At 46.7% G+C, this 125,784-nt stretch overlaps 1 protein-coding gene across 1 annotated transcript; it reads right to left on the reverse strand.

The window, feature by feature from the left end:
• Nucleotides 1–61,027: 61,027 nt before the first annotated feature.
• On the reverse strand, nt 61,028–120,605 carry SFRP1 (secreted frizzled related protein 1). The gene is made up of 3 exons (XM_060787515.2): nt 119,984–120,605; nt 101,939–102,016; nt 61,028–62,375 (listed from the first exon to the last, which is right to left on the reverse strand). Exons 1-3 carry the CDS (start codon nt 120,543–120,545, stop codon nt 62,053–62,055), a joined length of 963 nt encoding a protein of 320 aa, XP_060643498.2. The 5' UTR covers nt 120,546–120,605; the 3' UTR covers nt 61,028–62,052.
• Nucleotides 120,606–125,784: the final 5,179 nt, after the last annotated feature.

Below are 125,784 nucleotides of genomic sequence, written 5' to 3' on the forward strand. Positions count from 1 at the left end.
AACTGAGTGATTATATGTCCTTGTTTGTTTCCTCTCTGCTGTTTTGCTGTTGTAATTTTAGAGTTTTTTTTAATACTGGTAGCCAGATTTTGTTCATTTTCATGGTTTTCTCCTTTCTGTTGAAATTGTCCACATGCTTGTGGATTTCAATGGCTTCTCTGTGTAGTTTGACATGGTGGTTGTGAGAGTGGTCCAGCATTTCTGTGTTCTCAAGCATCTAATCACCTCTAAATAAAAGATTGCTCCAGGCACTGCCAGGCCATCAAATGCTAATCAAGGAGGTCAGTTGAAACATTCACACCTAGCTCCAGCAGACAAGAGTCCTTTGTCCCACCCTGGTCATTCATTCCACAGATATATAAACCCCTTTTTCCTAGTTCCAACAGACCTCACTACCTCTGAGGATGCTTGCCATAGATGCAGGCAAAACGTCAGGAGAGAATGCCTCTAGAACATGGCCATATAGCCCCAAAAAACCTACAACAACCCATTATTTTCATTGCTACTTCACAACTGTGATTTTACTACTGTTATGAATCATAATGTAAATATCTGATGTATTTTCATTCACTGGACCAAATTTGGCACAAATACCCAATACGCCCACATTTGAATGCTGGTGGGGTTTATGGGGAGGGATTGATTTTGTCATTTGGGAGTTGTAGTTTGTTGGGATTTATAGTTCACCTACAATCAAAGAGCATTCTGAACTCCACCAATGATGCAATTGAACCAACTTGGCACACAGAACTCCCAATACATTCAAATTTGAATGCTGGTGGGGTTGGGGGGCAGATTGATTTTGTCATTTGGGAGTTGTTGTTTGTTGAGATTTATAGTTCACCTACAATCAAAGAGCATTCTGAACTCCACCAATGATGGAATTGAAACCAAACTTGGCATACAGAACTCCCATCACCAAGAGAAAACACTGGAAGGGTCTGGTAGGCATTGACCTTGAGTTTTGGAGCTGTAGTTCACCTTCATCCAGAGAGCACTGTGGACTCAAACAATGACTGATCTGAACCAAACTTGGCACAGATACTCAATGTGCCCAAATGTGAACACTGGTGGCATTTGGGGGAAAATAGACCTTGACATTTGGGAGTTGTAGTTGCTGGGATTTATAGTTCACCTACAATCAAAGAGCATTCTGAACTCCTCAAGGATGGAATTGAACCAAATTTGGCACACAGAACTCCAACGACCAACAGAAAATACTGGAAGGGACTGCTGGCCAATGGTCTTGAGTTTGGAGTTGTAGTTCACCTTCATCCAGAGAGCCCTGTGGACTCAAACAATGACTGATCTGGACCAAACTTGGCACGGATACTCAATGTGCCCAAATGTGAACACTGGTGGCATTTGGGGGAAAATAGACCTTGACATTTGGGAGTTGTAGTTGCTGGGATTTATAGTTCACCTACAATCAAAGAGCATACTGAACCACACCAATGGTGGCATTGGGCCAAACTTCCCACACATAACCTCCATGCCTTGAATACACTCACTTAGGGTTTCCTAAGACCATCAGAAATATATATGTCCTGACCCCCAGGTTGGGAAATGCTGTCCTAAAGAATATATTTTGGTATGCATGCAACCCCAAGTCAGTGATGTCCATACGCTTGGTAGAACTTTATGTATTCCTTGCAGATATACACATCTTATTCAGTTCTTGTTTACGTTCTATTTATCACAAACTGGTCCAACACGAACAACTCGGCTCAGTACCTTGGATCATTTCTTTACAGTTCAGACTGGGAAATGTAAATCTTTGACTATTTTGTCCTCCGCTGTGAGGATGAATAATTAAAGTCGTTTTCTCCGCACCGTAGGAGAAAACTAATATTCCTCTGCAGAATTCTCCCTGTTCTCAAATGCCCTAATGTGTTGTTGCTGCGGAGGAAAACTGCATTTTCTTGTGCAAAGAAAAGTGTGCTCGGTGCAGAAAAATGAGAGTCTCGCCTTTTCTCCAGCTTCCAAGCCAGCAAGGTTTTGCAGCCAGCTATATTTCAGGAAATCAAGCTCAAGCAGATACTTCCTTGGCTTCAGTTGGCGTTCACACCAAAAGAAGGACCTGTTTCATACACATATGTTCATGTTTGAAGCCACTTCCAAGAGTTTGTTTGGATTTTTTTTATGTTTGCTTGCTTGCTTGTTTTGCCATTGTGGCACCTCTGCTAAAGTTCTGGACAACCTTGGAGGGGAGCATTGAGGTTGCCTGATCTCCAGGCCCCCAAGACTTGTAGTCTTACAAGGTATTTAGCCTTCTCTTGGTGCTTCTTCAAACTACAAATCCTGGGACTCCGTAGTATGGAGCTTGGGTGTGCTGTCGCACGCTGGGCCTGTGCATATGACTGTAGATAGGACATAAATTCTGTGTGCCCAAGGGGACGCCGGGGCTGCCTCAGATTAAAGGCCCTTGGACCTCCCCAAAACAAAGTTCTGTAGAGGCTTAAAGTAAGTCCAACAATGTTATTTATTGATGAAAACAAACAGGTACTTTAAAGCTTTCTTAACAGTCTATTGGCTCTTGCAATCTTGTTCACTAGGAACAGGTGTAATCGAGGTTGATTTTGAGAAGGTCTCCCCAGTAAGAGAGACCCCGAGGACCGCACCAAAGAGGGTCCCTGAACCTTGGTGAGAACAGGGAAGTCGAATTCCAGTGGTAAAAATATTAAAAATAACATAAATCCCATCAAAGCGGAAGAAGATGGCGACCGAGGCACTTTCTTAGCGATTCAGCTGAGATCGGATGCAATTGTGGGAATATTTCCACCACAAGCATGCCAACACAGAGTTTACAGGCATTTTTATAGGCAAAGTACAGAAAAACATTTCAAATTCCCCACCCGTCCTTCCCTGCCCTGCTTCTTGCTGATTGGTTGACAGTTCGAACAGCTGGGAGGAGGCTTGGCAGCCCGCCTCGCTCTGGGTCAATCAGCAGGCTTCCCCGCCTCTGGGGAGCCAATCAGCGCGTTCCTCTCGCTTCCAAGGATGGATGAATCAGGAGAGAGGAGGCGGGACAAGCGCGGACAATGGGAAGGAGATGGGACTATACCTTTGCCAGCCAGCTGGAACTTTGAGGCATTGTTTTGGCCGGCAAAGCTTGATTTCATTAAGAAAGGTTTTTCCTGTCCTGGATCTGATAAGGTGTATCTTTTGATGGGTCTTGTGAAAGAAATAAACAGAGACGGGGCGAGGAGACCCCTGGGGCTGTCCTCGTCCCTTTGTAATTTAATCAAAATGTCCAAAGAAACTTCCTTGTCTGTCAGATGAACTCAGAAAACCAACAAAGGATTTTTCAACTTGTTATTGTCCATGCGAAATGTTGGATGATCAGGTTGGTTTCGAGGGGGGCTATGGCCCTCCCTCAGGCGCTAAGCAGTCCCTGGTCGCATATTTTCTGGGGCAAAGAGCAAGGGGAAAGGCAGAAGGGCAAATGATATTTCATACATATACAATCAATACATAAACCTTACAAAAAGATCCCATCCCCATCCCACATCCCAAATATATTTAATAAAAGAATTGATATTTTTTATTATTTGAAGACTCTGAGTTCGAGGCATCTTGAGAAAATCCATGAGAAATAGAGCTGTCCTGGAGCCCAGGACAGACAATAGAAAGTTCGTTGGTCCTGTGAAAGTCAACAGATGGTCAACTGCTACAAATCCACAGTTTGGTCCTTGGGGAACTATAACTCCTTCCCCAGGGCTGGGCTTCCTGCTCTGGCTTCTCCCCAAGGCCCCATGGGGGGGGGGGACCTCGATGTCACAGGCACTATCTTCCTAACTGTATACTAACTAATGGGGAAATCCTTAACTTCTAATCTGGGCAGTCTGTCTTTGCCCCTGATGGCGTGGAGCCCCTACACCCGGTACCAACTGCTTCTGGCTTCCACGAGCGACCCTTACCAAGCAGAGCTTTGTAGACTTCCAGGGAAAAAGGAGTTCAGGTTTCGGTGATGGTTGGCTAAAGTCCCTCAGCAAAGGAGCTGTAAGGCTGTATAATCCTCAGCCAAACTGTAGGCTGTATAATCCCGGCCAAGCTGTAGAAGACGAAGCTTTCTACAGGAGCTCTTGGTTGTATGTCCTGTGCGAAAGGCTTCTCTCTGAGAACTGAACTCAAAAAGGCTCCTATTCCCTCCAAAAACCCAAAAGGGGGTGGGACCAGGGAACCTAACTATAATTGACAGGTGGCTTGCCCTATGATTGCAGCCAAAAGAAGCCACCTATCTGCAGAGTCCCTGAAACTTAGGACTGCAACAAACATTAAATGCAAAGCAAACAAAATTGGAGCTTCTGGTACAGCTGTACCAGCACACAGAACTCCCACGACAAACAGAATGTATATATATCAGTGATTGGTTGGGGGGGGGGGGGGAGGCACCAAAATACTGTTTGCTTATTGTTGAAAATTACCTATAGCCACCTCTGCATCAGATTGTCCAGTTCAGGTATCTCTTACTCCTGTTCTTGTTAGGAGGAGGAAACAGGAGTACGAGTACGAGTACGAGAACTGGACAAAAACAGGAGCTTTTTTGCTGAGTTCCAGGGCCAGACAAGTAAATAACAAAAACAGAAGAACGCCCTGCCTCACGGAGTGTGCTTGCTCCATCCATGTTTAACATTTACACAAATGACCGACCACTGCCAGAAGGGACAGAGAGTTTCATATATGTTGACATCATGCCATCACCGCCCAAGCAGGGAGCTTTGAAATGGTTGAACGGAAGCTCTTCAAAGCTTTAGGTGCTTTTTTGCCTATTACAGAGAAAACCAGCTTGCTCCATCCATGTTTAACATTTACACAAATGACCAGCCACTGCCAGAAGGGACAGAGTGTTTCATATATGCTGACGATCGTGCCATCACCACTCAAGCAGGGAGCTTTGAAATTGTTAAACAGAAGCTCTCCAAAACTTTAGGTGCTTTTACTTCCTATTACAGGGAAAGCCAGCTTACTCCATCCATGTTTAACATTTACACAAATGACCAGCCACTGCCAGAAGGGACAGAGTGTTTCATATATGCTGACGATTGTGCCATCACCGCTCAAGCAGGGAGATTTGAAATGGTTGAACAGAAGCTCTTCAAAGCTTTAGGTGCTTTTACTTCCTATTACAGGGAAAACCAGCTTGCTCCATCCATGTTTAACATTTACACAAATGACCAGCCACTGCCAGAAGGGACAGAGTGTTTCATATATGCTGACGACTGTGTCATAACCGCTCAAGAAGGGAGTTTTGAAATGGTTGAACGGAAGCTCTTCAAAACTTTAGGTGCTTTTTTGCCTATTACAGAGAAAACCAGCTTGCTCCATCCATGTTTAACATTTACACAAATGACCAGCCACTGCCAGAAGGGACAGAGTGTTTCATATATGTTGATGATCATGCCATCACCGCCCAAGCAGGGAGCTTTGAATCTCTCCAAAGCTCTAGGTGCTCTTACTGCCTATTACAGGGGAAACCAGTTGACTCCTCATCCATCTAAAACACAGACATATGATTTTCATCTTAAGAACAGTCAAGCATCTCGAGCTCTGGCGATGATCTAGGAAGGAATCCCACTGGAACATTGCAGCACACCCAAATATGTGGGAGTTACCCTGGACCGTTCTCTGACTTACAAGAAGCACTGCCTGAATATCAAGCAAAAAGTGGGTGCTAGAAATAATATCCTGCGAAAGTTGACTGGCACAACCTGGGGATCACAACCAGACACAATGAAGGCATCTGCCCTTGCGCTTTGCTTCTCTGCTGCTGAATATGCATACCCAGTGTGGAATATATTGCACCACATTAAAACAGTGGATGTGGCTCTTAATGAGACATGTTGCATTATCACAGGATGTCTACACCCCACACAACTGGAGAAATTACACTGTTTAGCCAGTATTGCACCACGTGACATCCATTGGGAAGTAGCAGACAGCAATGAAAGGACAAAGGCAGGGACATCTTCAGTCCATCCTCTGTTTGGATATCAGCCAGCATGCCAACGTCTTAAATAGAAAGAACCGTTTGATATACTACAACTCCCATCATCTTAGATACACAGCCTGGGGGTGATAGGTGCTGGTAGAGGCAAAGGAGGCTCAAGAAGGAAACTACACACAAAAGGAAACAGTAGTTGCGACAGGAGCGAAATCCCAGCTGTTTTTCCAGAGAAAGGAGAACGACTCACATTCTGGGCTGTGTTTTTGAATTGTAACAGAACTGTAATCGCTAATGATTTATGACTTTGGAGGACGGGGATTTCCAAACGATCGCGGATTTTGCTTACGCCAAGCAAATGGATGTTTCCCTCTTCGTATTTATAATTCTTTAAAATTCCCCATCTCGGTTCCCCGTTGAGTAACTAAAGAGCATCAGTGCGCAATGCTGATGGAGAATCGATTAAAACTACCTAGCCAGAGGCTTGGGGTTCACATGCCATCAATCACGTTAACTTTTTTTCCTGGTATTTTTTTTCCTCCTCTTCTCTTTCTTTCTTTCTTTCTTTCTTTCTTTCTTTCTTTCTTTCTGGTTTGTAGAATTTAGGGAAAGAAGGTACCAGAACTCTTCCTTTTCCAGAAGTTTCCCACTTCCATATCCAAAGCTGAATAATATCGCAACTTTGCAAATATAATCATAACAATGTATTGTCGAAGGCTTTCATGGCTGGAATCACTCAGTTCTTGTGGGTTTTTTCGGGCTATATGGCCATGGCCTAGAGGCATTTCTCCTGACGTTTCGCCTGCATCTATGGCAAGCATCCTCAGAGGTAGTGAGGTCTATTGGAACTAGGAAAAGGGGTTTATATATCTGTGGAATGACCAGGGTGAGACAAAGGGCTTTTGTAAGTTGGGCTAGGTGTGAATCCTTCAACTGACCACCTTGATTAGCATACAATGGGCTGACTGTGCCTGGATTAAAAAATTCTGTACCAGTATTAAAAAATTCTAAAATTGCAACAGCAAAACAGCAGAGAGAAAAACAGGCAGGGACATCTAATCACCTTTCAAGAAGAGTTTGCTCCAGGCACAGTCAGCCCATTGTATGCTAATCAAGGAGGTCAGTTGAAAGATCCACACCTAGCCCAACTTACAAAAGCCCTTTGTCTCACCCTGGTCATTCCACAGATATATAAACCCCTTTTTCCCCAGCTCCAGCAGACCTCACCTCTGAGGATGCTTGCCATAGATGCAGGCGAAACGTCAGGAGAAATGCCTCTAGAACATGGCCATATAGCCCGAAAAAACCCACAAGAACTGAACTATTCTCGTGCTCAGCGTTCCGTCTTTCAGAGTTCCATAGTTCTAATCCATTAATCATTTCCTGGCTGCCAATCCGCTACCGGGCACAATTCAAGGTGCTGGCTTTAGCCTATAAAGCCCTAAACGGTTCTGGCCCCGCTTACCTCTCCAAACGCATCTCCACCTATGAACCGACTAGAACACTAAGATCGTCTGGGGAGGCCCTGCTCTCGATCCCGCCTGCGTCACAGGCGCGCCTGGCGGGGACGAGAGACAGGGCCTTCTCAGTGGTGGCCCCTCGGCTATGGAATGCCTTGTCGGCAGACATCAGACAGGCACCTTCGTTGCTGACGTTTCGGAGAATGGTCAAGACCTGGCTTTACGAACAAGCGTTTGGCTAAGCAATGCAACTAATTAAGGAAGACGGTAATTGGAACATAGGAACGGCACAACGACTATGAGAACGGATCTGATTTCAACTGAGGCATTATATATGTGGTCTGTTGATTTGTCCTGTCTGATTGTTAATTGTTGTGGATCGACGTCCTCGATCCTGTTGTTGTATTGCTGTGTTTTAATTGCACTGTAGAATCATAGAATCATAGAATCAAAGAGTTGGAAGAGACCTCATGGGCCATCCAGTCCAACCCCCTGCCAAGAAGCAGGAATATTGCATTCAAATCACCCCTGACAGATGGCCATCCAGCCTCTGCTTAAAAGCTTCCAAAGAAGGAGCCTCCACCACACTCCCTCCGGGGCAGAGAGTTCCACTGCTGAACGGCTCTCACAGTCAGGAAGTTCTTCCTAATGTTCCGATGGAATCGGGCCATATAGCCCGAAAAAACCCACAAGAACTGAATAATCATAACAATCATGATGATTGGGTTATTGTAGGGTTTTTTTCGGGCTATATGGCCATGGTCTAGAGCAGGGGTCCTCTAACTTTTTAAACCGGGGGCCAGTTCACTGTCCCTCAGACCGTTGGAGGGCCGGACTATAGTTTTTGTAAAAAAAAATCAATAAAAAAATTCCTATGCACATTGCGCATATCTTATTTTGGTGTCTGGAAGGGCCCTGAGAGGGAGGGGGTTCTTTCTCGCCCTCTTTAGGCAGTAATTCCAGGAGCAGAGAATGGGAAATCTTCCTCTTTCTAGTCTGAACAAAATCTGGTTACCAATATTAAAAAAAACTCTAAAATTATATCTGTAAATAAAGAACAACACTCAAACACAGGGGAACTCCAGACAAGAAACAATCAGGGCCAGCTAATCACCTCTCCACAAAGGATTCTCCCTAAAAACTGTCAGGCTATGAAATGGTCATCAAGGTGGCCAATTGAAACATTCATACCTACCTCCAAAAGACAAGAGTTCTTTCTCCCACCCTGGATCTTCCACAATTTTCCTAGTTAAAGGTTTTCCTCTGACATGAAGTCCAGTCGTGTCGGACTCTGGGGTGTGGTGCTCATCTGCATTTCTAAGTCAAAGAGCCGGCGTTGTCTGTAGACACCTCCAAGGTCATGTGGCCAGCATGACTGCATGGAGCACCGGGGCAGCCTCCCTTGGCTGGCTCACACTGCCCATCGGGCCCGATGGGCAGCGTGAGCCTGCCAAGGGAGGAGCAGCCCCGTGCAGCCTACTCACGTGTAAAGCACCGGGTGAGGTGCTTTACACGCAAGTAGGCCACGCAGAGCAGCTGCCCTTGGCTGGTTCACACTGCCCATCGGACCTGACAGATAGCGTGAGCCTGCCAAGGGAGGAGCAGCCCCACGCAGCCTACTAGTGCGTAAAGTACCTTGCGAGGTGCTTTACATGCAAGTAGGCCACACGGAACAACTGCCCTTGGCTGGCTCACGCTGCCCATCGAGCCTGATGGATAGCATGAGCCAGCCAAGGGAGGGGCACTGTGTGGGGGGGGGGGCGCTCCTCCTCCGTGGGCCGGATAAGTGGCCTTGGCAGGCCAGAAGTGGCCTGCGGGCTGTAGTTTGGGGACCCCTGGTCTAGAGGCATTTTCTCCTGACGTTTCGCCTGCATCTATGGCAAGCATCCTCAGAGGAAGTGAGGTCTGTTGGAACTAGGAAAATGGATTTATATATCTGTGGAACAGGCCCGTAGCCAGGATTTCGATTCGGGAGGGGGGGGGGCTGAGGTTTTTTTTCAGGGGGGGGGTTCGGGGGGGCTGAGTTTCGGGGGGGGTGAGTCTGAGTGAAAGAGGGTCTGCTCTAGCAAACCTTTTGTATCATTACCCCAATACCCCCATGCATATGGGATATATTGAGTATGGCGATCAGGTCATGATATGAATAAACGTAACAGTTTAAATATTTCACCAGGAAGGCCTTTTCGCGAACCACCATGAGAATTTCGGGGGAGGGCTGAAGCCCCTCAAGCCCCCCCCCCCGGACATGCCTGTTGTGGAATGACCAGGGTGGGAGAAAGGACTCTTGTCTGCTGGAGCGAGGTGTGAATGTTTCAACTGACCACCTTGATTAGCATTTGATAGCCTGACAGTGCCTGGAGCAATCTTCTGTTGAGGGGTGATTAGAGGGATGATTAAACAAGGACATCTAATCACCCCTCAACAAAAGATTACTCCAGGCACTGCCAGGCCATCAAATGCTACAATGAGGTCATGAAGAGTTGGGAACGAATGAACAACAACAAGGAGGGACATCCTGCAGCACATTTTGCTCTAGCTTTTCAATGAATGTCTGATAGAGTCTCAAGCACTTCAACACAGTTTGTGGCTGCCACAAAACCAAAGTTTCTGGATTGTAGCAACTACTTTCAAAGTAAGTACCGCACAATTAAACAGGAAACAACACTTTGAAACAAAACAAAAAAAGATATTTTTTTCATATTTTGTTACATCTCTCTTAGGCGATCCCTCGTTGGACGAGTAAGATGGTCTTCCATTATGCATTTCCTTGTGGGTTCGTAGGTGGCTGTGGAGCCCTATTCTTGACCCGCATCTTCTCCCACAGTGAAGGCATTGGTTTTCAGGTGGAAGGCGGTCCCAGTCGGGGTTGGCTTGATGCACCTTCCTCCTGGCATGTTTCTCTCTTTCACCCTCCACTCGTGCCTCCTCGAATTCTGCAGCACTGCCGGTCACAGCTGACCTCCAGCTGGAGCGGTCAAGAGCCAGGGCTTCCCAGTTCTCAGTGCCTATGTCAGAGATTTTAAGGTTGGCTTTGAGCCCATCTTTCAATCTCTTTTCCTGTCCACCAACATTCCGTTTTCTGTTCTTAAGTTCAGAGTAGAGCAATTGCTTTGGGAGATGGTGGTCAGGCATCTGGACAACGTGGCCAGTCCAGCGGAGTTGATGGCGGAGGACCATTGCTTCAATGCTGGTGGTCTTTGCTTCTTCCAGCATGCTGACATTTGTCCGCTTGTCTTCCCAAGAGATTTGCAGGATTTTCCGGAGGCAGCGCTGATGGAATCGTTCCATGAGTTGCATGTAACGTCTGTAGACAGTCCACGTTTCGAAGACATAGAGCAGGGTTGGGAGGACAATAGCTTTATAGACAAGCACCTTGGTATCCCTATGGATGTCTCGGTCCTCAAACACTCTCTGCTTCATTCGGGAAAATGCTGCACTTGCAGAGCTCAGGCGGTGTTGTATTTCAGTGTCAAAGTTGACATCTGTAGATAATCCATGTTTTGCAGGTGTAGAACTGGGTTGGGAGTGCAATAGCTTTATAAACAAACACCTAGGTCTCCTTACGGATGTCCCGGTCCTCAAACACTCTCTGCTTCATTCAGGAAAATGCTGCACTCGCAGAGCTCAGGCGGTGTTGTATTTCAGTGTCAAAGTTGACATCTGTAGATAGTCCATGTTTTGCAGGTGTAGAGCTGGGTTGGGAGTGCAATAGCTTTATAAACATACACCTAGGTCTCCTTACGGATGTCCCGGTCCTCAAACACTCTCTGCTTCATTCGGGAAAATGCTGCACTCGCAGAGCTCAGGCAGTGTTGTATTTCAGTGTCAAAGTTGACATCTGTAGATAGTCCATGTTTTGCAGGTGTAGAGCTGGGTTGGGAGTGCAATAGCTTTATAAACATACACCTAGGTCTCCTTACGGATGTCCCGGTCCTCAAACACTCTCTGCTTCATTCGGGAAAATGCTGCACTCGCAGAGCTCAGGCAGTGTTGTATTTCAGTGTCAAAGTTGACATCTGTAGATAGTCCATGTTTTGCAGGTGTAGAACTGGGTTGGGAGTGCAATAGCTTTATAAACAAACACCTAGGTCTCCTTACGGATGTCCCGGTCCTCAAACACTCTCTGCTTCATTCGGGAAAATGCTGCACTCGCAGAGCTCAGGCGGTGTTGTATCTCGGTGTCGAAGTTGACTTTGGTGGAGAGGTGGCTGCCAAGGTATTGTTACATAGTACAATACAGTTAAACTGCATTATATGCATATAGATGGGACCTAACAAAAAAACCCTCCAGGACTTTGGAAGATGGAGCTCCTTTCAGCCACCATTAGCCAGAGTCTTGGAGAAGACTGTTCCCTCTTTGTAATATTTGTTTTAACCTGTCAGCGAGAGGGATTTCCCTCCACTCTCTCTCCTTTTCCCCCTGACAAGTGGGTCTGGATTTAATCAACACCGGGCCAAGCGTGTTTGGTTTGCGGAAGGTTATTTTGATGGGGGCCGGGACCGTGGAAAGACTTGCACCGAAGGCAGGGGCTGGAGCCTCCATTCGCTCCTCACAGCTGGTTTTGTTCCATGCCAGGGCTCTTGCTCACCGGCACCTTAGTATAAATATACATGATTTTTGTAAAAAGGGCTCATACAGAGCAGCAGTTCTATGCTCTTAGGGGAAAAAATCCCTCCTTCTCGACAAGAGGGCGATGAAAGATGAAGATGGATTGCAAGCATTTGGATTGTGCAAAAAAAATAAAGTTTCCACACCCGGAAAGGCGCAATTTCCTCTTGGTGCCAACTGGATGGCTACAAAAGACTTGCCTCTCCATCCCATCCAAAACTTTGGGAAAAGTGGTTCAATGATTCTTGGATTAGTGGCCCAAAATATAATATAACTAGCTGTCCCCAGCCACGCGTTGTCCCCCAGCCCTGTCGGCCGTCACCACCCCCAGCTCCTTCAAGGTCAGTCCAGTCACTTCAAGGATGCCGTCCATCCATCTTGCCCTTGGTCGGCCCCTCTTCCTTTTCCCTTCCACTTTCCCCAGCATCATTGTCTTCTCCAGGCTTTGCTGTCTCCTCATGATGTGGCCAAAGGACTTCAACTTTGTCTTTGGTTGGTTTCTAATATATGTAATTTCTTTATGTTTGGGGGTAAACAGTATTTGTTGCTGTTTCTTTGTCAGTGTTGGTGTGGAGAGTGTCTGGTTTTCCCACCCTGGAAAATAGACCTTGACATATGGGAGTTGTAGTTACTGGGATGTATAGTTCACCTACAATCAAAGAGCATTCTGAACTCCACCAATGATGGAATTGAACCAAATATGGCACACAGAACTCCCACGACAAATAGAAAATATATATCAGTGATTGGTTGGGGGGGGGTGGGGGGCACCAAAATACTGTTTGCTTACCGTTGAAAATTACCTAGGGCCACCTCTGCATCAGATTGTCCAGTTCGGGTATCTCTTACTCCTGTTCTTGTTAGGAAGAGGAAACAGGAGTACGAGGTATGCAAGGTATCATTGTCCTTCTTGCAGATATTTCAAATCTATGATACTATATCTCTCTGTGTGTGTGAATCATATCTATCTATCTATCTATCTATCTATCTATCTATCTATATCTATCTATCTATCTATCTATCTCTATGGCTAGATGTCTCTTTGTCAGAAGGGCTTTGATTACGTTTTCTTGCCCTGGTGAAGGGAGTTGGACTGGATGGCCTTGAGTATTTTCTGTTGGTCATGGGGGTTCTGGGTGGGAAGTTTGCCCTGATTCTGTCATTCATAGGGTTCAGAATGCCCTTTGATTGTAGGTGAACTGTGAATCCCAGTGACTACAACTCCCAAATGTCAAGGTCTATTTCCCACAAACTCCATCTGTGTTCATATTTGGGCATATTGAGTGCTTGTGCCAAATTTGGTCCAGATCCACCTCTGGATGTAGGTGAACTACAACTCCCAAACTCAAGGTCAATGCCCACCAAAACCCTTCCAGTATTTTCTGTTGGTCATGGCAGTTCTGTGTACCAAGTTTGGTTCAATTCCATCATTGATGGAGTTCAGAATGGTTTTTGATTGTAGGTGAACTATAAATCCCAGCAACTACAACTCCCAAATGACAAAATCATATTTTTTTGAGTGATGGTCACTCCTTGTGTTGTGAGGTGTTTTGTTGCCAAATTTGGTGTGATTTCGTTCATTGGTTCTTTTGTTTTTAAGGTACTCATTATGCACAGAGCATTTATATATAGATAGATAATAATATAATATAATATAATATAATATAATATAATATCTATCTATCTATCTATATAAATGCTCTGTTCGTTTTGAGTGACATCATAATTCAAAAACCACTGGCCTAATTGCCACCAAATTTGGCCACAAGACACCTAGCAGTTCAAAAACATGCAAATATGTGTAGGTCAATAGGTACCACTTTGGTGGGAAAGTAACAACACTCCATGCAGCCATGCCAGTGGCCACATGACTTTGGAGGTGTCTATGGATGACGCTGGCTCTTCGGCGTAGAAATGGAGATGAGCGCCAACTCATCGGACACAACTGGACTTCATTTCAGGGGAAAACCTTTACCTGACCTATTATTATTATTTGAAACACAACAAGATCAGTACACAGCAAACAAGATCACTATCCTGGCTGTTGTATTGGATCACACGTCGGACATTGTTGTTGTTGTTGTTGTTGTTGTTGTTGTTGTTGTGTCCATGGATTCTGTATCCATGGATCGGACCATCTACAACTCTTAGGATTCCAATGTATTGTCGAAGGCTTTCATGGCCGGAATCACTGGGTTGTTGTAGGTTTTTTTAGGGCTATATGGCCATGTTCTAGAGGCATTCTCTCCTGACATTTCGCCTGCATCTATGGCAAGCATCCTCAGAGGTTGTGAGGTCTGTTGGAACTTAGGATTCCATAGCAACGAGTCAAGGTGGTCAAAGTGGTATCAAAATGTATTAATTCTCCAGTGTAGATGCCCCCATGGATCCAAGGGGCCAAGGCTACCACTAAAATTCATTGCCTTGGTCAGACCACACCTGGAATACTATGTTCAGTTTTGGACACCACAGTTGAAGGGAGATGTTGACTTTAAGCTAGAATGTGTCCAGAGGAGGGCGAGTAAAATAATCAAGGGTCTGATAAACAACCCTTATGAGGAGCGGCTTAAAAAGCAGTGCATGTTCAGCCTTCAGAAGAGAAGACTGAGAGGAGACATGATGAGGGCTACGGATAAAGATGTGAGGGGAAGTCCTAGGGAGGAGGAAGTAAGCTTGTTTTCTGCTGCTCTGGAGACTAGGACGTGGAACAATGGCTTTGAACTACAAGAAAGGAGATTCCACCGAACATGAGGAAGAACTTCCTGACTGTGAGAGCTGTTCAGCAGTGGAACTCTCTGCCCCAAAGTGTGGTGGAGGCTCCTTCTTTGGAAGTTTTTAAACAGAGGCTGGATGGCCATCTGTCGGGGGTGCTTTGAATGCATTTTTCCTGCTTCTTGGCAGAATGGGGTTGGACTGGATGGCCCAGGAGGTCTCTTCCAACTCTTTGATTCTATGATTGTAAGTGGCCAAGGCCACCACTAGAATTAATTGCCTTGGTTAGACCACACCTGGAATCACACTGTGTCCATTTCAGGGCACCACAATTGAAGAAAGATATTGACAAGGTGGAACGTGTCCAGAGGAGGGCGAGTAAAAGGATCAAGGGTCTGTAGAACAACCCTTATGAGGAGCAGCTTAAAGAGCAGGGCATGTTTAGCCTTCAGAAGAAAAGACTGAGAGGAGACATGATGAGGGCTACAGATAAAGATGTGAGGGGAAGTCCTAGGGAGGAGGAAGTAAGCTTGTTTTCTCCTGCTCTGGAGACTAGGACGTGGAACAATGGCTTTGAACTACAAGAAAGGAGATTCCACCGAACATTAGGAAGAACTTCCTGACTGTGAGAGCTGTTCAGAAGTGGAACTCTCTGCCCCAAAGTGTGGTGGAGGCTCCTTCTTTGGAAGCTTTTAAACAGAGAATGGATAGCCATCTGTCGGGGGTGCTTTGAATGCATTTTTCCTGCTTCTTGGCAGAATGGGGTTGGACTGGATGGCCCAGGAGGACTCTTCCAACTCTAGGATTCTCTGAAAGGTTCCTCTGGGCCAAGCTCACTCCTCCTCAACAAAAGTGGCGAAGCAGAAGAGACCACACATGTTCTAGTGGTGGTTGCCCTCCTCCCGCTTTCGCATGCAGACCTCATCATCCATCTTCCTTTGAAAGACCTCCTCATCTTCATAAATAGAGACGACTTCTGGGCTGCTGGAGTTTTCTCTTTGTCAGCGGAGTTTACATTCTGTGCTCCCGGGGTCTCTAGAAATGTTCCGAGGAGGGAGTGAAGCGCTTCCTCCATCTGTTGCGATGATGTTTTCCTTCCCCTTTCCCTCTCTCCCTCCTTTTCCTTTCCATCATTCTGGAAATTGTTATTTTCACACAATGTCGAGTTTAGTCCCAAGAGGCCTGATTAAGTCAACCCCCAAGAAAGGCCCATTCCATCCGTGGGATTTACCCAAGCCTTGGGGACTGTTGATTGAATCCACTCGAGGTGGAACTAACCAAAAGGACTCCTGCCACCAAGGGTGTATCTACACAGTAGAATTAATGCAGTTTGACACCACCTGAACTGCCATGGCTCAATGATATGGAATCATTGGAGCTGTACATTTAGCATGCTGGGGCTCCACCAAGCTACAAACCCTGGGATCATACTTGATTGAGCCATGGCAGTTCAAGTGGTGTCAAACCGTGTTAATTCCATACTGTAAAACACTGTTTCTTATCCTTCCTAATGCTGCGAGCCCTGAATACAGTTCCTCATGTTGTGATGACCCCCCATCATAACATTTTCGTTGCGACTTCACAACTGTCGCTGTGCTTCTGTTATGAATCGCCATGTAAATACCTGATATGCAGCCTGTATTTTCATTCACTTGACCCAATTTGGCCCAACACGCCCAAATTTGAATACTGGTGGGGTTGGAGAGGGAATTGATTTTGTCATTTCGAAGTTGTGGTTGCTGGGATTTATAGTTCACCTACAATCAAAGAGCATGCTGAACTCCACCAATAATGGAATTGAACCAAACGTGGCACACAGGACTCCCATGATCAACAGAAAACACTAGAAGGGTTTGGATCTGGACCTAACTTGGCACGAATGCTCAATATTCCCAAATGTGAACACTTATGGAGTTTGGGGAAAATAGACCTTGACATTTGGGAGTTGTTGTTGCTGAGATTTATAATTTACCTACAATTAAAGAGCATTCTGGAAGACGGAATGGAACCAAACTTGACACACAAAGCTCCCATAACCAACAGAAAATAGTGGAAGGATTTGGTGGGCATTGACATTGAGTTTGGGAGTTGTAGTTCACCTCCATCCAGAGAGCACTGTGGACTCAAGCAATGATGGATCTGGACCTAACTTGGCACGAATGCTCAATATTCCCAAATGTGAACACTTATGGAGTTTGGGGAAAATAGACCTTGACATTTGGGAGTTGTTGTTGCTGGGATTTATAATTTACCTACAATCAGAGCATTCTGGAAGATGGAATGGAACCAAACTTGACACACAAAGCTCCCATGACCAACTGAAAATACTGGAAGGGTTTGGTGGGCATTGGCCTTGAGTTTTGGAGTTGGAGTTCACCTACATCGAAAGAGCACTGTGGACTCAAAAATGATGGATATGGCCCACACCTGGCATGGATACTCAATATCAATATGCCCAAATGTGAACACTGGTGGAGTTTGGGGAAAATAGACTTTGACATTTGGGAGCTGTAGTTGCTGGGATTTATAGTTCACCTACAATCAAAGAACATTCTGAGCTCCACCAATGATGGAATTGAACCAAACTTGGCACACAGAATCCCCATGTCTTGAAGGGATTTGCTGGTGTGAGCCTCCCTCCAGCCTCACCCGCTCTCCCTCACATGCACATGCACACCACAAGCATACCTGCTCTCCCTTCCCCGCTTGGGGTCTCAGAAACAGCCCCTCTCTTGGATGAGAGACCAGCCAAGAGCAGAGGAGGGCTTTTGGTAAGAGGATTCACCATCTGTTTCCAAAATGAAGAGAAGAACAGGTGGAGAGATCTTCAGCCTTCTCTACTAAAGGGGTTCCAAAGACCATCAAAAATATGGGTTTCTGATGGTCTTTGCTAACCCCTTTGAAACCCCCTCGTGACACCCCCCTGCCAAGGGATCCTGAACCGCAGGTTAAGAAACACTGCTTTAAGGCCACAAGCGGGTGAAGGGGGTGATTTTAAGTTAGCAAAAGGCAAGTGCACCAGCTGAGGATCATGCAATCATAGAATCATAGAATCAAAGAGTTGGAAGAGACCTCATGGGCCCTCCAGTCCAACCCCATTCTGCCAAGAAGCAGGAATATTGCATTCAAATCACCCCTGACAGATGGCCATCCAGCCCCTGTTCAAAAGCTTCCAAAGAAGGAGCCTCCACCACACTTCGGGGCAGAGAGTTCCACTGCTGAACGGCCCTCACAGTCAGGAAGTTCTTCCTCGTGTTCAGATGGAATCTCCTCTCTTGTAGTTTGAAGCTATTGTTCCATTGCGTCCTAGTCTCCAGGGAAACAGAAAACAAGCTTGCTCCCTCCTCCCTGTGGCTTCCTCTCACGATACATGGCTATTAGGGCTAGGCGGTTTTGTTTCGTTAATTCGTAATTCGTTAAAAATTCGTTATTTTTTTTTTATAATTAAGCGATAATGAACCATTCTGGAGCAACTTAAAAACGAAACGAATTTTTAAATTCGTTTCGTAAATGCTTCGGATTCGTTATTGTATTAGTTTCGTTATCGGTTTGAGGTTGTTTCGTTATTATTTCCGCATGTCTGGGGCAAGTTTTATAGCTGTTTTTTGCTTAATTAGTGAAAAAAGAATTATAATATCACACCAACAGTCAACAACAGAGGGAGAGGGAAACTTCAGAAGTTCCCCCTGTCCCATTTGGAGGGGTTTTTTTAGCGTATTGCGCGGTCAGGTCCGCCATTAACGAATCGATTCGTTATCGTTTCGTATTTGTTTCGTTAATGTTTCATAATTTTTTTAACATTTACGAAATTTCGTAAATATCGAACTTTTTAAAAGAAAAATTTCGGAATTCTTTTAAATATCGAAACGCAAAAAACCCCAAAAAACGAGTCGATTTTAGAAACAAATTTTTCCATTGTTACCCAGGCCTAATGGCTATCATATCTCCTCTCCAATATCTCCAACAGTGAAAGGACCAAGGCAGAGACATCTCCAGCTCATCCCCTGTTTGGGTATCAGCCAGCACGTCAATGACTTAAATCTAGAAATAGTTTTCTAAGATCTACAGAGACACTCTCTGGAACACCTCAGCAAGCGAGAGTCCAAAAGTGGCAGGCTCAAACCCAGAACCTCAACCAATGGCTTTTACCAAATGAGAGACTCCCCCCTGGGCACACAGAGGACTGGGCGATTTGGAAGGCGCTGAACAGACTGCGTTCTGGCACCACGAGATGCAGAGCCAACCTTCAGAAATGGGGCCACACAGTGGAGTCCACGACATGCGAGTGTGGAGAAGAGCAAACCACTGACCACCTGCTGCAATGCAACCTGAGCCCTGCCACATGCACAAGGGAGGACCCCCTTGCAGCAACACCAGAGGCACTCCAAGGGGCCAGATCCTGGTCAAAGGACATCTAATCAACTACCAAACTTCACAAATTTTGTATTTTCTCTGTTTGTTTGCTTTGTTCTGTTAGAAATGTAATATATTTGACTGGTTGCCCTGACACAACAAATAATAAATAAATAAATAAATATCTCCTCTCAGCCTTCTCTTCTTCAGGCTAAACATGCCCATCTTTCCCAATGCCCCTGAATTTCAGGGTGGCCCCATGGAAAAGGAAACTTTGGGTAATAGAGGCCCTGAGATCTCCCAAATCCGCCTGACCTCGCCAACCTTTCCGATCCGGGTCCGGCTTTCCGATTGCAAAGCTCAGAGCTGTGAGTGATTGTGTTAAAAGGCTGCCAGACAGTAATGGGAATCCAGGGCTTGGCTGGCGCTCAAGAGCATAAAAGCAACATTAATCCCAGAAAATAAATTTTGCCTGGAGCTGAGACACAATGAAGGCTGGTTTTGTGGGTCCCGCCAGAGTTTTTGCAACCAGCACCGTCTCACCCTGTGTGGCAGTCTGCCTTTGGACTTCTCACATGGGATAAAAAACAGAATTGCTCTGCCTAGAATAATCCTGGATTGCTTATATTATCCTAGCTTAGATACCCGGCGATACCTGGGTAAGGTCATTTGTAACATTGTTTATTAGAAAAACCCTATTTTTTTAGCCGTTGCTTTTCTTTTTAATGAATGCTCTCATTAGAAAATGCATAAGGATGGGGGTGAACTATAACTCCCAAAATCCAGGATCAATCACCCCCAAATCCCGTCTGTAGTCAAAGTTGGCCATGTTGGGTCTGTGTGCCAAGTTTGCTCCAGATCTGTCATCGGCTGGGTTCAGTGATCTTTGGATGCAAGTGAACTATAACTCACAGAATCCAGGGTCAATCACCCCCAAATCCCATCTGTAGTCAAAGTTGGCCATGTTGGGTCTGTGTGCCAAGTTTGCTCCAGATCTGTCATCGGCTGGGTACAGTGATCTCTGGATGCATGTGAACTATAACTCCTAGAATCCAGGGTCAATCACCCCCAAATCCCGTCTGTAGCCAAAGTTGGCCATGTTGAGTCTGTGTGCCAAGTTTGCTCCAGATCTGTCGACAGCTGGGTTCAGGGATCTCTGGATACAAGTGAACTATAACTCCCAGAATTCAGGGTCAATCACCCCCAAATCCCGTCTGTAGTCAAAGTTGGCCATGTTGAGTCTGTGTGCCAAGTTTGCTCCAGATCTGTCATCGGCTGGGTTCAGTGATCTCTGGATGCAAGTGAACTATAACTCCCAGAATCCAGGGTGAATCACCCCCAAATCCTGTCTGTAGTCAAATTTGGCCATGTTGAATCTGTGTGCCAAGTTTGCTCCAGATCTGTTATTGGCTGGGTTCTGTGATCTCTGGATGCATGTGAACTATAACTCCTAGAATCCAGGGTCAATCACCCCCAAATCCCGTCTGTAGCCAAAGTTGGCCATGTTGGGTCTGTGTGCCAAGTTTGCTCCAGATCTGTCGACAGCTGGGTTCAGGGATCTCTGGATACAAGTGAACTATAACTCCCAGAATTCAGGGTCAATCACCCCCAAATCCCGTCTGTAGTCAAAGTTGGCCATGTTGAGTCTGTGTGCCAAGTTTGCTCCAGATCTGTCATCGGCTGGGTTCAGTGATCTCTGGATGCAAGTGAACTATAACTCCCAGAATCCAGGGTGAATCACCCCCAAATCCTGTCTGTAGTCAAATTTGGCCATGTTGAATCTGTGTGCCAAGTTTGCTCCAGATCTGTTATTGGCTGGGTTCAGGGATCTCTGGATGCAAGTGAACTATAACTCACCGAATCCAGGGTCAATCACCCCCAAATCCTGTCTGTAGCCAAAGTTAGCCATGTTGAGTCTGTGTGCCAAGTTTGCTCCAGATCTGTCATCGGCTGGGTTCAGTGATCTCTGGATGCAAGTGAACTATAACTCCCAAAATCCAGGGTCAAACACCCCCAAATCCCATCTGTAGCCAAAGTTGGCCATGTTGAGTCTGTGTGCCAAATTTTGCTCCAGATCTGTCGACAGCTGGGTTCAGGGATCTCTGGATACAAGTGAACTATAACTCCCAGAATTCAGGGTCAATCACCCCCAAATCCCGTCTGTAGCCAAAGTTGGCCATGTTGAGTCTGTGTGCCAAGTTTGCTCCAGATCTGTCATCGGCTGGGTTCTGTGATCTCTGGATGCAAGTGAACTATAACTCCCAGAATCCAGGGTCAATCACCCCCAAATCCCGTCTGTAGCCAAAGTTAGCCATGTTGAGTCTGTGTGCCAAGTTTGCTGCAGATCTGTCATCGGCTGGGTTCTGTGATCTCTGGATGCAAGTGAACTATAACTCCCAGAATCCAGGGTCAATCACCCCCAAATCCCGTATGCAGTCAAAGTTGGCCATGTTGAGTCTGTGTGCCAAGTTTGCTCCAGATCTGTCGACAGCTGGGTTCAGGGATCTCTGGATACAAGTGAACTATAACTCCCAGAATTCAGGGTCAATCACCCCCAAATCCCGTCTGTAGCCAAAGTTGGCCATGTTGAGTCTGTGTGCCAAGTTTGCTGCAGATCTGTCATCGGCTGGGTTCTGTGATCTCTGGATACAAGTGAACTATAACTCCCAGAATCCAGGGTCAATCACCCCCAAATCCTGACTGTAGTCAAAGTTGGCCATGTTGAGTCTGTGTGCCAAGTTTGCTCCAGATCTGTCATCGGCTGGGTACAGTGATCTCTGGATGCATGTGAACTATAACTCCTAGAATCCAGGGTCAATCACCCCCAAATCCCGTCTGTAGTCAAAGTTGGCCATGTTGGGTCTGTGTGCCAAGTTTGCTCCAGATCTGTCATCGGCTGGGTACAGTGATCTCTGGATGCATGTGAACTATAACTCCTAGAATCCAGGGTCAATCACCCCCAAATCCCGTCTGTAGCCAAAGTTGGCCATGTTGGGTCTGTGTGCCAAGTTTGCTCCAGATCTGTCGTCGGCTGGGTTCAGTGATCTCTGGATGCAAGTGAACTATAACTCACAGAATCCAGGGTCAATCACCCCCAAATCCCGTCTGTAGCCAAAGTTGGCCATGTTGAGTCTGTGTGCCAAGTTTGCTCCAGATCTGTCGACAGCTGGGTTCAGGGATCTCTGGATACAAGTGAACTATAACTCCCAGAATTCAGGGTCAATCACCCCCAAATCCCGTCTGTAGTCAAAGTTGGCCATGTTGAGTCTGTGTGCCAAGTTTGCTCCAGATCTGTCATCGGCTGGGTTCAGTGATCTCTGGATGCAAGTGAACTATAACTCCCAGAATCCAGGGTGAATCACCCCCAAATCCTGTCTGTAGTCAAATTTGGCCATGTTGAATCTGTGTGCCAAGTTTGCTCCAGATCTGTCATTGGCTGGGTTCAGGGATCTCTGGATGCAAGTGAACTATAACTCACCGAATCCAGGGTCAATCACCCCCAAATCCTGTCTGTAGCCAAAGTTAGCCATGTTGAGTCTGTGTGCCAAGTTTGCTGCAGATGTCATCGGCTGGGTTCTGTGATCTCTGGATGCAAGTGAACTATAACTCCCAGAATCCAGGGTCAATCACCCCCAAATCCCGTCTGTAGTCAAAGTTGGCCATGTTGAGTCTGTGTGCCAAGTTTGCTCCAGATCTGTCATCGGCTGGGTTCAGTGATCTCTGGATGCAAGTGAACTATAACTCCCAAAATCCAGGGTCAAACACCCCCAAATCCCATCTGTAGCCAAAGTTGGCCATGTTGAGTCTGTGTGCCAAGTTTGCTCCAGATCTGTCGACAGCTGGGTTCAGGGATCTCTGGATACAAGTGAACTATAACTCCCAGAATTCAGGGTCAATCACCCCCAAATCCCGTCTGTAGCCAAAGTTGGCCATGTTGAGTCTGTGTGCCAAGTTTGCTGCAGATCTGTCATCGGCTGGGTTCTGTGATCTCTGGATGCAAGTGAACTATAACTCACCGAATCCAGGGTCAATCACCCCCAAATCCTGTCTGTAGTCAAAGTTGGCCATGTTGGGTCTGTGTGCCAAGTTTGCTGCAGATCTGTCATCGGCTGGGTTCTGTGATCTCTGGATGCAAGTGAACTATAACTCCCAGAATCCAGGGTCAATCACCCCCAAATCCCATCTGCAGACAACGTTGGCCATGTTGAATCTGTGTGCCAAGTTTGCTCCAGATCTGTCATCGGCTGGGTTCAGTGATCTCTGGATGCAAGTGAACTATAACTCCCAAAATCCAGGGTCAAACACCCCCAAATCCCATCTGTAGCCAAAGTTGGCCATGTTGAGTCTGTGTGCCAAGTTTGCTCCAGATCTGTCGACAGCTGGGTTCAGGGATCTCTGGATACAAGTGAACTATAACTCCCAGAATTCAGGGTCAATCACCCCCAAATCCCGTCTGTAGCCAAAGTTGGCCATGTTGAGTCTGTGTGCCAAGTTTGCTGCAGATCTGTCATCGGCTGGGTTCTGTGATCTCTGGATGCAAGTGAACTATAACTCCCAGAATCCAGGGTCAATCATCCCCAAATCCCGTCTGTAGCCAAAGTTAGCCATGTTGAGTCTGTGTGCCAAGTTTGCTGCAGATCTGTCATCGGCTGGGTTCTGTGATCTCTGGATGCAAGTGAACTATAACTCCCAGAATCCAGGGTCAATCACCCCCAAATCCCGTATGCAGTCAAAGTTGGCCATGTTGAGTCTGTGTGCCAAGTTTGCTCCAGATCTGTCGACAGCTGGGTTCAGGGATCTCTGGATACAAGTGAACTATAACTCCCAGAATTCAGGGTCAATCACCCCCAAATCCCGTCTGTAGCCAAAGTTGGCCATGTTGAGTCTGTGTGCCAAGTTTGCTGCAGATCTGTCATCGGCTGGGTTCTGTGATCTCTGGATACAAGTGAACTATAACTCCCAGAATCCAGGGTCAATCACCCCCAAATCCCGTCTGTAGCCAAAGTTAGCCATGTTGAGTCTGTGTGCCAAGTTTGCTGCAGATCTGTCATCGGCTGGGTTCTGTGATCTCTGGATGCAAGTGAACTATAACTCCCAGAATCCAGGGTCAATCACCCCCAAATCCCGTATGCAGTCAAAGTTGGCCATGTTGAGTCTGTGTGCCAAGTTTGCTCCAGATCTGTCGACAGCTGGGTTCTGTGATCTCTGGATGCATGTGAACTATAACTCCTAGAATCCAGGGTCAATCACCCCCAAATCCTGTCTGTAGTCAAAGTTGGCCATGTTGGGTCTGTGTGCCAAGTTTGCTCCAGATCTGTCGTCGGCTGGGTTCAGTGATCTCTGGATGCATGTGAACTATAACTCACAGAATCCAGGGTCAATCACCCCCAAATCCCGTCTGTAGCCAAAGTTGGCCATGTTGAGTCTGTGTGCCAAGTTTGCTCCAGATCTGTCGACAGCTGGGTTCAGGGATCTCTGGATACAAGTGAACTATAACTCCCAGAATTCAGGGTCAATCACCCCCAAATCCCGTCTGTAGTCAAAGTTGGCCATGTTGAGTCTGTGTGCCAAGTTTGCTCCAGATCTGTCATCGGCTGGGTTCAGTGATCTCTGGATGCAAGTGAACCATAACTCCCAGAATCCAGGGTGAATCACCCCCAAATCCTGTCTGTAGTCAAATTTGGCCATGTTGAATCTGTGTGCCAAGTTTGCTCCAGATCTGTCATTGGCTGGGTTCAGGGATCTCTGGATGCAAGTGAACTATAACTCACCGAATCCAGGGTCAATCACCCCCAAATCCTGTCTGTAGCCAAAGTTAGCCATGTTGAGTCTGTGTGCCAAGTTTGCTGCAGATGTCATCGGCTGGGTTCTGTGATCTCTGGATGCAAGTGAACTATAACTCCCAGAATCCAGGGTCAATCACCCCCAAATCCCGTCTGTAGTCAAAGTTGGCCATGTTGAGTCTGTGTGCCAAGTTTGCTCCAGATCTGTCATCGGCTGGGTTCAGTGATCTCTGGATGCAAGTGAACTATAACTCCCAAAATCCAGGGTCAAACACCCCCAAATCCCATCTGTAGCCAAAGTTGGCCATGTTGAGTCTGTGTGCCAAGTTTGCTCCAGATCTGTCGACAGCTGGGTTCAGGGATCTCTGGATACAAGTGAACTATAACTCCCAGAATCCAGGGTCAATCACCCCCAAATCCCATCTGCAGACAAAGTTGGCCATGTTGAATCTGTGTGCCAAGTTTGCTCCAGATCTGTCGACAGCTGGGTTCAGGGATCTCTGGATACAAGTGAACTATAACTCCCAGAATTCAGGGTCAATCACCCCCAAATCCCGTCTGTAGCCAAAGTTGGCCATGTTGAGTCTGTGTGCCAAGTTTGCTGCAGATCTGTCATCGGCTGGGTTCTGTGATCTCTGGATGCAAGTGAACTATAACTCACCGAATCCAGGGTCAATCACCCCCAAATCCTGTCTGTAGTCAAAGTTGGCCATGTTGGGTCTGTGTGCCAAGTTTGCTCCAGATCTGTCGTCGGCTGGGTTCAGTGATCTCTGGATGCAAGTGAACTATAACTCCCAAAATCCAGGGTCAATCACCCCCAAATCCCGCCTCTAGTCAAAATTGGCCATGTTGGGTCTGTGTGCCAAGTTTGCTCCAGATCTGTCACTGGCTGGGTTCAGGGATCTCTGGATGCAAGTGAACTATAACTCACCGAATCCAGGGTCAATCACCCCCAAATCCTGTCTGTAGCCAAAGTTAGCCATGTTGAGTCTGTGTGCCAAGTTTGCTGCAGATCTGTCATCGGCTGGGTTCTGTGATCTCTGGATGCAAGTGAACTATAACTCCCAGAATCCAGGGTCAATCACCCCCAAATCCCATCTGCAGACAAAGTTGGCCATGTTGAGTCTGTGTGCCAAGTTTGCTCCAGATCAGTCGTTGGCTGGGTACAATGATCTCTAGATGCATGTGAACTATAACTCCTAGAATCCAGGGTCAATCACCCCTCGGCTGGATTGCGGCCTTGCCGGAAGACGGGACCGCAGTCCAGCTGAGGAAGTCTTCTCATGAGGAGAGCCCTCGGCTGGGCGTGGCATTGGGGGCGGGGCCAAAGGAGGCGGCCTCATGACCCCTCCGAAATGTCCAAACGACCCCCCTGGGGGTTGCGACCCCCAGGTTGAGAACCGCTGCTCTAAAGGAAGAGATAACATTGTTCTGGGTGTTTTGGTTCTTTTTATCACTTTGGCTACCGGTGCTGGGTCACGCTGCTACTAATAAGTTACTCTGTTGTACATTTATGGGGAGGGTCTTTCGTTAATTAGCTCACTCGCCCAACTATAGTTTCCTCCAACTCCTCCAATTCCTCCAAGACGGGTACTTTGTCTTAAAGCAAAACTAAATAGTGTCCAGAACATGGTGGAAAATGTTCTCTTGCTGTTCTGAATTAAACCATATGTATCTGTTGTTGTTTCCTTTAAAAAAAATGGGAAAGGAGCCACTTTCTCGAACATGCTGAAAAGAAAGCAAAGCTCCATTGCCGGGGCTTCCATGCGCGGTGTTGCAATGGTACCCTTTAGAAGAAGGCATTTGGAAGTCATTAGCATCCGTGGATTTGTTCTTTTCAAAATAAGCTCTGCTGCCAGGACACAGGGCTAAAGCAGCTACTTGAACACATCCAGGAGGCATACATCCAAAACTTTGCCCCAGTAGAACAATGGGACTTTGAAAAGCATGGCCTCCGAAATTGCCACAGACTGAAGTCAGAAGCGGCCTTAGGTAATTTTCAATGGTAAGCAAACAGTAATTTGGTCCCCCCCCCCCCCCAACCAATCATTGATATTAGGCCTGGGTAACAACGGAAAAATTTGTTTCTAAAATCGATTTGTATTTGGGGTTTTTTTTTGTTTCGATATTTAAAATAATTACAAAATTTTCCTTTTAAAAAGTTCGATATTTACGAAATTTCATAAATGGTAAAAAATTAACGAATCGATTTCCGAAACAATAACAAATCGATTCGTTAATGGCGGACGCGACCGCGAAATACGCTAAAAAACCTCCAAAACCTTCTGAAGCTTCCCTCTCCCTCTGTTGTTGACCATAAAACTGGCCCAGACATGCGGAAATAATAACGAAACGACCTCAAAACAATAACGAAACGAATACAATATCGAAATACGAAGCATTTACAAAACGTTTTTGAAAATTCGTTTTTTTTAATAATTGCTCCAGAATGGTTCGTTATCGTTTTGTAATTGAAAAAATTAACGAATTATTAACGAATTACGAATTAATGAAACGAAACCGCCCAGCCTTAATTGATATATATATTCTGTTCATCGTGGGAGTTCTGTGTGCCATATTTGGTTCAATTCCATCATTGGTTGAGTTCAGAATGCTCTTTGATTGGAGGTGAACTATACATCCCAGTGACTACACTTGCTGCACTTGCTCCCTTGCCTGGCCCACTTTGGGTCCGGAGGCGTGCCTGAAGACCCCAGCGTGTGCACCAAAAGTGACCTCTTCTCCTGACTTTCTCCTCAGCCATTGGGACCAAGAGAGAGAGAGAGGGAGGTGGAGATGCCCACCTTTCCTGAAGATAGGTGCAAAAACAAAGGAGGGAGCGGAGGTGGGAGATACCTAGAGCCGGAGGGGCTCTCTCTCTCTCTCTCTCTTGGTCCCAATGGCTGAAGAGAAAGTCAGGAGAAGAGGCGACTTTTGGTGCGCACGCTGGGGTCTTCAGACATGCCTCCAGACCCGAAGCGGGCCAGGCGAGGTGGCTCCACCCCTTGGCCCACCCGCAGATTGGGGAGAGGAGAGGAGGTGGGTGGAGCGCCGGAGGATCGGGAAAGGGAGCCGGTCATGGGGAAGGGATCGAACGCGGAGAACGATTGAGCGCCGGCTCTGCTCGCGCACCCGGTGGCCGGGTGGAGCAGGAACGAGAGGGTCTAGGCGAGGCTTCCCTTTGGGAAGAGGATCGCCCAGCAGCGAGGCAAGAAAGCCGGGGCTCCCCCCGGACTGCTAGGACTGTTGTGATCTGAGGGGGTGCTCCTCAAGTGGCGGTCGAGGGGCATTTACACAGGCGCCTCTGCACCCCTGGCAAAAAAAAGTGTTCTGCGACCGCTTACTTCGCGTAATAGATGAGCCGCCCCTGACTGAAGTGGATCTGGTCCAGCTGACACCAACAATTCATTGTGGTTTATCTACTAGTCATGTGCATTCAGGGCTTACCTTCATCCATTTCGTGTCCCAGCTTTCAACGGGGGCTCCAATCCGTTTTGTCTGAGCCTCTTGAAATCGGGAGATCGGATTTTCGGTTTTTTGTTTTCAGGACGAAAAGATCCGTTTTCTTTCGGCCCATTATTGGGGAGGAGGGGACTTCACTCTTAGGCCCAAAGCGCCTACGGGTCTATGGGTGCAGGCTTTGGGTGTATGCGCTCAGGTCTGGAAGGGCGTGCAGTCAAGGGCCAAGTAAGGAGCGCACCTTACTTCGCGCTCAACTGCAAGTCCTGTGCTGCATCCCAGGTCAGGAAAAAGCCCTCTGACATTACAACACACCACACGAAGAGTGAAGAAACAAATCTTGTTTTATTGAAGCTTAGTAAATAGCCAGAAGAAATAACAACAACAACAACAACAACAATGCTTTATTTGTACCCCGCTACCATCTCTCCAAGGGACTCGATGCGGCTTACATGAGGCCGAGCCCACAATACAACAATACACGCAATAATAACAACAATACAAGCAATTAAAATTAAAAAACATGGACAATAAGATATGCAACATTAACAATAAGACAACAACACACCTGATGAACCAGCCTGGACACAGCATATTATTTGAGAACACAGAAATGCTGGACCACACAAACAACCACCATGTCAGACTACACAGAGAAGCCATTGAAATCCACAAGCACGTGGACAATGTCAACAGAAAGGAAGAGACCATGAAAATGAACAAAATCTGGCTACCAGTATTAAAAAACTCTAAAATTATAACAGCTAAACAACAGAGAGGAAGAAACCAGGCACAGATTAACACCTCCCAGCAACAGATTTTCCCAGGTTCAGGCAGGCCTTCAAATGCTAATGAAGGTGATTAGCTAAACATTCACACCTAACTGCAGCAGGGAAGAGCTCCTTGCCCCACCCCAGCCATTCCACAGATATATAAACCCATTGTCCTAATTCCAACAGACCTCTGAGGATGCTTGCCATAGATGCAGGCGAAACGTCAGGAGAAATGCCTCTAGAACATGGCCATATAGCCCGAAAAAACCCACAAGAACTGAGACAACACACAATTAAAACTGTGGGGAGGCCAAATGTAAAATTAAAATTGAAAATAATGCTGGAGCATGGGTGAAAATGTGGTAGTGGCATTTGTGGAAAACATACAAGCAGACCTAAAATGTAAAGTGCTTCGGAGGACAAAGTGCTATGGGATCATTACTCCGGGAAGGCACACTGGAAAAACCACGTCTTCAAGCTCCTCCTAAAGACTGCCAGAGTTGGGGCCTGCCTGATGTCCCTAGAGCAGTGGTTCTCAACCTTCCTAATGCCGTGACCCCTTAATACAGTCCCTCATGTTGTGGTAACCCACAACCATAACATTGTTTTTGTTGCTACTACATAACAGTCATTTTACTACTGTTATAAATCATAATGTAAATATCAGATATGCAAGATGTATTTTCATTCACTGAACCAAACTGGGCACAAATACCCAATGCACCCACATGTAAATGCTACTGGGGTTGGGGAAGGATTGATTTTGTAATTTGGGAGTTGTAGTTGCTGGGATTTATAGTTCACCTTTAATCAAAGAGCATTCTGAACTCCACCAACGATAGAATTGGCTCAAACTTCCAACATGGAATCCCCATGACCATCAGAAAATGCTGTGTTTTCTGATGGTCTTTGGCGACCCCTCTGATACGCCTTCCCGACCCCCAGGTTGAGAAACACTGCCCTAGAGAGTGAGTTCCAGAGTTGAGGGGCCACCACCGAAAAGGCCCTCCATCAGCAATGGAATTGAACCTAATTTGCCACATAGAACTCCCATGGCCAACGGAAAACACTGGAAAGGTTTGGTGGGTATTGACTTTGAGTTTGGGAGTTGTAGTTTACCTATATCCAGAGAGTACTGTGGACTCACACAATGGTGGATCTGGACCAAACTTGGCACAAATACTCAATATGCGCAAATGTGAACACTGGTGGAGCCTGGGAAAAATAGACCTTGACTTTTGGGAATTGTAGTTGCTGGGATTTATAGTTCATTACAATCAAAGAACATTCTGAACTCCACCAACGATAGAATTGGCTCAAACTTCCAACATGGAATCCCCATGACCATTTTTGATAAATAGTCGACATGGATTTATCGAAAACAAGTCATGCCAGACTCATCTGATCTCTTTCTTCGATAGAGCTACAAGCTGGGTAGATGCGGGGAATGCCGTGGATGTAGCGTGTCTGGATTTCAGTAAGGCCTTCAACAAGGTCCCCCATGACCTTCTGGCAAGGAAACTAGTCCAATGTGGGCTAGGCAAAACTACGGTGAGGTGGATCTGTAATTGGTTAAGTGGACGAACACAGAGAGTGCTCACTAATGCTTCCTCTTCATCTTGGAAAGAAGTGACGAGCGGAGTGCCACAAGCAGGGTTCCCCCCAGGCCCGGTCCTGTTCAACATCTTTATTAACGACTTAGATGAAGGGCTAGAAGGCAGGATCATCAAGTTTGCAGACGACACCAAATTGGGAGGGAGAGCCAATACTCCAGAGGACAGGAGCAGGACTCAAAGGGATCTTGACAGATTAGAGAGATGGGCCAAAACGAACAAAATGAAGTTCAACAGGGACAAATGCAAGATACTCCACTTTGGCAGAAAAAATGAAATGCAAAGATACAGAATGGGTGACGCCTGGCTCGAGAGCAGTACGTGTGAAAAAGATCTTGGAGTCCTCGTGGACAGGAAGTTAAACATGAGCCAACAATGTGATGTGGCGGCAAAAAAAGCCAATGGGATTTTGGCCTGCATCAATAGGAGCATAGTGTCTAGATCTAAGGAAGTCATGCTACCCCTCTATTCTGCTTTGGTTAGACCACATCTGGAATATTGTGTCCAATTCTGGGCACCACAATTCAAGAGAGATATTGACAAGCTGGAATGTGTCCAGAGGAGGGCGACTAAAATGATCAAGGGTCTGGAGAACAAGCCCTATGAGGAGCGGCTTAGGGAGCTGGGCATGTTTAGCCTGAAGAAGAGAAGGCTGAGAGGAGATATGATAGCCATGTATAATAAATATGTGAGAGGAAGCCACAGGGAGGAGGGAGCAAGCCTGTTTTCTGCTTCCTTGGAGACTAGGACGCAATGGAACAATGGCTTCAAACTACAAGAGAGGAGATTCCATCTGAACATGAGGAAGAACTTCCTGACTATGAGAGTTGTTCAGCAGTGGAACTCTCTGCCCCGGAGTGTGGTGGAGGCTCCTTCTTTGGAAGCTTTTAAGCAGAGGCTGGATGGCCATCTGTCAGGGGTGATTTGAATGCAATATTCCTGCTTCTTGGCAGAATGGGGTTGGACTGGATGGCCCATGAGGTCTCTTCCAACTTTTTGATTCTATTATTCTATGATCAGAAAATGCTGTGTTTTCTGATGGTCTTTGGCGACCCCTCTGACACCCCTTAGCGACCCCCTCAGGGGTCCTGACCCCCAGGTTGAGAAACACTGCCCTAGAGAGTGAGTTCCAGAGTCAAGAGGCCACCACCAAAAAGGCCCTCTCTTTCATCCCCACCAATCGCGCCTGCGAAGCTGGTGGGATCGAGAGCAGGACCTCTCCAGATGATCGAAGAGATCGTGTGGGTTCGTATACAGAGATGCGGTCACGCAGGTAAGCGGGTCCCAAACCGTTCAGGGCTTTGTAGGTAAGAACCTGCACCTTGAATTGGGACCGGTAGATGAATGGCATCTAGAAATAAATGCTTGTAAGAAAATGTGATACTATCCATAAAAGGTAGTAACACAAAGCAATGTCCACACCAGATATAAAAGCAAACCAAGGCAGCAATTATCCAGACAGGAATCAACAGGATGCAAAGACAATCCAAAAGGCTAAAAGAACCTCCACAATAATAGTAATATAATAATAAAACTTTATTTATACCCCGCTCCATCTCCCCCAGGGGGACTCAGGGCGGCTTACATGAGGCCACGCCCCAAGTAGAACCCTAGTGAAACTATAGCTTCCATAGTATTTAGCCATGGCAATTAAAGTGGTGCTAATCTGCATTAACTCCACGGTATAGATGCATCCATAGTCTCAAAGCTACTACAGAAGTGGTTCTCAACCTTCCTAATGCCGCGACCCCTTAATACACTTCCTCATGTTATGGTGACCCCCAACCATAAAATTAGTTTCGTTGCTACTTCATAACTCATTTTGCTGCTGCTATGAATAGTAACAGATTGGGGGGAGGGTATTGATTTTGTCCTGTGGGAGTTGTAGTTGCTGGGATTTATAGTTCACCTACAATCAAAGAGCATTCTGAACCCCACCAATGATGGAATTGAATCAAACTTGGCACACAGAACTCCCATGACCAACAGAAAATACTGGAAGGGTTTGGTGGGCACTGACCTTGAGTTTTGGGAGTTGTAGTTTACCTACATCAAGAGAACATTGTAGACTCAAACAATGATGGATCTGGACCAAACTTGGCACGAATTCTTAGTATGCCCAAATGTAAACACTAGTAGAGTTTGGGGGAAATAGACCTTGACATTTGGGAGTTGTAGTTGCTGGGATTTATAGTTCACCTACAATCAAAGAGCATGCTGAACTCCACCAATGATTGAATTGGGCCAAACTTCCCACACAGAACCTCCATGACGAACAGAAAATACTATGTTTTCTGATGGTCTTTGGTGACACCTCTGACACCCCCTCATGACCCCCCCCCAGGGGTCCCGACCCCCAGGTTGAGAAACACAGGTATAGATGCATCCATAGTCTCAAAGCTACTACAGGGTAGTAGGAGGGTACAGGGTACAGGAGCCCCCAGTGGTGCAGTGGGTTAAACCCCTGTGCCGGCAGGACAGAAGACTGACAGGTCGCAGGTTCAAATCCGGGGAGAGCACAGATGAGATCCCTCTGTCAGCTCCACCTCCTCATATGGGGACATTAGGAAGCCTCCCACAAGGATGGGAAAAACATCAAAATATCCGGACGTCCCTTGGGCAATGTCCTTGCAGATAGCCAATTCTCTCACACCAGAAGCAACTTGCAGTTTCTCAAGTCGCTCCTGACACAACAACAGCAAAAAAAAACTACATGGTTCCTTTGGAGAGTTTTCCTATTTTTACAGGCCTCAAGGTTTGTTTCCAGGACCCTGCATTGACACCTAAATCTGTGGACAATAGCATAGCAAAATCTGGCCCCTTAGATCAAATGCAAAATCTAGGTTTGCTTTTTTGGGGAAATATTTTCAAGCCGTGAGTAGTCAAATCAGTGGATGCAGGATCAATGGATACAGAAAGCCAAATCTAGATACATACAACAAAACTTCTGTTTGTTTCTTTCAACAAAACAAAAAAGGGAGAGTGCATGGAAAATATTACTGTAATGAGGCAAAACAAATACACCCATGCCCGGTTTTGCAAAGTTGAAAATGAGCCATAGATTTCGGAATATTTCCTTCATAATGAAGTAAAGCTTTTTTCTCCCCACGTGTAATTTCATCTTCCGACTTGCCCTTTCGCTGCTTCTGCGGCCGAATGCTATTACTGGGTCCCTTCAGCATGTGCTGACAGCATGATGTTGACTGGGGGTTGAGTAATGGAAGAGTTTCTTGCCCCGTGGAGCTCCATGTCGGCTCAGATCCTGCAGCGCATATTGTTCAGAACACATTTGGAGCACCATTTGAAGGAACAACGATGGAGAAACCCAGTCCCTTTTACCAAAAGTGGGCTTTGCCTTCGGATAGAGAAGGCCAGATTTCTATCAGAAATGCATGTGAAATTTTCCACTGGGGATTTACTCCCTCCCACCTGAAGTTTTCATTAAGTCATAGTTAAGACTAAATCCAAGGTGAACCATCAAAACAAGTTTCAACCGGTTAAAAATGGAAGTGGAGATTATTTCGTTTTACAACCAGATAGATAGTTTGCTTCCGGGGTAAACCTCGACCAGTTTTGTGTGTTGGCTTTTGGTGCACATGCTTTCTCGGCCTGCATGCCATGCGCACTTTCCAAATTGAGGAAAGTTTACTCTACAGGAGATGCTCAGTTGCAGGCAGGAGCACATGCTTTCTCGGACTCCATGCCACATTTATTTATTTATTTATTTACAGTTCTTATATTCCGCCCTTCTCACCCCGCAGGGGACTCAGGGCGGATTACAGTAAACACATATATGGCAAACATTCAATGCCAGTTTGACAAACAACATTTAACAGACAAAGGCTATTTAACTTTTTTTTTTCTGGCCGCCAGGGGAGCTGCTGCTTTTCATCGTCCATCAAAGACACCGATGAAGTTCTTCCGCATTCCACATTCCCCGGAGTCTTCTTTCTTTATGGCCTCATAAATTAGTTAAATTTAGCCTCCCACACAAGGTGGTCCCTTATTTTCCTACTTGACAGATGCAACTGTCTTTCGGGTTGCAAAGGTCGACAACGGGCTACACAATGGCTGGACACCCACTCCAGCCCGGGCTGGCTTCGAACTCATGACCTTTTGGTCAGAGTGATCTTAATGCAGCTGACACTCAGCCAGCTGCGCCACAATCCCGCCACATGCAGTTTCCAAGGCAAGGAGGCAAGTTTACTCTAGAGGATGCGCTCAGCTGCAAGCAGATGCACTCGCTTTCTTAGCCTGCATGCCACGCGCACTTTCCAAATCGAGAAAAGTTTACTCTAGAGGAGATGCTCAGTTGCAGGAAGGTGCACGTGCTTTCTTGGACTGCATGCCACATGCACTTTCCAAGGCAAGGAGGGAAGTTTACTCCAGAGGATGCGCTCAGCTGCAGCTAGATGCACATGCTTTCTCGGCCTGCATGCCACACGCACTTTCCAAAATGAGGAAAGTTTGCTCTACAGGAGATGTTCAGTTGCAGGCAGGTGCACATGCTTTCTCGGACTCCATGCCACATGCACTTTCCAAGGCAAGGAGGCAAGTTTACTCCAGAGGATGCGCTCAGCTGCAGCTAGATGCACATGCTTTCTTGGCCTGCATGCCACATGCAATTCCAAATCAAGGAGGAAATTTTACTCTACAGGAGGTGCTCAGTTGCAGGCACGTGCACATGCTTTCTTGGCCTGCATGCTACACGTACTTTCCAAATTGAGGAAAGTTTACTCTAGAGGAGGTGCTCAGTTGCAGGCAGATGCACATGCTTTCTCAGCCTGCATGCTACACGCACTTTCCAAATCAAGGAGGAAATTTTACCCAGAGGAGATGCTCAGTTGCAGGCTGGCATGCGTGCTTTCTAGACCTGCGTGCCACTCACACTTTCCAAGGCAAGGAGTCTGCGCACGAAAAGCAAGCGAGGAGGCAAGAACGGATCCTGCTTGCTTTCGTGTCGAGCTGATTTTGGTACTAGGAATGGGCTTTCCGTCATGGGCTCTCGAAGATGCCCGAGGTGCCGTAAGTACTGAAGGAAACATGATCCGCGCACAACCCTGATAGCCTTGACAGTTCTTTAGAAACTGAGATCGAGGGTGCATCTACATTGTGGAATTAGTGCAGTTTGATACCATTTGAACTGTCATTGAATCCCGGGAGTTGAAGTCTGGTGAAGCACCAGCCCTCTTTGGCCGAGAAGGCAAACACTTCTCAATTCTCAGGCTACAATTCCCATGTTCCCATAGTAGTCCAAGAGTTGTCAAACTGTGCTTTCGATCCAGAGATCTGGCAACATCAAACACGAAGGAGAATATAAGCTCAGACAAGTCATTTCTGCGTCTCTGTAAAATGCAGCTATGTCAGAGAAAATGGCGAAGCGTTAGATAACAAGCTTTCTATGATACAAGAAACTCAAACCAACAACAGGTTGCTCTTATGACATTCGGCGAAGACAGAGCTGGCACCGAAAACGAACAAGTTATCCCATCTCCTATAGATTTCACTTGTGTCTCCATCTTCCTCCGCAGCAATTATGTTTTGAAAGCCAGATTTTTTCAAAATGTTTTCTCTTTCTTTAGTTTGCCTTTCTCCTTCTTTCTTCTGTTCCTCCCCTTGTGTGTGTGTGTGTCTGTCTCTCTCAATTCCCCTGTGACTTGTGGATTTGTGAATTGATAAAGGTCTCCTATCAGTTCATAAAATCTGCCAATCCTTTCGCGAGGCCATAAAACCTCCCGTAATCGCCTGCAGACGAGGAGAGCACCCCTAAGTGCAAGCAGATGTACCTCCTTGCCGAAAGGCCAAATCAAAGCACAAAGGCCCTCACTGTTATCTCCCATCCTCAATTTCCACGAAAAGCAAAAGAGTAGACTTTTTTGCCACACAAAGAAAGGTAGGTTGGATTCCAGGATCCTCTCTAAGCACAAGGCAGCTTGGAAAAACAAAAACAAGAAACTGACTTTTTTGGATTTTCAAGTCATGTCAAACTGCATTAATTCAACAGTGTGGGTCAGGCCCTCCAAGTGTTTAGGACATATAAATAATAATAATAATAATAATAATAATAATAATAATAATAAATAGTAAATAATAGTAAATAATAGTAATAAATAATAATAATAGTAAATAATAGTAATAAATAGTAAATAATAGTAATAAATAGTAAATAATAAATTGTAAAGAGTAGAGACATCAGACTGGCAAGGAAGATCCATTGCCTAGTCCAAGCCATGGTCTTCCCTGTAGTCACCTACGGAGGTGAGAGCTGGACCTTCAGGAAGGCCGAGCGAAGGAAGAGAGATGCTTTTGAGCTGTGGTGTTGGAGGAAAGTGCTGAGAGTGCCTTGGACTGCGAGAAGATCCAACCAGTCCATCCTCCAGGACATAAAGCCCGACTGCTCATTGGAGGGAAGGAGACTAGAGACAAAGTGGAAGTCCTTTGGCCACATCATGAGGAGACAGCAAAGCCTGGAGAAGGGAATGATGCTGGGGAAAGTGGAAGGCAAAAGGAAGAGGGGCCGACCAAGGGCAAGATAGATGGATGGCATCCTTGAAGTGACTGGACTGACCTTGAAGGAGCTGGGGGTGGTGATGGCCGACAGGGAGCTCTGGCGTGGGATGGTCCATGAGGTCACGAAGAGTCGGAAACGACTGAACGAATGAACAACAACAACAACAAAAGAGAAGTATCCTTTGGACTTCAGTAGGAACAGTATGCTTAGAGACTTCATTGGACTTTCAGACTAGACAGAGACTCTATTAGGCTTCCAATGTAGAAGCAGTACAGTTTAGAAGTCAGAAACAGTGTGCTTTTATAAGATTGTAAAACTGAATGCTTCAGAGACTCCATTAGACTCTCAGACCAGAGAGAGAGGCTTTGGACTCTGGACTGTTGATGATAAGAGAGATGCCTTGTGTTACCTACACAGAAAGCAAAGCCTGGAGAAGACAATTATGCTGGGGAAAGTGGAAGGCAAAAGGAAGAGGGGCCGACCAAGGGCAAGATGGATGGACGGCATCCTTGAAGTGACTGGACTGACCTTGAAGGAGCTGGGGGTGGTGACGGCCGACAGGGAGCTCTGGCTTGGGCTGGTCCATGAGGTCACGAAGAGTCGGAGACGACTGAACGAATGAACAACAAAAAATAATAATAAACTTTATTTCTACCTCGCCACTATCTCCCCGATGGGGACTCGGAGCGGCTTACATGGGGCCAAGCCCAGACAACATAATCATAGAATCATAGAGTTGGAAGAGACCTCCTGGGCCATCCTGTCCAACCCCATTCTGCCAAGAAGGAGGAATATTGCATTCAAATCACCCCTGACAGATGGCCATCCAGCCTCTGTTTAAAAGATTCCAAAGAAGGAGCCTCCACCACTCGTCTTCTTGGCTTTTTAGTCATGGAAAGTACTCTCTTTCCAGCCCCCTCCCTTGACCTTTTGATGGAAAGTACCTTCTTGTACCTGCAGACTCTGCGCTTAACCACAACCTTTGAATTTAACCACAATTTAACTTCCAACCTCTATATGTCACATCTTGTTTCTTTAAAACATTTTCTTCCGTGTTGCTCTTTTTCTACAGAGAAAGGGTATGTTTCTCTTTTGCTGTTAATTTCATTCAAAGCCCCTTGCTTAGCATTTGCAAATTTCGCTCAAAGACCCTTTCAGAAACTGGACATAAAATCCCTGTTGCAATCCAGAGCAGGGAACGAGGCCCTAAGATAACTATCCACCACTGTGAAAAACATTCCTTTTTTATTGAAGAAAAAATGGTTACAAAATAAAGGAAAAATGCAAGTCAAAAGCCACAGCAAAATCAGCAAACATGAATTTAAATGCACAAGAACAAAACCCAAAGCCACACTGCAAAATCCTGGAACCTGTTTAGTGATTCACTAACCATACTTGATATCCTAGAAATCTTCCCAAGCTATGGCCAGGGAACCGGGAGAGCTGCCAAGGTCTTCATCAATTCTGAAACGATGCCTGAACTGAGACAATCAGCCCGGCGGAAGGCAATTAAAGCCCAAGAATTGGTTCCGTGAACCGCCCCTCTTCTTTGAAGCCAATGTTTTTAATTCTTGAATTCGGGAGGATCGACGCAAGCTGAGTGATTTATTTCTATCTTGCCAAATTTGGCCCCTTCTGTTGTCATTACAGTTAACAGGTGCAGAAGGGAGTGAAAGGTCATGGCTTCCCTCTGAAACATTCTCAGGAACACTGGTACTTTCATTTTCCAAATCTACAGAAGTTCCTTCCTCACTAATTTCAGGAACATTGGCATTTTCCAAACCTACAGCAGTTTCTTCCTGACTAATTTCAGGAGCATTGGCATCAAGAGGTACATTTTCATTAGCATCAGTAAATATATTTTCATTAGCATCAGGAGGAACAAACAGAGAATCAGGTTCAAGTTCAAACTCAGGCTGAACCCCAACAATCCCATTGGCGGGGTTAGAAGTGTTCCCTCTCGAAATCTCTAGGTCCCATAGTTGCCCATAGAGTCACACCGAATATGTCGAGAGCATTTTAAGCCAAGCCCATGAATGATCACATTGGCAATAGCTGCCGGTCCAAAGATGGACGGCACATCCCAATAATACTATGGCACAAACGTAGAGGAGGAGAGGGAGAGGAAGCCCAGGCTCGGTCTTTTAACCTGTCTATGAAGATATTCTAAGCCCTCCGGCCTGCAAATGTGGAGGGGCGGCTGCATTCGCATGTGTGGTTTTTCACAAAAGGCAACCGTGCAAAAGCTACCTCCCAATGCGCTGCGTGCAGAAGCCGAAGCCAGGTCTTGGCACAGCCCTGGGCTCTTGTCCCGTATTCGCCCGGCTCTTTACCGAGATGCTCAAAAGCCTGGGGTCTTTTTCGTGGGGACAAAGGCTCCCAGAGAGCTCTCCAGCGGGCAGGAAACAGGGGGCACCCGTCCCCATTCAGGGTCAGTCACCCAGCAAAAAGCCCGGGGCAGAATCTAATCCCCCCGCAGTTACCCAGGGAGATTAACCATTCTGTGCAGTTTATTGTGACAGAAATTGTCTGTGTTAGTGACAAGGAGAATTGAACCCAAAAGGGCTTTGGAGCCACCACGGCCTGGGGCCGTTTTCCCCTCTCCGAGAGAAAGGCAAAGCGAGAGAACAGTCTCCCCTTTTGAGTTCCCCTGAGAGAGAAAGAGAGGTCCTGCTCCTAGATTCAAGGCCTGCAGAGGAACCAAGTAGCATCGTTCTCCAAGGCCAGGAGTGTCAATTCCAACGAGGTGAGGTGGATCTGTAATTGGCTAAATGGACGAACCGAGAGGGTGATTCTCACCAAGGCTTTCTCTTCATCCTGGAAAGAAGTGACGAGTGGAGTGCCGCAGGGTTCCGTCCTGGGCCCGGTCTTGTTCAACATCTTTATTAATGACTGAGATGAAGGGTTAGAAGGCAGGATCATCAAGTTTGCGGACGACACCAAATTGGGAGGGATAGCCAATACTCCAGAGGACAGGAGCAGGATTCAAAACGATCTTGACAGATTAGAGAGATGAAGGGCCAAAACTAGCAAAATGAAGTTCAACAGGGACAAAAGCAAGATACTCCACTTTGGCAGGAAAAACGAAATGCAAAGATACAGAATGGGAGATGCCTGGCTTGAGAGCAGTACGTGTGAAAAAGATCTTGGAGTCCTCGTGGACAACAAGTTAAACATGAGCCAACAATGTGATGTGGCGGCAAAAAAAGCCAATGGGATTTTGGCCTGCATCAAGAGGAGCATAGTGTCTAGATCTAAGGAAGTCATGCTCCCCATGCTCTATTCCGCTTTGGTTGGACCACACCTGGAATATTGTGTCCAATTCTGGGCACCACAATTCAAGAGAGATATTGACAAGGTGGAATGTGTCCAGAGGAGGGCGACTCAAATGATCAAGGGTCTGGAGAACAAGCCCTATGAGGAGCGGCCCAAGGAGCTGGGCATGTTTAGCCTGAAGAAGAGAAGGCTGAGAGGAGATATGATAGCCATGTATAAATATGTGAGAGGAAGCCACAGGGAGGAGGAGGGAGCAAGCTTGTTTTCTGCTTCCTTGGAGACCACGACGCAATGGAACAATGGCTTCAAACTACAAGAGAGGAGATTCCACCTGAACAAGAGGAAGGACTTCCTGACTGTGAGAGTCGTTCAGCAGTGGAACTCTCTGTCCCGGAGTGTGGTGGAGGCTCCTTCTTTGGAAGCTTTGAAACAGAGGCTGGATGGCCATCTGTCAGGGGTGATTTGAATGCAATATTCCTGCTTCTTGGCAGAATGGGGTTGGACTGGATGATGGCCCAGGAGGTCTCTTCCAACTCTTGGATTCTAGGATTCTATGAGGGTCACATCAGCCTTCAAAGGGCCATTGGATCTGTGCATAGAGAATCCGTGGATACTTTGGCTGACTACATGTAAGTCAAGGTAAAGGTTTTCCCCTGATATTAAGTCCAGTTGTGTCCAACTCTGGGATTCTGGTGCTCATCTCCATTTCTAAGCCCAAGAGCCGGCATTGTCTGTAGACACCCCCAGGGTCGGGTGACCAGCATGACTGCATGGAGTCCTGTTACCTTCCCGCAGGACGCTACTTATTGATCAACTCATATTTGCATGTATTTGAACAGCTAGGTTGGCAGAAGCTGGGGCTAACAGCAGGAGCTCACCCTGCTCTCCGGATTTGAACCTGCAACCTTTCAGTCAGCAAGTTCAGCAACTCAGTGGTTTAACCACTGCATCAACAGAGGCTCTATATATATTTGTGTGTGTGTGTGTGTGTGTGTGTGTGTGTGTGACATCCCCTCTGACACCCCCTTGCAACACCTCCCAGAGGTCCCGACCCCCAGGTTGAGAAACACTGCTCTACACTGAGGGATAAATAATGCAGTTTGACACTCCTTGAACTGGTGTGGCTTCATGCTTCCTGCATCTGGTACTCATGGTAAAGACGTTCTGTCCAAAAACACAACCACTTTGTGAACTGAAATATGAAATACGGTGGTCCACGCTCTTGTTACATCCCAGATAGATTACTGCAACGCACTCTACGTGGGGTTGCCTTTGAAGACTGTTTGGAAACTCCAACTAGTCCAGCGGGAGGCAGCCAGACTGCTCACCGGAGCGTCATTCAGGGAGCATACCACCCCCCTGTTGTGTCAGCTCCACTGGCTGCCGATCCAGTTCAAAGCACAATTCAAAGTGCTGGTCTTGACCTACAAAACCCTTTACGGTTCCAGCCCAGTGTATCTATCCGAACGGATCTCCCTCTACGTCCCACCCCAGAGTCTAAGATCTTCCGGGGAGGCCCTGCTCTCGACCCCGCCTCTATCACAAGTGAGGTTGGCGGGGACGAGGAGCAGGGCCTTCTCGGTGGTGGCCCCTCGCCTGTGGAATTCACTCCCTGGGGAAATTAGATCTGCAACATCGCTCCTTACCTTCAGGAAAAAACTGAAAACATGGATTTGGGACCAGGCAATCGGACAATCGGGCAGATGAAGAAAGAACTTTGATGATGATTAGGAAATGATTAATGGATTAGAACTATGGAACTCTGAAAGACGGAACGCTGAGCACGAGAATAGTATTTATATGATTCTTATATGATGTGTTATGTACTAGTTGTGGATTGTTTTAATTGTGATAACTGTTTTTAACTTTGGTTTTGTACATTTTGTGTAAAGTGTATAGGCATCGAATCGTGCCTTTTTTGTAAGCCGCCCTGCGTCCTCCCTCGGGGGGTTGAAAAGGGCGGGGTAAGAGTACCTGTAATAAATAAATAAATGTGCGCCTATATGCCGTACGATGGCCCCATGGATTTCATACGGTTTTCGCCGGCAAGGAATCCTCAAGAGCTGGCTTTGCCATTTCCTCGCTCTGAAGCACGTTTGCAGTAAGGGATCAAACAATGAAGTTGTCTGGATTGTTGTAGGTTTTTTCGGGCTATATGGCCATGGTCTTGAGGTATTCTCTCCTGACATTTCGCCTCCATCTATGGAAAGCATCCTTAGTAGTAGTGAGGTCTGTTGGAAGTAGGAAAATGGGTTTATATATCTGTGGAATGACCAGGGTGGGACAAAGGACTCTTGTCTGCTGGTACTAGGTGTGACTGTTTCAACTGACCACATTGATTAGCATTTGATGGCTTGGCAGTGCCTGGGGGAATCTTTTGTTGAAAGGTGATTAGATGTCCCTGATTGTTTCCTCTCCGTTGTTTTGCTGTTGTAATTTTAGAATTTTTTAATACTGGTAGCCAGATTTTGTTCATTTTCATGGTCTCCTCCTTTCTGTTGAAATTGTCCACATGCTTGTGGATTTCAATGGCTTCTCTGTGTAGTCTGACATGGTGGTTGTTGGAGTGATCCATCCAGCATTTCTGTGTTCTCAAATAATATGCTGTGTCCAGGCTGGTTCATCAGGTGCTCTGCTATGGCTGACTTCTCTCGTTGAAGGAGTCTGCAATGCCTTTCATGTTCCTTGATGCGTGTCTGGGCAATGCGTTTGGTGGTCCCTATGTAGACTTGTCCACAGCTGCATGGTATACAATGGTAGACTCCTGCAGAGGTGAGAGGATCCCTCTTGTCCTTTGCTGAACGGAGCATTGGTTGGATTTTCTTGGTGGGTTTGTAGATAGTTTGTATGTTGTGTTTCCTCATCAGCTTCCCTATGCAGTCAGTGGTTCCCTTGATGTATGGCAAGAACACTTTCCCTCTGGGTGGATCTTCATCTTTACTCTCGTGGCTTGTTCTTGGTCTTGCAGCTCTTCTGATGCCTGAGGTGGAGTCTCCATTGGCCTGGAGAGCCCAGTTGAGGTGGTTCAGTCCATCTTGGAGGAGGTGGGCTGCGCAGATTCTTTTTGCACGGTCTGCCAAGGCTTTCATGGTGCTTCTTTTTTGACTTGGGTGATGGTTGGAGTTTTTGTGTAGATCTCTATCTGTGTGTGTGGGTTTTCTGTAGACGGTGTGACCCAATTGTTGATCTGGTTTGCGGATGACTAGGACATCTAGAAAAGGCAGTCTTCCTTCATTTTCTTTTTCCATGGTGAACTGGATGTTTGGGTGGATGCTGTTCAGATGGTCCAGGAACCTGTTGAGTTCTTCTTCTCCATGGCTCCAAATGGTGAAGGTGTCATCCACATATCTGAACCATATCGTGGGCTTTTTGGTTGCTGTCTCCAGGGCTTGTTCTTCAAAGTGTTCCATGTAGAAGTTAGCTATGACTGGGCTGAGAGGGCTCCCCATAGCTACTCCATCTTTCTGTTCGTAGAATTCATTGTCCCACTGAAAGTAACTGGTGGAGAGGCAATGGTGGAACAGAGCTGTGATGTCTTCTGGGAACCTCTGGTTGATGAGTGCCATGGTGTCTGCTACCGGGACCATGGTCAATAGAGATACCACATCGAAGCTGATCAGTTTGTCGTTGGTATTTAGCTTGAGATTGCTGATTTTTTTCTATGAAGTGGGCTGAGTCCTTGATGTAGTGTGTCGTGAGCCCAATATGGCTTTGTAACTGTGCAGCAAGAAATTTTGCTAGGATTTGTTGGATTTTCTTGCTGGGTCTGTAGATAGTTTGTATGTTGTGTTTCCTCATCAGCTTCCCTTTGCGGCCAGTGGTTCCCTTGATGTCTGGCAAGAACATTTTTCCTCTGGGTGGGTCTTGGTCTTGACTCTCGTGGCTTCTTCTCGGTCTAGCAGCCCACCTCCTCCAAGATGAACTGAACCACCTCAACTGGGCTCTACAGGCCAATGGATACTCCACTTCAGACATCAGAAGAGCTTCCTACTTCCAACAGACCCGAAAAAATCTACAACAATCCAGTGATTCCAGCCATGAAAGCCTTCGACAATACAATGAAGTTGTCCATTGGGTTTTAAGTCCGAGAAAGAGAGTGAGAGAGATGTGAAAAGCTGCCCGAAAGTCGAGCCATGGGTGGACTAATGGCAGCCATATGTGCCCCTAGCCGAAACCGCCACGGTGACCCTGCCCTCTTAATTGGGGGTCGATCTGACAGGCCTAATCCCTTCACCGTCCATTAATTCCCTTTGGGGAACTCTTGGGGGTCCCGAGCCATGGGTTGGGGTCAGAGGGGAGGCCAGCTCTCAGGAGCAGCAAGCACATTTCTCACCGTCCTCCAAAGAGCCGAAATCTTTGTCCTTTCCACCGCCCGGCCAATCTCAAACCCAAGCAGAACTGACAGGCTGTTTAGCAAACATTGAAGCCCAGGAAGCTTTAATAACTCTTGCAAAATTATTAAATAAACAGTTCCGAGCTAAGGAAACAAGAGTTGAGAAAGTAAACTTTGCAAGAAGTAGGGAAGGGTTAACCCTTCTGCCAAGCGCCCTTTCATAAGGAGAGAAATACCACCGGTCTTTCAACCCCTGAGCCCCTGCCTAGTGTTAATTTTGGACGACAGACCAACACAAATGTTTAGTCTGATATTAACATTTGGTTAAGGTCAAGGCAGCTTTCAGCGGGGACACCAAGGTACACCCCTCCCTTCCCTTCCTGCTTTCACTAAACAGACTTTATTAAATTCAGGACTGGGACAATGAACTCTGTTTTTTCTGTACTGTTTTCGTGTATGTGTGTATATCAGGAGCAAAACTGCAAGTCGTTTCTGGTGCGAGAGAATTGGCCGTCTGCAAGGATGTAGACTAATAGAATCATAGAATCCAAGAGTTGGAAGAGACCTCCTGGGCCATCCAGCCCAACCCCATCCTGCCAAGAAGCAGGAAAATTGCATTCAAAGCACCCCCGACAGATGGCCATCCAGCCTCTACTTAAAAGCCCCCAAAGAAATAGCCTCCACCACACTCCAGGGCAGAGAGTTCCACTGCTGAACAGCTCTCACATAGAATCCTACAGTTGGAAGAAACCTCATGGGCCACCCAGCCCAACCCCATTCTGCCTAGAAACAGGAAAATTGCATCCAAAGCACCCCCGACAGGTGGCCATCCAGCCTCTGCTTAAAAGCCTCCAAATAAGTAGACTCCACCACACTCCGGGGCAGAGAGTTCCACTGCTGAACATCTCCCACATAGAATCCTAGAATTGGAACAGACCTCATGAGCCACCCAGTCCAACCCCATCCTGCCAAGAAGCAGGAAAATTGCATTCAAAGCACCCCTAACAGATGGCCATCCAGCATCTGCTTAAAAGCCTCCAAATAAGGAGCCTACGCCACACTCCGCGGGAGAGAGTTCCACTGCTGAACATCTCTCACATAGAATCCTAGAGTTGGAAGAGACCTCCTGGGCCATCCAGCCCAACCCCATTCTGCCAAAAAGCAGGAAAATTGCATTCAAAGCACCCCCAACAGATGGCCATCCAGCCTCTGCTTAAAAGCCTCCAAAGAAGGAGCCTCCACCACACTCCGGGGCAGAGAGTTCCACTACTGAACATCTCTCACATAGAATCCTAGAGTTGGAAGAGACCTCATGGGCCATCCAGCCCAACCCCATCCTGCCAAGAAGCAGAGCAATCGCATTCAAAGCACCCCCGACAGATGGCCATCCAGCCTCTGCTTAAAAGCCTCCAAAGAAGGAGCCTCCACCACACTCCGGGGCAGAGAGTTTCACTGCTGAACATCTCTCACATAGAATCCTAGAGTTGGACAAGGCCTGGTGGGCCATCCAGTTCAACCCCATCCTGCCAAGAAGCAGGAAAATTGCATTCAAAGCACCCCTGACAGATGGCCATCCTTTTTTTCTTTCTTTCTGCGATCCCTTGTAGTCTGAGGATGATGGTCCTCCAAGAGTAGTATGCTGGTGGTGGTTCCGTAGGTGGCTGTGGAGCCCTATTCTTGATCTGCATCTTCTCCCGCAGTGAGGGCATTGGTTTCCAGGTGGAAGGTGGTCTCGGTCGGGATTGGCTTGACACGCCTTCCTCTTGGCATGTTTCTCCCTTTCGCCCTCCATTCGTACCTCTTCAAATTTTGCAGCACTGCTGGTCACAACTGACCTCCAGCTGGAGTGCTCAAGGGGCAGGGCCCAGTTCTCAGTATCTATGCCAGAGTTTTTAAGGTTGGCTTTGGGCCCCTCTTTCAAACTCTTTTCCTGCCCACCAACATTCCATTTTCCGTTCTTGAGTTCGGAGTAGAGCAACTGCTTTGGGAGACGGTGGTCAGGCTCCGGACAACGTGGTCGATCCAGCGGAGCTGATGGTGGAGGACCATTGCTTCGATGCTGGTGGTCTTTGCTTCTTCCAGCACGCTGACATTTGTCCGCTTGTCTTCCCAAGAGATTTTCAGGATTTTTCGTAGGCAGCACTGATGGAATCGTTCCAGGAGTTGCATGCGACGTCTGTAGACAGTCCACGTCTCGCAGGCATATAGCAGGGTTGGGAGGACAATAGCTCTATAAACAATTGCCTTGGTATCCGTACGGAAGTCTCGGTCCTCAAACGCTCTCTGCTTCATTCAGAAAAATGCTGCACTCGCAGAGCTCAGGTGGTGTTGAATTTCAAAGTCAATGTTGACTTTTGTGGAGAGGTGGCTGCCAAGGGAGTGGAAATGGTCAATATTTTCTAATGTTACACCATTAAGCTGTATTGTTTAAAAGCTTCCAAAGAAGGAGCCCCCACCACACTCTGAGGCAGAGAGTTCCACTGCTGAATGGCTCTCACAGTCAGGAAGTTCTTCCTCATGTTCAAATGGAATCTCCTTTCTTGTAGTTTGGAGCCATTGTTCCATTGCATTCTAGTCTTCAGGGCAACAGAAAACAAGCTTGCTCCCTCCTCCCTGTGGCTTCCTCTCACATATTTATACATGGCTATCATGTCTCCTCTCAGCCTTCTCTTCTAAACATGCCCAGCTCTTGAAGCCGCTCCTCATAGGGCTTGTTCTCCAGACCTTTGATAATTTTAGTCACCCAGGGTGACATTGCCTGGATGTTTTGATGTGTTTACTATCCTTTTGGGAGACTTCTCTCATGTTCCTTTTGTATGGGGAGCTGGAGCTGACAGAGGGAGCTCAACCCGCTTTCCCCAGATTCAAACCGCTGACCTGTCGGTCAGTAGTCCTGTCGGCACAAGGGTTTAAGCCATTGTGCCTCTGGGAGCTCCTTGAAAACTTGGAAATTATTACCTGTTTTCTTTTATCTTGCCTGTTTTTGTATCATTTGACAACAAAACTGTACCAGGAGCTCCAACTTTATTTTCTTATCTGTTTGCAGTCATAGGGCAGGCCACCTGTCCATCATAATTAAACTTTGGTTCCGCCCCTTGTTCAGGGCTCTGGGAGGGAAAGGAGCCATTTTTGGGGCAGTCTCACATAAGGAAGCTAAACTATAGGACGTAGACCAGCTCGTCCTGTAGAAAAGCTTCTTTTCTCAAGAACATCCGGGGAAACAGAAACAGAAATTCCAGGGGAAAGGTCCCAAGGGTCTGACTGAAAGCTCACAGCCTCTCAGCCTCACAGCAATCAGAGGGAAAACAGCCCTGAAGTTTTCAAAGAATTCTTGGAGGGAGGACAGCATTACAGATCCACGGAACTCCAGCTGAAATATCTTCAAGCCTCAGCTGTTAGGTCTACTCGATACCCAGACGCATTTGGAATCGGTAGTAGGACCCACACTGATGGGGCATAGGTAGTAAACAGCCTGGGAGAGGTTAAATAGGGTTTTTCCTATTTAACCTTAGTTAGTCAGTCAGGTACCAGTCCATTGAGGACTAGACTAAGAAAGCCTCGAAGTGTTGTTTGAACCACTGAATATTTATTTATTTGTCGTGTCAGAACAACCAGTCAAGTTATATTACATTTCTAACAGAGCAAAGCAAACAAGTAGATTACAAAATTTGTGAGTATGAGAGTTGATTAAATGTCCTTTGACCAGTATCTGGCCACTTGGAGTGCCTCTGGTGTTGCTGCAAGAAGGTCCTCCCTGGTGCATGTGGCAGGGCTCAGGGGGCATTGCAGCAGGTGGTCAGTGGTTTGCTCCTCTCCACACTCGCATGTCGAGGATTCCACTTTGTAGCCCCATTTCTGAAGGTTGGCTCTGCATCTCGTGGTGCCAGAGCGCAGTCTGTTCAATGCCTTCCAGGTCGCCCAGTCCTCTGTGTGCCCAGGGGGGAGTCTCTCATTGGGTATCAGCCATTGGTTGAGGTACTGGGTTTGGGCCTGCCACTTTTGGACACTCGCTTGCTGAGGTGTTCCAGTGAGTGTCTCTGTAGATCTTAGAAAACTATTTCTAGATTTAAGTCGTTGACGTGCTGGCTGATACCCAAACAGGGGATGGGCTGGAGATGTCACTGCCTTGGCCCTTTCACTATTGGCTGCTACTTCCTGGCGGATGTCAGGTGGTGCAATACCGGCTAGACAGTGTAATTTTTCCAGTGGTGTGGGGCGCAGGCACCCCGTGATAATGCGGCATGTCTCATTAAGAGCCACATCCACTGCTTTAGTGTGGTGAGATGTGTTCCACACTGGGCATGCATACTCAGCAGCAGAGTAGCACAGCGCAAGGGCAGATGTCTTCACTGTATCTGGTTGTGATCCCCAGGTTGTGCCAGTCAGCTTTCGTATGATATTGTTTCTAGCGCCCACTTTTTGCTTGATGTTCAGGCAGTGCTTCTTGTAGGTCAGAGCACGGTCCAGAGTGACTCCCAGATATTTGGGTGCGCTGCAATGCTCCAGTGGGATTCCTTCCCAGGTGATCTTCAGAGCTCGGGATGCTTGTCTGTTCTTGAGATGAAAGGCACATGTCTGTGTTTTAGATGGGTTGAGGATCAGTTGGTTTTCCCTGTAATAGGCAGTAAGAGCACCTAGAGCTTCAGAGAGCTTCTGTTCAACCATCTCAAAGCTCCCTCCTTGAGCAGTAATGGAAGAAGAACCATTGAAGATTTGTTGTTTATTCCATAATAAAGACTTTGTTGTATCATTAAAGACTCTAAAGACCATCACTTCAGAAAAATCCCTGAGAACCTCTCTTTGAGGCGCCCTGGCTTCCCGCTGGGCTTAAAGTATACATCCTATAGAAAAGACAGCTGTTACGGGCCCAGCGCATGACAGAACAAAGACTGCAACAAAACCAATCTCTGTTGATTTATACAGTAGATCCAGGGAACTTGGGGCACTTGTAATATTGTTGGAGGGCAGGTTTCAGGTTTCTTCTCATTGTGGCTATGACCAGTGGTAGGAATTAACTAATTAAACCCAATTAAGTGAGAAATTAGTTAGTAGGCAGGTTAGGAAAACACTGCAGAATTGTGAGCTGTTGGACATTATTGCAAAAGACTCTTGTGTGGTGCAAATGTGAATCCAGGCCAGAGTGCAACAGCTTGTGCAACAACATCCTAGATCCTAAACCAATGGATTCAAATTACACTGAAGTTTCATCGCAGAAGGAATTCATAGAATCATAGAATCAAAGAGTTGGAAGAGACCTCCTGGGCCATCCAGTCCAACCCCATTCTGCCAAGAAGCAGGAATGTTGCATTCAAATCACCCCTGACAAATGGCCATCCAGCCTCTGCTTAAAAGCTTCCAAAGAAGGAGCCTCCACCACACTCCGGGGCAGAGAGTTCCACTGCTGAACGACTCTCACAGTCAGGAAGTTCTTCCTAATGTTCAGATGGAATCTCCTCTCTTGTAGTTTGAAGCCATTGTTCCGCGTCCTTGTCTCCAAGGAAGCAGAAAACAAGCTTGCTCCCTCCTCCCTGTGGCTTCCTCTCACATATTTATACATGGCTATCATATCTCCTCTCAGCCTTCTCTTCTTCAGGCTAAACATGCCCAGTTCCCTAAGCCGCTCCTCATAGGGCTTGTTCTCCAGACCCTTGATCATTTAAGTCACCCTCCTCTGGACACATTCCAGCTTGTCAATATCTCTCTTGAATTGTGGTGCCCAGAATTGGACACAATATTCCAGGTGTGGTCTAACCAAGGCGGAATAGAGCATTACTTCCCTAGATCAGTAGACACTATGCTCCTATTGATGCAGGCCAAAATCCCATTGGCTTTTTTTGCCGCCACATCACATTGTTGGCTCATGTTTAACTTGTTGTCCACGAGGACTCCAAGATCTTTTTCACACGTACTGCTCTCGAGCCAGGCATCCCCCATTCTGTATCTTTGCATTTCATTTTTCCTGCCAAAGTGGAGTATCTTGCATTTGTCCCTGTTGAACTTCATTTTGTTAGCTTTGGCCATTCATCTCTCTAATCTGTCAAGATCGTTTTGAATTCTGCTCCTCTGGACTATTGGCTATCCCTCCCAATTTGGTGTCGTCTGCAAACTTGATGGTCCTGCCTTCTAGCCCTTCATCTAAGTCATTAATAAAGATGTTGAACAGGACCGGGCCCAGGAGGGAACCCTGCTTGTGGCACTCCACTCGTCACTTCTTTCGAAGATGAAGAGGAAGCATTAGTGAGCACTCTCTGTGTTCGTCCACTTAACCAATTCCAGATCCACCTCACTGTAGTTTTGCCTCACCCACATTGGACTAGTTTCCTTGCCAGAAGGTCATGGGGGACCTTGTCAAAGAAGGCCTTCCTGAAATCCAGGTACGCTACATCCACAGCATTCCCCGCATCTACCCAGCTTGTAGCTCTATCGAAGAAAGAGAATTGTCTCAGAAGGTGATGGATTCTCCACTTTTGATGATCTATAACAGTGTTTCTCAACCTTGCTAATGCCGTGACCCCTTAAATACAGTTTCTCGTGTTGTGGTGACCCCCAACCATAAAATTATTTTCCTTGCTACTTTATAACTGTTATGAATTGTGATGTAAATATCTGATTTGCAGGATGTTTTTTCTGCTTTGAGTCACCCGTGGGCTAAGAAAAGTGGTATATAAATATAGTAAATGAATAATTAAAATACATTTTCAGTCACTGGACCAAACTTGGCATAAATATCCGATACTCCCAAATCTGAGTACTGGTGGGGTTGGCAAATTGATTTTGTCATTTGGGAGTTGCAGTTGCTGGGATTTATAGTTCACCTACAATCAACGATCATTGCAAACTCCAAAAATGATGGAATTGAACCAAACTTGGCATTCAGAGCTCCTATGACCAATAGAAAACACTGGAAAACTTTGGTGGATATTGACCTTGAGTTTGGAAAGAAAAATTCCTAGATACAGAATGGTTCCTTGTGCGGATTTATTTCCAAATGGGTGACTCGATCCGCTCCCTCCGAAAAAGGCCGCTCGAAACAGAACAAACCAGGGTTATAAAACAACATCTCTTTATAAAACTCATAAGACAGGAGCATCACACAGGAATCGGTTAATTCAGCAAGTTTGGTTAAATGAAGGCAAATACATGGCAGAGGAAGGCACTGGAGAACAAAACAGAACGGGTTTACCAGCCTTACTAGATGTAAAACATATGCTTTCCAAGAGGCAGATTGACAGTGTCAGCCAGATGCAAATGTGGATAATTGCTTGGAAAATAAGGTATTCTGCAGAGACTGGCGCAAGGTTCAACTAGCTTCCAGAAAGCAGAGTTTAGCATTATTTTGCTGGCGGTCAACAATGGCATGGAAGTCCAACCGGTAGCACTTCCACCAAGCGTAGGCAAACTTTGGCTTCAGAGGCTGAGGGGAAAAAGGAAGGAGACTGAGGCTGTTAGGAATTGTGGGAGTTGTAGTCCAAAACACCTGGAGGGAGGGAGGGCCAAAGTTTGCCCATGCTTGAGCTACACTGTAGACCGAATGCAGTTTGACACCACTTTCACAGTGATGAAATTCTAGGAATTAGGGTGATGGGGCCTCACCAAAAAGTGGGTGCTAGAAACAACATCATACGAAAGCTGACTGGCACAACCTGGGGATCACAACCAGATACAGTGAAGACATCTGCCCTTGCGCTATGCTACTCTGCTGCTGAGTATGCATGCCCAGTGTGGAACACATCTCACCACGCTAAAACAGTAGATGTGGCTCTTAATGAGACATGCCGCATTATCACAGAGTGTCTGTGCCCTACTCCACTGGAGAAATTACACTGCTTAGTCGGTATTGCACCACCTGACATCCGCCGGGAAGTAGCAGCCAATAGTGAAAGGACCAAGGCAGAGACATCTCCAGCTCATCCCGTTTGGGTATCAGCCAGCAAGTCAACGACTTAAATCAAGAAATAATTTTCTAAGATCTACAGAGATACTTGCTGGAACACCTCAGCAAACGAGAGTCCAAAAGTGGCAGGCTCAAACCCAGCACCTCAATCCGTGAGTGATACCAGATGAGAGACTCCCCCCGGGCACACAGAAGACTGGGCAACTTGGAAGGCGCTGAACAGACTGCGCTCTGGCACCACGAGATGCAGAGCCAACCTTCAGAAATGGGGCCTCAAAGTGGAATCCACGACATGCGACTGTGGAGAAGAGCCAACCACTGACCACCTGGTGCAATGCACCCTGAGTCCTGCCACATGCACAAGGGAGGACCTTCTTGCGGCAACACCAGAAGCACTCCAAGTGGCCAGAGATTGGTCAAAGGACATTTAATCAGCTACGAAATTTGCAAAACTTGTGTGTTTTTTTAAATCTGTTTGTTTGTTTTGTTCTGTTAGAAATGTAATACAATGTTCTGGTTGCGGATGACACGATAAATAAAACCAAACTACAGATCCCATGATTCCATAACATTGAGACATATTGGGTAAAGATGGGCTCAAACTGCACCAATTCAGCAAGTAAATGCTCCCTATGTAGGAGTCTGGGTGAACTAGGAGTGGATAAAGGAATACAAAGAGAAGAGCAACCAAGTCTCCAAAAGGCATCCGATCCCTTCTGATTTTGTTGGAAATGGCAACCTTCTCAAGCCTCCACTAGTTATTTGTTGTGTATATAATTCAGATTGCTTACTGAATTGTATATGTGTGTGTTTGCTATGGAATTTTACTTAAACTCTTGTGTTGTGGGAGGGGCTGCAGACCATGCGATCAGGTCTGGGCTTGTTGACGACTCAGACTCCATTTTAGAACCATACCGTATAGAAGATTGATGACAACTGGGAAATAGCGGGAGAATATGTGGAGGCCGTGACAGACTTTGTATTTCTAGGTGCAAAGATGACTGCAGATGCAGACTGTGGCCAGGAAATCAGAAGACGCTTCCTTCTTGGGAGGAGAGCAAGGTCCAATCCCGATAAAATAGTCAAGAGCAGAGACATCAGACTGGCAACAAAGATCCATTGCCTAGTCCAAGCCATGGTCTTCCCTGTAGTCACCTACGGATGTGAGAGCTGGACCTTCGGGAAGGCTGAGCGAAGGAAGAGAGATGCTTTTGAGCTGTGGTGTTGGAGGAAAGTGCTGAGAGTGCCTTGGACCGCGAGAAGATCCAACCAGTCCATACTTCAGGAAATAAAGCCCGGCTGCTCACTGGAGGGAAGGAGACTAGAGGGAAAGCGGAAGTCCTTTGGCCACATCATGAGGAGACAGCAAAGCCTAGAGAAGGGAATGATGCTGGGGAAAGTGGAAGGCAAAAGGAAGAGGGGCCGACCAAGGGCAAGGTGGATGGATGGCATCCTTGAAGTGACTGGACTGACCTTGAAGGAGCTGGGGGTGGTGACAGCCGACAGGGAGCTCTGGCGTGGGCTGGTCCATGAGGTCATGAAGAGTCGGAGACGACTGAATGAATGAAAAACAACAAAGCAATACAAAGAGAAGAGCAACCAAGTCTCCAAAAGGCATCCGATCCCTTCTGATTTTGTTGGAAATGGTAACCTTCTCAAGTCTCCACTAGTTATTTGTTGTGTATATAATTCAGATTGCTTACTGTATTGTATATGTGTGTGTTTGGTATGCAATTTTAAACTCTATGTTGTGGGAGGGGCTGCAGACCATGCAATCAGGTCTGGGCTTGTTCACGACTCAGACTCCATTTTAGGACCGTACCATTTAGACTTCAGTAGAGATTGATTGACAACTGGGAAATAGAGCGAGAAAATGTGGAGGACATGACAGGGTTTGTATTTCTAGGTGCAAAGATGAGTGCAGATGCAGACCGCTTGGACTGCGAGAAGATCCAACCAGTACATCCTCCAGGAAATAAAGCCCAACTGCTCATTGGAGGGAAGGATATTCGAGGCCAAGATGAAGTCCTTTGGCCACATCATGAGAAGAAAGGAAAGCTTAGAAAAGACAATGATGCTGGGGAAAATGGAAGGAAAAAGGAAGAGGGGCCGACCAAGGGCAAGATGGATGGATGGCATCCTTGAAGGGATTGGATTGACCTTGAAGCAAGCTGGGGGTGGTGACGGCCGACAGGGAGCTCTGGCATGGGATGGTGCAGGAGGTCACGAAGAGTCGGAAACGACTGAACGAATGAACAACAACAACAAAAGAGAAGTATGTTTTGGACTTCAGTAGGAACAGTATGCTTAGAGACTTCATTGGACTTTCAGACTAGACAGAGACTCTATTAGACTTTCAACGTAGAAACAGTATAGTTTTGAAGTCAGTTAGAAACAGTGTCCTTTTAGAAGATTGTAAAACTGAATGCTTCAGAGACTCCATTAGACTCTCAGACCAGAGAGAGAGGCTTTGGACTCTGGACTGTTGATGATAAGAGAGATGCCTTGTGTTACCTACACAGAAAAACTACTTCAAATCTACATGTCAGTGGATTGATATGCAAAGTACCTGTATGCTGAATACATGAAGGTTGTGAGTAAACCAACTATGTTACTTCTAAAGAAGTCTGCTTATTTTTGACTCTTGGGAGCATGATTAAAAGGCAAATATGTCTTAAGGGAGAGTAGATATTTTGGGACAGCTAGAAGGAATACTTCTGAAACTCTGCTGAATATGTGTGTGTGTGTGTGTGTATGTGTATAAGGTAAAGGTAAAGGTAGTCCCCTGACATTAAGTCCAGTCATGTCTGACTCTGGGGTGTGGTGCTCACCTCCATTTCTAAGCCTGAAGAACCAGCGTTGTCCATAGACATCTCCAAGGTCATGTGGCCGGCATGACTGTATGTGTATGTGGGTGTACGTATGTATGTATATATATGTGTGTGTGTGTGTTCATTTGTGGGATTAACAGAACTCTAAAGCCACTGGACGAATTGAAACCAAATTTGGGACACAAGACACTTAACAACCCAATGTATGTCCTTCACCAAAAAAAATGATTTTGCCATTTGGGAGTTGTAGTTGCTGGGATTTATAGTTCAGCTATGATCAAAGAGCATTCTGAACCCCACCAACGATGGAATTGAACCAAACTTGGCACACAGTTCTCCCATGACCAACAGAAAATACTGGAAGGGTTTGGTGGGCATTGTCCTTTGATTTTGGAGTTGTAGTTCACCTACATCAAGAGATCACTGTGGACTCCAACAATGATGGATCTGGACCAAACTCTACACAAATACTCAATCTGCCCAAATGTGAACACTGGTGGAGTTTGGGGGAAATAGAACCTTGACATTTGGGAGTTGTAGTTGCTGGGATTTATAGTTCACCTACAATCACAGAGCATTCTGAACCCCACCAATGACAGAAATGGGGCAAACTTCCCACCCAGAACCCCCATGCCCAACAGAAAATACTCAAGGCCATCCAGTCCAACTCCCTTCACCAGGGCAAGAAAACGTAATCAAAGCCCTCCTGACAAAGAACCATCCAGCCATAGATATAGATAGATAGATAGATAGATAGATAGATAGATAGATAGATAGATAGATAGATCCATGCCTTTCCAAAGATAATTAAATCTCCCAAAGATTCCACATTTCCAAAAAGATTTTGGATGCAGAGCAGGATCAGCCTTGGTTAGTAATTGTATGAGAAACCAATGGATGCCAATTCTTGTAGCTTCCTTTCAGGATGAAGGAATTGGCAAAGGAAGAAGTTGGCCAAACTATCTCCTTTGGAAAATAAAATGTGATGCATAAGTCAACAGGTAACTTGAAGGCACCTACTCAGAACCACGAACAAAGAGAAGAGGGGATCACTATCTGTGTTGTCTACACAAAGAGAAGAACAACATCTCCCCTTTCTTGTCTGGGATGTCATTGCCTCGCAAACTGCCAGACTCATCTGATCTCTTTTTTCGATAGAGTTACAAGCTGGATAGATGTGGGGAATGCCTTGGATGGAGTGTACCTGGATTTCAGGAAGGCCTTCTTTGACAAGGTCTCCCATGATCTTCTGGCAAGGAAATGAGTCCAATGTGGGCAAGGCAAAACTACAGTGAGGTGGATCTGGAATTGGTTAAGTGGACGAACCCAGAGGGTTATTCTCCCCAAGGCTTCCTCCTCTTCATCCTGGAAAGAAGTGACAAGCGGAGTGCCATCCGCAGGGTTCCGTTCTGGGCCCGGTCCTGTTCAACATCTTCACTAATGACTTAGATGAAGGGTTAGAAGGCAGGATCATCAAGTTTGCAGACAACACCAATTTGGGAGGGAGAGTCAAGACTCCAGAGGACAGGAGCAGGATTCAAAACGATCTTGACAGATTACAGAGATGATTGGCCAAAACTAACAAAATGAAGTTCAACAGAGACAAATGCAAGATACTCCACTTTGGCAGAAAAAATGAAATGCAAAGATACAGAATGGGGGACAATGCCTGGCTTGAGAGCAGTACGTGTGAAAAAGATCTTGGAGTCCTTGTGGACAACAAGTTAAACATGAGCCAGGAATGTGATGTGGCGGCAAAAAAAGCCAATGGGATTTTGGCCTGCATCAATAGGAGCATAGTGTCTAGATCTAAGGAAGTAATGCTCCCCATGCTCAATTCCGCTTTGGTTAGACCACACCTGGAATATTGTGTCCAATTCTGGGCACCACAATTCAAGAGAGATATTGACAAGCTGGAATGTGTCCAGAGGAGGGTGACTAAAATAATCCAGGGTTAATCAAGGGAACAAGCCCTATGAGGAGTGGCTTAAGGAGCTGGGCATATTTAGCCTGAAGAAGAGAAGGCTGAGAGGAGATATGATAGCCATGTATAAATATGTGAGAGGAAGCCACAGGGAGGAGGAGGGAGCAACCTTGTTTTCTGCTTCCTTGGAGACTAGGACAAAATGGAGCAATGGCTTCAAACTACAAGAGAGGAGATTCCATCGGAACACGAGGAAGAACTTCCTGACTGTGAGAGCCGTTCAGCAGTGGAACTCTCTGCCCCGGAGTGTGGTGGAGGCTCCTTCTTTGGAAGCTTTGAAACAGAGGCTGGATGGCCATCTGTCAGGGGTGATTTGAATGCAATATTCCTGCTTCTTGGCAGAATGGGATTGGACTGGATGGCCCATGAGGTCTCTTCCAACTCTTTGATTCTATGATTCTATGGTGCAAGGTGTCACCATAGCAATATGAGTAGTGGTAATATCTTAAAACTACACCCAGCCTTTCACATCTGCAAGTCTTAGGGAAACAGGAATTGCCCACCGTCCAACTGAAAGGTCTAAGTACTGGGCATGTTTAGCCTGCAGAGGAGAAGGTTGAGAGGAGCCATGTATAGATATGGAAAAGGGTGTCATAAGGAAGAGGGAGTGGGTTTCCTTTCTGCTGTCCTGGAAACTAGGACTCAATGGAGCTACAGGTTCAAATGACAGGAAAGGAGATTCAACCTGAACATGAGGAAGAACTTCCTGACCATAAGAAGAGCTGTCCACCAATGGAACTCCTTCCTTGGAGGCTTTTAAACAGAGGCTGGATGGCCATCTGTCGGGGATGCTTCAATTTTGCTTTTCCTGCATGGCAGAAAGGGGTTGGACAACATGGCCCATGGGATCTCTTCCAACTCTATTGTTCTATGACTCTATGAAATGGGGCAGCCAAATGAGAAAGGTTGAAAATGCCTTTGGTCCCACAACATGAAGGCAAAGTAACATTCAAAGAAAGTGTTGATGAGGCCAGTTTTGGAGAAAGACAGTCAAGGCGTAGAGTGGGATCCCCAAGAGAGATGTTGCAGGACTTCCCAGAACATTCCAGCACATTTGCGTGGTGATGAGCCTGTCGACGCAACGACCTCCCCTTGCACTCCTAGAGACATGCGGCCTCCGTGTCCCAGCGCAAGGGATCTGGCTGCAGACTCCAGGTGGTTTCTCTCATCCAAAGTACAAGGCGCTTTCTCAAAAAGCTCATCCCCATCTGCAGCGTGTAGACAATGAGACATAATCTCCTATGGTAAGTCAAAAAGTACCGGGTTCTCTGAGAGAGGAAGGAAAACAAGATCGTAAGAGCTGCTCAGCAGTGGAACTTTCTTCCCCAAAATGTGGTGGAGGCTTCTTCTATGGAGGCTCTTAAGGAGAGGCTGGATGGCCATCTGTTGGGGGTGCTTTGAACGCGATTGTCCTGCTTCTGGGCAGAATGGGGTTGGATAGGATGGCCCATGAGGTCTCTTCCAACTCTAGTATTCTAAGGCAGGCAGAATAACTGGCACAGAATATCTCACTTTGCAAACAGAGGGTGCATCTATACCAGTTGTTCCCAACCAGTGGTCCGTGGACCACCAATGGTCCACAAGAACAAAAATATGGTCCGTGGCCTCACCATTACTACACTGTTGCCTCGAAACCACATAACAATGGGATTGATTGGTCTCGCGAAATCCTCGTATAGTGCCGAGGCAACGAGGATGTCAGGAAGAGGCTGACTACCCACGAAAGATTACTACGACCACATCAGCTCTAGATCTGCCTCAGGGGAGCGTGCTTGCTCCATCCATGTTCAACATCTACACAAATGACCAGCCACTGCCAGAAGGGATAGAGAGCTTCATCTATGCTGATGATCGTGCCATTACCGCTCAAGCAGGGAGCTTTGAGATGGTTGAACAGAAGCTCTCCGAAGCTCTAGGTGCTCTTACTGCCTATTACAGGGAAAACCAGCTGATCCCTAATCCATCTAAAACACAGACATGCGCCTTTCACCTTAAGAACAGACAAGCATCCCGAGCTCTGAGGATTATTACCTGGGAAGGGATCCCACTCGAGCATTGCAGGACACCCAAATACTTGGGAGTCACTCTGGACCGTGCTCTGACCTACAAGAAGCACTGCCTGAACATCAAGCAAAAAGTGGGTGCTAGAAACAACATCATACGAAAGCTGACTGGCACAACCTGGGGATCACAACCAGACACAGTGAAGACATCTGCCCTTGCGCTATGTTACTCTGCTGCTGAGTATGCCCAATGTGGAACACATCTCACCACGCTAAAACAGTGGATGTGGCTCTGAATGAGACATGCCGCATTATCACGGGGTGTCTGCGCCCCACACCACTGGAGAAATTACACTGCTTAGCCGGTCTTGCACCACCTGACATCCTCCGGGAAGTAGCAACCAATAGTGAAAGGACCAAGGCAGAGACATCTCCAGCTCATCCCTTGTTTGGGTATCAGCCAGCACGCCAACGACTTAAATCTAGACATAGTTTTCTTAGATCTACAGAGACACTCGCTGGAACATCCCAGCAAGCGAGAATCCAAAAGTGGCAGGCCCAAACCCAGCACCTCAATCCATGGGTGATACCAGATGAGAGACTCCCCCCTGGGCACACAGAAGACTGGGCGACTTGGAAGGTGCTGAACAGACTGTGCTCAGGCACCACGAGGTGCAGAGCCAATCTTAAGAAATGGGGCCACACAGTGGAGTCCATGACATGTGAATGTAGAGAAGAGCAAACCACTGTCCATCTGCTGCAATGCACCCTGAGCCCTGCCACATGCACAAGGGAGGACCTTCTTGTGGCAACACCAGAGGCACTCCAAGGGGCCAGAGACTGGTCAAAGGACATTTAACCAACTACCAAGTTTGCAAAATCTGTTTGTGTTTTTTTTCTTTTCTTTTTAATCTGTGTGTTTGTTTTGTTCTGTTAGAATTGTAATACAATGGTTGCTGATGACACGATAAATAAAATCAGCTCTAGATGATTAAATATGGTTTTTTTGTGGGCAAGCAGATGGTGACGACTGGATGTCATATGTTCTGTATCAGAAACTAGAGCTGATGTGGTTTATCCAATGCAATTTTCTTAATCAGCACCCCAAAGAAACAAACTGAATCCAAAGATGACCAAAAACCGATTCGTAGACGTTTTGGTACTAATGTTGAAGAGTGGTCCCTGGTCAAAGTAGTCCCTGGTCACAGTGGTCCCTGGTCAAGTGGTCCCTGGTAAAAAACACAAAGGTTGGGAACCACTGATCTACAATGTAAAATGAAGGCAGTTTGGCACCAGTGTTTCGGGAATAATCATTTCACAAAGTCTTAAGCCTCCTCTGCCAAAGATTTCCAAACTAGAACTCCCACAATCCCACAATGGGCCCACACTCTGTAAAACTACCACTCTCATTACTCCATAGCATCTACTGTGGCAGTTCAAGTGGTATCAAACTGCATTAACTCTACAGTGTAGCTGCAGCCTTACTCCATTATATGGCCTCAGTGGCATCATCAAATAACCAAATTTAATTGTATTGTCGAAGGCTTTCATGGCTGGAATCACTGGGTTCTTGTGGTTTTTTTCGGGCTATAGGGCCATGTTCTAGAGGCATTTCTCCTGACGTTTCGCCTGCATCTATGGCAAGCATCCTCAGAGGTGGTGAGGTCTGTTGGAAATAGGAAAATGGGTTTATATATCTGTGGAATGACTGGGGTGGGACAAAGGACTCTCTGCTGAAGCTAGGTGGGAATGTTTCAGCTGACCACCTTCATTAGCATTTGAAGGCCTGGCTGAGCCTGGGAAAATGTTCTGTTGAGAGGTGTTAAGATGTGCCTGGTTGTTTCCTCTCTGCTGTTTTGCTGTAGTAATTTTAGAGTTTTTTAATACTGGTCATTCCAGTCATTCCACAGATATATAAACCCATTTTCCTATTTCCAACAGACCTCACTACCTCTGAGGATGCTTGCCATAGATGCAGGCGAAACGTCAGGAGAACTGCCTCTAGAACATGGCCCTATAGCCCGAAAAAACCCCACAAGAACCCAAATTTAATTGGCTACATAACAAGTATGATATCATCCCATTATCCTATAATTGAACGTTGGGGAAGGACCATAAGGTAGAACTTGGCGGTGGGAAATGGTCAACGATGGACCCAAGCTCAGGAGAACCAACAAAACCTACAGTTGGGGTTTTGTTTTTTTTTTGAGGGAACATTTCCACACTACTGAAATTGTGCATTTCTAACCAAAAATCAGAGGAAAAAGCTTAATATGCTGTGCTCATAACCCCAAGTCTTCTCAACAGCAACATGTGGGATATAACCAAAGTTGTGAGAAAACTGGAAGATAGACAGAAAGAAACATTGAGGGGGGAAATCCACGGTGACAGAAAGAGACAACAGTGTTGGTGAGCCATCAAGTCCAAGTTTGTGCAAGTTCAGGACCAGCAGGAAAAAAAATACAACACGACAACAACAACAAAACAGAAGTCCCAGCGCCTGATCCCAGCGGATCATTTGAAAACGGACTGAAACGTTGGGCACTCTGGGCTCTTCATTTTCTTCATGAACTTCTTGAACTCCTTGTTCTTCTTGTCCCACTTGTGGATGGCCGTCAGCAGGTACTGGGTCTTCACCTTGCGGCCCATGATGAGGAAGTGGTTGTTGAGGTTGTCCAGCTGGTGGCAAGGGCAGTCCGCCCCGTTCTTCAAGTACAGCACCAGCTTCTTGAGGTCCTTCTTCTTGATGGTGCCCAGCTTCAAGGGCTTCTTCTTCTTGGGGATGATCTTCTTGTCTCCGTTTTCTTTTTTCACCTCTTTGATCTTCATCTTTAAAGCTGGAAGATGGAAGAGAGGACAGTCATGTTAGTCTCTCGTGAGGAAAATAGGTGACACACAGAGAACTACAGCCCAAGAACTAATGATGTTTTTGGAACTCCGTAACAGATCCAACACGGACCACTTATGATTTTTCCGAAATACTTTAGAATCAAAACGGGGGTCACGCGAATTTCGTTAAGACAAATGAAGCAGGGGTTTTTTTAGTCGTGCACACCCTTAATATGTTTTGGAAAGGCATAACCTTTGAGATCATAACCTTCTGGAAAAATGATGCCATAACCTTTTGGGAAATTGAAATCTCCATAACTGGGTTGTTGTAGGTTTTTTTTGGGCTATATGGCCATGTTCTAGAGGCATTCTCTCCTGACGTTTCGCCTGCATCTATGGCAAGCATCCTCAGAGGTAGTGAGGTCTGCTGGAACTAGGAAAATGGGTTTATATATCTGTGGAATGAACACGGTGGGACAAAGAACTCTTGTCTGTTGGAGGGAGGTGTGAATGTTTCAACTAACCACCTTGATTAGCATTTGATGGCCTGGCAGTTGTTTGGTGTGGCTTGTTGGTGCCTGGGGAAATCTTTTGTTGAGATGTGATTAGATTAGATTAGATTAGAAAAGATTGCCCCAGGCAGCAACAAGCCACACAAAACAACTGCCAGGCCATCAAATGCTAATCAAGGTGGTCAGTTGAAACATTTACACCTAGGTCCAACAGACAAGAGTTCTTTGTCCCACCCTGTGAAGCTGGCGGGGCCGAGAGCAAGGCCTCCCCAGACGATCTTAAACTACAGGGTGGAACGTAGAGGGAGATACGTTCGCACAAGTAAGCTGGGCCAGAAACATATAGGGTTTTATAGGCCAAGACCAACACTCTGAATTGTGCTTGGGTGTGCTGCTCATCTCCATTTTTAAGCCAAAGAGCATGTGTTATCCTTAGACACCTCCAAGGTCATGTGGCCGGCATGACTGTATGGAGCGCCGTTACCTCCCCGCTGGAGCCTAACTATTAAGCTACTCACATCTGCATGTTTTCGAACTGCTAGGTTGGCTGAAGCTGAGGCTAACAGCAGGAGCTCATGCCGCTCCCCGGATTCAAACCTGCAACCTTTTGGTAAGCAAGTTCAGCAGCTCAGCGGTTTAATCCACTGCTCCACATACAAATGGCATAATAACATAGTGTCCTTTTTATGAAGTGGTGAAATCAAAGTTTGGTTTTTGGAATATATATATATATATTCAAGCTGTGGATGGTTGAACTACTACCTATTGAACTTCTCACATCTGCATGTTTTCAAACTGCTAGGTTGGCAGAAGCTGAGGCTAACAGCGGGAGCTCATGCCGCTCCCCGGATTCAAACCTGCAACCTTTTGGTAAGCAAGTTCAGCAGCTCAGCAGTTTAATCCACTGCTCCACATACAAATAGCATAATAAAATAGTGTCCTTTTTATGAACTACTACCTATTGAACTTCTCACATCTGCATGTTTTCGAACTGCTAGGTTGGCAGAAGCTGGGGCTAACAGCGGGAGCTCATGCCGCTCCCCAGATTCGAACCTGCAACCTTTTGGTAAGCAAGTTCAGCAGCTCAGCAGTTTAATCCACTGCTCCACATACAAATGGCATAATAACATAGTGTCCTTTTTATGAAGTGGTGAAATCAAAGTTTGGTTTTTGGAATATATATATATATATATATATATATATATATATATATATTCATATTCAAGCTGTGGATGGTTGAACTACTACCTATTGAACTACTCACATCTGCATGTTTTTGAACTGCTAGGTTGGCAGAAGCTGGGGCTAACAGCAGGAGCTCATGCAGGATTCGAACCGCCAACCTTTTGGTAAGCAAGTTCAGCAGCTCAGCGGTTTAATCCACTGCTCTACATACAAATGTCATAATAAAATAGTGTCCTTTTTATGAAGCGGTGTAACCTATGTTTGGTTTTTGGAATTTAAATATATATATATATATATATATATATATATATATATATTCAAGCTGTGGATGGTTGAAGTGGTGAAATCTATGTTTGGTTTTTGGAATATATATATATATATATATATATATATATATATATATATATTCAAGCTACCTAATGAGCTACTCACATCTGCATGTTTTCGAATTGCTAGGTTGGCAGAAGCTGGGGCTAACAACAGGAGCTCACCCCACTCCCTAGATTTGAACCTGTGACCTTTCCGTCAGCAAGATCGGCAGCTCAACGGTTTAACCCGCTGCGCCACCATGGGCTCCCATGCAAATATATGTCTATGCAAATGTTTGGTATCCCAAAATCCAAAACACTTCGGGTCCCAAGAATTTGGGACAAGGGATACTCAACCTGTATCACTGAATGCTTGAAAAAAAATACATGCCTGATTTTTCTCCCAATGTCTATGAATGGCTCTGAAAGGAAAAGAGGGAGGGTTGATTCAATCGAGGCAGCCACGGCCCTGAGTTTGCAAGACCGTGGCAATCTCTCCTTTGCAGGGTCACCCGAAAACGAAGCCAATCCGATGACAAATCAAAAGGAACAACAAGGAAAGGGCAACTGCGCCTGCGGAGCTCCTGCGGGCCAAGAAGCCGGGAAACATCAGCCCCCGAGGGCCATCTGGGCTTGATCAACACAAGGAGCCAAGTGGCACTGAAAGGACCTTTTCCCAAAAAAATAAATAAATGTGCAACACATTGTCGTCATCTCGACCCCACAAAGTGAATTTCACCACAAACGAAGGCACAAAGCTGCAATCAATAACCCTGCGAAAGAAGACAGGGGATATTTTCCATTTCTGTCACTTCGGATTAGTTTTCCAGACCCATGAAGGACCGGCCATGGAATTGTTCCCAACACTTCTCCTTCGGGAGAGGAAGAGACCCAATGGGAGGTGCCCGACACAACTTTGCCAACATCGGCATACAAAGTGCCACAGCATGTCATCATCTGTGCGCATTCAGAAGATCTACAAGCCGACCAAGGGCAAGATGGATGGATGGCGTCCTTGAGGTGACTGGACTGACCTTGAAGGAGCTGGGGGTGGTGACGGACGACAGGGAGCTCTGGCATGGGCTGGTCCATGAGGTCACGAAGAGTCGGAGACGACTGAACGAATGAACAACAACAACAAGCCACTCTAAACACCTTCACAGAAGCATACGAGAAGCTCGGCCTGTCATTGAACATTAAGAAAACCAAAGTGTTCTACCAGCAGTCACCAACCAATCCTTCTCCAATGCCAGAGATACAGCTTCATGGTGTCACATTAGAAAATGTTGACCATTTCCGCTCCCTTGGCAGCCTCCTCTCCACAAAAGTCAACATCGACACCGAAATACAACACCTCCTGAGCTCTGCGAGTGCAGCATTTTTCCGAATGAAGCAGAGAGTGTTTGAGGACCGGGACATCCATAGGGATACCAAGGTGCTTGTTTATAAAGCTATTGTCCTCCCAATCCCACTATAAAACCCTTTACGGCTCCGGCCCAGCATACCTGTCCGAACGTATCTCCCTCTACGTCCCACCTCGGAGTTTAAGATCTTCTGGGGAGGCCCTGCTCTCGGCCCCACCTTTATCACAAGTGAGCCTGATGGGCACGAGGGACAGGGCCTTCTCGGTGGTGGCCCCTCGCCTGTGGAATGCGCTCCCGGGGAAATTAGTTCATCAACATCCCTCCTCTCCTTCAGGAGGAAGTTAAAAACCTGGATTTGGGACCAGGCCTTCGGGTAAGCTGGCAGATGGACAAAGACAAAGACGACCAGAGTAGGAAAGGACAATGACAATGCTGGATGGATTATGGATTTATGAATCGGCGAACATTGACCACAAAATGATTTTATTGCTGTTATTGTATTGATTTGATTGTTTTAACTAGTAATAACTGTTGATGTTAAATTGTAAATTGTATATTGTGAATTGTTGGGCATCGAATTGTGCCTTTTGTAAGCCGCCCTGAGTCACCCCTAGGGGGTTGAGAAGGGCGGGGTAGAAGCACTCCAAATAAATAAATAAAAAATATATGCCTGTGAGACATGGACTGTCTACAGACGTCATATGCAACTCCTGGAACGATTCCATCAGTGCTGCCTCCGGAAAATCCTGCAAATCTCTTGGGAAGACAAGCGGACAAATTTCAACGTGCTGGAAGAAGCAAAGACCACCAGCATTGAAGCGACCAGACAAAGTGAAGACATCTGCCCTTGAGCTATGCTACTCTGCTGCTGAGTATGCATGCCCAGTGTGGAACACATCTCACCATGCTAAAACAGTAGATGTGGCTCTTAATGAGACATGCCGCATTATCACAGGGTGTCTGCGCCCTACACCACTGGAGAAATTACACTGCTTAGCCGGTATTGCACCACCTGACATCCGCCGGGAAGTGGCAGCCAATAGTGAAAGGACCAAGGCAGAGACATCTCCAGCTCATCCCCTGTTTGGGTATCAGCCAGCATGTCAACGACTTAAATCAAGACATAGTTTTCTAAGATCTACAGAGACACTCACTGGAACACCCCAGCAAGCGAGAGTCCAAAAGTGGCAGGCCCAAACCCAGCACCTCAATTCATGGGTGATACCAGATGAGAGACTCCCCCCTGGGCACACAGAGGACTGGGCGACTTGGAAGGCGCTGAACAGACTGCGCTCTGGCACCACAAGATGCAGAGCCAATCTAAAGAAATGGGGCTACAGGGTGGAATCCTTGGCATGCGAGTGCGGAGAAGAGCAAACCACTGACCACCTGCTGCAATGCACCCTGAGCCCTGCCACATGCACAATGGAGGACCTTCTTGCAGCAACACCGGAAGCACTCCAAGTGGCCAGATACTGCTCAAAGGACATTTAATCAACTACCAAATTTGCAAAATCTGTGTGTTTTTTTTCCTTTTTTCCCTTTTCTTTTTAATCTCTGTTATTTGTTTTGCTCTGTTAGAATTGTAATACAATGGTTGCTGATGACACGATAAATAAATAAATACTCCGAACTCAAGAACGGAAAACGGAATGTTGGAGGACAGGAAAAGGGATTGAAAGATGGGCTCAAAACCAACCTCAGAAACTCTGGCATAGACACTGAGAACTGGGAAGCCCTGGCCCTTGAGCGCTCCAGCTGGAGGTCAGCTGTGACCAGCAGTGCTGTAGAATTTGAAGAGGCACAAATGGAGGTTGAAAGAGAGAAATGTGCCAAGAGGAAGGAGCGTCAAGCCAACCCTAACCGAGACCGCCTTCCACCTGGAAACCAATGCCCTCACTGCGGGAGAAGATGCAGGTCAAGAATAGGGCTCCACAGTCACCTATGAACCCACTGCCAGGACACTGAACTTGGAGGACCATCATCCTCAGACTATGAGGGATCGCCTAAGTAAGTAAGTAAGTACAAAGTACCACGAAGCACCTTAAAGTCGAATGCATTGTATCATTGCCTAAGCTTTCTCCGGTCCAAATCTCACAAGACGCCTGGAGAAGATCACCCACAGCTTGGTCCTTAAGGATTGCAGGAGGCTAAAATTAGGCGTACGGCAAGGCTGCATCCTCTCACCCAACCTTTTTAACTTGTATGCAGAACACATCATGTGAGGATGTGCGGGGCTGGAGGAATGCAAGGCTGGGGTGAAAATTGCTGGAAGAAACATTAATAACCTCAGATATGCAGATGACACCACTCTGATGGCCGAAAGCGAGGAGGAGCTGAGGAGCCTTCTAATCAAGGTGAAAGAAGAAAGCGCAAAAGCCGGGTTGCAGCTAAACGTCAAAAAACCCAAGATTATGGCAACAAGAATGATTGACAACTGGAAAATAGAGGGAGAAACCGTGGAGGCCGAGACAGACTTTGTATTTCTAGGTGCAAAGATGACTGCAGATGCAGACTGTAGCCAGGAAATCAGAAGACGCTTCCTTCTTGGGAGGAGAGCAATGTCCAGTCTCGATAAAATAGTGAAGAGTAGAGACATCAGACTGGCAACCAAGATCCATTGCCTAGTCCAAGCCATGGTCTTCCCTGTAGTCACCTACGGATGTGAGAGCTGGACCTTAGGGAAGGCTGAGCCAAGGAAGATCGATGCTTTTGAGCTGTGGTGTTGGAGGAAAGTGCTGAGAGTGCCTTGGACTGCGAGAAGATCCAACCAGTCCATCCTCCAGGAAAGAAAGCCCGACTGCTCATTGGAGGGAAAGATACTAGAGACAACGTTGAAGTCCTTTGGCCACATCATGAGGAGACAGCAAAGCCTAGAGAAGGGAATGATGCTGGGGAAAGTGGAAGGCAAAAGGAAGAGGGGCCGACCAAGGGCAAGATGGATGGATGGCATCCTTGAGGTGACTGGACTGATCTTGAGGGAGCTGGGGGTGGTGACGGCCGACAGGGAGCTCTGGCGTAGGCTGGTCCATGAGGTCACGAAGAGTTGGAGACGACTGAACGAATGAACAACAACAACAAAATTAGGCAGAAAGTGATGTGGTCTCATGCCTTGGCTTGGAGAGGCTGTGTGTGATGGGAGGATGGGACGTCCAGTTCTCCGTCCTTGACTTAGATGCACAATGCATTAGTGCATGCTTATTTGCCAACTCAGTGGCAATTTTTTTTTTAAAAAAAAATTCTCTTTAAAGAAATTTAATAATAATAATCTATATAAATAAAAATGTAATGTTCGCTTTTATTTATGGGATTTACAGAACTCAAAAGCCACTGGACGAATTGACACGAAATTTGGACACTACACCCTAGCAGACCAACGAGTGATCATGACTCATGAAATCCACCCCCCAAAACAGTGGAAAGGACTCCCCCCCCCCCAAAAAAAAGCTAAATGATGAAAAACTAAATGACAATACCAAAAAAGGGAAGGAAAAGGGAAGGAAGGAAGGAAGGGGAGAAAGGGAATAAGAAAAAAAGAGAAAGAGGGAGGGAAAGAAAGAAGGAAAGAGAAGGAAGGAAGGAAAGAGGTAAAGAAGAAAGGAGAAGGAAAAGAAAAAGGGGGAAGAAAGGAAAAAGGTAGAGAAGGAAGGAAGGAGAGAAGGAAAGAAAAGAAGGGAAGGAAGGAAAGAGGGAGCGAAGGAAGGAGGGAAAGAAGGAAAGAAAGAGGAGAGAAGGAAAGAAAGAAGGAAGAAAAGAGGTAGAGAAGGAAGAAAGGAGAGGAAAAAGGGAAAGAAAAAGGGAGGGGAAGGAAGGAAAGAGGTAGCGAAGGAAGGAAGGAGAGAGAAAAAGAAAAAAAGGAAGGAAGGAGAGAAAGAAAGAAGAGAAAGTGGGAGGGAACATTGGGCACAGCGCGTGGTGGGTACAACTAGTCTATATAAATAAAAATGTAATGTTCGTTTGTGGGATTAACAGAACTCGAAAACCACTGGGGAAATTGAGACCAAATTTGGACACAAGACACCTAACAACCTAATGTATCTCCTTCACTCATAAAAACACAGAAAAACATAGCAGAAGGGACTTTAAAAGCCCCAGAAAGCTAAATGACGAAAAGGTAAATGACAATATGGAAAAAGGGAAGAATTAGGGAGTGAAAGGGAGAAAAAGAAAGAAAGAAAGAAAAGAAAAGAAAGAGGGAGGGAGGGAAAGAAAGAAGGAAAGGGAGAAGGAAGCATGGAAGCAAAGAGAGGGAGAAAGAAGGAAAGAGGTAGAGAAGGAAGAAAGGAGAGAAAGAGGGAGGGAAAGAAAAAGGGTGAAGGAAGGAAAGTTAGAGAAGGAGGGAAGGAGTGAAGGAAAGAAAAAGGGAAAGAAGGAAGGAAAGAGGGATCGAAGGAAGGGGGAAGATGTAGAGAAAGGGGGATGGAAGGAAAGAAGGAAAGAGAGAAGGAAGAAAAGAGAGACAGCAGAAGAGAAAGAAAAAGAGGTGAAGGAAGGAAAGAGATATACAAGGAAGGAAAAAGAGAAGGAAAGACGGGAAGGAAGGAAGGAAGGAAGGAAGGAAGGAAGGAAGGAAGGAAGGAAAGAAAGAGGGAATGAAGGAAGGAAAGAGGGAATGAAGGAGAGAAAGAGGGAAGGTTGGCCACAGCAACGCGTGCTGGGTACAGCTAGTCTATATAAATAAAAATGTAATGTTCGTTTGTGGGATTAACAGAACTCAAAAACCACTGGAGGAATTGTCACCAAATTTGGACGCAAGACACCAAACAACCCAATGTATAACCTTCACTCATAAAAACACAAATAAATACAGCAGAAGGGACTTAAAAAGCACCCAAAAGCTAAATGACAAAAAGGTAAATGACAATATGGAAAAAGGGAAGAATTAGGGAGTGAAAGGGAGGGAAAGAAAGAAAGAAAGAAAGGAAGGAAGGAAGGAAAGAGGGGGGAGGGAGGGAGGGAGGGAGGGAGGGAAAGAAAGAAAGAAAGAAAGAAAAAGAAAGAAAGAAAGAAAGAAAGAAAGAAAGAAAGGGAGAAGGAAGCATGGAAGCAAAGAGAGAAAGAAGGAAAGAAAGAGGTAGAGAAGGAAGAAAGGAGAGAAAGAGGGGGGCAAAGAAAAAGGAGGGTGGAAGGAAAGTTAGAGAAGGAGGGAAGGAGAGAAGGAAAGAAAAAGGGAAATAAGGAAGGAAAGAGGGAGCGAAAGAAGGGGGAAGATGTAGAGAAAGAGGGAAGGAAGGAGAGAAGAAAAGAGAGAAGGAAGAAAAGAGAGACAGCAGAAGAGAAAGAAAAAGGGGGGAAGGAAGGAAAAAGAGAAGGAAAGACGGGAAGGAAGGAAGGAAGGAAGGAAGGAGTGAAGGAGGGAAAGAGGGAAAGAAGGAGAGAAAGAGGGAAGGTTGGCCACAGCAAAGCGTGCTGGGTACAGCTAGTCTAAAGGTAAATGACAATACGGAAAAAGGGAAGAATTAGGGAGTGAAAGAGAGGGGGGGGGAAAGAAAGAAAGAAGGCAAGGGAGAAGGAAGCATGGAAGCAAAGAGAGAAAGAAGGAAGGAAAGAGGTAGAGAAGGAAGAAAGGAGAGAAAGGGGGAGGGAAAGAAAAAGGGGGATGGAAGGAAGGAAAGTTAGAGAAGGAAGGAAGAAGAGAAGGAAAGAAAAAAGGGAAAGAACCAAGGAAAGAGGGAGCGAAGGAAGGGGGAAGATGTAGAGAAAGAGGGAGGGAAGGAAAGAAGGAAAAAGAGAAAGAAGAAAAGAGAAACCGATGCCCTCACTGCAGGAGAACATGCAGATCGAGAATTGGGCTTCACAGTCACCTACGGACCAACCGACAGAACACCGACCTTGGAGGACCATCATCCTCGGACTACGAGGGATCGCCTAAGTAAGTAAGTATGAGGTTTCATTGGACAGGAGGCTAGTAAAGACCCTGTGAAACTACATCTCCTGTGATTCCATAGCCCTGAGCTATGACGATCAAAGTACTGTCAAACTACGTTAATTGTATACACCCCTCGACATCATGATGAACGATTCTGCCATCAACAGAGAGACCATCAAGCAATCCATCGGAGGAGGACTCTGGTCTTGGAAATCCGTGGAAACACGCCGTCCCCTCTCAGTCCCATTTCACATAACACAAGTGATGGAGCGGTCTTTAACTCCAGCCACTTTTCAGCTCCGACGGGATCTTGGCGATCGCTCTCTTGTGGGTCGGCCAAAGCAAACATCTTCCCTTTGTTGGAACCTCAGCTTTCTCATCGGCTTGGCACGCTCTTGAGCCTCCTCTCCCAATGAGGTTCCCAAGAGCATCCATGATTAGGAAGTTTGGAACCTAACCAAATCTATTGGGATTTTGTTATCCCCTCTACTTGACCCCAACCATCATGGTCACCCCCACCATCGTTCATCATTCACCCAGAATAAAGTTCTGCACAATCCAAACAATGCACAGCAAGTCCCCGAAGGGATGTCGTCAGCATGAGAAGAAGACAAAGGGAGTATGTGGGGAAGTGAGGGGGAAGCCACAGAAAATGGAGCCATAGACCTGCTTGTGTTTTGCAGTCTTCTGACCACTAGCTTTCAAGATTTTGGAACAGTTCTTCCAATAGGTTCCTGCTATGGCTTTTGACTTTGGAAGCAAGACTTCGGCATCGCCGTGACCAACCAGACCAGAAACACACAAGGATCCAGCTCAGGAAGGTAGGAACATGTGGGATCTTCAAGGGAGAGTAGCTATGGAGACATACATCTACAATCTTGGAGATGGAAAGGGATACAGAAGCCATCTAGCTCAAGCTTCTGCCATCTAGGAAGACGTGACTAAAGCATTCCTGAAAGATGCACATCCAACCTAAAGTTAAGAGGTCGTCGCTTTCAAGACAATCTATCGCAAACAGTTCTTACAGGCAACAAGTTCTTCCCAACATTGAGGTGGGATCTCATTACTTGCCATATGCACCTTCTGGTTTGTGTTCTCTGGGGCAGCGGAAAACAAGCTTACTCCATCATCTTCTCAACCTGGGGGGTCGGGACCCCTGGGGGGGGTCACAAGGGGATGTCAGTGGGGTCACCAAAGGCCATCAGAAAACACAGTATTTTCTGTTGGTCAGGAGGCTTCTGTGTGCCAAGTTTGGTTCAGTTCCATCATTTGTGGAGGTCAGAATGCTCTTTGATTGTAGGTGAACTATAAATCCCAGCAACAACAACTCCCAAAACTCAAGGCCTATTTTCCCCTACTTTCACTAGTGTTCATATTTGGGTATATTGAGGATTCATGCCAAGTTTGGTCCAGATCCATCATTGTTTGAGTCCATGGTGCTCTCTGGATGTAGGTGGACTACAATTCCAAAACTCAAGGTCAATGCCCAACAAACCCTTCCAGTGTTTTCTGTTGGTCGTGGAAGTCCTGTGTGCCAAGTTTGGTTCAATTCCATCATTAGTGGAGTTCAGAATGCTCTTTGATTGTAGGTGAACTATAAATCCCAGCAACTCCAACTCCCAAATGACAAACTCAGAAAGTGCACGCGAATGACTACAGCCGAGTGCCTTCAAATGAAGCAGAGAGTGTTTGAGGACCGGGACATCCGCAGGGAAACCAAGGGGCTTGTTTATAGAGCTATTGACCTCCCAACCCTGCTATATGCCTGTGAGACGTGGACTGTCTACAGATGTCACATGCAACTCCTGGAACAATTCCATCAGCGCTGCCTCTGGAAAATCCTGCAAATCTCTTGGGAAGACAGGCGGACAAACGTCAGCGTGCTGGAAGAAGGAAAGACCACCAGCACTGAAGCAATGGTCCTCCGCTATCAACTTTGATGGACCGGTCACATTGTCCAGATGCCCGACCACCGTCTCCCAAAGCAGTTGCTCTACTCCGAACTCAAGAACGGAAAACGGAATGTTGGTGGGCAGGAAAAGAGATTGAAAGATGGGCTCAAAGCCAACCTTAAAAACTGTGGCATAGACACTGAGAACTGGGAAGCCCTGGCTTTTGAGCACTCCAGCTGGAGGTCAGCTGTGACCAGCAGTGCTGCAGAATTTGAAGAGGCACGAATGGAGGGCGAAAGAGAGAAACGTGCCAAGAGGAAGGCGTGTCAAGCCAACCCCGACTGGGACCGCCTTCCACCTGGAAACCAATGCCCTCACTGTGGGAGAAGATGCAGGTCAAGAAGAGGGCTCCACAGCCACGTACGGACCCACAAGAACATTGGAAGACAATCCTCGAAAAACGAGGGATCGCCTAAGTAAGTAAATAAGTAGTAAGATGTTTTGGTGCTAAATTCGTAAATACAGTCATTACTTCATAACGTTGCCATGTACTTAACTGCTTTTTCTGTTGATTTGTTGTCAAACATGATGTTTTGGTGCTTCATTTGCAAAATCATAATGTAATTAAACGTTTAATAGGCTTTTCCTTCATCCCTCCTTGTTATCCAACATTTTTGCTTATCCAAATGGGCTCTACCAGCATGTTTATGTTGGAGAAGCCAGACTCGACTATAGACTGTGGAACTGATTCCATGCAAACCAAGTGCTCTTCCTATGGAAAGGAAGCCAAGCTTGGAAAAGTTCCTTTTGGGACTAGAATTCCCACTGTTGTTGTTCACTCGTTCAGTCGTCTCCGACTCTTCGTGACCTCATGGACCAGCCCAGGCCAGAGCTCCCAATCTTGAACCAGTCTCCTGTTCCGTGGTCAGTTCTGACTGTTGCTACTTGGTCCTTGGTCAGATTCCTCAGGAGAGAGGGAAGGGGGCTTGGGATGCCCATCCCACTAAGAACTTGCCACAATTTATGATGATCCACACAGTCAAAGGCTTTAGAATAGTCAATGAAGCAGAAGTAGATGTTTTTCTGAAACTCCCTGCCTTTCTCCATTCTCCAGCTTCCGGATATTGGCAATCTGGTCTCTGGTTCCTCTGCCTTTTCTAAACCCAGCTTGAACATCTGGCCACTCTCGCTCCATGTATTGCTGGAGTCTTCCTTGCAGGATCTTGAGCATTCTCTTCCTGGCATGAGGAGAAATAAGGGCCACTGTACGGAAGTTGGAGCAGTCTTTCGCATTTCCCTTTTTTGGTATGGGGATATAAGTTGATTTTTTCCAGTCTGATGGCCATTCTTGTGTTTTCCATATTTGCTGGCAAATGGCATGCATCACCTTGACAGCATCATCTTTTAAGATTTTGAACAGTTCGGCTGGGATCCCGTCGTCTCCTGCTGCCTTGTTGTTAGCAATGCTTCTTAAGGCCCATTCCACCTCACTCCTCAGGATGTCTGGTTCTAATTCATTCACCACACCGTCAAAACTATCCTCGATATTATTATCCTTCCTATACAGATCTTCTGTATAGTCTCGCCACCTTCTCTTGATCTCTTCAGCTTCTGTTAGGTCCCTGCCATCTTTGTTTCTTATCACACCAATTTTTGCCTGAAATTTACCTCCAATGCTTCTAATTTTCTGGAAGAGGTCTCTTGTCCTTCCTATTCTGTTGTCTTCTTCCACTTCCATGCATTGCTTATTTAAAAATAGTTCCTTATCTCTTCTGGCTAACCTCTGGAATTGCGCATTTAACTGGGCATATCTCCCCTTATTATCCCTGTTTCCTTTTGCTTTCCTCCTTTCTTGGGCTACTTCCAGTGTCTCAGCAGACAACCATTTTGCCTTCTTGGTTTTCTTTTTCTTTGGGACGTACTTTGTTGCCGCCTCCTGAACAATGTCGCGGACTTCTGTCCATAGTTCTTCTGGGACTCTGTTTACTAAATCTAGTCCTTCAAATCTGTTCTTCACTTCCACTGTATATTCGCTAGGAATGTTAGTGAGATCATATCTAACTGGTCTGTGTATCTTCCCTGATCTCTTTAGTTTTATTCTAAATTGAGCAATAAGAAGTTCGTGATCTGAGCTACAGTCAGCCCCAGGTCTTGTTTTCACCGACTGGATGGATGTCCGCCACCTTTGGCTGCAAAGCATGTAGTCAATCTGATTTCGGTGCTGACCATCTGGTGAGGTCCATGTGTAAAGCCGTCTTTTAGGTTGTTGGAAGAGAATGTTCGTTATACACAGCGAGTTTTCCTGGCAAAATTCTATCAGCCTGCGTCCCGCTTCATTTTGTTCTCCCAGACCATGCTTGCCTGTGATCCCAGAACTCCCACTATCCTAAGTTAATCATTGCTAATAATAGTACTTTCGAGACTAGGCATTTTCCATCTCTACAAATACCATCAAATGGATAATGCTTATTTTGGGCGATTGGAGAATCCCTAGGCAGCAGTGTGCCGGTTCAATGTAGCCTCACTTTTCATGGTTGAGGGATTCTGGGGGAGTTAGTGGGGGGAAATAGCGTTTTTCTCCCCAAACTGTGGCAATAGGCACTCTTTTATTAAAGCCAGCTTTCCCACAAAGGACAAGAGACCCTCTGCTTGACCCATAAGGAACGGAGGAAGCCGGGGAGGGGAGGAAGAAGGGATCCTCAGTCCAACTTTGCTATTCTTTCTCCCAAAAATAAGGGGAAGGGGGGAGAAGGAAACCTGCCAGAAGGCCCATTAGATATGTAAGACTAGAAGGCTGCAGGCAATGACCTGCCAGTCAAGAGGGGCAAGAAAACAAAACCACGTATTGATTTTACTCCAGTTTCCATTGCAACGTGAGACAGAATCCCACCGCTGAATGGCAGCAGCCAAATGAAAAGGTATCTTTCTCTCTCTCTCTCCAAGGAAGGCAAAGGGCACGAGGAATTCGTTCTGCAAAGCGGAGAGAAGAGGTGAGAGAAATCAGGGGAATTCGCCTTGCAAACCATTCCCGAGAAAGAGGAGGCCACTCCAGATGGCATTGGCAACCCGTTCCTTGGGAATTCCCAGTCCTCAACCTCCAGTCTTTTCCACCTCAAACAAAGACAAGATTCTGCCGCATGAATAATCCTTCAAGGGTAAATAAATACAACAAAAAGAAAGGAGGGCAAAACACACACAAACATATAGGTACAGAGGTACACTTTCCAGAAATGTTCAAGTTGGAGGAGAGGGAGTTTGTTGGGTTTCTGATTTTCTCCACACAAAGAATCTGATGGTAAGGACAAGGCAAACTTCAGTATTCAGTAAGGTATCTTGATACTTCGGCATCTTATCCAGTTCCTTCTAAGTTGTACTTTGGAGTATGCGGATGCATCTACACCAGGCAGGGGCAAACTTCGGCCCAGGGGATGCATGCGGCCCGTTGGAATCTTTACTTAGGCCCTCCTCTCTCTCACCATCCTATCCTAGTCTTCCTTCTCTCTTTCCTTCCTCCTTCCCTACCTCTTTCTCCTTCCCTTCCACCCTTTCATCCGCCCTTCCTTCCTCTCTTTCCATCCTCTGTCCCTCTTTCCTTCCTCCATTCCTCCTTTCCTTCGTTCTCTTCCTTCCTCCTTCTCTCCCTCTTTCTCCTTCCCTTCCACCCTTTCATCCGCCCTTCCTTCCTCTCTTTCCATCCTCTGTACCTCTTTCCTTCCTCCATTCCTCCTTTCCTTCGTTCTCTTTCCTTCCTCCTTCCCTCCCTCTTTCTCCTTCCCTTCCACCCTTTCATCCGCCCTTCCTTCCTCTCTTTCCATCCTCTGTCCCTCTTTCCTTCCTCCATTCCTCCTTTTCTTCGTTCTCTCTTTCCTTCCTCCTTCCCTCCCTCTTTCTCCTTCCCTTCCACCCTTTCGTCCCTCCTTCCTTCCTCTCTTTCCATCCTCCATCCCTCCATCCCTCCCCTCCTTCTTTCTCCCTCCCTCCTTCCTTCCCTTGCACCCTTTCATCCTTCCTTCCTTTCTTTCCCTCCCTCCCTCCCTTCCATCCATCTTTCCCTTCTACCCTTTCGTCCTTCCCTCCAGTTTGTCTTTTTTCCTTATCTCTTTCGTTCCTCCTTCCCTTCCCTCTTTCCTTCCTCCCTTCCTTCCTTCTCTCTTTCCTTCCTCCTTCCCTCCCTCTTTCTCCTTCCCTTCCACTCTTTTGTCCGTCCTTCCTTCCTCTCTGTCCATCCTCCGTCCCTCCCTTCCCTCCTTCTTTCCCTTGCACCCTTTTGTCCTTCCTCCCTTCCTTCCCTCCCTACATTCACTTCCACCCTTTCGTCCTTCCTTTCTTTCCCTCCCTCCCTTTCTTCCTCCCTTCCATCCATCCATCCATCTTTCCCTTCTACCCTTTCGTCCTTCCCTCTAGTTTGTCTTTTTTCCTTATCTCTTTCGTTCCTCCTTCCCTTCCCTCTTTCCTTCCTCCCTCCCTCCCTTCCTTCTCTCTTTCCTTCCTCCTTCCCTCCCTCTTTCTCCTTCCCTTCCACTCTTTTGTCCGTCCTTCCTTCCTCTCTGTCCATCCTCCGTCCCTCCCTTCCCTCCTTCTTTCCCTTGCACCCTTTTGTCCTTCCTCCCTGTCTTCCCTCCTTCCATTCCCTTCCACTCTTTCATCCTTCCTTTCTTTCTCTCCCTCCCTTTCTTCCTCCCTTCCATCCATCCATCTTTCCCTTCTACCCTTTCGTCCTTCCCTCTAGTTTGTCTTTTTTCCTTATCTCTTTCATTCCTCCTTCCCTTCCCTCTTTCCTACCTCCCTCCCTTCCTTCTCTCTTTCCTTCCTCCTTCCCTTCCTCTTTCTCCTTCCACCCTTTCATCCATCCTTCCTTCCTCTCTTTCCATCCTCTCTCCCTCCATCCCTCCTTTCCCTCCTTCTTCCTCCCTTCCCTCCTTCCTTCCCTTGCACCCTTTCGTCCTTCCTTTCTTTCCCTCCCACCCTTTCTTCCTTCCATTCATCCATCTTTCCCTTCTACCCTTTCATCCCTCCCTCCTTTTTGTCTTCTCTCTTTCCTTCCTCCTTCCCTTCCTTCCTTCCAACCTAGCCTTCCACCCTTTCATACCTCCCTCCAGTTTGTCTTTTTTTCCTTATCTCTTTCATTCCTCCTTCCCTTCCCTCTTTCCTTCCTTCCTTCCTTCCTTCCTTCCTTCCTTCCTTCCATCCATCCATCCATCCATCCATCCTTCCCTTCCACTCTTTTGTCCTTCCTTCCCTCCTTCCTTCCCTTTTGTCTTTCCTTCCTTCTCTTTCCTTTATCCTTCTCTTCCTTTCATTCTTCTCTTCCTTTATTCCTTCCTTCTCTTTTTCCTTCCTCCTTCCCATCCTTCACTTCCACCCTTTCAACCTTCCTTTCTTCCCTTTTGTCTTTCCTTCCTTCCACCTTTTCTCCCTCCATCCTTCCCTTCCTCCCTTTTGTCCTTCCTCCTTGCCTTCCTTCCTTTCATCACCTCCTAGCAAGGAGTGCTCGCATGCAGCCCCCAAGTTAGAAAGTTTGCCGAGGCCTGATCCATACTGAGCAGCCTTTCCAAAAAAAAATTTTTGTCGTGTCAGGAGCAAGTTGCTTCTGGTGTGAGAGAATTGGCCATCTGCAAGGACGTTGCCCAGGGGACAACCCGTTAAACCCCTGTGCCGGCAGGACTGAAGACCGACAGGTCGCAGGTTCGAATCTGGGGAGAGGCGGATGAGCTCCCTCTATCAGCTCCAGCTCCTCATGCGGGGACATGAGAGAAGCCTCCCACAAGGATGATAAAAACATCAAATCATCCAGGGGTCCTCTGGGCCTTTCCAAATGTGAATGTGGTACGCGGAGTTGTTGGTTCTGCTCCACAGTCACACAATGTTGAGGATTCTCTAGGTCAGTGGTTCTTAACTTGTGGGTCCCCAGGTGTTTTGGCCTATAACTCCCAGAAATCCCAGCCAGTTTGCCAAGGAGGCCAACTGCTACATTCACACTTGCCTCCAACAAACAAGAGTTCTTTCTCCCTCCCTGGACATCATTCCACAGATACATCAACCCCACTTGCTTAGTTTCCAACAGACCTCACAACCTCTGAGGATGCTGCCATAGATGCAGGCGAAACATCAGGAGAGAATGCTTCTGGAACATGGTCAGGCAGCCCGGAAAACAAACAACAACCCTGTGATTCCAGCTATGAAAGCCTTCAACATCTAATTGTTTTTAATTCAAAAGCTAAGCTCTATCTGCTCTGTTCTTTACACGCTGCAGATCGTGGGTGGCCGAAACAGAAGGAAACATCTTGTTTTGGATTGTTTTTCTGCTCATCCTCTCTTTGTCGTTAATTTTTAATGAAGTTACATATTTGAAATGGCATTTCCTAAGTATTTCATGCTGCCTTGGAAAGATGTCACATTGGGAAAGGCTGCTCATCAGTTTGTCAAGGGAGTCAATAAATATTGTTGTCTTGCTGGAGAAGAGGAGGGGACTAGGTTTGGCTCTCAGCTGGGAAATCTGACCCTTCGAAACTGTGTGTTATGTTTAGATTAGTGTTTCTTTATGTTCCTAATGCTGCGACCCCGTAATACAGTTCCTCGTGTTGTGGTGACCCCCAACCATAAAAAGCAGCGTGATTTCTCCAGTGTTGTGGGCATATACATCCTGTGATAATGTGGCATGCGTGTTCAGCAGCAAAGTAGCAAAACAAAAGGGCAGATGCCGTCACTGTGTCTAGTTGTGATCCCCAGGTTGTGCCAGTCAACTTTTGTAGGATATTATTTCTAGTACCCACTTTTTGCTTGATAGACAAACAATACTTCTTGTAGGTCAGAGCACGGTCCAGAGTAACTCCCAGGTATCTGGGTGTGCTGCAATGCTCCAGTGGGATTCCTTCCCAGGTGATCCTCAGGGCTCAAGATGCTTGTCTGATAAAAAGTAAATCTCTACATTTTAGATGGATTAAGGGTCAGCTGGTTTTCCCTGTAATAGGCAGTTGTTGTTCATTCGTTCATTCGTCTCCAACTCTTCGTGACCTCCTGGACCAGCCCATGCCAGAGCTCCCTGTCGGCCGTCACCACCCCCAGCTCCTTCAAGGTCAGTCCAGTCACTTCAAGGATGCCATCCATCCATCTTGCCCTTGGTCGGCCCCTCTTCCTTTTACCTTCCACTTTCCCCAGCATCATTAGGAAGAACTTCCTGACTGTGAGAGCCGTTCAGCAGTGGAACTCTCTGCCCCGGAGTGTGGTGGAGGCTCCTTCTTTGGAAGCTTTTAAGCAGAGGCTGGATGGCCATTTGTCAGGGGTGATTTGAATGCAATATTCCTGCTTCTTGGCAGGGGGTTGGGCTGTATGGCCCTTGAGGTCTCTTCCAACTCTTTGATTCTATGATTCTATGATTCTATGATTCCCTTCTCTAGGCTTTGCTGTCTCCTCATGATGTGGCCAAAGGACTTCCACTTTCCCTCTAGTCTCCTTCCCTCCAATGAGCAGTTGGGCTTCATTTCCTGGAGGATGGACTGGTTGGATCTTCTCGCGGTCCAAGGCACTCTCAGCACTTTCCTCCAGCACCACAGCTCAAAAGCATCGATCTTCCTTCGCTCAGCCTTCCCGAAGGTCCAGCTCTCACATCCGTAGGTGACTCCAGGGAAGACCATGGCTTTGACTAGGCAATGGATCTTTGTTGCCAGTCTACTCTTTACTATTTTATCGAGATTGGACATTGCTCTCCTCCCAAGAAGGAAGCGTCCTCTGTTTTCCTGGCCACAGTCTGCATCTGCAGTCATCTTTGTGCCTAGAAATACAAACCCTGTCACGGCCTCCACATTTTCTCCCTCTATTTTCCAGTTGTCAATCAGTCTTGTTGCCATGATCTTGGTTTCTTTGATGTTTAGCTGCAACCCGGCTTTTGCGCTTTCTTCTTTCGCCTTGATTAGAAGGCTCCTCAGGTTCTCCTCGCTTTCGGCCATCAGAGTGGTGTCATCTGCATATCTGAGGTTGTTGATGCTTCTTCCAGCCATTTTCACCCCAGCTTTGCATTCATGCAGCCCTGCACATCGCATGATGTGTTCTGCATACAAGTTAAAAAGGTTGGGTGAGAGGATGCAGCCTTGCCGTACGCCTTTCCCAATCTTGAACCCGTCTCCTGTTCCGTGGTCAGTTCTGACTGTTGCTCCTTGGTCCTTGTGCAGATTCCTCAGGAGAGAGGGAAGGGGGCTTGGGATGCCCATCCCACCAAGAACTTGCCACAATTTATTATGATCCACACAGTCAAAGGCTTTAGAAAAGTCAATGAAGCAGAAGTAGATGTTTTTCTGAAACTCCCTGCCTTTCTCCATTCTCCAGCATCTGGATATTGGCAATCTGGTCTCTCGTTCCTCTGCCTTTTCTGAACCCAGCTTGAACGTCTGGCAACTCTTGCTCCATGTATTGCTGGAGTCTTCCTTGCAGGATCTTGAGCATTCCCTTCCTGGCATGAGGAGAAATAAGGGCCACTGTACGGAAGTTTGAGCAGTCTTTCGCATTTCCCTTTTTTGGTATGGGGATAGAAATTGATTTTTTCCAGTCTGATGGCCATTCTTGTAATAGGCAGTAATAGGCACTAAAGTTTCAGAGAGCTTTTGTTCAACCTTCTCAAAGCTCCTTGCTGGGGAGGTGATGGCACGATCATCAGCATAGATGAAACTTTCTGTCCCTTCCGGCAGTGGCTGATCATTTGTGTAAATGTTAAACATTGATGGACCAAGCAAACTCCCCTAAGGCAGGCCATTATTCTGTTTTCCCCAGAATAGATTAGGAATCAGCTGGCTTTCCCTGTAATAGGCAGTAAGATCACAGACTGGTCGTTTTGTGACTCAGATGGGGTCTCAGAATGACTCTGACGAGGATGATGGGATTCAGGTTCACAATCAGGTTCAAAATGTTCCTGTTCTCGACAATGAGGAACAGGGTGTGCAAGTTCAGTTTCCCACAGCAGGGAATGATATTTCTGGTACTGAAACTAGCCAGGTGCAAATGGACTCAGAAAAGGAGAACAGTTCTCAGCCTGATAGTAGGCAGGAAGGCAACCAGGCTGACACTCACGAGCAGCCTGACCTTGATGAAGCGGGAACCTTAGATCAAGCTGACCGTTTGGAATTCAGAGTTCGAAGGAGTGTGAGAATAGCCAACAAGAAGGAGGTCAGAGGCCAAAGAAATGCTTTCATGTGTTGCAAAGGGTATGAAGCAGTGTGTTTGAAAACAAACCTTTGTCAGAGCAACTTCTCGCTCAACCAAGCAGCTTGTGCTCATTTGCTGCTGCATTTGGGGGTCCCTATGGGGACTTCTTGTCCACAGCTTCATGGTATATGGTAGACTTCTACAGAGCTTAGAACAGCGGTTCTCAACCTGGGGGTCGCGGCCCCTCGGGGGATCGTTTGGCCATTTTCTGGGGGTTGCGAAGCCGCATTGGCTGGCCACGCCCCCTCCAAAATGGCGGCCGACCCCCTGAAACACTGGCACTCCCGCAGAAGGAGGTGAGGGATGGGCGAGTGGCTCCTTGGGTGCCCCTCGCCTGCGTCGGTCTCCTGCCGGCAGGCGGGCAGGGGTGCGGAGGAGGCGAGGGCTCTTTGTTACAGGTGAACTATAAATCCCAGCAACTGCATCTCCCAAATGTCAAGGTCTATTTTCCCCAAACTCCACCAGTGTTCACATTGGGGCATATTGAGTATCTGTGCCAAGTGTGGTCCAGACCCATCATTGTTTGAGTCTGCAATGCTCCCTGGATGCAGGTGAACTACAACTCCCAAACTCAAGGTCAGTGCTCACCAAACCCTTCCAGTATTTTTCGTTGCTTGTGGGAGTTCCGTGTGCCAAGTTTGGTCCAATTCCATCATTGGTGGAGTTCAAAATGCTCTTTAATTATAGGTGAACTATAAATCCCAGCAACTACAACTCCCAAATGACATAATCAATTTTTCCTCCAACTCCACCATTATTCAAATTTGGGCATATTGGGTAACGTATGGTAAAAGTTTTCACTTGACATTAAGTCCAGTCACGTCCAACTCTGGGACTTGGTGCTCAATTTCTAGGCCAAAGAGCCAGTGTTGTCCATAGACACCTCCAAGTTCATGTGGCTGACATGATGGCATGGAGCGCTGTTGTTGGGTATTTGTGCCAAATTTGGTCCAGTGAATGAAAATACATCCTGCATTTCACATTTTTACATTATGATTCATAACAGTAACACTATTACAATTAGGAAGTAGCAATAATAATAATTTTATAGTTGGGGGTCACCAGGCCCGTAGCGAGGGAGGGGGGGGGTTAGAGGTTCAAACCTCCCCCCCCCGAAATGTTTCAGATTTTTTAAAAAAAACACCTGGTTTACTCATGAATTTTAACTGGTTAACCAAATCCCCATGCTGCTAAGTCTATGAGATGCAAAAAATCAAGAGTCCCTCCAGAACTGCAAGCACTATCTCAAGCAAATATTGGCAATTTATTCACACTGTCCTTACTTGCAGCAATAGCCGATGTAGTTGTTGTGGTACAGCTGTACCAGGAGCTCCAACTTTATTTGCTTTGTATTAAATGTTTGCTTGCAGTCCTAGGTTTCAGGGACTCTGCAGATAGGTGGCTTCTTTGGTTGCAGTCATAGGGCAAGTCGCCTGTCCATCATTGTTAAGTTTTGGTTCCGCCCCTTGCTCAGGGCAATTGGGAAGGGAAGGGAGCCATTTTTAGTTAGTCTCAGCAAGGTAAGCTTATGTATAGGATGTGTGCAAGCTTCCCCTGCACAAAAGCTTCAAGCCTTAAGACCTTCTAGGGAAGAAAGGTCTTAAGAGTCTCCAAAGAATTTCCAGGTAACCAGCCCAAAAGGCCAAAGAACTCCAGCTGGAGAACATCTACTGCCTTGCTGGTAGGTCCACTCTGCGTTCGAGACGCAGTTCGACCCGGTAGCGGAGCCCACATCAGTCAGGGTTAGATTACAGTCAGCCTGGGAGAAGTTAAAATGGGGATTTTCCTTTAAAGAAGAAGTTATTGAAGACAGATGCCTGTCCTTCGTGGGCAAGATTAGGAATTCACCAGTTGCCTAAAAGCTTGGAATCATTTGCTTAACTTTACTGAAGACAAGAGAAGTTTCTGTTTGTTCATTAATAAAAGACTTTGTTGTACTTCTCAAGCCATCTAAAGACTGTTTGTGGTGGAAACCTCTGAGAACTTCTCTTTAGGCCCCCTGGCTTCCCGCTGGGCAAAGGTTGCACATCCTGTTCTAAAGACAATTATTTACAGGCCCAGCGCGCAACAGAACACTAGTAAAGCAACCAAGTTGGGGGGCGGGTGTGTTGAATGCTCTCATTCAGCGTGAGCTAGGAGGCAGGTTTCAAACCCCCCTGCAAAATTTTCAAACCCCCCCCCCCGAAAATTTCAACCCTTCCCGAAATTTTTTTCTGGCTACGGCCCTGGGGGTCACCACAACGTGAGGCACTGTATTAAGGGGTCGCGGCATTAGGAAGGTTGAGAACCACTGGCTTAGAAGATCCCTCTTGTCCTTTGCGAAACGGAGCATTTGTTGGATTTTCTTAGAGAGGCTGGAGATAGTTTATATGATGTGTTTCCTCATCACACACGCACAGGCCACTCGCTTTCCCCGTAACATGGTTAGCTTTCATTGCGCGGACCTGGCTTTCTCCCCAGAAAGGGTTACCTGCCAGAGAGCAATGTTTATCTTTGCGAAAAGTCATGAGAATTTTTTTTGCATCTGAGCAGATTAGAACTTCTGTTCCCTGCCAAGCAGAAAGCTCTGCCTGATAAGGCTCCCAATGGGAAATGCAGCACCTCCAGAAAAAGGGAGCACAAAAGGGCTAGCCAGAGTTTTTGTGGGGTGAGAGGCGCTTTCCAAATGGGGGACAGGGAGAGGTTCAATGTGGAGAACAATGGGCCTGGGAGGACTCTTCCCCTCTTTCTTGACAATCTGGAAGGGGGAACCTTTGTACGTGGGTGTTAAAGTACATTACAGAGCAGGTTTCCCAACATTTGGTTACATGAAGCACTTCTCAGCCATTACTCTTGAACTTGCTTTCAGACTCTTCTTCACAACACATCAGTACTGATTTACTTCCATGAGAAACTACCATAGTTAACATCCTTTCCAAATGTGATATCTTTCCAAGGCAGCCTAAAATACATAGGAAATGACATTTGTTTTGGGCACATCCACTTGCTTTGGGTGACTGGCACAACCTAGGGATCACAACCAGACACAGTGAAGACATCTGCCCTTGCGCTATGCTACTCTGCTGCTGAGTATGCATGCCCAGTGTGGAACACATCTCACCACACTAAAACAGTAGATGTGACTCTTAATGAGACATGCCGCATTATCACAGGGTGTCTGCGCCCCACATCACTGGAGAAATTGCACTGCTTAGCCGGTATTGCACCACCTGACATCCGCCGGGAAGTAGCAGCCAATAGTGAAAGGACCAAGGCAGAGACATCTCCAGCTCATCCCCTGTTTGGATATCAGCCAGCACGTCAACGACTTAAATCAAGACATAGTTTTCTTAGATCTATAGAGACACTCGTTGGAACACCCCAGCAAGCGAGAGTCCAAAAGTGGCAGGCTCAAACCCAGCACCTCAATTAATGGGTGATAGCAGATGAGAGACTCCCCCCTGGGCACTCAGAAGACTGGGCGACTTGGAAGGCGCTGAACAGACTGCGTTCTGGCACCACGAGATGCAGAGCCAACCTTCGGAAATGGGGCCACAAAGTGGAATCCACAACATGCGAGTGCGGAGAAGAACAAACCACTGACCACCTGCTGCAATGCACCCTGAGCCCAGCCACATGCACAATAGAGGACCTTCTTGCGGCAACCCCAGAGGCACTCCAAGTGGCCAGATACTGGTCAAAGGGCATTTAACCAAATACCAAATTTGCAAAATCTGTGTGGTTTTTTTTCTTTTTTTTTCTTTTTAATCTCTGTGTTTGTTTTGCTCTGTTAGAATTGTAATACAATGGTTGCTGATGACACGATAAATAAATAAATCCACAGTCTAGGATTAAAGCAGTTTAATACCACTTCAACTGCCATGAATTAGTGCTATGGAATCATAGGAGCTGTAGTTTTACAACAGTGGCTCCCAACATGTGGTCTGTGGCACATGACAGTATTAATGCACTTGGATACCACTTCAACTGCCATGGATTAGTGCTATGGAATCATGGGAGCTGTAGTTTTACAACAGTGGTTCCCAACATGTGGTGTGCAAGAACAAAAATATGATCCGCGGACTCACCATTACTACACTGTTGCCGCGAAACCATGCGGCAACAAGAGTGACTGATCTCGCGAAACCTTATAGTACCAGTACAATGGGGATGTCGGGAGGGGAAAGGCTGACTACCCATGAAAGATTACTACTACCACGTCAGCTCGAGATTATTAAATATAGTTTTTCCGGGCAAACAGATGGCGACTAATGGGTGGCATAAGTTCTGTATCAGAAACTAGAGCTGATGTGGTGTACCCAATGCAATGTTCTGAATCAGCGCCCCAAATAACCAAACCAAATCTGAAGTTGACCAAAAACTGATTTGTAACCCTTTTAGTACTAATGTTGGAGAGTGGTCCCATGTCAAAGTGGTCCCTGATCAAAGTGGCCCCTCATCAAGTGGTCCCTTGTCAAAGTGGTCCCTAGCCAAGAGGTCCATGGTCAAAGTGGCACCTGGTCAAAGTGGGCCCTGGTCAAGTGGTCCCTGACCAAAGTGGTCCCTGATCAAATGGGGCCTGGTCAAAGTGCTCCCTGACCAAGTGGTTCCTGACCAAGTAGTACCTGGTCAAATGGTCCCTGGTCAAAGTTGGCTCTGGTCAAGTGGGCCCTGGTCAAAGTGGGCCCTGGTCACAGTGGTCCCTAGCCAAGTGGACCCTAGCCAAGTGGTCCATGGTCAAAGTGGCACCTGGTCAAAGTGTGCCCTGGTCAAGTGATCCCTGACCAAATGGTACCTGGTCAAAGTGGTATCTGGTCAAATGGTCCCTGGTCAAAGTGGTCCCTGGTCAAAGTGGTCCCTGATCAAATGGGCCCTGGCCAAAGTGGTCCCTGACCAAGTGGTTCCTGACCAAGTAGTACCTGGTCAAATGGTCCCTGGTCAAAGTTGGCTCTGGTCAAGTGGGCCCTGGTCAAAGTGGGCCCTGGTCACAGTGGTCCCTAGCCAAGTGGTCCATGGTCAAAGTGGCACCTGGTCAAAGTGTGCCCTGGTCAAGTGGTCCCTGACCAAATGGTACCTGGTCAAAGTTGGCTCTGGTCAAGTGGTCCCTGGTCAAAGTGGGCCCTGGTCAAAGTTGGCTCTGGTCAAAATAGGTTGGGAACCACTGTTTTACAATGTCTTTAGCCATAGAGTGCCTCACCAAGCTAGAAATCCCAGGACTCCATAGTATTCCCTGTGGATACAGAGGGTCAACTGTATCTCTAAATCAAACTGGAAAAGGAATTTATCTTCAGCTTGGCCTCAGTCAGCAAAATATGGTGGGCCACTCCTGTGAGGGCATCAGTACATATTGACACGACCAAATCCACTGGCTTGACTTCCCTCTGCTTTGCCAGTAGCAATGGTGCCAGCCCAGTGTTCTCCAGGAAAGTCGCCTGTTGCATCTCTTCATGAGTCTCCCGTTAGGAGACATGTTGGGACTTTCTGCTTTGTGGTTCTTCTGAAAAGCTTTCTGCTGCATGGCCACGAAAAGCCAAGTCTGTTTCCCATTTTAAAGTGCAGGAAAAGTCCCTCTCGGCGCTAGAAGAGGCTTGGGAGCCATCAACAAAGGACTTTCTGACCCTCCAATTAACTGCCTGTACTTTACAATCTGGAATCTGGCATCCCTCTCCCAGGATTACAAACTAGCAAGTTTGGATACCTTAAATTAATTAAACAAGCGTTTCCGGATTTGCAGTCACATGCTGGGTTTTTGGCAAGTCGAAGGCTAGCAAAGATTTCTGGCCAAAGAGAGAGAGGGAAAGAGAAGGAGAGAGAAACACAGCGGGGAGGAAAACCCAATTGTCTGGGGCACCGCTTGGCGAGGGTCTCCCGTTTCCCCTTTCCAAAAAAATCAATAGAAGCTGCTATCAAAAGGAAAACAAGGAGCAGGATTGCCAAATCATTCCTAACAGCCTTGTCTGGAAAAGGCCTCAGCCAAGAGCAATTAGGAGACGAAGACAAGGAGAAGCACCGCACACTGCGCTGCCAAACTGACAGTCATCCTTTGGCAGAGAACCAGCGAGGAAATTACTCTGGAGTAAATTGCTCCCCGGGCCACTGCATCCATAGCCACGCTTCCTAAACGTTGCAACTATCCCCAATGAAAAGGGGAAAGGGAGATTTGATTGAGCTGGAGGGAGATCTCTTTGGAATATCATTCCCCAGCCGTGTCAGGGTATGTTGGCCAGGAAATCTGAGAATAATCAGTAACTTTTCCAAGCTCTCATTGGTCTCGATCAGTCATTGGCAAGTCTCATAATCCATCCCTGGCCAAACCACACCAGGACGTAAAGTGGGTCATGAGAGATCTATGTGCCAAGTTTGGTCTTGATCAGTCATTGACGAGGGTCTCAGTGGTCTCAGGAAGTGAGTGAAGTGACTGCAAGTCCCATCATCCATTGTCAAATTCTTCCAAACCGCACCAGGATGTAGAGTGGGTTATGCGGGCTCTCTGTGTAAATAGTGGTCCTGATCCATCATTGTTGGCGGTTGTAATGGTCTTAGGAAGGGAGTGCAGGTATTGCAAGTCCCATCGTCCATGGTGCATCCTCCTCCAAACTGCACCAGGATGTAGAGTGGGTCATGGAGACTCAGTGTGCCAAGTTTGGTCTTTATCGGTAATTGGATGAGGGTTGCAGTGGTCTCAAGAATTGAGCAAAGGTACTGCAAGTCCCATAATCCATCCCTGGCCAAACCACACCAGGACGTAAAGTGGGTCATGAGAGATCTATGTGCCAAGTTTGGTCTTGATCAGTCATTGGAGAGGGTCTCAGTGGTCTCAGGAAGTGAGTGAAGTGACTGCAAGTCCCATCATCCATTGTCAAATTCTTCCAAACTGCACCAGGATGTAGAGAGGGTCATGCGGGCTCTCTGTGTAAATTGTGGTCCTGATCCATCATTGTTGGCAGTTGTAATGGTCTTAGGAAGGGAGTGCAGGTATTGCAAATCCTATCGTCCATGGTGCATCCTCCTCCAAACTGCATCAGGATGTAGAGTGCGTCATGGAGACTTTGGTCTTTATCGGTAATTGGATGAGGGTTGCAGTGGTCTCAAGAATTGAGCATCCCCGGCCATTTGACCATCCCCGGCCAAACCATACCAGGATGTAAAGTGGGTCATGAGAGGTCTATGTGCCAAGTTTGGTCCTGATCAGTCATTGGATGAGGTTAACAGCGGTCTCAGAATGTGAGTGATGGTACTGCAAGTCCCATCATCCATGGTTCATCCTCCTCCAAACTGCAGTAGGATGTAGAGTGGGTCGTAGGGGCTCTGTGTGCCAAGTTTGGTCTGTATTGGTCATTTTCAATGTTTATTATTTCAAAAAGCAGCCAGAAGAAGAGATGGTTTGGATCAAGGGCCGGGCTATAGCACAGCTGGTCAATCACCAGCCGCAATAGATCTTAAGGCTGGCAGTCTGAAGCCCAGGTTGAGGTGAGTGTCATGCATCATGTCCCGCAGCTGCTGATGGTGGTTAGTGCGGCAGACCTAGCAGTTGGTGATGGAAGGGTTAATGGAAGTCTTAGTTCTAAAGGGCTGAGTAATCTGTAAATAAGAGTTTATGGGTGAATGCAATTAAGGGTGGAGGCATGCAAGAGATAGGTTGCAGCTGGGTGTTGCTGCATTTAAGGAGCTAACCTTTATTTATTTATTTATTTATTTATTTATTTATTTATTTCGGTTGCTTCTACCCCGCCCTTCTCACCCCGGAGGGGACTCAGGGCGGCTTACAAAGGCACAATTCGATGCCAGCGTCAACATAACAGTAGAATAAAAACAATATAGCAGCAGTTAAACAATTAGCAATGAGTTTCTGCATTACAACTATAAAACCAATAAAACCCGATTTCACACAATTAACGCTCAGCGTCCAATTTCCAATTCCACTTTGTCAGTCCTGTCAGTCCTAGTCGTCTGATTGTCCTTATCTAGTTGTCAGATTGCCCGAAGGCCTGGTCCCACAACCACGTTTTTACTTTCCTCCTGAAGGAGAGGAGGGATGTTGATGACCTAATTTCCCCTGGGAGTGAGTTCCACAGGTGAGGGGCCACCACTGAGAAGGCCCTGCTCCTCGTCCCCACCAGCCTCACTTGTGATAGCGGTGGGGTCGAGAGCAGGGCCTCCCCAGATGATCTCAAACTCCGGGGTGGGACGTAGAGGGAGATGCGTTCGGACAGATACGCTGGACCGGAACCGTATAGGGTTTTGTAGGTCAGTACCAGCACCTTGAATTGCGCTCGGAACTGAACCGGCAGCCAGTGGAGTTGACACAACAGGAGGGTGGTATTTATTTATCGTGTCATCAGCAACCATTGTATTACAATTCTAACAGAGCAAAACAAACACACAGATTAAAAAGAAAAAGGCGGGGAAAAGGGGAAAAAAACACACAGATTTTGCAAATTTGGTATTTAGTTAAATGTCCTTTGACCAGTATCTGGCCACTTGGAGTGCCTCTGGTGTTGCCGCAAGAACGTCCTCCATTGTGCATCATGTGGCAGGGCTCAGGGTGCATTGCAGCAGGTGGTCAGTGGTTTGCTCTTCTCCACACTCGCATGCCGAGGATTCCACCCTGTAGCCCCATTTCTTAAGATTGGCTCTGCATCTCGTGGTTCCAGAGTGCAGTCTGTTCAACGCCTTCCAAGTTGCCCAGTCTTCTGTGTGCCCAGGGGGGAGTCTCTCATCTGGTATCACCCATGAATTGAGGTGCTGGGTTTGGGCCTGCCACTTTTGGACTCTCGCTTGCTGGGGTGTTCCAGCGAGTGTCTCCGTAGATCTAAGAAAACTATGGTGTGCTCCCTGTATGGCGCTCCGGTGAGCAATCTGGCTGCCGCTCGCTGGACCAGTTGAAGTTTCCGAGCAGTCTTCAAGGGCAACCCCACGTAGAATGCGTTGCAGTAATCTATTCGGGATGTAACAAGAGCGTGGACCACTGTGGCCAGATCCAACTTCCCAAGGTATGGGCGCAACTGGTGCACAAGTTTTAATTGTACAAAAGCTCTCCCGGCCACCACCGAGATCTGGGGTTCCAGGCTCAGCGATGAGTCCAGGATCACTCCCAAGCTGTGAACCTGCATCTTCAGGGGGAGTGGAACCCCGTCTAGCACAGGCTGTAACCCTATGCCCTGTTCAGCCTTACGACTGACCAGTAGGACCTCTGTCTTGTCTGGATTCGGTTTCAATTTGTTAGCTCTCATCCAGTCCGGCAAAGCAACCAAACACCGGTTCAAGGTCTGGACAGCCTCCTTGGTGACAGGCGAGAAGGAGTGACACATCTGGACATCATCTGCATAGAGATAACACCTCAGTCTGAAACTCCGAATGATCTCCCCCAGCGGCTTCATGTAGATGTTAAACAATATCGGGGACAGAATTGAACCCTGAGGGACTCCACACAACAACGGCTGTGAGGCCGAACAGATGTCCCCCAGTAACACCTTCTGGGACCGTCCCTCGAGAAAGGACTGGAGCCACTGCAAAGCAATACCCCCAAGTCCCATATCTGTGAGGCGTCCCAGAAGATACCGTGGTTTACATTATCGAAAGCCACTGAGAGGTCCAGCAGAACTAACAGGGACACACTCCCCCTGTCCAACTCCCGGCGAAGATCATCTACCAAGGCGACCAAGACTGTTTCCGTTCCATGTCCCGGTCTAAAGCCAGACTGTGCCGGATCTAGATAATCAGTGTCTACCAGAAATCCCTGGATTTGTGTTGCCACCACACGTTCCATGACTTTGCCCAAGTAGGGGAGATTGGAAACTGGCCGATAGTTGTCTAATTGAGTGGGGTCCAGTGATGGTTTTTTCAACAGCGGTTTTGTAATAGCTTGTTTTAAGCTCGCTGGAAACTTTCCCTCCTGTAAGGAGGCATTAACCACCACCTTCACCCACTCTGCCAAACCCCCTCTGGCTTCTTTTATCAGCCAGGATGGGCAGGCGTCTAGGATGCATGTGGTAGGTCTCACTTCTCCAAGGATCCTGTCCACATCCTCAAGCTGAACCAATTGAAACGAATCCAACAAAACCGGACAAGCAGATGCTCTCGTTACATCCTCAGAGACTGCTGTTAAAGTGGCGTCGAAATCAGACCAAATCAGCACAACTTTATCTGTGAAGAATCGAGCAAATGCTTCACAGGGAGCTCCGGAGCTATCAGGGATCTCGCTTTTCGGTGGATTTAACAGACCCCTGACAACTCGGAAGAGCTCAGCTGGACGATTCTTCGCAGATGCAATATTGGCCGCAAAAGATGTTTTTTGTGCTGCCGCTATTGCCACATCGTAGGACCTTAAAAAGGCATTCCGATGTGTTTGGGCTGATTTGGGGCTGATCTTTGGGAGAAAAGTATTTGTCTTATCTTGGTGGTAGATGCTGCTGGTTTTCCCCCAGGTTTGTGGATTTTCAGTGTCCTGACCTGTCTCCTGAACTCTTGGAACCCTGCGCCCATTCCTTGGGAAGTCTAACTTGGCCTCGGTAGTCCACACTCTGGTTACATCCCATATAGACTACTGCAACACTCTCTACTTGGGGTTGCCTTTGAAGACTGTCCAGAAGCTTCAAATGGTCCATTTTTAAATCTCTGCATGTTATTGTCTATATGTGAGTTATATTAATTTTATTGTTTTATTTGCTTATTACTTGTTTTTATTGATGTGTTGTTGGACTTGTAATGTGTTGTTGGACTCATGTAAGGCACTCCGAGTCTGCTTGGGGAGATGGTAGCGGGGTATAAATAAAGTTTTATTATTATTATTTATTATAACGTAGTAACAGGAGCGGCGCTCAGGGAGCATACAACTCCTCTGCTATGCCAGCTCTGCTAGCTGCCAGTTTGCTACCGGGCACAATTCAAAGTGCTGGCTTTAGGCTATAAAGCCCTAAACGGTTCTGGCCCAACTTGCCTGTCCGAACACATCTCCTCCTATCAACCAGCTAGGATGTTAAGATCATCTGGGGAGGCCCTGCTCTCAGTCCCGCCTGGATCACAAGTACGTCTGGCAGGGACGAGAGACCGGGCCTTCTCAGTGGTGACCCCTCGGCTGTGGAACACCCTTCCTAGGGACATTAGACTGGCTCCCTCCCTGTTAGCATTTCAGAGGAAAGTAACAAACATAGGAATATGGAACAATTGGATGATGAGACTGGATCTTGATTTTAACTATGAGACAATAATGAGATGCTATATGATGATTAATTGTTTATCATGCTATTGTTTTAATTGTTTTTAACTGTTTTATGATATTTTAAGCATTGAATTTTGCTATTGTGAACCACTCTCAGTCGCCCGAGGGCTGAGAAGAGGGGTATACAAATTGTTGTTGTTCACTCGTTCAGTCGTCTCCGACTCTTCGTGACCTCATGGACCAGCCCACGCCAGAGCTCCCTGTTGGCCGTTACCACCCCCAGCTCCCTCAAGGTCAGTCCAGTCACTTCAAGGATGCCATCCATCCATCTTGCCCTTGGTTGGCCCCTCTTCCTTTTGCCTTCCACTTTCCCCAGCATCATTCCCTTCTCCAGGCTTTGCTGTCTCCTCATGATGTGGCCAAAGGACTTCAACTTCGTCTCTCGTCTCCTTCCCTCCAGTGAGCAGCCAGGCTTTCTTTCCTGGAGGATGGACTGGTTGGATCTTCTCGCAGTCCAAGGCACTCTCAGCACTTTCCTCCAACACCACAGCTCAAAAGCGTCTCTCTTCCTTCGCTCAGCCTTCCCTAAGGTCCAGCTCTCACATCCGTAGGTGACTACAGGGAAGACCATGGCTTGGACTAGGCAATGGAACTTTGTTGCCAGTCTGATGTCTCTACCCTTCACTATTTTATCGAGATTGGACATTGCTCTCCTCCCAAGAAGGAAGCGTCTTCTGATTTCCTGGCCACAGTCTGCATCTGCAGTAATCTTTGCACCTAGAAATACAAAGTCTGTCACGGCCTCCACGGTTTCTCCCTCTATTTCCCAGTTGTCAATCATTCTTGTTGCCATAATCTTGGTTTTTTTGACGTTTAGCTGCAACCCGGCTTTTGCGCTTTCTTCTTTCACCTTGATTAGAAGGCTCCTCAGCTCCTCCTCGCTTTCGGCCATCAGAGTGGTGTCATCTGCATATCTGAGGTTGTGAATGTTTCTTCCAGCCATTTTCACCCCAGCTTTGCATTCATCCAGCCCCGCACATCGCATTTATTTACTATACAAATATAGTAAATAAATAAATAAATAAATAAAATATTTGGACTGGCTTTTGACTACGATATAGACTCTTGATCCCTGGACTTTGCTAATTGAAGTATCGGTGTCTGACCACTGGACTGGATCCTTTGACTACGGTGTATCGTTTGCTGTCAGTTTTTGTTTTATATTCTGTAGCTGACTGATATCTTTATCTATATATATAAAAAGAGAAAGGGCGTTCAACGGGACAGCGAAACGTGAAAACCCCTGGACCAAAACTCCCCAAACTTGGTGCGCACATACCTCAACCCACAAGGTATGCACAACTCTCATCAAAATAGTAAACAACATTTCAACAAACCCACAATTTCAAAAACAAAGGGAGCATGCGCAGAGGCGCCCCGGTGCGAGTCCCCTGCCGTGCGCACATTGCCGGACAATGCTCCCTCGCCGCAAACCACGCCCCCTCCCTTCGCCGCCCCGCCCCTACCCGCCCTGACTCAATTCTTTCCCTCCTCCACCTCCTCCACCGCCGACCATGCCCCCTCCAGGGAAGCCAAGCCCCCTCCCTTCGCCGCCCTGCCCTTTCCTGCCCTGACTCAATCCTTCCCTCCTCCCACGCCCCCTCCAGGAAGTCACACCCCCTTCCTTCGCCCCCCACCCCACCCCTTCCCGCACTTCCGCTCCCTCGCCTGTCAGTCTTGGTTATAGTTCACCTACAATCACAGAGCATTCTGAACCCCACCAACGTTAGAATTGGCCCAAACCTCCCACACAGAAAAGCCATGTGAGCCACAGCAACGCGTGGCAGGGGACGGCTAGTATATAAATAAATACTAGGCCTGGGTAACAACGGAAAAATTTGTTTCTAAAATCGATTCGTTTTTTGGGGGGTTTTGCGTTTCGTTATTTAAAATAATTACAAAATTTTCCTTTAAAAAAGTTCGATATTTACGAAATTTCGTAAATGTGAAAAAAATTACAAAACAATAACGAATCGATTTCCAAAACAATAACGAATCGATTTGTTAATGGCGGACGCGATCGCGCAATACGTTAAAAAACCTCCAAATGGGACAGGGGGAACTTCTGAAGTTTAATTAAACCAAAAACAACTATAAAAACCCTTAGAAAACCAAAAACAACTATAAAACTTGCCCCAGACATGCGGAAATAATAACGAAACGACCTCAAAACGATAACGAAACGAATACAATAACGAAATACAAAACATTTACGAAACGATTTAAAAATTCGTTTTTAAAAAAAATTGCTCCAGACTGGTTTGTTATCGTTTTGTAATTGAAAAATTAACGAATTTTTTAACGAATTACGAATTAACAAAACGAAACCGCCCAGCCCTAATAAATACCATCAACATCTAACTTCAACAATTCAGAATCTGTGCACACATTCGATTCGGTTCTCCGTGAAGCAGATGGCCAATTTGAATGCGAAACTTGTGTTCGGTTCCTCCCAACGATTCCTCTCTCCAAACCAGGAATGCTCCAAAGAAGCCAAGATGTGGGTGGGGCTGCTTACATCGATGTATTGGTACAAAAGAAAAGCATGTCCCAAATATCCATTCTCTGGAAACGTTTGGCAAAAGGGCTCATGGGGGAAGAGTCAAGAATGTGTTACAAGAGAGGAAAGGCCCACTTTGCGCTTCGGAGGAAGGCACACCTTGCTCACAAGGCCTTTCATGCTCTTCCAGGAAAGTTGCGTTGGCCAAGAAGGTGTAAACAGGGCTTGTTTCAATTAAGAGTTGCCCTGGACAGCTGCCCGAAAATGGGCATTTTGGACGGATCTCCATTGTTAACGCTCCAACGCGACCATTTCCTCCGACCGCAAACTCCCTTCCTGAGGGTGAACGCGGGCAACGCGAAAATTTCATTCTTCTCCGGAACTATTCTTGCCAACTGGGCAAACAACAAAGCCAGCCGAACTGGAGCTTGCCGTTGTTTTCGTTTTCCAAACAGTTGCTGGAATCATAGAATCCTAGAGTTGGAAGAGACCTCATGGGCCATCCAGTCCAACCCCATTTGGCCAAGAAGCGGGAAAATCACATTCAAAGCACCTCTGACAGATGGCTACCCAGCCTCTGCTTCGAAGCCTCCAAAGAAGGAGCCTCCACCACACTCCGGGGCAGAGAGTTCCGCTGCTGAACAGCTCTCACATAGAATCCTAGAGTTGGAAGACACCTCCTGGGCCATCCAGCCCAACCCCATTCTGCCTAGAAGCAGGGAAATTGCATTCAAAGCACCCCCGACAGATGGCCATCCATTCTCTGCTTAAAAGCCTCCAAAGAAGGAGCCTCCACCACACTCCGGGGCAGAGAGTTCCACTGCTGAACAGCTCTCACATAGAATCCTAGAGTTGGAAGAGACCTCATGGGCCATCCAGCCCAACCCCATCCTGCTAAGAAGTTCTTCCTAATGTTCAGGTGTTGAAGTTGCTGGGATTTATAGTTCACCTACAACCAAAGAGCATTCTGAACTCCATCAACGATGGAATTGAACCAAGCTTGGCACACAGAACTCTCAAGGGTTTGGTGGGCTTTGACCTTGAGTTTAGGAGTTATAGTTCACCTACATCCAGAGAGCACTGTGGACTCAAACAGTGATGGATCTGGAACAATTTGGCACAAGTACTCAATATTCCCAAATGTGAGCACTGGTGGAGTTTGAGGGAAATCGACCTTGACATTTGGGAGTTGTAGTTGCTGGGATTTATAGTTCAACTACTATCAAAGAATATTCTGACATCCACCAATAATGGAATTGTACCTAACACGGCACACAGAATTCCCATGACCAACAGAAAATACTGGAAAGGTTTAGTGAGCATTGACCTTGAGTTTGGGAGTTGTAGTTCACCTACATCCAGAGAGCACTGTGGACTCAAACAACGATGGATCTGGACCAAACTTGGCATGGATACCCAATATGCCCAAATGTGAACACTGGTGGAGTTTGTGGAAAATAGACCTTGAAATTTGGGAGTTGTAGTTCCTGGGATTTATAGTTCACCTACAATCAAAGAATAGTCTGACATCCACCAGTAATGGAATTGAACCTAACATGGCACCCAGAACTCCCATGACCAAGGGTTTGGTGGGCATTGGAACGATGGAATTGAATCAAACTTGTCACACAGAACTCTCAAGGGTTTAGTGGGCATTGACCTTGAGTTTAGGAGTTGTAGTTCACCTACATCCAGACGTTTCGCCTGCATCTATGGCAAGCATCTTCAGAGGTTTGTTGTTTTTTTTTTTGTCGTGTCAGGAGCGACTTGAGAAACTGCAAGTCGCTTCTGGTGTGAGAGAATTGGCCGTCTGCAAGGACGTTGCCCAGGGGATGCCCGGATGATTTGATGTTTTATCATCCTTGTGGGAGGCTTCTCTCATGTCCCCGCATGAGGAGCTGGAGCTGACATAGGGAGCTCATCCGTGCTCTCCCCGGATTCGAACCTGCAACCTGTCGGTCTCCAGTCCTGCCGGCACAGGGGTTTAACCCACTGCGCCACCGGGGACTCCTTCAGAGGTAGTGATATTCAATATTTATAATAAATTTATAATAAATATAAAATAAATAAATAAATAAATAAATATTGAGTATTGCTGCCTCTAAATAATAAATATTCAGAGGTAGCGATACTCAATATTTATTTATTTATTTAGACCATTTCCGCCCTGCCTTTCTCACCCCCGAGGGGGGACTCAGGGCGGTTAACACAGGCAACTATTCCATGCCAACAGTATCAAAACAACAATATAAAACAGCAATATAAAATCCATTCCATAACAATTAAGCAGTGATATTAATTAAAATTACATAACCACATGGAACAGATCACAGAATCACAGGTCATAAAGCCATTTCCAGTTTTCAAACAATCCTATATGCCCAAATGTGAAGATGGTGGTGTTTCGGGAAAACAGACCCTGACCTTTGGGAGTTGTAGTTGTTGGGCTTTAAAGTTCACATATAACACTGTTCTACAAATTTTCAGTTTTTCTCAGTTGCGGAAACGAAATGTGCCGTTTCTTAATAAATTTAACATGCTGAATTCAAATATAATAATTAAATGTGTTAATTGGCTCTGGTTTTTGTGCAACAGCTATTTCAATTTTCTCCACAATAGGTAATTCGTTAATATTATGATAATGCGCCTAACCTTACTGCATGTATATAAACCGTGAATATTTACTAATTTTTAGTCAAATTATCTTGCCAATAGTTTATACATGAGAAATATTTATTGAATTAGTCTATTGTTTATGTTTGTGCAGCAAGAAACTCTATTCGTAGTCTAATTAGTCTGGAAGTTTAAATGTCGCTTTAATCCTGTTTGCTTCTCTTGACTTTTCTTTTGTATTCAAGGAAAGGATTCCCTCTTGCAATGCTCCAGCAGGAGTCTGACAGCATTGACGGAGTCCATTGGTCTTGAGATCTTTTTTCCATCGTGCTTTATTGACACACGTGCGAGGAGGCAGAACTACAGTCAAAAGAACAATGTCAAACGATGTTTAACGATACTGTCTCAGTCTTCAACTGACTGACCCTCACCGCTCAAAAGTCTGGCCTTATAGAGGGCTTTCTGGCTTTTGCACACGGCACTAATACTGCGTCATCAAACTTTCTAGAATATTCTAGAATCTTCCATAGTGTAAGTCGCAACATGCATTTTTTTCAACCATACATGATCACATGATTGCTTATATCATAAAAACTAGAGCCAATATACATTTTTAAATGTCATTTTCGTTTTCAGCACCCCAAAATCCTAAAAGAACAGCTATTTTCAGGCCCACAACTTTTTCTCCATTGAACAGTGTAATCAGAGTATTCTGAACCTCACCAATGACAGAATTGTGCCAATGTTCCTACACAGAATCCCCGTGCCTCGAAGGGACTCACTAGCATGAGCCTCCCTCCAGCCTTGCACGCTCTCCCTCTCCCCGCACATGCTCACCATGCTGCCATGCACCAAGCACACCTGTTCTCTCCTCCCTGTTTGGAGTCTCAGAAACAGCCCTCACCTTGGCTGAGAGGCAGGCCAATCACAGCGGAGGAGGGCTTTTGGTGGGAGGATTATGTGTCTGTTTCCAAAAAGGAAGAGAAGGACAGGCGAAGAGATCTTCAGCCTTCTCTGCTAAAGGGGTTCCTCAGACCATCAGAAATATAAGTTTTCTGATGGTCTTTGGTGACCCCTAATTACGTCTCCCTAAACTACAAATCCCAGGGTTCCATGTCAGCAAAAATAGAATCAAATGTTATGATTGTGACCTAGAATAATAGATATCCCCAAGGCTTCAAGGGAGACCAAGGGGCTTGTTTATAAATTTCAGATGATCCAACGGGCGGCAGCTCCAAACGGGGCTCCTTACAGGGAGCGGTCTACCCTCCTGTTCAAGGAGCTCCACTGGCTGCCATTCATCTACCGGACCCAATTCAAGGTGCAGGTTCTTACCTACAAAGCCCTGAACGGTTTGGGACCCGCCTACCTGCGTGACCGCATCTCTGTATACGAACCCACACGATCCCTTTGATCATCCAGAGAGGCCCTGCTCTCAATCCCACCAGCATCGCAGGCACGATTGGTGGGGATGAGAGAGAGGGCCTTCTCGGTGGTGGCCCCTCAACTCTGGAACTCACTCCCTAAAGACATCAGACAGGCCCCAACTTTGGCAGTCTTTAAGAGGAGCTTGAAGACGTGGCTGTTCCAGTGTGCCTTCCCGGAATAATGATCCCATAGCACTTTGTCCTCCAAAGCACTTTACATTTCTTTAGGTCTGCTCGTATGCCGTTCCACAAACACCAGTATCACCTTCCATTCATGTCCCAGCATTATTTCCAATTTTAACTTTACATTTGGCCTTCCCAACATTTTTAATTATGTGTTTTTTATTGATAACGTTGTGTATCTTATTGTCTATGGGTTTTTAATTGCTTGTACTGTTGTGATTATTGCTTGTATTGTGTTTGGGCTCGGCCTCATGTAAGCCGCACCGAGTCCCTTGGGGAGATGGTAGCGGGGTACAAATAAAGTGTTATTATTATTATTATTATTATTATTATTTATTGATTATAAAGCTATTGTCCTCCCAAACCTGCTATACACCTGTGAAACGTGGACTACAGACGTCACATGCAACTCCTGGAATGATTCCATCAGCGCTGCCTCCGGAAAATCCTGCAAATCTCTTGGGAAGACAGGCGGACAAACGTCAGTGTGCTGGAAGAAGCAAAGACCACCAGCATTGAAGCTGGTCCTCTGCCATCAACTCCACTGGACCGGCCACGTTGTCCGGATGCCCGACCACTGTCTCCCAAAGCAGTTGCTCTGCTCCGAACTCAAGAACATAAAACAGAATGTTGGGGGAGAGGAAAAGAGATTTAAAGATGGGCTCAAAGCCAACCTCAAAAACTCTGGCATAGACACTGAGAACTGGGAAGCCCTGGCTCTTGACCGCTCCAGCTGGAGGTCAGCTGTGACCAGCAGTGCTGCAGAATTTGAAAAGGGACAAATGGAAGGCGAAAGAGAGAAATGTGCCAAGAGGAAGGTGCGTCAAGCCAACCCCAATTGGCACCGCCTTCCACCTGGAAACCAATGCCCTCACTGCGGGAGAAGATGCAGGTCAAGAATAGGGCTCCACAGCCACATACGGACCCACCCTGGAGGATTATCCTACTTGGACAACGAGGGATTGCCTAAGTAAGAAGTAAGTAAGTAATAGGTATCCCCAAGGCTTCAAAACTGAGATTGGTAACCACAAAATAATGGTTACGAAACGGCCTCTTCTGGTTACTATGGGCACAAAGGAGACACTGAAGAACCCCAACACAACGATGCATTGTTTTACCATCCACAAAAGCATCCCCCTAAATGCAGAAATGAGTTCTTACCATCCTCAGAAATGTCCAACCTTTAACATGAGCAAAAGGGTCTCTTAATTTCAAAGTCTGATCATTCAAGAAGTTCTTGAGATCCTACAGCCAAGGGCAATTCCCAAGAATACAATACAATTGCTCAGGGCATTAAATAAGGAAAAGGGAAGCCCTCCTTACCAAATTCACTGGCACAGAGGTGGTCGAGGATGGCATCCGCTTTCATCTCGTTGTCGCAAGGCGGGCACACGGCCGTACCTGGAAAGAGAAGAGAAACAGCCGAGTGGGAAGGAAACCAATAACCGTGGCCAAGTCAGGCAACAGAGTGACATAGTGTGGAGGGAAAACATAAGTCATGCAACGTATGCTTCGCACAGATAGACAACATTTGCAGCACTTGCAGACAACAATGAAGTTTTCCAATAATAAATAATAACAATAATAATAATAATAATAATAATGCCACAAACACCATCTGCCTGCGACAAAGAACTGGTGGGATCACAACCAGAAAAAGTTACAGAGAATGAACATGTCAAACTCCTCTGGGACTTCTGGATTCAGACAAACAGAGTTTTGGAGCACAATACTCCTGACCTCACAATCGTGTTAAAAAACAAAGTATGGATCACTGATGTTGCAATCCCAGGTGAGAGCAGGATTGCAGAGAAACAACTGAAAAAGTTGACACGATATGAGGATTTAAAAATCAAACTGCAAAGATTCTGGCACAAACCACTCAAGAGGGTCCCACTGGTGATTGACACATTGGGTGCAGTGCCTGCACTTAAGACCTTGGCCTGCACTTAAACACAATTGGCGCTGACAAAATTACCACCTGCCAGCTGCAGAAGGCCACCTTACTGGGATCTGCACACATTATTCGCCAATACATCACACAGTCCTAGACACTTGGGAAGTGTCCGACGTGTGATCCAATTCAACAGCCAGCAGAGTGTCTGCTGTGAACTCATCTTGTTGTGTTAATAATAATAATAATAATAATAGAATTTTTCCTATAACAACAACAACACTGTATTTGGGTTGTTGTAGGTTTTTTCGGGCTATATGGCCATGGTATAGAGGCATTCTCTCCTGACGTTTCGCCTGCATCTATGGCAAGCATCCTCAGAGGTTGTGAGGTCTGCTGGAACTAGGAAAATGGGTTTATATATCTGTGGAATGACCAGGGTGGGACAAAGAACTCTTGTCTGCTGGAGCTAGGTGTGAATGTTTCAACTCATCACCTTGATTACCATATAATGGCCTGACAGTGCCTGGGGCAAACTTTTGTTGAGAGGTGATTAGATGTCCTTGTTTGTTTCCTCTCTACCGTGTACCATGCAGCTGTGGACAAGTCTACATAGGGACCACCAAACGCAGCGTTGCCCAAACACGAATCAAGGAACATGGAAGGCACTGCAGACATAGCAGAGCACCAGATGAACCAACCTGGACACAGCATATTATTTGAGAACACATAAATGCTGGCCCACTCTCACAACCACCATGTCAGACTACACAGATAAGCCATTGAAATCCACAAGAAGCACGTGGACAATTTCAACAGAAAGGAGGAAATCATGAAAATGAACAAAATCTGGCTACCAGTATTAAAGAACTCTAAAATTGCAACAGTACAATAACAGAGAGGAAACAAACAAGGACATCTAATCACCTCTCAACAAAAGATTGCTCCAGGAACTGTCAGACCATTATATGCTAATCAAGGTGGTCAGTTGAAACATTCACACCTAGCTCCATCAGACAAGAGTCCTTTGTCCCACCCTGGTCATTCCACAGATATACAAACCCTTTTTCCTAGTTCCAACAGACCTCGCTACCTCTGAGGATGCTTACCATAGATGGAGGCAAAACATCAGGAGAGAATGCCGCTAGACCATGGCCATATAGGACTCTGTTTGGTAAGGACCACTCATGGCAGCCATAACGCAATTTGGACCGGGTGTAGGGGCCTAGATTGCCCTAAAAAGCCTACAACAACCCAGTGATTCCGGCCATGAAAGCCTTCGACAAAACACTTTATTTATATTCTGCTCTATCTCCCCAAACGGGACTCAGAGCAGATTACAAGGTCCACAGATAGACAAACATTTAGTGCCTTTAATACAGTAGAATAACAACAACATACACAGAACCAAGGTAAAAGCTTCCCCTTTCACCTCCGGCTTCTGGAGGTGGTGCTCAACTCCAAACATGGGGAGGTGCTCTTGTTCCATTTCCAAGCCAAGGAACCTATTGTCTATAGCAGGGGTCCTCAAACTTTTTGAATGGGGGGGCAGTTCACTGTCCCTCAGACTGTTGGGGGGCCGGACTATAGTTTACACGGGAATATTGTGAAACATTTATTTTATATATTGTGAAACATTTATTTCTAATTACAAATAAATGAAATGTTGACTTCAAGCATGTCGTAGCATGGGTAACAGGCTTACTATAACAACAGGGAACACATGAATATGTTTAACTGATCAGCCTATTGGCCAAACTCCCATAACCTCTTGCCATCATAGTTTGTGGCAGGCACACAAAGTTTCTGGATAAGAACTACTACTTTCAAAATAAGGGCCACAAAATTAAAAAGAAAACAACACTTTCAAACCAGGAACAGATTTCTGTTCTACAATTTTATCATTACGTTTATTTATACACCACTTTTTGTCTCCACAAGGAGACTGTGGGCCCTTCCAGACAGGCCCTATATTCCAGGATCTGATCCCAGGTTTTCTGCTTTAAATTGGATTATATGAGTCTGCACTGCCAGATAATCTGGAATAAACAGAAAATCTGGGGCTCAGATCTTGGGATATAGGGCCTGTCTGGAAGGGCCCCTAGACACCTTCCACACTGTCCTTATATCCCAGGATTTCATCCCAGGTTATCTGCTTTGAACTGGATTATATGAGTCTGCACTGCCAGATAATCTGGAATAAACAGAAAATCTGGGGCTCAGATCTTGGGATATAGGGCCTGTCTGGAAGGGCCCCTAGACACCTTCCACACTGTCCTTATATCCCAGGATTTCATCCCAGGTTATCTGCTTTAAACTGGATTATATGAGTCTGCACTGCCAGATAATCTGGAATAAACAGAAAATCTGGGGCTCAGATCTTGGGATATAGGGCCTGTCTGGAAGGGCCCCTAGACACCTTCCACACTGTCCTTATATCCCAGGATTTCATCCCAGGTTATCTGCTTTGAACTGGATTATATGAGTCTGCACTGCCAGATAATCTGGGATAAACAGAAAACCTTGGATCAGATCCTGGGATATAGGGCCTGTCTGAAAGGGCCCTTCCAAACAGCCATATAGCCCAGAATATCAAGGGAGATAATCCACAATATCTGCTTTCAACTGCATTGTCAGAGTCCACACTGCCATGTAAGCTAGTTAAGTGTGGATTTTATACAGCTGTGTGGAAGGGGCCAAAACAGCTTACATTTCAATACAATTTTAACTCTACAAATATATGAAACATTACAATACAATTAAACATCATTACTATTCTTTAAAGCAGGAGGGGTTTGGGGGAAAGAGATCGTGACATTTGGGAATTGCAGTTCTGAGGATTTATAGTTCACCAGCCATCAAAGAGCATTCTGAGCTCCTCCAAAAATGGATCTGAACCAAACTTGGCATACAGAAGTCCCATGACTTTGAAGTAGGATCTTCAGCAGATTATGGGATTTGCAGTACCTTTAATTGCTTCAGCTCTGTCAGCAAAACCACAGGGCTCTCTCCTACTGCCTCGAGGCACAGCTGCTGGGGGAAGCCTCTTTGGAGAGGAGTGCTGGCACAGCCCCCAGGAGAGGCGCACCGTCCATCGCCATGGCCTCTGAGCCACCGGGCTGCCCCTCGAGGCAGGGAGCACCCCCGCGGCCACCTCTTCCCCGTGTGCTAACACTTGTGTTGACTCTCTCCCCCCCGCTCTCTTCCCGCGCATTTGCACACTCCCTACACTGGCCTTGGATGCATGCTCCTGGCACCAGTGTAGGAAGCGCCCACCCAGGGGACACTGACAAGCTTGTGGGGGGAAGAGGGCCAGTGCAGAGGAAGCACGCTCCCTCCATTGTCCCCTGGGCAAGCACTTCCTGCACCAACCCAACCGGGAGAAGACCAAGAGGTGTGGCGGCCCAGTGCCCCTCGCGGGCCGGATAAATGCCCCCGGGGGGCCAGGTGTGGCCCGCGGGCCTTAGTTTGGGGACCCCTGGTCTATAGACACCTCCTGGTTGTGTTGTCGGAATGGCTGCTCGGCCGCCTTTGTTACCTTCCCACCAAAGCGATACCTATTCATCTACTCACATTTGCACATTTAGATTGGCAGGAGTTAGGGCTAACAATTGGAGTTCACCCCGACCCATGATTTCGAACTGCCAACCTTTAGGTCAGCAGATTCAACCGTTCAGTGGCTTAACCTGTTGCGCCACTAGTGTGCTGTCATGCGCTGGGCCTGTGAAAGAGTCTGTAGACAGGACGTGTTTTCTGAATGCTCAATGGGACGCCGGGGGTGCCTCGGCTGCGAGGCCTTTCGGATTTCCCCACACAAAGTTCTTTTAAAGACTTAGCAAGTTCAACAAAGTTTTTATTGTTGCTTAAATCTTCAATAAATCAAACAAATACTTCAAGGGGTGGCTTGCTTAAATCTTGTCCACAAGGGACAGGCAACTATCTTCATAAACTGTTTCTTCCTCCTACAAGGGAAATCCTTGACTCCTCCCTGGGCAATCTAGGCCCCTACACCCTGTCCAAATTGCATTATGGCTGCCGCGAGTGGTCCTTACCAAACAGAGTCCTTTAGGAGATTTCCAAGAGGAAAGAAGGCTTTCAATTCCCAGCGAAGGCTGGCTGTGGAGTTGTGGGACTATATTCCCCAAGAAAGGCTATGCTGTAGTTCTCTGTAGAGCTGTGGGACTGGATCCCCCCAGCAAAGCTGTAAAAGACGAAGCTTTCTACAGGTGGAACTAATTCACGTCCTGTATGAAAGGCTTCTCTGTGTTACCTGAACTAGAGGTCCCATGTTTCCCTCCTTAACTCAGAAAAGGGGGCAGAACTAAAGAACATAATGATAACTGATGGGTCATTGGCCCTATGAATGCAAGCCAAGGGAAGCCACCTTATTGCAAAATGCATGGAAATTTGGAATAGATGCAAACACTCAATAGAAAGGAAAAGAAGGTGGAGCTCCTGGTACAGCACAACTAGTGTTGCAAGTCAGCCTGCTAAACAGCCTGTGATCGTGTCTGATGTTCATTATAGGAATGAGGATGATGCTCCTGACGGTGGGCCTGAGTCTGTTGGTAATGGGGATGAGGGTTTGCCTGGTCCTGCGTTAAGCTTAGACGAGAGGCCTGAGCTGTCTCAGGAAGATTCACAAGGCCACATTCCTGGGAGAGGCCCTTCGCAGTCTTTTCTCAGAGCAACTGTCTGAAGATGATTTTTCAGGTGCAAAAGTTAATCAAGGAATTATGCACCACACTCTGATCCTAGACAACAAATAGATTTGGGACGAATATGCCGAATGCGTGTCTACCAAGAAAGGAAGCTTGGGAACGTATTTACCAACACTAAGGATTCCCCATTTAAACCAGCTAAACAACAGATGGTTGCCATAAAGTCAACAATTTTCTTTTTTTCAATATTTTTAGGGACTCTAGCACCCAGCCCTGGAGAGCTATTAGGTTAAAACACATCACACATCCCTCCAATATTATATACCATGTATATGTGCCTTCAAGTCACCTCTTGACTTATGATGACTCCATAAGTCTGACTGGAAGTGGTGTCAAACTGCATTATTTCTGAAATGCAGATGCACCCAGGGAGCCCCCAGTGGTGCAGTGGGTTAAAGCCCTGAGCTGCTGAGCTTGTTGACCTAAAGGTCACAGGTTAGAATCCGGGGAGCGGCATGAGCTTCCGCTGTCAGCCCCAGCTTCTGCCAATCTAGCAGTTCGAAAACATGCAAATTTTATTTCTCGTGTCAGGGCATCCAGTCAATTATATTACATTTCTAACAGAACAAAGCAAACAAACAAACAGAGAAAATACAAAATGTGTGAGTTTGGTAGTTGGTTAAATGTCTCTGGCCCCTTGGAGTGCCTCCGGTGTTGCTGCAAGAAGGTCCTCCATTGTGCATGTGGCTGGGCTCAGGGTGCATTGCAGCAGGTGGTCAGTGGTTTGCTCCTCTCCGTACTCGCATGTCGAGGATTCCACTTTGTGGCCCCATTTCTGGAGATTGGCTCTGCATCTCGTGGTGCCAGTGCGCAGTCTGTTCAGCGCCTTCCAAGTCGCCCAGTCTTCTGTGTGCCCAGGGGGGAGTCTCTCATTTGGTATCAGCCATTGGTTGAGGTTCTGGGTTTGAGCCTGCCACTTTTGGACTCTCGTTTGCTGAGGTGTTCCAGCGAGTGTCTCTGTAGATCTTAGAAAACTATGTCTTGATTTAAGTCGTTGACGTGCTGGCTGATACCCAAACAGGGGATGAGCTGGAGATGCCTCTGCCTTGGTCCTTTCACTATTGGCTGCCACTTCCCGGCGGATGTCAGGTGGTGCAATACCGGCTAGACAGGGTAATTTCTCCAGTGGTGTAGGGCGCAGGCACCCCGTAATAATGCGGCATGTCTCATTAAGAACCACATCCACTGTTTTAGTGTGGTGAGATGTGTTCGATACTGGGCATGCGTACTCAACAGCAGAGTAGCACAGCACAAGGGCAGATGTCTTCACTGTATCTGGTTGTGATCCCCAGGTTGTGCCAGTCAGCTTTCGTATGATATTGTTTCTAGCAACCACTTTTTGCTTGATGTTCAGGCAGTGCTTCTTGTAGGTAAGAGCACGGTCCAGAGTGACTCCCAGATATTTGGGTGCGCTGCAATGCTCCCGTGGGATTCCTTCCCAGGTAATAATCCTCAGAGCTCGGGATGCTTGTCTGTTCTTGAGATGAAAAGCACATGCCTGTGTTTTAGATGGGTTAGGGATCAGCTGGTTTTCCTTATAATAGGTAGTAAGGGCACCTAGAGCTTTGGAGAGCTTCTGTTCAACCATCTCAAAGCTCGCTGCTTGAGCAGTGATGGCACGATCATCAGCATAGATGGAGCTCTCTGTCCCTTCTGGCAGTGGCTGGTCATTTGTGTAGATGTTGAACATGGATGGAGCAAGCACGCTCCCCTGAGGCAGGCCGTTCTTCTGTTTCCGCCATCTGCTTCTCTGGCCCTGGAACTCAACAAAAAAGCTCCTGTTTTGTAGCAGGTTTCCTATGAGGCGGGTGAGGTGGTTGTCCTTTGTGATATTATACATTTTTCTCAGGAGGAGGCGGTGGTTCACAGTATCATAAGCCGCTGACAGGTCTATGGGTTGGGGATCAGCTGGTTTTCCCTGTCATAGGCAGTAAGAGCACCTAGAACATGCAAATGTGAGTAGATCTATAGGTGCCACTCCAGCGGGAAGGTAATGGCGCTCCATGCAGTCATGGCAGCCACATGACCTTGGAGGTGTCTACTGACAACGCCGGCTCCGGCTTAGAAATGGAGATGAGCACCACACCCCAGAGTCGGACACGACTGGGCTTAATGTTAGGAGAAACCCTTTACCTTTGCTTTACCTTAGATGCACCCAGACTACAAAGACACCACAGTAAACAAGTGCCTGGTTCTATAGAGCAGTTTCTCCCCACTTGGCAACCTCCAGATGTGTCAGGCTACAACCCCCATCATCCCCAACCAAAATGGAACCATCTAGTTTGGAGCCGGGGGTCTTTGGATAGAATCTGTGGGCAAAGAGACTGGCTCTTCAACAACGTCATTGCAATGGCAGGGCATAGGGCAGGTCACCAGCTCGCATTCCCACTCCCACGTCCGGCCCAGGCTAGAGCAAGAACACAAAAGGCTTTGTTGGCTCAGAACAAGCCTTTCCTGCAATGCTGCCGACGGCACTCGCATATAGAAAGCCTCGCTAAGCCTGAGAAATATTGCTGAAAGAAAAGAACATTTTGATCTCGGAAAGAAAAACAGAATCGGATGACGACCCCAAGCAAGAGGAGCAATTCACTGGGCCAATGACTCTTCAGAATTGTGGATATGGATGTTATAGTCATTGTTGCTCCTGATGCTGCTGCCAATCAGTATGGCCACCGGGCATAATAGCCGGACTATTCCAGAAAGTAACTTTTCCAAATTCTTATGATTTCTACAATAATTAATGCAGTTTGGCCCTACTATGGCTCAAGGCTGTGGGATACTGGGAGTTATATTTTTACAAAGTCTTTAGTCTTCTCTTTTGAGGGCTCACCAAACTACAACTCCCAGGACTGCATTGCATTTTCTGTTGCTCATGGGGTTCTGTGTGGGAAGTTTGGCCCAGTTCTATCATTGGTGGGGTTCAGAATGCTCTTTGATTGTAGGTGAACTATAAATCCCAGCAACGACAACTCTCAAATATCAAGGACTATTTTCCCCAAACTCCAACAGAGTTTACATTTGAGAATATTGAGTATTTTTGCCAAGTTTGGTCCAGATCCATTGTTGGTTCCGTCCACAGTGCTCTCTGGATATAGGTGAACTATAACTTCCAAACTCAAGGTCAATGCCCACCAAACCCTTCCAGTATTTTCTGTAGGTCATGGGAGTTCTGTGTATCAAGTTTGGTCCAATTCCATCATTGGTGGAGTTGAGAATGCTATTTGATTGCAGGTGAACTATATATCCCAGCAGCTACAACTCCCAAATGATAATATCAATCCCTCCAACCACACCAGTATTCAAATTTGGATGTATTGGGAGTTCTGTGTGCCAAGTTTGGTCCAATTCCATTGTTGGTAGAGTTTAGAATGCTCTTTGATTGCAGGTGAACTATATATCCCAGCAACTACAACTCCCAAATTATAATATCAATCCCTCCAACCCCACCAGTATTCAGATTTGAGTGTATTGGGAGTTCTGTGTGCCATGTTTGGTCCAATTCCATTGCTGGTGGAGTTTAAAATCCTCTTTGATTACAGGTGAATTATATATCCCAGCAACTACAACTCCCAAATGATAATATCAATCCCTCCAACCACACCAGTATTTAGATTTGAGTGTATTGGGAGTTCTGTGTGCCACGTTTGGTCCAATTCCATTGTTGGTAGAGTTTAGAATGCTCTTTGATTACAGGTGAACTATATATCCCAGCAACTACAACTCCCAAATGATAATATCAATCCCTCCAACCCCACCAGTATTCAGATTTGAGTGTATTGGGAGTTCTGTGTGCCACGTTTGGTCCAATTCCATTGTTGGTAGAGTTTAGAATGCTCTTTGATTACAGGTGAACTATATATCCCAGCAACTACAACTCCCAAATGATAATATCAATCCCTCCAACCACACCAGTATTTAGATTTGAGTGTATTGGGAGTTCTGTGTGCCACGTTTGGTCCAATTCCATTGTTGGTAGAGTTTAGAATGCTCTTTGATTACAGGTGAACTATATATCCCAGCAACTACAACTCCCAAATTATAATATCAGTCCCTCCAACCCCACCAGTATTCAAACTTGAAGATATTGGGAGTTCTGTGTGCCAAGTTTGGTCCAATTCCACCAGTTCCATGTCCCGGCCTAAAGCCAGACTGTGCCGGATCTAGATAATCAGTGTCTACCAGAAATCCCTGGATTTGTGTTGCCACCACACGTTCCATGACTTTGCCCAAGTAGGGGAGATTGGAAACTGGCCGATAGTTGTCTAATTGAGTGGGGTCCAGTGATGGTTTTTTCAACAGCGGTTTTATAACAGCTTGTTTTAAGGTCGCTGGAAACTTTCCCTCCTGTAAGGAGGCATTAACCACCACCTTCACCCACTCTGCCAAACCCCCTCTGGCTTCTTTTATCAGCCAGGATGGGCAGGCGTCTAGGATGCATGTGGTAGGTCTCACTTCTCCAAGGATCCTGTCCACATCCTCAAGCTGAACCAATTGAAATGAATCCAATAAAACCGGACAAGCAGATGCTCTCGTTACATCCTCAGAGACTGCTGTTAATATGGCGTCGAAATCAGACCGAATCAGCGAAACTTAATCTGCAAAGCATCGAGCAACTGCTTCACAGCGAGCCACCGAGTCATCAGTGATCTCGCTTTTCGGCAGATTTTACAGTTGAGCTGTGGTGTTGGAGGAAAGTTCTGAGAGTGCCTTGGACTGCGAGAAGATCCAACCAGTCCATCCTCCAGGAAATAAAGCCCGACTGCTCACTGGAGGGAAAGATACTAGAGACAAAGTTGAAGTACTTTGGCCACATCATGAGGAGACAGGAAAGCCTCAAGAAGACAATTATGCTGGGGAAAGTAGAAGGAAAAAGGAAGAGGGGCCGACCAAGGGCAAGGTGGATGGATGGCATCCTTGAAGTGACTGGACTGACCTTGAGGGAGCTGGGGGTGGTAACGGCCGACAGGGAGCTCTGGCGTGGGCTGGTCCATGAGGTCACGAAGAGTCGGAGACGACTGAACGAATGAACAACAACTGACGACTCGGAATAGTTCAGCCGGATGGTTCTTCGCAGATGCAATATTGGCAGCAAGAAATAATTTCTGTGCCGCCGCTATTGCCACATCGTAGGCATTCAGATGTGTTTGGGCTGTTTTGGTAGGTTTCTGGCGCCACACGCACTCTAGCCTCCTCTTCTTTCACTTCATCGCTGCCAGCTCCTCAGTAAACCAAGGCACAGGTTTAGCTCGGTTACTCAAGAGGGGGTGTTCCCGAGCGATTGTATCAATTGCCCTAGTCATCTCACTGTCCCAGTGAGAGACCAAAGCATCGACAAGAGTCGCTAGCCAAGGAGGTGGGAAATTCCCCAAGAGCCATCAGGAAACCATTTAGCATATAGCATATACCATATAGCAGGGTTGGGAGGGGAATGGCTTTATAAACAAGCCCCTGGGTCTCCCTACGGATGTCCCGGTCCTCAAACACTCTCTGCTTCATTCAGAAAAAAGCTGCACTTGCAGGATTTTTTGGGAAGCAACGCTGATGGAATCGTTCAGGAGTTGAGTGTGATGTCTGTAGACAGTCCACGTCCCGCAGGCATATAGCAGGGTTAGGAGGACAATAGCTTTATAAACAAGCACCTTGGTATCCCTACGGATGTCCCGGTCCTCAAACACTCTCTGCTTCATTCAGAAAAAAGCTGCACTTGCAGGATTTTTTGGGAAGCAACGCTGATGGAATCGTTCAGGGGTTGAGTGTGATGTCTGTAGGCAGTCCATGTCTCGCAGGCATATAGCAAGGTTAGGAGGACAATAGCTTTATAAACAAGCACCTTGGTATCCCTACGGATGTCCCGATCCTCAAACACTCTCTTCTTCATTCGGAAAAAAGCTGCACTTGCAGGATTTTTTGGGAAGCAATGCTGATGGAATCATTCAGGAGTTGAGTGTGGTGTCTGTAGACAGTCCACATCTTGCAGGCATATAGCAGGGTTGGGAGGACAATAGTGTTATAAACAAGCACCTTGGTCTCCCTGCGGATGTCCCGGTCCTCAAACACTCTCTGCTTCATTCGGAAAAATGCTACACTCACAGAGTTCAGGCAGTGTTGTAATTCAGTCTCAATGTTGACATCTGTAGACAGTCCACTTCTTGCAGGCATATAGCAGGGTTGGGAAAACAATAGCTTTATAAACAAGCACCTTGGTCTCCCTGCGGATATCTCGGTCCTCACTCTCTGCTTCATTCGGAAAAATGCTGCACTCGCAGAGCTCAGGCGGTGTTGTACTGCATTGCAGTAGTCTATCCTTAATGAAACGAGAGCATGGACCACTGTGACCACGTCTGACTTCTGAAGGTACGGGCGCAGCTGGCGCACAAGTTTTAATGGTGCGAACACTCCCCTGGCCACTGCCACCTGGGATTCCAGGCTCAGTGATGAGTCCCAAAGCCAAACTTTAAAAACTCTGGAATAGACACTGAGAACTGGGAAGCCCTGGCCCTTGAGCGCTCCAGCTGGAGGTCAGCTGTGACCAGCAGTGCTGCAGAATTTGAAGAGGCACGAATGAAGGGTGAAACATGCCAAGAGGAAGGTGCATCAAGCCAACCCCATCAGGACCACCTTCCACCTGGAAACCCCCAAGATGCGAGCACTGCTATAAATACATGGCTTGGATTCCTTGGTGGCCTCCCTTCCGAGTACTAACCAGGACTGATCCTGCGAAGCTTTCAAGACCAGACAGGACCTGAGGGTTTCCATGCATTGAAATCCCTTGGAGGCACAAAAGCACAACAAAAATACATAAGCGTGAAACAAATATTTTGGGAGTCAGAACTGCTGAGACAGGCTAAGCAACCAAAATAAATCTTTAGACTTTAAACTTTGGAGCAGCTCTGGAAATAATCCCTTGCGAGAGATTAGCCTCCTTTTCCCTCCTTTTCGTTCATTCGTTCGTTCCTTCCTTCTTTCTTTCTCCCTCTTCTCCTCCCCCTTGGACTAAGCACCTCAATCCGATCATGTTACAGGGACACATACATGCATGCGTCCCTGGGCATTCCTTCTCTAACAGGGAATAGGGGACCACGGGCAGAAACTGCATGGAAAGAACAGGGTTGGGTTTGTACAGCACACACAAAAGAACAGTTTAGCATGTCTCTGTGCGCATCTACATTGTAGAATTAATGCAGTTTGGTGCCATGTTAACTCAATGGAATTATGAAGTTTGTAGTTTAGTGAGGAACCAGAATTCTTTGACAGAGAAGACAAAAGACCTTGCAAAGCTGCAACTCAACCTTCCTAATGCCACGACCCCTGAATACAGTTCCTCATATTGTGGTGCCCCCAACCATCACATTATTGTCGTTGCTACTTCACAACTGTAATTTTGCTCCTGTTCTGAATTGTCATGTAAATATCTGATACGCAGGGTGTATTCTCATTCACTAGACCAAATTTGGCATAAATACCCAATACGCCCACATTGGGGGGGGGGGTTGATTTTGTCATTTGGGACTTGTAGTTGCTGGGATTTATAGTTCACCTACAATCAAAGAGCATTCTGAACTCCACCAATGATGGAATTGAACCAAACTTGGTACACAAAACTCCCATGACCAACAGAAAATATTGGAAGGGTTTGATGGGCATTGACCTTGAGTTTGGGAATTGTAGTTCACCTACATCCATAGACTCAAACAATGATGGATCTGGACCAAACCTGGCACAAATACTCAATATACCCAAATGTGAACACTGGTGGAGTTTGGGGAAAATAGACCTTGACATTTGGGAGTTGTAGTTGCTGGGATTTATAGTTCACCTACAATCAAAGAGCATTCTGAACTCCACCAATGATGTACCTGAACCAAACTTGGCACACAGAACCCTCAGAGGTAGTGAGGTCTTGTTGAAGGCTTTCATGGCCAGAATCACTGGGTTGTTGTAGGTTTTTCTGGGCTATATGGCCATGTTCTAGAGGCATTCTCTCCTGACGTTTCGCCTGCATCTATGGCAAGCATCCTCAGAGATAGTGAAGTCTGTTGGAAATGAAATGAGGATGCTTGCCATAGATGCAGGCGAAACGTCAGGAGAGAATGCCTCTAGAACATGGCCATATAACCCAAAAAAACCTACAACAACCCAGTTGTGAGGTCTGTTGGAAACTAGGCAATTGAGGTCTACATATCTGTGGAATGATGTCCAGAGTGGGAGAAAGAACTCTTGTCTGTTGGAGGCAAAGTGTGAATGTTGCCATTGGTCACCTTGATTAGCCTTGCAGCTTCAAAGCCTGGCTGCTCCCTGCCTGGGGGAATTATTTGTTAGGGACTGTTAGCCGGCCCTGATTGTTTCCTGGATACCCACAAATATATAAACCCCACTTGCCTATTTTCCAACAAACCTCACTATCTCTGAGCATGCTTGGCAAAGATGTGGGTGAAACGTCAGGAGAGAATGCTTCTGGAACATGGCCAGGCAGCCGGGAGAACTCACAGCAACCCAGTGGTTCCGGCCATGAAAGTCATCGACAACACAATGACAAAGGAGCTCAACAGCCTTCCCCGAATGGGTTCCGTGCAGATATCTGGGGAATATAACTCCCACCAGCCCCAGGCATCATGGCAATAGAGCAGTGGTTCTCAACCTTCCTAATGCTGCAACCCCTTAGTACAGTTCCTTATGTTGTGGTGACCCCCAACCATAACATTATTTTCATTGCTACTTCACAACTATAATTTTGCTCCTGTTATGAATCATCTTGTAAATATCCGATATGCAGGATGTATTTTCATTCATTTGGCACGAATACTTGATACGCCCAAATTTAAATACTGGTGGGATTGAGGGGAGTGTTGATTTTGTCATTTGGGAGTTGTAGTTGCTGGGATTTATAGTTCACTTACAATATCAAAGAGCATTCTGAACTCCACCAATGATGGAATTGAACCAAACTTTGGACACAGAGCTCCCATGTCCAACGGAAAATACTAGAAGGGTTTGGTGGGCATTGACCTTGGGTTTTGGAGTTGTAGTTTACCCACATCCAGAGAATGCCGATGCATCTGGACCAAGCTTGGCATGAAAATATGCCCAAACGTGGACACTGGTGCGGTTTGGGGAAGATAGACCTTGACATTTGGGAGTTGTAGTGGCTGGGATTTGTATAATCAAAGAGCATTCTAAACTCCACCAACGATGGAATTGAACCAAACTTTGGACACAGAGCTCCCTTGACCAACAGAAAATACCAGAAGTGTTTGGTGGGCATTGACCTTGGGTTTTGGAGTTGTAGTTTACCCACATCCAGAGAACTCCGATGCATCTGGACCAAGCTTGGCATGAATACTCAATATGCCCAAATGTGGACACTAGTGCGGTTTGGAGAAGATAGACCTTGACATTTGGGAGTTGTAGTGGCTGGGATTTATAGTTCACCTACAATAACAGAGCATTCTGAACTCCACCAATGATGGAACTGAACCAAACTTAGCACACAGAACTCCCATGACTAACAGAAAACACTGGAAGGGTTTGGTGGGCATTGACCTTGAGTTTTGGAGTTGTAGTTCACCTCCATCCAGAGTCCATTGTTGTGGATTCAAACAATGATGGATCTGGATGAAACTTGGTACGAATACTCAATATGCCCAAATGTGAACACTGGTGCGGTTTGGGGAAGATAGACCTTGACATTTGGGAGTTGTAGTGGCTGGGATTTATAGTTCACCTATAATCAAAGAGCATTTTGAACTCCACCAATGATAGAACTGGGCAAAATTTAGCACAAGGAACCCCCACGACCAACGGAAAATACTGTGTTTTCTCATTGTCTTTGGCGACCCCTCTGACACCCCCTCGTGACCCCTCCAGGGGTCCCGACCCCCAGGTTGAGAAACACTGCAATAGAGGGAAGGTCTGGCATTCCACGCTTGCATGAATGATCCATTGCCCTGGTTTCGTTCGTTGCAAGCACAAGACGTCTTGCAAGAACATTGCCAGATTTGCTTATCAGCAGCAGCTCTCTCTCATGAGCAAAACCAGAACTTGACTCGATTACTTTTTTTGTATGATCATTTGAGTTCCAACTCCTTCATGCTCTCTGGAGGATTCTGGGAATTGTCATCCAAAAGTAAATATCTGAACTGTGGGACCATCCAGTGAGAATTAATCTAAACCTGGACTTGTCTACCTGGGCATAGGGCCCTTACACACTGCCATATAATCCAGATTCTCAAAGCAGGTAATTCATATGATCTGAGTTGAACTGGATTATTTGACTCTACACTGCAATATAATCCAGTTCAAAGCAGATAATCTGGATTTTATATGGAAGGGGCCTTAGGAAACGTTCCCTGGGATTTCACACTGAGCTCCTTCAACTAATTAATAATAGTAATAATAATAATAATAATAATAATAATAAATAATAAATAAACTTTATTTGTACCCCGCTTCCATCTCCCCAAGGAACTTGGTGCGGTTTACATGAGGTCAAGCCCACAGTACATCAAATAAAACATCAATAAATACAACATCATAGAATCCTAGAATCCTAGAGTTGGAAGAGACCTCCTGGGCCATCCAGTCCAACCCCATTCTGCCAAGAAGCAGGAATGTTGCATTCAAAGCACCCCTGACAGATGGCCATCCAGCCTCTGGTTAAAAGCCTCCAAAGAAGGAGCCTCCAAAACACTCCAGGACAGAGAGTTCCACTACTGAACAGCTCTCATAGTCATAGAATCATATAATCCTAGAGTTGGAAGAGACCTCATGGGCCATCCAGTCCAACCCCATTCTGCCAAGAAGCAGGAATATTGCATTCAAATCACCCCTGACAGATGGCCATCCAGCCTCTGTTTAAGAGCTTCCAAAGAAGGAGCCTCCACCACACTCGGGGGCAGAGAGTTCCACTGCTGAACAGATCTCATAGTCATAGAATCCTCGAATCCTAAAGTTGGAAGAGACCTCCTGGGCCATCCAGTCCAACCCCATTCTGCCAAGAAGCAGGAATGTTGCATTCAAAGCACCCCTGGCCATCCAGCCTCTGTTTAAGAGCTTCCAAAGAAGGAGCCTCCACCACACTCGGGGGCAGAGAGTTCCACTGCTGAACAGATCTCATAGTCATAGAATCCTCGAATCCTAAAGTTGGAAGAGGCCTCGTGGGCCATCCAGTCCAACCCCATTCTGCCAAGAAGCAGGAATGTTGCATTCAAAGCACCCCTGACAGATGGCCATCCAGCCTCTGTTTAAAAGCTTCCAAAGAAGGAGCCTCCAAAACACTCCAGGGCAGAGAGTTCCACTGCTGAACAGCTCTCATAGTCATAGAATCCTTGAATCCTAGAGTTGGAAGAGACCTCCTGGGCCATCCAGTCCAACCCCATTCTGCCAAGAAGCAGGAATGTTGCATTCAAATCACCCCTGACAGATGGCCATCCAGCCTCTGTTTAAAAGCTTCCAAAGAAGGAGCCTCCAAAACACTCCGGGGCAAAGAGTTCCACTGCTGAACAGCTCTCATAGTCATAGAATCCTCGAATCCTAGAGTTGGAAGAGACCTCATGGGCCATCCAGTCCAACCCCATTCTGCCAAGAAGCAGGAATATTGCATTCAAATCACCCCTGACAGATGGCCATCCAGCCTCTGTTTAAGACCTTCCAAAGAAGGAGCCTCCACCACATTCCAGGGCAGAGAGTTCCACTGCTGAACGGCTCTCACAGTCAGGAAGTTCTTGCTCATGTTCAGATGGAATCTCCTCTCTTGTAGTTTGAAGACATTGTTCCTTGTCCTAATCTCCAGGACCAGCAGTGCTGTGGAATTCGAAGAGGCATGAGTGGGGGGCAAAACGGAGAAGTGTGCCAAGAGGAAGGCATGTCAAGCCAACCGTGACCAGGACTACCTTCCACCTGGAAACCGATGTCGTCACTGCGAAAGAACATGCAGATCAAGACAATGGGATCTTGGCCTGCATCAAGAGGAATCTAGTGTCTAGATCCAGGGAAGTCATGCTTCCCATGCTCTATTCTGACTTGGTCAGAACACATGTGGAATCCCACGGTGGCCAGTTCTGGGTACCACAATTTAAGGAAGGTGATGATTCTAAGCTGGAATGTGTCCAGAGGAGGGTGACTAAAATGATCAAGGGTCTGGAGAACAAGCCCTATGAGGAGCGGCTTAAAAAGCCGTGCATGTTTAGCCTGCAGTAGAAAAGGCTGAGAGGAGACATTATGAGAGACAAGTATGATGGGAAGTCCTCAGGAGGAGGGAGCAAGCTTGGGTTCTGCTTCCCTGGAGACTAGGACACAATGGAACAATGGCTTCAAACTACAAGAAAGGAGATTCCACCTGAACATGAGGAAGAACTTCCTGACTGTGAGAGGTGTTCAGCAGTGGAACTCTCTGCCCTGAAGTGTGGTGGAGGCTTCTTCTTTGGAGGCTTTGAAACAGAGGATGGATGGTCATCTGTCAGGGGTGCTTTGAATGCAAATTTCCCTGCTTCTTGGCAGAATAGGGTTGGACTGGATGGCCCATGAGGTCTCTTCCAACTCAATGATTCTATGATTCTAAGACTTGGTCTCCACAACCGCCTATGGACCCACCACCAAGACCCTACGCTTGGAAGGCCATCATCCTCGGACAATGAGGGATCGCCTAAGTAAGTAAGTACTACTAGGAGAAGGTTACTTTTCACGTTGGGACATCTCATCTCTTGGGATCTCCTGGCCTACAACGCTTTCCCAAGCTCCCATGAAAGGGCCACTCACCTTGTGGTTTGGACGCCTCGGTGGCATTGGGTGCCGTCATGGCGATGCAGACGTCATCCTGCGGGAACTGGTCGCACTTGAGCATCTCAGGCCAGTAGAAGCCGAAGAACTGCATGACGGGCTCGCAGGAGTCCCGCACGGCCTCGCAGAGCCATCGGCACGGGTAGATGGGCCGGTCCAGGCAGACGGGGGCAAAGAGGGAGCAAAGGAAGACCTGGGTGCCAATGTGGCAGTTCTTGTTCAGCAAGGGCACCCAGCTGCTGGCTTGCTGCTTGACCTCGGCCATGGTCTCGTGGTCCAGGAGGTTGGGCAGGACCATCTTGTCATAGCCCACACTGTGGCACAGGCGGAGGTCGGCCGGGATGGCAACACACTGGGGCGGCTTGGTGTAGAAACGGCCCGTCTGGTAGGCGCCGATGTCCGACTGGAAGCTCACGTAGTCGTACTCATTGGCCACGGCGGGGCCTAGGAAGATGAGGAAGGGGATGGCCACCATCGCCATGAAGAAGCTGGCCCATGGCATCCTTTCAGCAGCATCCCTTGCGTGGAGAGAGGTGCCCATTGCAAGAGGGAGTCCAACCAAAGAGTCTTAGAAGTTGGCTTCAGAGCCTGAGTTGACCTTTTCCTGCTTTGCAAGAAGAAAAAAGAGAAGACAATGACAAGAGTGTCCAACCCAAAGCATGCCCACCCCAATTGCTCAGAAAGGACCAGATTCTGGAGAAGAAGATAGAAAGAACTTGGGAAAGAAGTTCTCAAGCTCCAGTTGGAGAAGATTCAGAAGGCAACTTGAAAGGTTTGGAGATGACTCTTGAGAACTCTTGAGAGCTGCAGAACCAAACCTCACCTGCTTTAGGGAAGTTTGCAAGAAACAAGGAGAAGACAAAAACAAGAGTATCCAACCCAAGATGTGCCCACCCCACTTGCCCAGAAAGGACCAGATCTTGGAGAAGAAGATCAAAACAACTGGGGAAAGAAGTTCCCAAACTCCTGTTGGAGAAGGTTCAGAAAGCAGCTTGAAAAGTTTGAAGATGACTCTTGAGAACCCTTGGGAGCTACAGAAGCATTTGAAATAGCAAACCTTACCAGCTTTGGGGAAGTTTGCAAGAAGAACAAGGAGAAGACAATGACAAGAGTGTCCAACCCAAGGTGTGCCCACCCCAATTACCCAGAAAGGATCAGATCCTGGAGAAGATGATAGAAAGAACTGGGGAAAGAAGGTCCCGAGCTCAAGTTGGAAAAGGTTCAGAAAGCAGCTTGAAAGGTTTGGAGATGACTCTTGAGAACTCCAGAAGCATTTGCAATAGCAAACCATACCTGCTTTGGGGGATTTTGCAAGAAGAACAAGGAGAAGACAATGACAAGAGTGTCCTACCCAAGATGTGCCCCCCCATTTGCCCAGATCCTGGAGAAGAAGATAGAAAGAACTTGGGAAAGAAGTTCTCTAGCTCCAGTTGGAAAAGGTTCAGAAAGCAGCTTGAAAGGTTTGGAGATTACTCTTGAGAACTCTTGAGAACTACAGAAGAATTACCTGCAAGAAGAACAAGGAGAAGACAATGTAAGAGTGTCCTACCCAAGGCGTGTCCATCCCACTTACCCAGAAGGGACCAGATCCTGGAGAAGAAGATGAAAACAACTTGGAAAAGAAGTTGCAGAAGTTTCAGAAAGCAGCTTGAAAAGTTTGGAGATGAGTCTTGAGAACGATAGAAGCAAATGCTTACCTGCTTTGGGGAAGATTGCAAGAAGAACAAGGAGAAGACAATGACAAGAGTGTCCAACTCAAGGTGTGCCCACCCCACTTGCCCAGAAAGGACCAGATCCTGGAGAAGAAAGGTAGTAAGAACTAGGGAAAGAAGTTCTCAAGCTCCAGTTGGAGAAGGTTCAGAAAGCAGCTTGAAAAGTTTGGAGATGAGTCTTGAGAACTGTTGAGAACTACAGAAGCAAATGCCCACCCCACTTGCCCAGAAAGGACCAGATCCTGGAAAAGAAGGTAGTAAGAACTTGGGAAAGAAGCTGAAAGCTCCAGTTGGAGAAGGTTCAGAAAGCAGCTTGAAAAGTTTGGAGATGAGTCTTGAGAACTCTTGAGAACTATAGAAGCAAATGCTTACCTGCTTTGGGGAAGTTTGCAAGAAGAACAAGGAGGAGACAATGACAAGTGTGTCCAACTCAAGGTGTGCCCACCCACTTGCCCAGAAAGGACCAGATCCTAGAGAAGAAGGTAGAAAGAACTTGGGAAAGAAGTTCTCAAGCTCCAGTTGGAGAAGGTTCAGAAAGCAGCTTGAAGAGTTAGGAGATCAGTCTTGAGAACTCTTGAGAACTAAAGAAGCAAATGCTTACCTTCTTTGGGAAAGTTTGCAAGAAGAACAAGGAGAGGACAACAAGGAGAAGGACAACACGGAGAAGGACAACAAGGAGAAGAACAAGAGGGTCCAACTCAAGGTGTGCCCACCCCACTTGTCCAGAAAGGACCAGATCCTGAAGAAAAAGGTAGAAAGACCTTGGGAAATAAGTTCTCAAGCTCCAGTTGGAGAAGGTTCAGAAAGCAGCTTGAAGAGTTAGGAGATGAGTCTTGAGAACTCTTGAGAACTAAAGAAGCAAATGCTTACCTGCTTTGGGGAAGTTTGCAAGAAGAACAAGGAGGAGACAATGACAAGAGTGTCCAACTCAAGGTGTGCCCACCCCACTTGCCCAGAAAGGACCAGATCCTGGAGAAGAAAGGTAGTAAGAACTAGGGAAAGAAGTTCTCAAGCTCCAGTTGGAGAAGGTTCAGAAAGCAGCTTGAAAAGTTTGGAGATGAGTCTTGAGAACTGTTGAGAACTACAGAAGCAAATGCCCACCCCACTTGCCCAGAAAGGACCAGATCCTGGAAAAGAAGGTAGTAAGAACTTGGGAAAGAAGCTGAAAGCTCCAGTTGGAGAAGGTTCAGAAAGCAGCTTGAAAAGTTTGGAGATGAGTCTTGAGAACTCTTGAGAACTATAGAAGCAAATGCTTACCTGCTTTGGGGAAGTTTGCAAGAAGAACAAGGAGGAGACAATGACAAGTGTGTCCAACTCAAGGTGTGCCCACCCACTTGCCCAGAAAGGACCAGATCCTAGAGAAGAAGGTAGAAAGAACTTGGGAAAGAAGTTCTCAAGCTCCAGTTGGAGAAGGTTCAGAAAGCAGCTTGAAGAGTTAGGAGATCAGTCTTGAGAACTCTTGAGAACTAAAGAAGCAAATGCTTACCTTCTTTGGGAAAGTTTGCAAGAAGAACAAGGAGAGGACAACAAGGAGAAGGACAACACGGAGAAGGACAACAAGGAGAAGAACAAGAGGGTCCAACTCAAGGTGTGCCCACCCCACTTGTCCAGAAAGGACCAGATCCTGAAGAAAAAGGTAGAAAGACCTTGGGAAATAAGTTCTCAAGCTCCAGTTGGAGAAGGTTCAGAAAGCAGCTTGAAGAGTTAGGAGATGAGTCTTGAGAACTCTTGAGAACTAAAGAAGCAAATGCTTACCTGCTTTGGGGAAGTTTGCAAGAAGAACAAGGAGGAGACAATGACAAGAGTGTCCAACTCAAGGTGTGCCCACCCCACTTGCCCAGAAAGGACCAGATCCTAAAGAAGAAGGTAGAAAGAACTTGGGAAAGAAGTTCTCAAGCTCCAGTTGGAGAAGGTTCAGAAAGCAGCTTGAAGAGTTAGGAGATGAGTCTTGAGAACTCTTGAAAACTAAAGAAGCAAATGCTTACCTGCTTTGGGGAAGCTGGCAAGAAGAACAAGGAGGAGACAATGACAAGAGTGTCCAACTCAAGACGTGCCCACCGTATTTGCCCAGAAAGGCCCAGATCCTGGAGAAGATCAAAACAACTTGGAAAAGAAGTTGGAGGTGGTTCAGAAAGCAGCTCATAAAGTTTGGAGATGAGCCTTGAGAACGATAGAAGCAAATGCTTACCTGCTTTGGGGATGTTTGCAAGAAGAACAAGGAAAAGACAACGTAAGAGTGTCCTACCCAAGGCGTGTCCATCCCACATGCCCAGAAAGAACCAGATCCTGGAGAAGAAGATCAAAACAACTTGGAAAAGAAGTTGGAGAAGGTTCAGAAAGCAGCTCGAAAAGTTTGGAGATGAGTCTTGAGAACTCTTGAGAACTATAGAAGCAAATGTTTACCTGCTTTGGGAAAGTTTGCAAGAAGAACACGGAGAAGACAATGACAAGATTGTCCAACTCAAGGTGTGCCCACCCCACCTGCCCAGAAAGGACCAGATCCTAGAAAAGAAGGTAGTAAGAACTTGGGAAAGAAGCTGAAAGCTCCAGTTGGAGAAGGTTCAGAAAGCAGTTTGAAAGGTTTGGAGATGAGTCTTGAGAACTCTTGAGAACGATAGAAGCAAATGCTTACCTGCTTTGGGGAAGTTTGCAAGAAGAACAAGAAGGAGACAATGACAAGAGTGTCCAACTCAAGGTGTGCCCACCCCACTTGCCCAGAAAGGACCAGATCCTGGAGAAGAAGGTAGAAAGAACTTGGGAAAGAAGTTCTCAAGCTCCAGTTGGAGAAGGTTCAGAAAGCAGCTTGAAAAGTCTGGAGATGAGTCTTGAGAACTCTTGAGAACTACAGAAGCAAATGCCCACCCCACATGCCCAGAAAGGACCAGATCCTGAAGGAGAAGGTAGAAAGAACTTGGGAAAGAAGTTCCCAAGTTCAAGTTGGAAAAGGTTCAGAAAGCAGCTTGAAAAGTTTGGAGATGAGTCTTGAGAACTCTTGAGAACTTCAGAAGAATTACCTGCCAGAAGTACAAGGAGAATACAATGACAAGAGTGTCTTACCCAAGGTGTGCCCACCCCACTTGCCCAGAAAGGACCAGATCCTGGAGAAAATAGGTAGTAAGAACTTGGGAAAGAAGCTGAAAGCTCCAGTTGGAGAAGGTTCAGAAAGCAGCTTGAAAAGTCTGGAGATGAGTCTTGAGAACTCTTGAGAACTACAGAAGCAAATGCCCACCCCACTTGCCCAGAAAGGACCAGATCCTGAAGGAGAAGGTAGAAAGAACTTGGGAAAGAAGTTCTCAAGCTCCAGTTGGAGAAGGTTCAGAAAGCAGCTTGAAAAGTTTGGAGATGACTCCTGAGAACCCTTGAGAGCTCCAGGAGCATCTGCAATAGCAAGCCTTACACCTACTTCTCTCCCTCCTCTCTCCTTCCTTGGGACCCCCGACTCAAGCGGTTGCCCACCTCCAGAGAAGCAAGAGCCGGACCCGAAAGTGAACTGACCACCAAAGAGGAGCAGGACTGGTCCCAGAGTTGGAAGAACAGTCCCCCCTCCATCAGGACACGCCCCCCGCTTGCCAGGGCAGCCAATCAGCGTGAAGCTCCCACCCCTCCTCTAGGTTGACCCCCCCTCTCTCTCCTATCCCCCCTCCCCTCCATCCCAGCTGTCACTCACAGTCCCCCAAGAGCCAATGGAAGAGGGAGGCTGGGGTTTCCAAGGCGAGGCTGGCTCCCGCCCCTCTGGATGGAGCCTGGCCAAGAGACTCGCCTCCTCTGAAGCCAAGAAGGGAAGCCTCCAAGTGGAGGGGTCCTGCTCCCCCAAAGCAAGAAAGCAAGCAGATAAGCAAGCAAGAACCCCCCTCCACTACTGTTGGGTTGCATTGGGTGGCTGTCTCACAAAGGGGGTGCGTTTGGGGGGCCAGGAAACCCCTATAACGCATCTACACCAAGAATGGCCCAACTTGGCCCCTCTTTCCCTCCCACCAGGTGTTTTGGACTCCAACTCCCACCATTCCCACAGCCTCAGACCCCTTCCATTTCCCCCTCATTCACTTAAGCGTTGCTGTTATTATTACT

This window comes from Anolis sagrei, chromosome 7 (assembly GCF_037176765.1).
Source record: "Anolis sagrei isolate rAnoSag1 chromosome 7, rAnoSag1.mat, whole genome shotgun sequence".
Lineage (NCBI taxonomy): Eukaryota > Metazoa > Chordata > Lepidosauria > Squamata > Dactyloidae > Anolis > Anolis sagrei.

Coding starts and splice junctions, on each gene's coding strand:
- SFRP1 (XM_060787515.2), bottom strand. CDS start 120,545: ATGGGCACCTCTCTCCACGCAAGGGATGCTGCTGAAAGGATGCCATGG. Junction 102,017..119,983: donor CGAGGCGTCCAAACCACAAG/GTGAGTGGCCCT, acceptor TTCTCTTTCCAG/GTACGGCCGTGTGCCCGCCT. Junction 62,376..101,938: donor CCTCTGTGCCAGTGAATTTG/GTAAGGAGGGCT, acceptor TCCATCTTCCAG/CTTTAAAGATGAAGATCAAA.